Here is a 144,179-nt window from a genome sequence, read left to right on the forward strand (position 1 = left end):
ACAGCTTAGCCCAAAAAACAAAAGGTTATTCATCTATCTTACAAACTCATTTACACAACTAAATGGTTTCAAAAGTAAAACACTTTATGCAGTGCAACTCAAAAAGCTTAGTTTGTACCCAGTGATGCAATCAATGACATCATGAACCTATATAAACAGGAAGTGCTGGGCCGGCCCCGCCCACACACCTGCTCTGGATGTAAGATCTGAACAAAGGAACAAACAATGGTAAGTATAAGCAAAGCAAAGTCAACGAGCATAATTCACCAAAAATGTTCCTTTAACAGAAAAATGACCTGATGGTTCAGAAGTGTTCACTTTAAAAACATGGATGTAAACTGTAACATAATGCAACCACAAACTAACCCGGGATAGTATGTAGAGCAAAGCTACGACAGCAGTACTGATAAAAGTTAGTCAGATCCAGTCCTGCTTTATCTTTGGTCCTTTGTAGTGTTTTTAAGCTGACACGCGGGGGTTTATCTTTCCAAAGGAATTCAGAAATATACAATCCAGAGATCTGAACCAGTGTGGTGAGGGTTTACTCGGGATCATTGAAAATAAATGATTGATTCTTGGTAAGAGCATCATTTTTATTGAAGCGACCCTTCACATGAGTGATGTGGGTAGAGATTTCCATCTAGACTTCTACTGTCTTCAAAAGTGGGATGTGCTTTAATTTAGTTAAATCTGCAAGCTTAGCAGAGACATTAACACCTAAATATTTAATATTTTTGAAGGAGCAATTTATTAGAAGAACTGTAGATTTTAACCAGTTTATCTAATAATCTCTTGAAAAAGAGTTTATTGATATAATTACCTCAGAGAGATTGGTTTGTGAGTGTTGGAGGAAAAGCATCATCTGCATAAAGACTTATTTCAAAAACAACCAGGGAGTGGCGCCAGGGTCGTGGTAGAGCCGTCCGTCCAAATAGAGCCGGTCCCCGACGACGATGACAGGCGGGAGCCCAGGACTGTGCGTCGGTGTGTCAGACTGGAAACAGTATCTTGCGTCGCTCCATGATCTCTTTAGGGAAGTGGCTGTTTACTCTTCACTAGTCAGGATAGTTACAAAGTTTTCTTCTTTATGAATGAGTGATACATTTTTTTTCATTAAACATTTGAACATAATACAACACAAACCCTCGGAGAGGATATAAAGTCAGAGAGATGCATGTTTTGAAATGACAAGCAGCAGGCTCATGTAGTAGAGCGGCCACAGAGCGCAGCGGCCAGCGCAGCACAGACTTTGGGTCCTTCGCTCTAGTTAGCAGTGAGGCAGTGCATGCCACGTCCGATGTGAAAGGCCTTAACAATGAACCTGAAGTCAGGCGTTGTATATGGACATATAACACTATGGACGTGAAGAGTATGTCAAAGCTTGCAGCACCTCCATCCTCTTAAAATTAATGAATTATTCTAAATTTTTATTATTATTAATTATTGAAACATTTTTCTCTGTGTTATTTAATTGTTGAAGCAATGAGAAAATGTGTGTTTTAATACAGTCTGATATTTGAATTCTGACAGCTGTTTACTTTTACTCCAAACATTTTACAACAAATATCTGTCATTTCTACTCCTTACAAAACAGGCTTGTTACTTTAAAGTGAAATGCATTTGAGGTGCGGTATTTTTTACATCCTTGCATGGTTTCATAAATCAAAACAATTTCAGCCTAAACAGTAAGAGATCCCCTCCCAAACCTCCCACCCTCCCCATGAGGTGCTAACCAGTCACAGGAGCACGTTCAGCTGAACGACACAAGAAATGATTCCTGCCTGTGGTGCTCTCTCTGTACAGCTTTTATAAGCACTCGTACGACAATAGTTGTACACCCTTAGTATCTGCACCTCAATTTCAGCTTCATTTATATTTCAATTTTGTGTGATATATCAGAATACATATTAGAGCTATTCTGTAATATACTCCAGTATTTTATATTGGCACTTTAACTTGTTCCTCGCTGCTCTTTTACTGTGTTGGAGCAGCTGTGACTTCCTCTGGGAATAATAAAGTATTCTGACTCTGATGGGCGTAATCTTCTGAGCTGGAGAGTCACCAAGAAAAATAGCGTCCTGTGATTTTCCTGAGAGAGCGGTAACGCAGAAAACCACATTGATCCCTTGCCAGGTAATTAGGATGCTGGTTGTGATATGCAGCCATTGATTTCTTATGGTAGCCAGTTTATACTCTCGGTTTAAGACAACAGTGACTAAATACCAGCGTAGCCAATAATCTTAATGCCACGAGCCAAGCACAGCTATTGATTTAATTACAGAATGCCTCCCAGGTTCTGGACACGTACAGTTTTTTATTGATCAGCAGTGGTCTCCACATCAGCACCATCACACGCAGACAATCAGTGACAACAGGATGCGAGTGGATGATAATAGGGTGAATAAACTGACACGTTTAATCAGAGTTTGGAGGGTGACCTCAGCTGGCAGAGCTGATCAGTGTAAGCATTTTCACTACAAACTGTGGCAGAATATTCAGATATAGTGTGGTGAACTTATCCAACCGGATTTCATTTGACCCTCTTTGCTTCTCTCAGGTTAACGTACAACAAGAAAACAGTGAATCACACCAACATCCAGGTGGGACAAACTGTTCAGTAAGACTGGGGATGATTAGCAATAATTTATTTAGCCAAAATGAAATCATATCAACGTATGGGCGGATAGTAAAAATATTGTTTAAGCAGTGACACTGGTAATTAGTTCATTTTTATTACATTGAACCTGAAACGTTTAATTTAAACAGGAGCTAAAGGTCATACAGTAGGAATGGGATTCATAAGCAAAAGAACAAAACTTCATTATAGGACAAAAATCCAAATCCATAAATTAAAACACAAGATTCATGAGGGAAATTCACAATTTCAAGACAAAGAACAGCTAAAGCTATTTGTGGCTGTGTCACAGAGTGATGACTTGGCTCCTCCCCCCACTGTACTGTTTATAGGAGCTGCCATGTTGCATTTTTGTCACTACCTCTGTGCAGCTCCAGCTCGCACACCTGCTGGACACGATCGCCATCATGCTATCCTGCACTTTCTACGTGGCCCATCTGCTCCAGCTTTAACTGCTAATGGTTTCACTGCAACTGACAGACCTGTTAGCAGCTTGTTGTTGGTTCATTAGCTGTGCTACACCCATGTGTTGGTCTCACAGTCAGTGTTTGAATAATTGGTCCACAGTCCAGCCTCTTCTCATTATAAATGAAGAGCGGGTGGAGTCTGGTTGCACTTCCTTTGTGCCTTGAGGAAGACCAACCTGGCCCAAAAGCTGCTGCTGGCCTTGTAGCGCTCCTCAGTGGAGAACGTGCTCTCCTGCTGCCTGGGAGTTTGGTACGCTGGCACCACCACTGAGAACAGGAAGGCCACACAGAAGGTAATTACAGTTTTTCTTGATTGCTTTGACCCGCCTAAAGAACCTGGGATCCTCTCAGTTTTCACTGTCTCTATCTCAGCAGAGCAGGAGACGCCTCTTCCAAATGTGTGTGAGGTAGAGGTCTAGCTGGAAGGTCTCAAGTTTCAGATGAAATTCAGGCAACTGTTATTGATCATGCGATCAATCATGGCCTTTCACTTAGAGAGGCTGGACAAAGACCACAACCTGTCCCCGTCTTCCAAGTTCTGTGATTTCTATGAAGAGTTATAGTTTCTGAATTTTGCAGTTGACCTGTTTGTCTTTGTATTCTTCTCTGAGCTTGCAGCAAAGCTGGTTTCCAGTTTTACTTGGTGGATGAGTTCATTCATTCAAAGCTTTGTTTCAGTGACATCAAGTGGCAAAACAGGAGACAGCAAAACAAAAGGTGTGTCCTAAGTCAGGGACTGCATCCTTCACAGGACCCGGGCTTCACAGTCAGGCTGGGCCTTTAGAAGACCGTGAGGGTCAGAAGGGCTGTTGGATTGTCGGCTTTTTTCTGTGTCCAACAGTAATTTTAAGATTAGCTAGTAAATAGTACTTAGCTAATGTTGTTCATGAGTAGTGTCAGCTCACACTGGTAATGTAAATATAATATGGCCAAAATTAAATTTATTGTATTAATAAATAAAATGATTTAATGCAAAATTTACAGCTGTAAAATTGAACCGTTTCAAACATTGAGATTCAAGATTCAGTTTCATATCATCTTCTCAAAGACGAGTATCTTTTGCAGTGCGTGTGCTGTGTGTATAAAACTATGATGAACTGTGTGTTTTTGATAACATGAGGAACAGACTGATTAAATGTTAAATAAATATTAAATATTCCAGTTATGGCATAAATCATACAGGATAGAAATCAGAGCTTAAACAGGCTGACTGAAACTGGGCAGAGATGATACAAACACATAACATCCTTTAAATTATGATGTGACACTGTAGAACAACTTACCCATGATATATGAAGCATTTACAGCAATATGATGCAACTAACACAGTATTACTAATGCAAAACACACCGTGTTTCATAAAACTGAAAAGAAGAAATATTTATAAAATATTCGTTTAAAATATTCTAAAAATGATTAATTATAAAATCTGTATTTTCAGGCACATTCTGCTGCTGACTGCCTCAGTATTCTCCGCTGCCTCTTTGAGGGTCCCAAACAGTTTTTATGAAAATGGGAATGAAATCGTGTTTTGTGTTTCTGAGACATTATTGAGTAAAATCTGTTGTTTCACAAACAGAAGGGTAATCTTTTGTTTGGGGTTTCCATGACAACCAGTGAGTTTTCAATTTCTGGTATCTGAGTTGGTCGTCCCAGAAACTGTAAGAATAACTGTCATTGGCCAGAGATCGCCTCACTCACGACCCCCTCCCGTCCTGTACACACACTATTCCCAGCCCTGACCCACACAAGGTGCTTACACATGGCTAGTTCGAGACACACTGGTGGTCCTTTGCTGTGTAGACCACTCAAAGTCCTCTATACAACACGCCACATTCACCCAATCACACACACTTTCTCTAAACTGAGTGCTTCCTAACTACATTCACACACATGCAGCCTGGAGGAGTCAGGCATCGAACCACTAACCTTCCGATCAGTAGGTGCCCTGCTCTACCTCCTGAACTACAGACACCCAATAGTAAACATGAGTAAATCCTCACTAGGTTTTGGATAAAGTGCACACTCACAAACCTGTCAAACCAGCATTTGAAACGTTGGCTACCACAGCGGTATAGGATTGCAACATGGCATTTGGGTCTTCTAACTAAAATAGGAAAATAGGAACATCATTGCCAGACCTGGCGCACATCTGGTTGACATACACCCTGCCATGACACCTGTCAGTCAGAAGTGCCAGCTTGATGCCGCATCCAGGCCAGACCTGTTTTCTATGCGAGTTAAATCATGTACTAACAGAGACTTAGACAAGAGAGACTTCATGTCTAATAATCCACATTTCCCTGTTTCCCTGGATAGACTAGGAAACCTCTTATCCAAGAAGCTTCTTCAGTTTGAACTATAGAAGCTTTGACCAATCACGTTAACATTCAGTTTTTACCAGATGCTATAAAAGTTTTTACTGCTCAGGTGCAGCAGCCAGAGAGATGGAGGTCCATGGCGCCATACGAAACTCATTTGAAATTAACCGTTTGATAATAAATTGTGAGAACTTATAATCTGAGCATAAACCCAACTGTATGCTGGAGGGATGACTCAGAGGCTATACCTAGAGGGTAGTAATGGTCATCAATGACAATGTTCCATGGTTCATGAGTGCAAAGTCTTTTCTTTTTGACCCCGCCCCCTAGTTTGCACCCTGTGCTGCTTTTATTTTGAAAGTGTGACTTTTATTTGTGTAAGGATGCATGTGCAGGTGAATCCTCATGTCAGACACGTCAGCTCATGTAATAAAAAAAGAGATTAATACTGACTGCTGCATTTCTAACAAGGTCTGGACTGTAAAATATTTATTTACAGAAGTCAAAGAAAAAGCTGTGAGCTTAGTTTGCAGTTCACAGGTCGCTGTGTTCAGGGACTACAATTTAAATCACTCTGCGACCAAACATGCAGAAAAATACAAGAACTTGTCTGATGAATAGCGGGTTAAGGAGTCGATGCTTTGTTAGCTACAAAACTACACACATCCAGGCCTGCAGCTGACAAGGCGAGTGATGTCATATCCCACAAAATCTTCAAAGAGGCAATGAGCTGCTTTCTGATGGTGGACTCTGCAGGGCTGTGTCCATATAAATCAGTGCACGTGTCGAAGCCCAAAACAGATTTTAATTTTCAATTGAATTCAGTTTTATTTATACAGCACCAAATCACAACAACAGTCGCCTCAAGGTGCTTTATATTGTAAGGTAGACCCTACAATAATACATACAGAGAAAAACAGCAATCATATGACCCCCTATGAACAAGCACTTTGGCGACAGTGGGAAGGAAAAACTCCCTTTTAACAGGAAGAAACCTCCGGCAGAACCAGGCTCAGGGAGGGGCGGGGCCATCTGCTGTGATTGGTTGGGGTGAGAGAAGGAAGACAGGATAAAGACATGCTGTGGAAGAGAGACAGAGGTTAATAACAGATATGATTCAATGCACAGAGGTCTGTTAACACATAGTGAGTGAAGAAGAAACACCCAATGCATCATGGGAATCCCCCAGCAGCCTCCACCTATTGAAGCATAAGGGAGGATTCAGCGTCACCTGGTCGCTCTAGTTTTCTCACTGAATGAGAAGCGTGAGCTGAAAGACATCTTATGAAGTTGATTAAATGATTACATTTGTGAAACAACTATTCAGTATTTTTTAGCTATGTGTCAAAAATCAAGTGAAATACTGGTGTAATTATTGTAATTATTGTTTTCCTGTTTATGACTTGTATTTTTGACTTCACAGTTTTAGATCTTTGATCTTTTGCCCACCCCGCTCTAAGAGGATGTAGTTTTGGGGTATAAACAGAGGAGAGAAGCTGCAGAGAGGAGTGTAAGACTGAAAATCCAGGTCCAAACTCTGTATAGTCACATTTTGGGGGTTTATTACAACTTGGCCAGATTTCTTTAAATAAGAGCAGCTCTGTCCAAATTGGGATGTATGCTGTATCGCCCAGCAAGACCAGGTTTCCCAGTTATCTATAAAGCCCACGTAATTGTTGGACACCACTCAGACCGCCAATTTAGAGACAGCATGCAACTAAACATGTGACTCCTGTTCTAACTGGGGAGGGGACCAGAGAAAACAACAGAGTCGATACTGTTTCGGGAAAGCTGCACGATGACTGAATATTAATTTTAGTGACCTCTGACCGATGTGTCTGTAACATCATTACTGCTGACATGAATTAGAATTTTATGGAATTCATGTTTATCTGCAGTTTCAGGGTTCCATCAACGTCGCCTCATGTTTGTCTCAAAACAGAATCGCCAGTGTGACAGTTCACAAAGCTAAACACAGCGCACACGGGATGAAGACCAGCAAAATAAGGAACAGGAAAGACAGGCGAAGGGAATAAATACAAAGGGAGTAAAGCACACGATCAGTTTAAGATAAACTCGAAATAACAAACACCAACGAGAACACAACCGAAGCAAAGTCATAAAATTAAACCAAATTAAAAACTGCAAAGCTGCCCAAAGTTTGTCAAACACAGAACATCAAACAGAAATTCAAAGTCCAAAACTGAAAACTCAGGATCGTGGCTGTAAGAAGTGTTACAAAGTGAATGAATATGTGAGTTTGTGTAGTTGTGTCCACTAATTAGAAAGGTTGTAATTAACCGAAATCTACACAGTTTGAACGCGTTTTGTCTTTAAAAAATACATTTTTAACATTTTTACAGATGAAAATGTCAAAATCCAAGCAGCTGGGATTTGTCCTACACATTCTCAGTGTTTATTTATTTGTTTTTAACAAATCAAAACGACAGGACAAGGAAATCCCAAACAAGGAAAAGAAGAATAAATCCCGGTCGAAGGAAAACATTCAGATGTCGGTCATTGTCAGACTGGGCTTAAAGCAACAAAACTAAACTTCAGGGTGAAGTCAAATGAGACCCAATTCCACCTTAAAAGTGGAACAGTCTCAATACTGTTTAACAGTAGAAATTAGGCTAATGCTAACGCTGATATTTCATAACCAAGTTTCTCTCACAAAAACAAATAGTTGTGTTTAGCATAACCAGTGCAGAGCAGGAACCTCACACTAAGTCCTCCAACGAGCCTCTCGCACAGTAAAAGGCTGATTTTAACAAAGCACTTACTCTGCTGCACAGACCACGTCCTGACGTTCCTGCTTCTCCTCTAAGCTCTCACAAAGGGATATAAATCTCCTCTGGGCAGGATAATTACCGAGATAATTTTATCCATAATGATACTTGTCAGTCAGGAGTGCTGATGAAATTAAAGAACTTCTTCTTTGTGAAATTTCTCCTCCAGATTTATCCCGAGATTTATGTGTCAGAGGAAGAAGAAGAGAAGCGAGGAAAAGAAAGTCGGAGAAACTTTTCCGTCTATAGTAGGCTGTCTCCATAAATCCCTGCCGTGTGAGCGGTGCGTACATTTGTTACGTGGCCTCAAGCTAAAAATCAAAGTCACATCAATCTAGAATAAAGGTTACAGGCACGCAAATCCCTGTTGTTATATTTTATGTAAATATTTCAGAGTGGCAGAACATAATGTTCTCCATGTATTTATTCTTTCATCAGAGAACATCGCTCAGCTTGACACTTCATTTTCTGTTCACACACAAGCTGGCAAATATGAAAGCATCTGGACTGTCGCTGTATCTCTATCTGAGGACAGACCCTTTAACAGTCCTGATTCATTTGACCTCGCTGCAGCAAAACTGCAAACTCTTTAATCCTGAACCTGAACTCTTCGGACTGGACCTGTATCCTGTTAGTTAAGGGATGGTGAAGACTGTGCTGTGAGGCTCGGTGACGAAGGTAAAGGCCTCCTGTGGATGAGAGCAGGCAAAAAAGGAAAAACGAAAGCCGTTACTGCCTGAATGCAGCGAGAGACGCGTAAGCAGCACCAAACGTTTCTACAAGGAATACAACGTCAGGCTTTTGTTTTTAAATTAACGTGGAAGAATTGAGACCGTGCTACGCGTTGTATCGTTCAACAAAGGCAACTGAACAAGTGCTTATGTTAAAGTCTGACAATGACAGAATTAGAGCAGCTTCGTGTTCCCCACAGGGAAGTTTGCACACAAAAGAAGTATACTTTCATTGTCACTGGAAATTTCCTTCATTAGCATTTTCCAGAAGAATGGGGCCACATGAAAAATAAAAATGCCACCAAGAGACGCGCGACGAGATCCAAACCCTGGAGACTTTCAATAGAATCGGCTGTTTGGTGATTATGCAGAGTTTCAAATATCTGAGAAACATCGTCAGGTGGATTGTAAAATTCAGTTTGCTTTCTTTAATGACACAGAGGAAGACATGTCAGTGCTGTTTCACCTGCAACGTCTGTCTAAGCATTAAAATGCACTGATGATGTTGGGACAGGATCCCTCAGAGTCTCGATGCTGGTGGTGGTGAAGATGAAGATGAGGCTCGGGTGGAGCTCTGTCTGAGGTGGAGACGGGGAGGAGGAGGGTCTGAGTCTGAAAGGGAGAATGATGAAGAGCACAGATTTAAACCGTGCAGAGAGGAGGCAGACAAGAAGATGATTGGACAGAGAAATGATGTCAGTATTGAGACTGACAGTGAGGGAAGTAGGAGTGATGTAGAGAACAGACGAGCAGCCAACACCAGGAACTGAGGTTATTAAACTTCATCTCCATTATAAGGCAGTGCTGTGGTATCTTATATGTTAGCTTTCCTATAAATAGCAGGTTTCACCTCGCACGCCTTAAATCCTTGTTAATCGTCAGTAAATTAGGTACGCTCTCCAAGATGATCTAATTGGGACCCACATATTCTGTTTGCTTGACGAGCAGCAGATGCACTGCCGCAATGAAGAAACTGAAACACGAAGCAGAGTCTCAGCTTTCGTTGCAGCATTTCCCTGCCTAAGCTCCTGCACTGACACGCTTTGGTAATCACATTGTATGATATGTCATCAGGTGTCACTCATACAGGTTTTTGACATAACACAGGGTTTTGGACTGCAGTTAGGTAATAAATAAATACATTATTTAAGGATTATAGATTAAATACTATTCTGTAACCCTATATTCTATAATATAGGGTTACAGAATAATATGCAATGTAACAAAGCAGTGTGAAACACACTGCCAATGGAAAAGCATCAGTGGGGTTTATTGGTAATATGATTCTGAAGTTTAGAGAGTTTTACTTTGGTCATATTTAGTAAAATGATGCTAAAAATCGGCAAAGATTTTACTTTGTTATGATGACTTTAACTCTGACAGTGTGTGTGTGTGCGCACACATACACTTAATCCAAAAACAGAAACTCACAATCAGAGTGAAAGTTCGACACCCTCCGTGTGAGTCGACCATCCCGGAGAGACACGGATGTTCTCAGCACAGCCCGATGAGAGGACGCATGACTGAGGGTCCGAGCTGCCACCTGAACCACCAGTAAAGTAAATAAAAGACAGGTGACCCTCAACCAATCAGAAAACATGTGACGTAGGCTGTAGATGATCAAAGTCTCTAAAGAAAACCCAGAAAACTGGCAGTCACCTCTGAAACATGGGGGCAGTTCAAAGCTCTCAGTGAAACACTGTGATGTTGGATTTTTACGAGAAGGAATTTTTAGCCCAGACAAGAGAGACCTAACGTTTCATAATCCACTTTTCCCTGTTTGACTCTTCATGGCTGGATTGGTAATTTGGCCTACTGGGCATTTGCTTGGTGGGCCGATGGGTCAATTGAAGGGCTTCTGCCTATCGGCCCTACAAGCACTGACCCCGGCCCCTTCATTCGTTATCATTACCAACACTGTATGGCCCCAAAGCAGCGGGCCCTCCCCTACCTTGGCTGTGTGCTCACACACTTTGTAGAACTCAGTTTGGTGTGGAAGAAGTGGAAAAAAGTGGAACTGAAAGTCTAAGACAGAAAAAGACAGTAAAAATAGATGGAACAAAAAGTGTCAGTTTGCCTGACATGTAACAACCAGTACCAAGTCCTCCCAGTCACAGGAGGCTGCTGCTGCTAGCCAGGGGCGGATCTAGAGAAATTTTCTTAGGGTGGCATGAGGGTGGCAAAGAAATGAAATGGGGTGGCAAAATCAAAGCCATTTTTCCCCCCAAACACATATGCAGGTGGTTACATATGGTTAAAATGATTCAAATGCAGTAAGTATACACGTTATAGTCTTTAACTTAATTATTGTCTGTAGCCCACATAATTACATACTTTAGTTACATAAAATATGTGAGTTTTGATCCTATGTACTGTATAGCCTGTATAATAAATAAATATGGAGCCCAATAAGTATAAAATCCAGAAAGCTACACAACATGGGGCGGTTCATTTACAAACACAAGTCTAACTTAAGTTTCACTGTTTTTTGTTAGAAAACAATCACATTGTTACAGCTTAAATTACACGAAATGTCAGTAATCTGCACTGTCATGAACAAAAACTTTAACCTAATTTTTCAAGATTTGTTGGATTAACCCACTGAGGTCTGAAATACAACCGGACATTTTTGACTACTTTTGAGTTTACGTTTGTATTTCACCCTCAGATTGTTTCATTTTATTTTTTCCCCCTTGCCTTGTTTGGTATCGTTCTTTTCAGCTCAATTGAATTTAGTTGTTTTTTTCACTGACATACTGCATTAGTATCACTGATCTGAAATCACACAAAGAACTTAAAATCCTAGTAGTATTTTTTTACTGTAAAAAATAACAGACATGTTGAGTAAATTTTTATAACTTGAAATGCAAATATAAATTGTACATTTTGTAAACATATACAACTATTTATCTAAAAATGCAGCCAATACACCTGCGGTTTTTTTCATTTTCTACAACCATTTAAAAATATTACTAAAACTAAAATGAGAGAGCAATCAGGTGTTGCAATAAGATGCCCCACAAATGATGTGTGCCAGTAAAAAAAAAAAAGTTTGTCCACCAAAACACAGAGGAGAGCAGCACAGGGACAAACCTGCAGGCCTGACAACAGCAGGTGTATCACTCCGCTGGTTTTCTACTTAGTGACAGTGTTTACACTGCAATGTGCCTCAGTGACATTCATTAGTGCCCTCACTGACACACAAAACAAAACGACTACACAACAGAACAACTACACAAGACAGCACAACACACTAAGTATACACTCCACACTAAACGTCACAAATCTCCCACATCTAAAAACTCTCTCTCTCTCTCTCTCTCACTCGCTCGCTCTGTCTCGCTGCTGTTACCGTCACTCCCAAAACTCTCCCCTCTTCCTAAACAACCAAATCCCACATGTTGACTTTTTTTTAAAAAAATTGGTCGACATGGTGCATTTTTCCACCGATAGGAAAGAGGTGGCTTTTTTTTCTTTCTTTACTGTTTTCGCGCTGTTCTTAGAAAACGCTTAAAACACACACAGACAAAAACGTGACGACAGTATTTAGAAAAAAGCGTGACTTATATATATTATCATAACTCTGGATTTACTGGCCTGTAATTAAAATGAAAAAACTTTGAAGTCCGAACTTTCAATGTGGGCTGAAATAGAGACTCAGCGTGGCTGCAGCTTGTTGCTACGTCAGCTTAAAATAGTCATGTGATTTGGAGGTGCAGCGTGTCCGTGGACCACGGAGGGTTAATAACACTCACCTTCCTTCCATTTCCAGAGTGTAACATCCAACCACCTGTGCAAAATCCGAAATTCCCATGGTGTTGTTCAAAATGTGCTCCTGCACAATCATAAGCATCGCTTGCTGCTGAAAACACGAAAAAAGCCGGTCCTGCTATGGGCTGAACCATTTGTTAATGGTGGAGGGGGGGAACACTATCCAATATATTCAGTTTTAGCATTTATATTCACTGTTGACTGTAACTACACTCAAACTGTTAATGCTATCTTATTTTAATAAACAACACTGTCATATGCAAAACTGGGGTGGCACTTGGGGTAGCAAGGGATCATTTTAGGGTGGCACTTGCCACCCCATGCCACCCTTCTAGATCCGCCCCTGCTGCTAGCAGTGCTGTGCAGAAATGCAGGGGGAGGGACCACAGCACCAACACAGACAGAGGAAGCTGAAATTTTGTCTGTTTTACACCATAAAGACTCAAGCGGATCGATCAGGAAACCTACAGACGAGATGGAGTTGGTAAGAAAACAAGTGTGAGTGTGCAGGGAGAGTGTTTCCCACTCAGTCCTGGATTAAGGAGTGAGTTATAGCAATGATGGTAATAATAGTTAAAACAACTTTAACTCATCATCACCAACAATAACAATAATGGCAATAATAACACCATTATAAGAAGAATATAGGAACTAACTCACCGTCATGCTAAAGAACTGTTGGAATGTATTTGTTGTGTTTAAGTCTCGTTGTTTTATACTGCACAGTTGGTTTGTCTCATATTTGTGTTTTGTCCTTGTTGCACACAGACGTGCACTGTAGCGTCGTTTTAGATTCACACTGCTGCACTCAGACACTAACATTAACAGAGAGAAGCCCCCGTCTCTCAGGAATTTGAGGGGGACGATCTTCCTGGACCGCTGATGGTCCACGAGGTCCAAAGCTTTACTTTTCTTTGCTATCCTGTAGAAATGCAGGAATGAGGCTTGATTATCTTATAAGATGATTCTGAAAATTGGTCAGCCAATGAGACGACCTCACTCGCCGCTGTCCTGCAACCATACTGTATGATCACATGAGGAAAAGGTGAATTATAAGTTTGCAGCTCTCATATTCATGTAAATATCAGTCACACGTTTTTTCTGTTACTGTAAAAAAGACAAAAACAGAAAGAGAAGTTTAAACTTTTTATTCTACAAGCTGTCACATTTTGCAGCATATTTCCATTCATTAAAAAGTCAAAGCTATGTAAACGTCCACTGACCTGCACTCAATCTACAGCAGGCGGTGCTGGACCAAGGCCAGGAAGATCGTGAAGGACCTCAGCCATCCCAACAACGGACTGTTCTCTCTGTTGAGGTCAGGAAAGCGATTCCTGAAGACCAACACAGAGCGACTGAGGAGGAGCTTCTTCCCGCAGGCGATACGGTCTCTCAATCACACCAGCACATAGTACTGACCCACACATATGGTTCTTACACACACACTGGACATTTGTTTACATTTGCCATCTTGTTATTGATTAACAAGATCACTCTGTCACAAGTCACTTAAATAAATCACTTTTAAGCATATTTGCACTGCACAAGACACTTAAATATGTGGATTGCACAACCCTGGACATTATATTTCTTCATTACCATTTATTACTCGTACAGCTGCTCTTATTGTTCTATATTTCTTCATATATTCTTATATATTTTCTATATTGTGTATTTTGTTGTACAGTTATTTTATTTTTAACTTTAATTTTTATATTTTATTTTATTTTATTCTTTCCTAGTTAAATTTACCCTTCATTTTAATTTTCATATTTATTTATTTCCTATCCTATTCATAGTCTTTTATTTTAGGTCACGAGCAGTTGTCTAAGCATTTCACTGCATCGTACTGTGAATGTGACAAATAAAAATTGAATTTGAATTTGAATTTGACAGGATGAGTGATACACCTCGCTGGAGTGGCACAAATAATTAGTGTGGGATATTACTGTGACACCTAATTGTTCTGTAAATAGTTTTAAATAATACCAAAGCCTGAAGCATTGCTTGTATATTTATGTAAAGAGTTCCATATAACATTGCAAAATTTGTGCACAAGTTTTTGAAATTTACAATTTCTATTTGATTTTCATGTTAGAAAATAATTTGCTAAAGTTTTTTGTACGCTGATGTTTTTTTGTGTGTAATTTTAGATTAATTGTGTTAACACAGTGTGTCAAAATGAAAAAATGACTAAATTCAGACACGTGAGGTTGTGCTGAAAAGAATGATACCAAATAAAGCATGAAAAGCATTTTTAAAGGTGAAATAAAAGGATAAAATCAAAAGTAGTCTACAGCAGACTCCAGTGTGGTAAAGCCCTAAAGCATTCCTAAGAATTAGAGCTGAATGTCTCGACTTCACTGTTGTTAACTGATGAACACACAGAATGAATCCATGTGTAGTGAAGTTCAAATTTAGGAGATTTTAAAACCATTCATTATAAAAACATAAAATCTCCTCATTGTACTACAGCTTGCATTAATTCAAGAACATATTGTATACAGAAATAAACAAATACGAGCTGCTGGAGACATTCAAAGTAAAATGTAAAGAGCAGAACCTGCTGTGGTTCTTAAGCTGGGCATGTGTTCCACTAGAGGGAGGCATTTTAAAGTCAACTGAGCTGCTCCATGTTAGAAGTCATGTGGAGCAGATGTAGCTCATAAATGTGCTTCAGCTCAAGCAGTTTTCTTCATTAGACTTCCTGAACTGCGCGGCCACAGTCTCCTTTTATTTCATTTCCTTATTATATTTTCAGAGACTTCAGATTCGTATGTTTTGTTAGAAGGTGATGTGACTGACTTATTCAGGAGTGTCAGCTGCTCATATGATGAACGCCTCAGCGCTACACTTGAAGGTGACTGGCTTCATAGGTGTGCACTGGAAACAGTGAAATTATCATCAAGGTTGCTTTGGGTGGCTGCTTGCTACATTGTGTCCTTTACTGTAAGCAAACCTGTTTCATGGGAGCTCATTTGTTCAGGACCTTTGGCTCCTCCAGGGTCTGTCCCATTCCTCAGACCAGAACAGAACAGGTACGTTTATAACCAACAGCCTCAGACACGCCCACTACGCCTTACTCACAATGAATGCAGCATAACTGGGACTGTGCCTACATCATCAGTTTAATTCCAGTTTTGTTTTCTGTGGCGTCATCAGAAATCCTAAAAGGTTGAAAACTTACAATAAAAAAAAAGCCTGACAAACGCCCCAAAATATTAACACTAAAACAACACACAGCCACAGCCATGAGCAGCACTTAGAAATAAATGATTCCCAGTGTTCCCAGATAATATTTACCCAAACAACAGACAATGGTAGCCATTTTACCCGGTGTGTGTGTGTGTGTGTGTGTGTGTGTGTGTGTGTGTGTGTGTGTGTGTGTGTGTGTGTGTGCGTATTGTATTTTTCTTTCGTTTTTACTAACAAATGACTGATGAGTATTTAACTTAAAACAAACACGCCTCAGCTGTCAGCCATTCTGTTCATTCTGTGTGGGAAACAGTTAAAGTAAAAATCTCTTGACTAAGTTAATATTTTTAATTGCTGCCATATTTTCAAACTATGTGAAGATCCCTGACAGAATTTGATGGATTATTAATTTAATATTTATGACTAAAGTCAACAAATAAATAAATAATAGATATTATTAATATTATTATAAAAATTATACATAATTTTTTAAAATAATGTTTTATTGAATTCTGGTTAAATAAAGAATAATGTGGACGTTGGGGGTCTGGTTTTTCTGTCCGTCAGCACAATGAGGGTAACCATTAGTGAACACAGACATACATGATCCACTTCATATGTTTTAGTCGACGGCAGCACAGAGCAAAAAGCTTGTGCTGATCCCAGTTATTGGACTGTAGGTAATTACCATAGGTAATTTAAATATTATTGATTTCCGCTCTTGCATGATGGAATTGAACACTTCAGCCAAGCAACCGGTTTTAATCATCCATCTGTGTGTTAAATAGAGTGGCGGGGGCGGGAGATTGTGTGGGTGGCAGGCTGCAGACAAAACTGATTTTTTCCTTTTTTTTAAAGAATAATTTTCTGATAAGTCCACTCTTCAAGAGGCCGTCATTACTAATCAATCAGTGTTAACATAAAAGCCCCCTTTTTTAACTTAATTACAATTCTGGTGTTTTTAGATAACGAGGACAGTGCGCATTGTGTGTTTCTGTGCACAAAGTGGGATTGACAAAAAAAAAAAAAAAAAAAAAAAAATGATACTAGCAATTCATTCATTAAAATATTCCCAAATCTCTTTCATGTCTTCTTAATTATACCGAACCATAATGGAAGACCAATTAATAAAAGCAGAAAACTCCACCTGGGAGACACACTTGTGCATTCTCCACTTTTCATTAGGTCATTTCTCACAAAGGATCACTATTTCTAGTTTTAATATTTTAGTGTTCTAACTTAAGTTTTAGAATTCTCTGCAGGTAGCGTACTACATCATTTTGACAGTTCAAAGTACTGAAACCTTTGGAGTAAAGTGTTTTTTATTAAATTCTATTAACATAATTTATGCTTGTCAGACACCCTGCCTTAGCAGAAGCTGTGTTGGAGCTGTGGTGAAATTCCAGCTCAATATTTCATCCGCTGGTTCCCTCAAATGAAAGAATGGGCTGCTAAGATACATGTGACACAGCGGTGATGATTAGTGCCAGAGACAAACTGCCCAGCGCTCTGTGTCATCTTTCACTTATGGCATAAACCACAGAAAGTGTCTAAGATGAATATGTAACTCTTAATGTACCCATCACTTCAAAGAATTTATCAAATACATTGTGTTCACCACGTTTGTCTTTGTCACGTCCATCCGTCCATCCATCCATATTTGGGGTGCAGAAATCATAGAGATGAGGTTTATCACCAATTGTGGATGTTCTAAGATTTCAACAATTGGAAAATCTTTCTCAGACGTTGGGGAATCATTGGGCGCTTTGAGGATGTGGTGTTTACATGTTCGTGTTTTATCAGTTCATCTCGCTACATTTTTTTTTTATAGTGCCGATTCACAACAACAGTTACCTGAAGGTACTTTACACTGTAAGGCAGTGGTTCCCAAACTTTTTTTGCCAGGCCCCCCTTTGTTTTACAAGAAAAATGTTCGCCCTCCCGCACAAACACATAGTAAACAATTAAGCAAATACAAGTAAACGGCAATAAATTACAGGTAGTAATAAAATATACTACTAACTCTTTTACGCTGCGTCCACACCTACACGGGTATTTTTGAAAACGCAGCTGTTTCTATGCGTTTGGGTCTTTCGTCAACACGTAAACGGCGTTGCGATTCACCGAAAACGGAGATTATTTAAAACTCCTTTTTTGCGTTTACATGTGGACGAGGATTACAGAGTTCGTCACGCAATGTCAAAGGTATGTGCCTCTTTTCACGTCACGCTGTGCGCCACGTTATTGTTTACATGAGATGAATTGCAGAATGGCAGATAGAGACAAAATACTGTTAATCTGACTATCTGCAGGTTTTACACACTTACATACACACACGCAGTTACTGTCCCTGCATTTAGAAAGGCAGAGGCGTCACGCTGTGATTATTTTACGTTGTTTTTTTTTTCCTGTGTAATAATATTCAACATTGCTGTCAATACATTTTTCAAAAAATGTCTCTCTGTGCAAAATGGGTTCAAAAACAAAAACAGCTGTGGGATACTGTTTGTCCGTGATTTGGAGAGCCCAGCGCTGCTCCCGACGCAGGGAAACTAATTCTGCAGGGGAGACCTACCTCGGCACTTGTGCAGGTGAAGCCAAAGGGAAGATATGCTTCACCATATTTTCTAGTCTTTGGCTTGGAAGGAAGTTGGTTTGGAAACATATTTGGCGATGCTTCATGTCCTGCTTTGCGTTTGTGTGGGAGCCCCGTCAAAAACCTGTCCACAGTGTCCAAGCGCTCTTTTTTTTTTTTTCTTTTCATACCGCGCCCCCCTGCAATGGCTCTGCGCCCCCCTAGGGGGCGGGCCCCACACTTTGGGAACCTCTGCTGTAAGGTATGTCTGTGAAGGTTCTCAGTCATCCAGGTCATCGTAGTCAAAGGAGTTTGCAAAGAAAAGCGTCTGGACTTCTTTAAGTTGCTTGAAGACGTTTCACCTCTCATCCGAGAAGCTTCTTCAGTTCTAAGGTCAAATGGCCGAGAGTCCCAGATTTAAACCCAGTGGGAGTATCCCCCCAAAGAGGGACAAAGGACCCCCTGGTGATCCTCTAATCACATGCGCCAAGGTGTGAAAGCGGGTGTGGTACCTAATCAGCCAGGGTTTCGGGTGAACTCATTGTGAAACCTGGCCCCACCTTGTCATGTGAATTCCTGCGGTCAGATGGCCCAGGATGTGAGTGGGCGTTTGACTTTGACTTTGACTCTGCTGTAAGGTAAAGATACTACAGTATGAGAGAGTTCAAGAAGAATATTTAAGCTGTTCAAGTTTTGTGTTACATAGTTGAGTTCTCCAAATGTCTCCATGTTTGACTTTTGTTTAATTAAAAAAAAAAAAGATTACAAACGTGAACAATACGGAGTTCTGCTAAACTGAAAAATGTGAATGTTGTACTCATTTAAGTAGTAGTTACTGAATGTTTTTGAATTGAATTGAATTATTAACCATGTTAGTTTTATTGTAGTCAAAAGGTACATGTCAAATGTAGTCAAGATACTGAATCTCTGATAAGCCTCAACTTTAAGGGCATCAGCTTAAAACACTTATGACAGCTGGTTGCCTACTGAGTTCTTTCTCAGTTTACCACAAAGGCCCTAGGGGCTTCCTCCACTCCTCAAGACCCCTCTGTTCCAGTTTCTCCAACCTTCATGGAGCAGGAATCACAGAATCTTTGAGAACATGGTGACTTCCCTTCTGAACTTTACAATCTTAACATCCAGATGTCAGACTCTCCACTGTGTCTGTTCCAGGAACCCATCTGGAACACTTGTCTGAACTGAACAACACTCCACTCTGCTGACCACAGTGGCTGTCTGTATGTGCAAATGGACTTTATTATTTCCATCAGGGGTGTCCAACTCCAGTCCAGAGAGCTACTGCCCTGCAGCTTTTAGACGCATCCTTGTTCCAACACACCTGATTCAAATGAATGGCTTGTTATCAGGCCTTGATGAAGAGGTAATCCAACCATTTGATTCACCTGTGTTGGAGTAGGCATGCATCTAAAAGCTGCAGGACAGTAGCTCTCTGGACTGGAGTTGGACACCCCTGGTCTACATATCCACACAGTCAGAGGGAATGGCTCTCCATCAGAAACATTAAACATTTAACGCAGATTAAAAAGCTGTTCCCTTCTTTTCCACCTGAAGTGGTCAGTGTTACAAACCTAACACCTTATAAGCCTTATATACTTATTTTACCCACTGTAAGTTTAAACACCTTCAAAATGACTAAAAGCCCCAACTTACAATTTATGCAATACAAAGCTCTCCAGCACACACTATACAAGGCAAAGGATTTTCCAAATGGGCCGTACGCAATCATTGTACACTGAGGTGCTCACTGAGCCAGCTGGACTTGGCCACAACAACTGCCTGCTGTCGGTCCTCCTCTGGCTAAGATCCTGGGATGGTGCCGCGTCGAGCAGCCACTGAAAGTCCTCAGTACTCCACCTCCAGGCCAACCATCTTGGAGCCCTCCAGTCTTCACAAATGGCAGATGAGAATTCAAATTCAATTCAATTTTATTTATACAGCGCCAAATCCCAACAACAGTCGCCTCAAGGTGCTTTATATTGTAAGGTAGACCCTACAATAATACATACAGAGAAAAACCCAACAATCATATGACCCCCTATGAGCAAGCACTTTGGCAACAGTGGGAAGGAAAAACTCCCTTTTAACAGGAAGAAACCTCCGACAGAACCAGATGAGAACTCTTCTTATTGGAGACTCAGTAATTTCAAATATTAAAACAAGCTTGGCCATAACCCACTGTTTCCCGAGAGCAACTCTTTGAGACATAGGTTAGAGGAAAAGGCTCCAGAAATTCTTGCAGAATGGCAAAAGTCATTTTTCATGCATCCACATAGTGCAATCAAGCTACTCAAAAAAGGCTTTGAACGCTTATTCTTCTCACTAAACAGACATGGAGCACATGTTTTCTGTCTCTGTTTTCTACAAATTCTGACCAATGATGCTTCCAGCCCTGCAGATTACTTTGTTGATCCTGCTGGCATCTCTGGCACTGATGCTGCCCCCCCCCCAGCAGACAACAGCAAAATAGATGGCACTTTCTACCACAGGCTGGAAACATGTTGGTGCACACATTAAAGGATCTGAGCTTCCTTACAAAGCATCACAGCAACACTCTTCATCCTCCAGTCAAGTCTATTATTCAGGTGCATGCCCAAGTACCTGTAGCTGTCCACTCTTTCTTCACCCATGATGTCTTCAACCACCATCTCCTTTTGTTTTGCTGACATTTAGACCACTCCACAGCCGAGAGTCAGCACGCTGCAACAGCATCATCCACCCTCAAAAAGATACTGGTAAGCAAACTGAAGAGGGTCGAGTAAGAACCAGTCTCTCCAGCACCTTCATGACATGTGACGTCAAGGCAACTGGTCTGAAATCATTAAGGTCAAAAGGGGCGGCTTTCTGTGACACTAAATGTGATGTCTTCCGTAGTGTTGGTACCTTTTCCTGCAGCAGACTCAGATACTGCAGGATGTGAGAAAGCTGGGCAGCACAGGACTTCAGGAAGCTGGAAATGACACGATTAAGGCCTGCTGCTTTACCTTGGTGTAGTTGCTCCAGTTCTCTCACGTCACAGTCATTTATAAAAGGGAAATTTGTGAGGAGGGTGTGGATGTATGGGGGAAGGAGCATGTAGCGGTGCATTGTTTGGTGGCTGAGGAGGTGTTAAGATTGGCAATGTGTGAGGAGGGGCAACAGGAGGTCCAGTAATGAACCTGCTGATAAACAGATTCAGCTCATTGGCTCCAGGCTACCTCCCCGCTGCTGATCTCTTGATTGAAGCCAGTGATCAGTTTCATTCCTCTCCACACTTCTTTAATGCTATTCGGGTGGTGTCTCCAACTTCTTTTTGGCATGCATCTTTACCATGCTTGTTATTTAGCGGATAAAATAAGTTAAATGTCACAGTTATTATTGTCCGGCGGACCGGGCCTTCGCGGTCTAAGTGGGCTGGGTCCTCCAAAAGCTGGGTAGGCCGCAAGTGAGTGACTGTGAGGGTCTAGCCTTCAGAATGACGTCACGAGCTCTCTCGGGAAAGTGAAACTCGGCCGTCTGCTCCTTGCTATCTAAAATATAACCGGACGCTGGCGTAGATTCTCGACCATCTCACACTTCTGTTTAATCAGTTTTCTGTTTGACGTTTATTCAGCTGTGTGAAAACCCCGGAGGAACCCACCCGAGGGATTAATAAAGTTAAATTTAATCTAATCTCTTTAATCTCAGCCGAACCGATTTACTCACGAACAAATAAAACACTGAAAAAAGCCAAACAATAACATGTTTAATAAGTTATTTAAGTGACTTATATATCATGTTTAACCTGAGTAGCGAAAGACTGCGGGGGTTTGAAAACGATGTGCCGGGAGTTTGCTGTTCTCGCCGGCTCAGATATTTGAAGTTTACACAGCTACATTCTCGCCTGAAAATATGTTAAAAGTTTATTTTGCGACCCAGAAAGAGTAATAAGAGTAATATTAAAACTAAGTAGCTGCAGTAGTAGTAGCCATTGTTGGAAAGTGGAACTGGCTGGGCCAATCTGGGATATGGTTTTTCAAATTTGTTGTCCGGGTGAAAATCAGGAGAAATTCCGGAGAATGGTGGCTCCAGGAGATTTTCGGGAGGGGCACTGAAATTCGGGATTCTCCCTGAAAAATCAGGAGGGTTGGCATGTATGATCTTTACACCTTCTCAGCCTTTGTTTCAGTTCATGCTGTATCCTTTTCAACTCGTCTTTGTTCCCAGACCCGAAAATCCTCTTTTTTCTCACTCAGTAGGACATTCAGGTCTTTGGTCGATCCACGGCTTGATGTTGTGAAAACCGCGTTCAGTCTTGGTGAATAGGAAGTCTTTGATGGACAATATGATTTGGACCCCACACAGTGTTCGGGCGGCAACTGTTTCCTTTGAGTTTATTTAATTTGCACAAAATGTTTCATATATTGGCACTGACGTTTTCCCAGGACTGATCAGTTTTCCGCTGAATCCACTCTCCCCACTCAGGTTCCCGGCATCACTAAAAAGGGAAAAGAGTTCATCAGCCTGATTACCTCCTCCTAGACCTCAGCCTCCATGGTACTACCCTTCAAGCCTGCTGCACCACCCCTCCGCTGCAGTGGAGCCAAACACCACCCCCCGCCACACACACCCCCGTGAGTGAGAGAGGAAAAAAAAAAAATCAGCCACGACCATCTGCACCCCCAGCCTAGGGATCACCTTGAACTTAAATGGCTGCAAAGCCAGATACCACCAGGTGACCTGAGCATTGGCATCCGTCATGTGGTGGAGCCATTGTAGCAGGGCATGGTCTGAGCAGAGCGTGAATGAGCGTCCCAGGAGGTAACAGCGAAGGGAAATGACGCCCGCTGGATTGCATGATACTCCTTTTCCACAGTGCTGTACCTCATTTCTTGTTCTGTCAGCTTCTGGTCTGATGTACAAGATCAGGTGGTCGACCTGATCTTGTACATCGACTACAAAACTTACAATGTTCCCAGGTAATCAATATTTGCCCCTCTGGATGCAAAGCAAATGTCCACACAACAGTTGTCCCATAGTTTTTCCAAGCATGTCTGGAGTCACGGCAGCCACTGATGTCGTTATGCTCCCTACTGGCAACTGTGTTAAACTCATGCAAACTCATAAATCTCCTGTTTAATGATTGAAAACACAGTAGGTGTAAAGTATTACTAAACTCAGAACACAAAATCCTGTCCATTCAGCAAACAGAGCGTTTATTTTTCAAATCAAGGCAAAAGTTCTGAACATGGGGAGAGAGCCGGAAAACTCTTGGCACATCAAATTAAGTAATCCATATCAGTTAACACGATTTCTGAAATCTGTGAAACCTCTGGAGAAAAGACGTCCGATCCGAAAATGATTAATGACCAGTTTAAAATGTTCTATTCCAACCTTTACACTTCAGATCCGCTTGATATAAAAAAACGTTGCTGAAATGCCTGATAGATTACCGATTCCACAAATATCCGTAAATGACAGAACAGAAACTGATAGAGAGATAACCATTGGTGAAATTGTTGAAGCAATTAAATCAATAAAGTAACAAGGCACCGGGACCTGATGGTTTCCCTATTAAATTATATAAAATGTTTATAGACAAACTAGCACCAATACTCAAAGTTGTATAGAGGAAATATTCTTTCAAGAGAAACTACCTGTTGGGTTTATGTTTTATTATTTTCATTTATGCTTAGAAGTATATAATCGTTTTTAGATTGAAAGAATGTCTCATCCTGGGAGGTCTGTAACAATTCTGTGTAGCGTGAAGAGGGGAGTGCGTTCACTCCTCTTCAGAGTGTTCTGGCATAGATCACACGCCTCCTAGGGTCAAGAGAGGTCGTATCTTCTCCTGCTGATATATGGTATAGCAAACACACGTATATCTGTTTGAGTGTAAGAGCCTTTTGTTTAAGTGAACTGCTGGACTCCCTGGCTCCAGCAGGTGTGGGGAGTCTTCACAGGGTCACATCTTGACCCCCCCCACACCTACACGACACACGGACAAGGTATTCTTTCACATGTATGCCTATGTAAAACGTCATATGTTAATGAACTTATGCATATTCATGTAACCTCAATAAAGAGCAGTGTTACGAGGGAGCAGACGAGAGCAACTGGGGTCAAGCGAAGGAACGGCGCTCGTCACAGTTCTCTCCCTCGTGCACGAGATCATAGAGCTCTGCTTGGTGTCCAATGCTTTTTGCTGTTGTAGTAGAATTGTCTCGTTCCAGTGAGGGGTTTGTGCTAGACCAGGGGTCTCGAACTCCAGGCCTCAAGGGCTGGTGTCCTGCAGGTTTTAGATCTCACCCTGGGTCTAAACACCTGAATCAAATGATTACTTCATTACCAGGCCTCTGGAGAACTTTAAGACGTTGAGGTGGTGATTTAGCCATTTAAATCAGCTGTGTTGGATCAAGGACACATCTAAAACCTGCAGGACACCGGCCCTCGAGGCCTGGAGTTCGAGACCCCTGTGCTAGACAGACCCATCACTACCAGATACTATGAAACAAGCCATAATTTCTGTGCTGTACCCTTTGTACAGCACAGAGGGTACAAAGGGTAAGGATCCCTCACAATGTGTTATGTGACGGCTGTGTGCAGGCAGGAAAAGGACCCAAAGTGCAGACTCCAGAGACAAACGTGAACTCAAAACAGCTTTAATACTGAACTCAATGTAACGAACTTCCAAAATACAAACAATAAACACAGCCAGAACACACAGCATAAATACAGGTGGATAAGGGTAGATCACGACACGGACAAACTGAAACACAGGGCTTAAATACACAGAGGGAGCAATCAGGGAATGGGCAACAGGAGGGAAACACAGCTGGGGTAAATCAGGCCTAACGAAACAGGGGAAGCAAAACCAGATACATTAACATAAGACACGCACCTCCAAAGTAAAACAGGAAACATAACACAGACTGAACTTAAAGACAGACTCACAGGCAGGCACTGCAACAGAGGGAACAGAGACGTAAACCATAAGAACTCTAACAAAGAAACCAAAGACTAGAAATGATAAATAACATAATAAACTCAAAACTCTGGGTCAGCGACCCAGGCATCCTAACACAATGCAGCTCCTACTGACCGGTGAGCCTCTTAAATTGTGATTACAAAATTCTCACAAAAATCTTAGCTAATCAAATCGATCTTATACTGCTAAAAATTATCAATCATGATCAAACCGACTTTATACCAGGGTGACAGTCATTTTATAATATGCGCCGCCTACTTAATATCCTATATGCATCAGAGCCAAAAGAAAAGTCAGAAAATAATAATTTCTCTTGACGCAGAAAAGGCCTTCGACCATATAGAATGAACATATCTTCATGCGGCCCTAAATAAATTTGAATTTGGATCATTGTTTCAAAAATGGATTAAAATACTGCCTTCCTCTCTGGTTGCGGCAGTGAGGACAAACAATGTAACTTCTGACTTTTTTCAGCTTAGTAGATGCTGCAGGCAAGGCTGTAGTTTATCTCCCTATCTTTTCAACTTAGTAATCGAACCTTTAGCTATCGCTCTTAGGGAGGACAGTCAGGTTGCCAGAATCTCTAGGGGTGGGACAATGCGCAAAGTATCATTGTATGCAGATGACTTATGCAGATGTTCCCTATTAATAACAAAGAGAAAGACTTCTCTGCCTTCCCCTTTAAATTAGAAAAAGAAATGTTTAAATATTTGGGAACAAATATAACCCGCACAATAATGGAGTTGCAGATTCATAATTTTGACACTTTGTTAAAACAAACATCACAAGATTTTAAAAAATGGGCAACACTTCCAATCTCATTAGCAGGCAGAATAAATATAGTTAAAATGGCGGTCTTACCAAAATTTCTCTATGTTTTCCAAATGATTCCTGTTTTCATAACCAAATAAATTTTCAAAGATTTAAACAGATTAATAGCAACATTTATTTGGAAAAATTCAAATCCCAGAATGGAAAAAACATATTTGGAAGTACCAAAACAGGCTGGTGGGCTAGGGTTGCCAAATTTTATCTTTTATTACTGGGCGGCTGAGAATAGCGAGGGTGAGGCTTGGGTAAAAATGGAACTGATGTCTAATCCACTTCCCCTCTTAACCTCATGCCTAGCTCTAAATCAAAAAGAAAATAACAAATCCAATTGTAAGAACATCTATTAGAATATGGCTTCAATTCAGAAGGCACTTCTGTTTGCAACAGGTTAGTAATTTTTTCCCTGTTGCTTTTAACCCTTTTTTTGCCATCCATTTCAGTTAAGCATTCCAAATTTGGCATAATAATGGTTCGAAGTTTTTTTTACAATTTATTTTCAGGAGAAACTTTTAACACCTTTGACGCTTTGATGAGAGATTACAATATACCAACCTCACATATGTTTAGATATCTGCAAATACGAAGTTTTGCAAAAACATTGTTTCCTTCATTCCCTTACCTACCTCCTAAAAATCAAGTGGATGCTATTTTGGAAATGGATCCTTTTGGCAAAAGGCGAATCGCCGTCATATACAAACTGATACAGAGCTTAAGGCCTATTACTTGGGAAAAAACTAAAAATTAATGGGAAAAAGACATTGGCGTGGATTTATCTGATGATGAGTGGAGATCTTGCTTGAATCATATACATACTTCCTCCCTTTGCATTCGCCATGGTTTAATTCAGTTTCAAAATTTTTCCCAGAAGCCGATCCTGCCTGTCCCAGGTGTGGACATAATCCAGCAAATGAGGGACACATGATGTGGTCTTGTCTTAACCCTGGATAATTACTGGGGAAATGTATTATCTCACATCAGTGTGCAGAATTTAGTGCTTGATTTCTGCATTGGCATTTTTGGAGTTGTGCCACCTCAATACGAAATTAGTAAATCTCAGGAAAATACTATAGCATTTGCTACATCGCTTGCCTGTAGACTCATTCTATTCCACTGGAAGTCCGATAAGGCTCCTTCATATATACAATGATTAAAGGAGGTGCTTTTCTTTTTACCACTGGAAAAACTTAGATACAGAGTTCTCTCATCACAACAAAAATTCTCTGCGACTCTGGAACCCGTTTATTGACTATATATAAACGTATTTTCTAGATGTGTGACGTACATTTTTTGTTTATTTTGTTTTGTTTTGTTCTGTTTCTCTTTACATGAGCCTCAGGTGTGTGTGTGTGTGTGTGTGTGTGTGTGGGGGGGGGGGGTTCTTTCTTTTCTTTTCTTTTTTTATGTATAATCGCAACGTTTTCATTTTGTATTGTGACCATGATTTGTGTAAAGCGATTAAATTTAAAAGAAATCTCAAAAAAAGAAAAAAAAAGAAAGAAAACACAGTAGGTGTTTTCAATGTCATTATCAGTGAACAACTATTATTCTTTTGATACATGCTGAGCTGTATATTCTGCTGCTAATATATGGAGAAGTCCTGCTCCTGCATTTTGAACAGTGTGAAGTCTGTTGATGGGTATTATTTGATATTTGGTTCAAATAATTGAAATCTTACTCTCAGCTTTAAGACTTCAGGAATGATTCGTCCATTTTAACCATCATCATCAGGCCACTTTGAAGAATAGTGTGTGTGTGTGTGTGTGTGTGTGTGTGTGTGTGTGTGTGTGTGTGTGTGTGTGTGTGTGTGCGCGCGCGCAAGGTGGCTTGCTGTAATTTTCCGTTCATGGTTGAATTGGCAGGCTGGGGCCTAAATGGACATCTGGTAGAAGTTACCCTGCTACATCAAAAGAAAGACCCTGAGACCAAAGAGGCTGAAAGTCTGCACAGTCCTGCTTTCACTGTTTGTTTCTATGTATCCTCATTGCATTGAAGCTACTGACAGTGATAACTTGCCTAATGCTTTCCCTGAACACACACACACACACACACACACACACACACACACACACACACACACACACACGCACACACACTGCATATTGCTGTTGTTAAACTTCTTGTGAGTACAGGTCCCAAACTGATTTTGAATGGTAGTAAATAGTGCAAAAGTTTGCTTATACAGAAATAATAAGCACAGATGTAATGTCTCCACAGTTAGTTTGAGATTAGGATCTGAGATACTTCTTTAACAGCAGAAATCAGATAGATACGACTTGGATACAAAAAATCAGTTTTATGTTTGTCTTTTCTTTTTACGAAGCAGACGTTGTGTTGTGTTTTGACCTACTGATTCTGCATTTTGTTGTCCTTTGCTACTGACAGCAGAGCTACACTTTCGCTAGAAAACTCAAATCCCACACAAAAATCAACAGTGCATTATGCCTACAATAAAGAGCTAATGATCCAACAACTGGGAGATATTTTCCAGTATGCCTATCACAATGTAAGGGCCAAAGGATAAGGAGCCATTAAAGCTGTGTTATCTGTTCCAGATAGCGTTGGTATGTCTGTAAAGATCATTATTTTTGCCCCTGCAGCCATTTGGCAAAGGGAGCAGGGCTATCCACACACCGAGGGTCAGCTGTAAAACATGGATGAAGATGCTAACAACATGCAGGCTTGGAGCTAATACGTTTTTGAAGGTTCTTAATAGCTGTTAACGCACATGAGTGAAGGGTTCTGCATCGTAGTTTTTCTTTATGCTTTGTAAGGTCAGTGAAAATGTCAAGGACATGTTTCTACTACTCTCAAGGTTACATGTCTTCAGGTGGAGGGAGGGCAGTGCAGATCCCACTGAGGAGCGAGCGTCTTACATTGTGATTAGAAAAGACAGTCTGACTATGTTGTGTTTCACAGCTCAGCCTTCTCTTGAGTAAAACTAGGTGTTCAAAAAAAGAATGGATGCTACCTAAAATGTAAATAACAGAACAACAGACAACACATCAGTCAAAAAAAACAAATGCTGCTTTAAAAATAAATTTGATAACAGCATCATGTCTTCTGGTACATTAATCAAGTATTAACTATTTTTTATTTCTTTATCTTCAAACACTAATACATTTGTTTTTAAACTGCAACAACTCAACTCCTCACCAGAGATGGGCAGTAACGCGTTACTGTAATCTGATTACTTTTTTCAAGTAACGAGTAATGTAAGGGATTACTATTGCAAAATTAATTACTTTTGAATATAAGTAATCAGTAAAGTAACGGGATTACTTTTTGGGGGAAGTAATCAGTAATTAGTAACTGATTACTTTTTTCAAGTAACTTGACCAACACTGCTCCTCACTTAGCAGACACTGTTGTAAAAACAACAGTTTTAATTGTGCTCTAATATGTATATGTTGTCTTTAGGTTTAAAACTATTTGCAAATAATTTTAGTTTATTTTATTTAGTTTAATCCAAACCTTTACTGGAAAAAAGGTAAAATTTTCAAAAATATGCAAAAGACACAAGTGACTTTATCAAGGTTAACCAAGGGGTTATATCCACCCACAAAGAAAGTGCATGTTTCACTGTGTTAGTGGTTACACTTTCCTTAAGTTGTGTTGCTGTTGGTAAGTGGTGATTGGTAGTTTAATTGTGGTTTTAAATGTTTTTAGTTATAATGATGATTATAGAACTCCACACCAAACCTTTCCTGAGTTAATAAAAGATATGACACCTTGTCTGACATTTAGGAAAATATACAAAATCACAAAAACAGCATTCATCAACATTTGAATGGTACAGACCATCACTGTGTTCCTCTTCATCATCACCAAGACAAACAACATAGACAGTCCAATAATAATCAGCATCAAGATTCAGGGCTTAACATCTGACTTCAGATGTGTTGATAAGAGCATCTATGTGTCAGTATTGAGAATTATTCTTATTGGTGCCACACTTTAAAATAAAAAGATTTTCTCTCTCTTTGTGAGATTCAGCTGGCTTAAGTGTAAAGTCATGGAAACATCTGTGAAGTCTAACTTTACCTCAAATAATTTACCTTTCCAGATTATCCTAAATTGAAATCCAGGTAATTAACTGAAAAACCTTACGTGGAAACAGCTGTCACTGTTGTTGAGAACTGCAACAGTAACATGTAAAAGAAGCTTTGTTTTTTCTTTTGCTCCATGAAACAGGATCAAAATAGAAAGATTTGACAAAAACAAAACAAAACAAAAACTCATCAGTGGAAATATTTAACTGTCAACCAAAGCTCTCTGCTCTTAGGTTATGTGACCTCCGTTTCATCAGCACATCAGAAAGAGCAAAGAAACTAATGACTGCACTTTTGATGACTCATATCTCATAAGCTGTAACATGGGACAGAGAACAGCTTTACAACTAAAGCTGCGTCTTTGGCTGTGATACTTAACCCTCATTGCTTCAGCAAACACTGTAAAATGTAGCAAATATATTTGTAATGTATTTGTAAATCAACAGTCAAATCAATAGGAAAGAGTAGAAAGACACCATAACCACTGGTTAGACAATAAAACTTTATTACATTTGTGTTTAAAATTATTACAATTATAGTATTTACAAGCATTGTCCTAAAAATAAGATTCTCATGCTGGATGACACATAAAAAGAAATCATTGTACAAGCAAGCAGAAATGAATGTACATCCACAATTTACAGATTAGAGAAGCTTCTTCCTGTTGTCCTGCTAAGAAATGGTGCCACGAGCTCAGATGGGGCTCATACAGAAAGATGAGATGTTTTCCTCTCAGCTGACGAGGAAAACTTCCCACTGTGGGAGGAAGGCGTTGTGGCCATGTGTGAGTGCAAATGACTGAAACTATCCATGTTCAAAATTCTACAAACCACTTAAATATTCTCGGTGTCCATGAGTATTTCACTTTGACTGGAGGTTTTTAATAAAAGAAAGACCATCCCCACCTAAAACAACATACCAACCCATCACAGAATCATAGTGGCAGAGTCCCAGTCCAAAATACTGAAAATACTGCATTTTAGGAACTCTTGTCAAACCATGGAAATATCTCACACTTATAGGCGTTAAGTCTGTCCTATTACACTTAAAGTTTTTCTTATAGAGTTTTTTTACACACTTGTGGGCTGCAGAAGGAGCTGACATACTGTACTATTCCCCAATGAATCATTTGACTGAGGTGTTAGCAAACAGTTGCTTATTTACACATCCAGACATGAAGCAACTTCAGGAGCTGGATGTTTGTCTACCTTATCCAAAATGTCCAATATCAAGTCCACAATTAACTTCCATTTTTACCCTGGTTAAGTCTGACATATATTCCCTTTTGCTGTCTATGTTAATGCTGCATGGTCCTACAGCATAAAGTTAAGTGTTTCTCACTTTTGTTTGTCAGGTGTGGAATTTCACGTTTCTGAAAGGATCACCCGAACCATGCAAAGCCTTGAAGGACGTATGACAGAAGTCTTTAGCCTGAAAGGATGTACATGGACCGACACGCACACACGCACTCCCAAAAGTATTATTTTGCCACACTTGAGGCAAACTGGATGGATTTTATACTTTTATACTCAGTTCTTTAGCACACAGTTTTAGTGATTGACAATATCCCAGTCTAGTTCAGATTCAATCACAGACTGTTGAACTGTGCAGTGCAGTTGGGTGCGACGGTGGGTGGGACTAGTCTTTTTTAAAAGAGCAACCAATGCCAGCTGTTGGTTAAAAATTCCCTTTCAGGCCAGTATTTGTTGGTTGGGTGGGAAAAGGCAGCATCCACCGTTTGCGAACAAAGAAAAATCCAAAAATGTTTTTCATATGATAACGTTTGTTGTAGGCTTCCAGGGCTTTTCCCTGCCACGTCGTCTTTATGGCTGTTCTGTACAACAGTGTGTGTTCCCTCTCAGGGAGTCTTTCTTATGTACATGTGGGGAACATGGACAGGAAGGCATTAGCACTCTTTCTGGAGTTCCTCCCACTCTTCCTCTTCTTCCATGTTGGCCTGTGAAGGTCAGCGGACCTGGGGAGCATAGCCCTCCTTCATTAGCCCCTCTTCATAGTCTGTCTGGCACAGAATCATGTTGTTCTTCAGGAAGAACTTGTCTCCAACACAAAACCTGCCACACACAAAGAGAAAAGAAGGAGAACGTTTACATAAGAGTATCAAAGTTTCACCAAAGTATGAATTTCATTAATGCGAGGCTTTAAACTAGCAGGCCAAGCTTCCTGACAACAAACGCTTCACCCTAACTACAATAATCCCAACACTGTCCTTTTAACTGCAGTGTTGGGATTATTGTTGGGGATGATGCAGGGGCTGGTTTGAGTGTGTGGAGTGTTTATGTGTATGCATGTGTGTATATTTACTAATGGAGTGTTTAGTGTATCCCAAGTAAATTATCTGTGTTTCAGGCCAGGGTTCCTTTTCCCTTGCAGGAGAAACAAAACCCCACTGACCCAGGCAGCCCCACCTTCCTATGTCTTGTTGTGGAGAGGGCAGTGAAGGTTATGATGAACATGTAAGAGCAGGACGTTTTGTTGTATTGTCCTGAGGGCTGCTTATCTCCCTCAGTGTGCGGGCTCACCAAAGTCAGCAAGCAGCAGTGCCTGCCTTTACCAGGGGGGAAGTGGAGCTGGGATGGGGGATGGGGGGGGGCAGTGAGCCTCTGACTTCCTTTAGTGTTAAGACTGCTGAGTTCATTGCTGGGACCTCCACACAGTGAGTGGAGCTCAGGTATCTGACATGACCCACCTGTATGCAGGAGTTATTCAGGGCTACATCGCAGATTCAGAGCATAATTTCTTACATCCACTTGGGACAAGTGACAATGATTCAAACACACTGTACGAGCACAAAAACTCGTGCTGGATCAAAAGAAACAACTACAACTGGGTGACGAGATGACCACTGAGGGGTAACAGCAGAGGGGGGCTTAAAGACCTGATAGCCCCAGTGAAGTGGTTACCCATGTCTTGTTCAAGACACCAGGCAGGAGAGCAGTGCTGATTACTGAAGTGACTGTACCTTCAAATCCTACAAGCTCTAATTAAAAAACTAAATATTTTATGACTGTCAAACTGTTACCTTTGGTTACCTGTTACACTTGCAATTATTTCATTTTTATGTTCGTTTCAGATTTTTCTTCTTCTGCCAGCAATGACATAATAAACATTGAATTATTTTACACACTGGCTGCACATGCCCAGTTACCAACACAGGCACAAAGTGACAAAGACCTCTTATTGTCTGTTAGGCCGGTGTCTCTGCTTAGCTATGCTGTCTGTTTTTTCCCCTTCCACCACATCAGAGTGGAGCCTCCACCTTTATCAGCACTGGCCTTCTCCCAGACTGTCGCCAGTCCTGCTCTCCTTTGCACCTTGCTAACTGTAACCTTCCCGAGCCTCTCTGGGCTGTGGCCTTGACTTATTGGAGAAACTGGGCCAGCACAGGAAAGATGATGAGACTTGACAACAGCCCCATTGATTAGCTGTCCCCCAGGGCTGATCTGTGGGTAACTGCTTGCTGGATGGAGTCTCATATCTCCTTCCTTATTCTTTACATCCAGTATTGCCAACATCTTTTCTCTCCTCAGAAGCAGCTGTGTGTCTTGTTAGCTCTAGGACAGTACTGTTGCTCTCTTTCCCAGCTAGCTAGTGAAAAACTAACAGGTCTGGCTAGTGGGAAGGCCACAATCACAGATTTGTCCAGTTTAACAGAGTAAGTCCACATTCAGATCCACTGTGGGGATCCTTTATTTTCACTGATAGACCTCGTACTGGATCTAGTCCCCTTTAGTCCCTCAGTTTGACACCATTTTAAAGTAATTTTTCAGTTATCATTTTAAAGAAATTACTTTTCCTTGTGACAAACATTTTATGCCTGAAGTGGGTTGAGCTCCAGATCCTTTTTTCATGGAAAGTAAAATGCGGCTGTCAGTTTAATAATGGTGATGACTGTTACGGCCCAGCAGGGCCTCCTCCTGAAACTGCCCGTGTGGGTGTGAAATCAGAATAATCACTGACTTTGAGTTTTCTGTCTTTAATCTGTGGGATACTGTGGTGCGGATGTACTCACAAACCTACTAATGGCATGAATACATGCCTGAATGACTGTGCATGAGTAGCGGTACATCCAAACCCGGGTGTAGGAATTCAGCTTGAAGACTTTAGCATAGCTTCTAACTAACCAGTCTGCAGGACTGGGGAATAATTAGACTTGATAACCTCAAATGATCTCGCTGTCAGCTCATTTGTTTCACATGTTTCACATGTTCTGCTGCACCACTGAGACATTTCTGGGTCATTTGTAAAATTAGATTGCTTTATTGAAGGGTCCATAGGTCAAGGGGACTTTCGTGTTTGATGGAGATGATAAAATTGATATAAGTGAACAGTGCATCAGATGAGTATGCCAGACAAAGAACAGTAACACATCTCCATGCTAACAATGCAAAGAAACCGTTCAGAGAAACTTCAGTAAGATTTCAGAACAGATCTCAAGCTGAAAGAATAAATAACAGGTCACCCAATTAATCTGGGTTTATGTTTCAGAGACCCACTAAGACAGGACTTAGCAATGCTGAGGTCATCACTAACTGGCAACACATTTTAGACTTACAGACTTTTAGACAACAGAATCTTATCGAGAGAAATTCAATTCAGTTTTATTTATACAAATACAAATCACAACAACAGTCAGGCAGGCGCTTTATATTGTAAGGTAGACCCTACAATAATATACCGTAGGGTCTACAATGCGTCTAAATTGTTGATGCTAAAATAACAGCCTAACTGTAGATGAGTATAATATTTTTTGCTTTTCTTTATCACTGTGGTTGGTGCCGTTTTTTTAATTTGTTTTATTTTGGTAGTGTTTTGCCTTCATTATCTGTTTTTAGTTTTAATGACCTTACCTTTTTTCTCTTAATTAGTTTTAGCTGTGTTCCCCACCCGTTTCCTCTTCTCTTGATTAGCTTCCTTGTGTCTTAGGCTACGTTCACACTGCAGGTGAAAGCGCATCAAATCCGACTTCTTTGACCCTATGCGGCCCATATCCGATCATGGTATGACAGTGTGAACGGCACAAATCCGATATTTTCAAATCCGATCTGGGTCACGTTCGTATGTGGTACTGAATCCGAAATTTTAGAAAGCGACTGCTGTTTGAATGGTCATGTCGCAATTAATCAGTTTTTTACGTCACTGACACAAGACAGACGCCAATTATCAGCGCCCGAGAAGACATCGCAAACACTTCCTGGCCATCCAGTGTAGATGTTAGTGAAACTGATGGGAAGACAACGTTGGAGAAACGTGAACATTTTATTTGTACTGTATAATCTGCAGATTCTGACACTATCCTTTGAAGCACCGCTCCTCTCTAAAACAGCAATAAGGATCATTATTAGGCCATATGTAAATAACACAATAACTTTATAACTTAAAGCAAAATTGGGAAACGAAAAATCCGAAACAAGTCTTTATATTAAGGCCATCAGTCAAACAACACTGTTTGCTCTGGGTCTAAACAGAGTGCGTTGTGTGTGACGTCTTCTTTCGCGCATGCGGGCCGCTTTGAGGCTTCACACTAGAGCGCGTTTGCTGTCGCATTTTATTTGTAGTGTGAACAAGCAGACAAAAAAAATCGGATTTGATCAAAAAATCGGAATTGAGCATTAAGACCTGCAGTGTGAACGTAGCCTTAGTATAAACCAGGGGTAGGGAACTCCAGGCCTCGAGGGCCGGTGTCCTGCAGGATTTAGATGTCCTTGATCCATCACAGCTGATTTAAATGGCTAAATTACCTCCTCAACATGTCCTGAAGTTCTCCAGAGGCCTGCTAATGAACTAATCATTTGATTCAGGTGTGGTGACCCAGGGTGAGATCTAAAACCTGCAGCACACCGGCTTTCGAGGACTAACGTTCCCTACGCCTGGTATAAACGGTGTGTTTTCATTCATCCTGTTTTGCATCAAACTGTTCCCCGTGTGTTTCTGTGCTTCTGTTATTTTTATGTTAATTTTCTGTTATGTTGGACTTTCATCAGCCAAATAAAAGGGTCGACTCTTGTTTTATCAAGTCTGCCTCTGAAATTTGAATTTGGGTCCTTCATTCTTTCATTTCTAGAAATCTGGCAGTATTTATTAAGCCCCCCCCAAATGTAACTATCCAGAGTTGGGACAAGGATGCAGACTTTTAGTCCTGCAGACACCTCTCTGCAGCCTCCCTGCTGTCATTCCCCCTCCCCACAGAGACCCCAGACCATTAATAGATAAACCTAAAAATCAGCAAAATAAAATAACTGTAAAAACAAAAATAACACTCAACTGCATTAAAAAGTAAATTAATTAAATGTTGTGTGCCGGGGTAGTGTCCTGTATTTATGGGAAAGCAATCAATTCTGCCACTTTAAAGACATGCTAGAGCGCGATCCCATCCTCATGGTGCAGGAATGGTCCCATTCCGTACTGCAATGAGTTTGTTAATCTCCACTGTGATTGTAAAAGTTGCTGAGGTGCTTTTTCTGATTTGGAAATATTTTACAGCATTTAACTGGGACAATATTATCAATGCTGATGTAGCTATTAACCATTGTTTCATATTCCTGTAAATCATAACTGTCCTCTTTTAAGGCAGCAATCTTAAACACACCTGAGTTTGTGGCATTAAAGCAGTCCTAAAGCACCAAATCAGTGTCTTCACTCCAAACTTTAATATTTTATTTAGTGGAGGGGCTGTTTGAGGAGCTGCCTGTACTGAGAGGAACACAGAACTATAGCTGGGTTTGGGCCACAGCCTTCTACATGCCCCTCATGTTGCTACAGAACATTGATGGGACTTTGAAAGCACAGTCAAGAAGTTGTAGTTGTTAAAATAACAAACATGGCATCTGGGTGAGCAGTCTCATGTTTGGTGATGATGTCATGCTACTGCAGGATGTAAACAGGAAGTATAGACACAGCACTGAAGTCCCTCAGTAAATAAAAAGGTCTGCACTTCACCATCAGCATTTTGACGTTTGCTCATCATCTCCACCACCTGAATGTCCACACACCATCTATCGTTAACATAAACTGATACACCTTCACCTTTATTTGTACTCAAGGCAGGTGTGTGGTCTCCACAGTGTGTTGAGTGGGTCTGTAGATAGATGGCTGAGTCTGGCTTACTTGCAGCAGTCCGGGTTTTGTAAAAATCACAGGAAAACACTGATTTCATGTTGGGATTTTTCCCTGGTTCTTAGCTCTATCTTGTTTTTGAGAGAGCGGACATTAGCAAAGAAAAGGCTACAGGGTCGTGTGGCTCTCGTGTTTGGTTTAGCATGTAGCCCACCTCTTTTGCCACACCTCTGTCTTGGCTGCTGTTATTGATGGCTGCTCTGTGTATTTGAGCTTGGAAGTGTTACGACCTGGAGACCACTTCCTGATGAGTAGCGTTGTGATTGATTCCCTCTGTACGAGCGGCTTGTACTTTTGTTTGAGGAAGATTAGGTTGTGTTCAGATTTCTCCAGTGTGGCGGGAGCAGGCCCATGTTGAGATGTCTGGTCTGTGACTTATGGGCTCTTGGGCACCTTCAGGCCCTTTGAGCCCCAAGACTGGGAGTCATCTGCAAACTCCAGACTACCCTTTGTTGTGGGGGCAGGTTTTAGGCTGCAGTGGGCAGGGGGGGAGAGACTCCAACCTCTGGTTAATCCTTAGTTATTAATTTTAAACTCTGGCCTTCTCCTACTGCTCTTCTTCTTAATCCTTAACTAGTCATGGTAGATGGCCCCGCCCCTCCCTGAGCCTGGTTCTGTCGGAGGTTTCTTCCTGTTAAAAGGGAGTTTTTCCTTCCCACTGTCACCATTAGCTTTCCATAGGGGTCGTCTGATTATTGGGGTTTTAGGTCTTTACCCTAGAATATAAAGCGCCTCGAGGAGACAGTTGTAATTAGACGCTATATAAATGAAATTGAATTTAATCGAGTTAGCTGACTTCTTCTATTAGGAGAGGCTGAAGACTGAAGTGGCAGAACAATTACTCAGTGCTAATTGTGTAAAACTAACTCTTTTCCTTTAGGATGCTTAGTATGGCTGGTATGTGTGTGCATGTGGGAGATCTGTTTCTATGTGGCTACAACAAAGCTATTTGCGGAAAAGCAACAAGTGATTCATATGAACCTTGCAAACAGATACGATACACTTCACAAACTTCTGGCAACATTCTGTTTTTGTCATTGCCTCCAAAAAGTGTCTTCTGAAACCCTCCACTGTTTCCATGATGATAATGAAGCTAATGTTCTGAATGTTAAATACTTATATGCATGTCTCATGAGTCTGTGTATGAATGTTTAACAAATTCCAAGGCTTTTTGGACTAGCTGCATCACCACGAGTCCCTCAGTCATCTTCTGATCTGATTAGTAGATAAAACTGTGAGCCTGTTTCCAGTGGCCCCCCTCCATTCCACAAAAAAGAAACAAGGCAAATTAAAAATACTGGAAACTGTTTAGTTCTTATTTTCTAAATGAGTTTAAAAAAACTATAGCAATTGAATTAAATCAACCTCTGCTAACTATGGCCCTGTTTTTAACAAATCTTGAGCATCATGATGTGTTGCTGATGTTCCTTTTTGTGCATCTTGTACTGAACTGCAGTACATTGTAACAGTCTACACCGTAGCAGTGCCTTGCTATCCTGACCAGCTATTTGCATGAGTACAGATATGAGAAAGGAGCAGAAGTTTAGTCCACTCACCTCTGATTGCAGAGCTGGCATGCGAAGCAGTCCAGGTGGTAGACATTTTCCTTGGCCCTCATAACCATCTCGAAGGCTGGGATTAGCTTGCTGCAGGCTGCACAATTCCCCGTTACACCAAACAACCTGAGGCACAAATGAACAGATGCGAACAAAAATATATGTAAGTTATTAAAGTAAGGAATCAATGGAAAACTCCTTAGATATCTAACTTAGCACTTGGCCTCAAAACTGTTTTCTAACTCATACCTGCTTTTATTTTTCATACTTTTGTGCATTAATTCAAGGATAATTATAGTGTGAGAGCGCTGTTGAGCCAAGCAAGTAGTAATGACTTCACGAACTTCTTCACAAATAAAATTTTAATCATTACAAAATATTAAAAAAAAAAAAGTAACCATCTCACCGACACATTATTACTTACAGCTACTTTCAATACCACTGACATTTATTTAGACTCTTTCTCAGATTGATCTTTCCGAGTTAACTTCAGTAATTATTTCCTCCAAACCATCAACGTGTCTTTTAGACCCCATTCCTACAAAACTGCTTAAAGAAGTCCTGCCATTAAATATGATCAGTCTCTCTCTATTAATAGGCTACATATCAAATGCCTGGGAGCAATAATAAAACCTTTACTTAAAAAGCATCTCTAGACCCAGCAGTCTTAGCTAATTATAGGCCAATCTCCAACCTTCCTTTCATATCAAACATCCTTGAAAGAGTAGTTGTCAAACAGCTAACAGATCATCTGCAGAGGAATGGCTTATTTGAAGAGTTTCAGTCAGGTTTCAGAGCTCATCACAGCACAGAAACAGCTTTAGTGAAGGTTACAAATGATCTTCTTATGGCCTCTGACAGTGGACTCATCTCTGTGCTTGTCCTGCTAGACCTCAGTGCTGCGTTCGATACTGTTGACCATAATATCCTATTAGAGCGATTAGAACATGCTGTAGGTATTACAGGTACTGTGCTGCAGTGGTTTGTATCATATCTATCTAATAGACTCCAATTTGTGCATGTAAAAATCATCTAAAATAAAAATATCCTGTCTCAGAGCGATGCTGGAAAAACTAGTTCATGCATTTATTACTTCTAGGCTACAGTGTTATACTGACTCCCTTTGCTGAATAGTGTTATATCAGGATGTCCCAAAAACTCCTTGAAAAGTCTTCTGTTGATCCAAAATGCTGCAGCTGAAATACTGACAGGGACTAGAAAGGGAGAGCATATCTTTCACAAACTGGGTTCTCTTCATTGGCTCTATGATTGTAGGGTCTTTGTCTTACAATATAGGAGATCAGGGTAACTAAAACTACTAAACTAACTAAAAACTAATCTACTCACCCTAACAACACACCCACAGAAAAGACTAATTGGAGTCCTCCTCCCCCTGCCCCTCTGACCCCCTTCCTAAACTAAAGATCTGTGAGGAAGATGTGCGTCTGCTCTTCCAGAGACAAAGACCCAAAGGGGTCTAGGACCTGTTACACTCATGCCTGAAAGCCTGTGTCAACCAGCTGGCCCCTCATCTTCACCCGGATCTTTAACAGATCTCTGGAGCTGTGGGAAGTTCCCCCCGCTTCAAACTCTCCACCTTCACAGAATTAAAGTACTACAGGCCTGTCACCCTTACGTCTGTGGTCACAAAGTCCATTGGAAGAATGGAAATGACATCACAGAGCACCTGCTGGACCCCCTGCAGTTTGCCTACTGGGCAAACAGGTTGGCTGAGGATGCACTCAGTATGGGATTGCATTACATCCTGCATCACCTCAACCAACTTGGAACGTACGTCAGGATACTATTCGTGAACTTCAGCTCAGCCTTCAACAAAGTAATCTCAGACATCTCCATCCGAAGCTCACCCAGCTTACAGTGCCCGCCTCCACCTGTGACTGTATCACGAGCTTCCTGACGGACAAGCAGCAGGTGAAGCTGAGGAGCATTACATTGGTCTGATCCAGAACGATGAGGAGTCCACGTACAGAAAAAGGTTGAGCAGCTGAACCGCAGTCCAATCCTTTATTAGTGTGCACAAACTTGGCCAAATAAAGAGCATTCTGATATAGAGCGCCTTCAGGTGACTAATGTTGAAATGTGGTGCTATATAAATACAATTTACGTGAACTGAATTGGTGTGTTTGGAGGACACATGCATCACGTCATGTTTGTGTTTTGTAAAGTGTTACAGTGTTTTGGGAAAGACAACTTATACTACTACCACCACTACTAATAGTAGTAGTATTCAGTTTAAAAGATGAGTTAATGTGCTAAGACAGATTTTATTATGACCTGAACCATCTGGAGAATAGGAAGAGCTGCATGAGAACGCTCTTCGTGGACTACAGCTCAGCATTCAGCTCCATAATCCTCAACATCCTGACCACAACACTGGGCCACCATCAGATCCCCCAGCCACCTCATCAAAGATTTCCCCCCCGGCTGTCACTCAGCACTGGGACCCGCAGAGCTGTGTTCTCAGCCCCCTACTGTACCCCCTGTTTACACATGACTGCACACCAATCCACTCAGCCAACATCATCGGCATACTTGATGATACTGGTTGAGTGGATTGGTGGTTCTCTGACAGAGATGACGCAGCGAATTTGTCCCGCTGGTCCTCAGAAAATAACCTGATATTGAACGTTCTTAAAACAAATGAACTTATCATGGACCTCCTCCGTGTCCTGACGAAGAATAACTAGACCAGAAGCTGCTGCTGGCCTCATACCGCTCCCACTGCTTGGGTGTTTGTTACGCAGGAGCAACTGCTGAGAACAGGAAGGCTGTGCAGAGGGTAATTAACACCACCCAAAAAATAATTGGCTGCCCTCTGCCTGCCCTGGAGGCCATTGTAAGCCTCTTCTGCCTCAGGAAAACCAGCGGCATCACAGTTGACCGCTTGCATCCCACCCATCCCCTGTTTGACCCGCCGCCCTCCGAACGGCGCCTCAGGTGAATCGGGTCCACCTCCAGACTCACAGCTTCTTCCTCTGGGCCATTCGGATTATTAACAAACATCCACCCATCTGAGCCACGGTCTGGGTAACCTCATCGCTCAGGCCACTCCTACAGACTCTACTCAGACCAAATCATCTGCACTACTTCCAAGAACTTTGCCACCTGCCCTCTAATGTCCGCCATCCTGTTGTTTTGTGTTTATTTCTCCTGTTTGTTATTTATTCCCGCTGTCTTATTCTATTCTATTGTATTCTGGCAAGAAATCACAAACTTGTACATAAAATATTTGTATGCACAGTTCATGCTCAGATTTGTTCTTACACCCTGTTTATGAATGAGGCCTAATTATTTGTCTTCCCTTTATTTCCACATTGTTATATTTTTAAAATGAGTTTTTAGTCGTCTCATAGATGTTAGAGTGTCTGTGAAGGTTCTCAGTCATCCAGGTCTTTAAACAGTCAAACGTTCAGTGGTCGGTTTGTTGGTAAACGTGTTCGGAAATAGTTTTTTTTATGAATCAACAGAAATTTCTGCTTTGAGCTCAGGATTTACTTTCACTGTTGAACAAGTTTGACTCCATCTGTATCTCACGCATGTATTTTATTATTCTGGGAAATTCCCTAGAGAGAATTATGGAGATGCAACTACTGTTGCTTTTGGTGAACGAGAAGGAGAGTGACAGGTGTCAGAGAGGATTTTTCCACTGAGACATACATGGCCCCTGCTTCAGTCACAAAAATACGCCACAGTGAAAAATGGCAGGGCCACAGCTTGTGCCATCGAAATAGATGGGACGTGGCCAGCTCTGTTGCCCAGGGAGGACCTTATTATTGTGTTCCCTGCTCCAGGGACATTAATGTGACCATTCGTTACTACTCAGTGACCAAGACCAGGCTAGCAAGAGCAAACACATATCTGATAACAAAATCACATTACAAAATAACCTATTAGGCAGAGTTCTGGAGGCACTTTTAGCCTCCATTGTTAAAATGATAAAACAGCATGCCACTCAGTCTGTAAGAGATCACCATCTGATGAATGAACTCGGAGCGTGGGATATGCAGGGTTGTTTATTAACCTTCAGAAAGGATGTTTCCCAGGGGCAAAGAAGCAGATTGTGCTCATATGAATATCTACAGAACTAAGGGCCATTGTCAACATACCTTCAGACAGTGAAGCATATCTCTTGTTACACAGTAATTGGGTGAAAAACAAATAGGACCTATTTGATGGATTAGTGTTGGCTTAATTAAAGGAATTCTGCATTTCCATCGGAGAAATGAAAATTGGGTGGCATCTCTTCTGATTTGGTTTTTTTCCTTGCAGAAAACTGGATTTTATGAAAGTTTTTGCTGATTTGTCCACTTGCAGAGACAATACGTGTTCGAGCACAGCAGCTTTGTACAACAACTGTTTGGACCATCAGTTACACTGTAGCTTTCTCTCACTGTACACAGGCACATGTGAGGAGGGCGTCTTTGCCATTCAGCAGCTGAATCAGTAGTTGGATAATAAATGATTGCCCTTAAAAATGAATCATTCCAAGTTTTCAGGATTCTGTTTGAATCTAAATGGTATTCAGTTTTGCCATTTTCTGGGTCTAGCCATGCTCTCCTCTCACCTCCTGGAAACGTATGGCAGCCTGTGCAGTGGAAAAGAACTGACACTTTGCTTTAGAAAACTTCAGGTGAAAGTCCTCTGGTGGTTTGATATGGTGGATGGTTAAATCAGTAAATAGGCCTATGACTTTCCTCTGAGGTTGATTGAATTAAAGCACAAAACCTTAACAAAAGTATCATTTTATCTTACGTAATGCAGAAGTGATTGCACACTGTGCAAGATCGTTTGCTAAAACAAAGAAAAAAGTAATGATTAAAAATTCCCTCGTGATCTTTGCACAAACATTAACTGAAAGAAAAATATAGACTGCGATGCATACACACCCAAATATGACAGGTTCCTGTCCAAGATGCGTGTTTTGAGTAAAACTGTAACTAAATAAATCAAATTGCAATTAAAAAATTAAGGATTCACATAAAAATTTGCACTCTTTGGGAATCTCTCCTGGTGTGCAACCGTAAATTATAAACGATGAATTAACAATACATTAAATTAGCGTTCACTGACTTTGCAGTGGGTATGCTTTTCAATCAGCTGAGTGCAATTAATCAAATTAATCAGTTTAGAGGAGGACCCCCCCCCCCGAAAAAACAAAACAGTGACATTCAGCTATTAAACTAAAATATTTTTGTCTTATCAATGATTTGTTTAGATTCTACAAAATAAAAGAAATCTTTCACGTTTGCCTGGGGTTGTTTTATAATATCAGTTGCCTCTAACAATGATACAGTATTAGTCTGAATGAAAATGGTCATTTATTTGTTATTTTTGAAACAATGCATTAATTGATTTTCTACTAAATGACACAGAAAATGAAACATTTAAGTTTTATTTTTATTTAACAATGATATGTATTTTTTTGCTGCATAATTCATCGCCTACCTTTCTGTATGACTTCAACTATCTCCTTAAAGATTAAAAACCTTCTAAAAACCTATACTAATGGGAACATATGACCAGTTTAAACGTATTCCTGGAGTCTCTTAAAAAGCCGAGTCTAAGCAGGATTCAGTCTTTGCTGTCCTGCTGGCTGCCAAAGGCTGTTCAAACAAGTAGTACACAGTAGACCTCGGCTCACCCAGTAAGGAAGGAAGATGGATGAAGTTTACCTGCCATCCGTCTTTCACTGCTTGACCAGTTGTACAAGACCCAGGGCCTGTGAGTCTGATGGTACCAGATTGTGACTGGTAACAAATACAGCAGTAAAATAAGTACTGAGGTGCTATTCACATAAAATTCTCCTCACATGTCAATAACAACGAATGCAAAGAAACCAAACCATTGATGTCCATAAATGATATAACAATGAGAAATGACGGGTAAAAGTGATTGAACACATTTACTGGAATCTATTTAAGACTTCAGGCAGAAGCCTCAGTTGCTGATAAAAGCTTCACGACGCCTCCTGTATGGTGAAACTAGTCGCACACATTGTTTAGGTGATTTTGGCCCATTCTTCCACACAAAGTCCCGAAGGTTCTATGAAGTTTCAGCACTGGAGTCATGCATGGTGAGGGTACATGCAGAACATGTTTTCTTTGAAACAACCATACCTGCAGATCGCAGGTCTTTCTAAGTGCTCCTTGGCTCTTAGACAACTCTTCTGATCATTTTTCTGACTCTGTCTGAAATCTTGTGCTCGCTGGAACCGACAGTGGATTTAAAATTATTGTGTAACCAATGCCACAGTATATTTGGCAACCACAAGTTTGTGAAAGTCTTACGAGAGCTCACCATGAGGTGTTTCTTGTGTGACACATTTTATAGGCCATCAGCTGTAAATGAACCTGCTGATATTAATTTGCATTAAGTGGCAGGACTGCTTTCTAATTACTGATACTATCATGACTCTACATGTCTTTATGCATCTGCCTTTCTTCATGTGTTCAATACTTTTTCCCTGTGTCATTTCTCATTATTACTTTTAACTTAATTATAGACATTTATGGTTTGATTTCTTTGCATGTGTGGATTGGATGGGTTATTACTGACATCTGGTGAGAGCTGAATAGAAAATTAGAAAATTGGTGAAGTGTTGCTTATTTGTCATCTGCATCTTGTCCAGACTGTCGGTGGTACAGCGGTTGGACATATCTAGAACAGTGTTGCTTGTGCTTTAAGAGAACACCAGGCATCACATATGCTTCATACCTAAGAATAATAATGTATCTTTAAAGAGGTCAAAAGGTTTTAATCCAGTGGACCCAAATTTTATGTTTCTTTTTCTTGATAAAACATGTTTTTGCTCATTTATTCAGCTTCCATGACTTCACCATACTGTCCCACACCACGTAGCCCAAAATGGTCGAGTGACACAGCGGCTCTAGTGACGGCTTTTCACTCTGTTGGTCGCCATGTGTGTTTCTGAACCTGCTCTATAAAATATTAAGTAATTTAAGTCCATATTACACCACAGGCCTTATCACAGTTTTCCCAGTGCTGACCAACACTAGGTAGTCAGCGGGATAAATACAGGCGTGATTCCAAGATGGCTGCCAGGTGGCAGTACTGAAGAACTTCTAATGCTTGTGTGAAAAAATCTCTGGAGTTACAGCATTAATGGAAAAGAATAATAACATTAAGAAACTAAGTGGTCATTAAACATGGCCTCCAAATATATCTATCATCAGGTTGCTGTTGAATGGTGTCTTATTTTATATTTTATTAGCACCACACATTAGAGACAAGAGACTAAATCTAACTCATCTGCAGGCACAGTTAAATAAATGAAAAAAGACATCAGTTGACCCGTCTATCATTCATTTGTCTGAGTTTTCCAGCACAGGAGAACAATTGGATTAATCCAGCTTGGACAGCAGCTGCTGATAGCAGCAGAGCTTCAAGCAGCCATCTGAAATCCTGATAGCAGTCTTGCTCTCCACTTCCTTCCCCAAACCCCAATCTCTTCTATCCCTCTTATCACATCAGTTGCTCCAGCCTCAGCAGGCATTCATCAGCTGCTGGATTAGAATTTGTTTCCTAACAAACCATTGATCATCAGCCTATTACTAGGCAAATGACAGTTAATTACCCACTACATTAACCACCGGGACCTGGGGACTGACTCCCTGTGCCATCAGTCAACATGATGAATGTGGCAAGTTCAGTAATGCACAACCATTCCCTCATCCGCCTGTCGTGCTGAGAACAACCCCTGGATCTCACTTCTAGGCACCCAGAAAGAAATCTATGGCAATCTGCATAATTACAGACCCCGGGTTAATAACAGCCAAATGATTTCTAGCATCTCAGCACAGGATTTTTAATGGGGTTGTTCTTTGTCCAGTTTTGTCTGATTTGGAATTTAGTCACAGCTGGAAAAAAAAAGTTTAAATGATAAAATACAACAAAAACCAGCAAAACAAACATTACCTATGAGAAACGCACAAGACGGAGAACTCAAACAGAAATATGGATCTGCTGCAGGTGCTGATGTGAACTGTGTTAGGTTAATGTTAATGTTGGAAGATCTAATCAGACTCATGTCGTTTACATACCCTGCATGTATGACTACTGATTGTTGTTAAAACACATTTTTATTTCATTTTCTGTGGGGATAATCTGGGATAAGACTCTCCTCCTTGAGTCCTGGGGAAATCCTGAACCTGCAAGCTCTATCAGTTCTCATTTTCTTTCTAACCTTAACCTAACTCACTTGGAGTTCAACCCAGTTCTTAATTGGTAAGTATGTTGCTTTCAGCATTTGTACTGAGAGGCTAGCACCTGCCACACACACACACAGACGGTGGTTTTGTTATTGAAGAAAGCTGAGAAAAAAGTAGTCCAGCAAATACATTTGCAGTGCCAGAAGAGGGCGGCTGGTGCAGCTGTCGACCATCAGCTAATCAGGTTTCCTCTAAAATAAAAACAAGTAGTGTGCTGGAACCAGTATCTGTGTGTAGAGTAAGCTGGATCGAGAATGAACTGAGCGACACTGGGTCACTGGGCTATAAGCTGGGCACAGAGTAAATAAACAGGCTCACAAGCTTAACCACAAACTGTGCACGACTATGTGCTGGGAATTCCTGGTGGGGCAGCTTGGTGCTACACTGGTGCCTAACTTTACCTCATACACAGGACTGGACCCACAGCCAGTGCCAGCTGTGGTGCAGATGTTGGTGTAACTGGCTGCCATACACCAAGAGCCAAACCACCATCTAGAGCGGTTCATTGCAGCCAGCTGGAGGCACTGCAGGCTCAGGCCAAATGGCACACTCAGGTGCCTGAAAGCCTTGTGGGCCAGTCTGGGGCCATGGCGTAACAGCCGCTACTTACCAAACTTCATAATATGGGGGAGGCAGATGACCCACAGTCATTCCTGGATATCTTTAAGGCCACACCTCAAAGCGATTGGGTGTTAACCTTCTAGGTAGCTCATTACAACCTGATGACTGGTCACATGGGATACGATAAAACAATGGACTGAATTATGTCTCAATTCTTATTGGCTAGACATCTGTGGTGGTGTGTCTCTGTGGAGTCAATCCTGCCTGGAATGCCAGTTAGTGAATCAGCCAGCCATTTACCATCAATGGAGGTACCATATGAACACATTGGCAAGGACCGCCTCAAACGCTTTCACCAGATTGTCGGGATATTGTTGATTTTAGTGCCGGTGGATTAAGCAACATTAGGCAGTGTTGTGCAACATCACTGTGCACTGTTTCAGGAGCCCAATGAAAGACAGTTTAGAGATTTTTACTCTTTCACAGAAGACTTGTTCTTGGTCCAGCCAAGGGCTGTCTAACAAACAGGGGAAGCTGTTTGAGTCTGGAGGTGTGGGCCTTGATTGATCTGAGGCCCCGACTGGAGCACAGCAGGTCAAAGAGGTGATGGGCGGGGTACAAGGGGTCACCTGGTTTTCCTGAGGCAGGAGGCAATGGGCTTCGGGAGGGAGGGGTACAGCTGATGTAGTCCAAGGCTTAAGTCTCAGGTCACCTCCTATTGCCCATGTGCAGTTCCTGGATTCATCAACAGGACTCGTGTGATCCAGACAGTGGTCCCAATGCTATTAGGGATCTTGAAAAAGCAGATAGCTAGTTTGCAAAGCCAGTTAGCCTCATTTGCATCACAGGGGAAGCTGAATGGACATACCAAAAAGAAAACCTGTAAACTGAAGATGGACAGCACAAATCTAGATGTGCAGAAACTGACAAAAGCAAAGCCAACAGGCAGCCCTAGGCCTTGGTATTGCTTTCAGTGTGGAGAAGATGAGTATATTGTCTCTTTTTGTGCAAATACTGCAAATTCTGCCCTAGTATTTGAAAAGAAGAAGCAGCTGGAGTAAAAACAGCATGCATTGGAAAGGCAAAGCTATCCCAGCAACTCCGACTCACCAGTGAACTAGATCCAGTCTCTGGTGCAAGACAAACAGGGGCTAAAAATGTGTGGAATGTCCCACAGACAGAGATTAACAGCAAACACACAAATGTATGAATCTAGGAAGCATGAATTATTGTTTTTTACAACTGGAATGCTCTAAAGTCTTAACTGGTACCAGGAGCAAACCTCAAGTGATCATTAAGTGTGTCCATTTGGCTCACAAGTGACTGCTATTCCCCAACCTTTTCATGAACGGCACGTCAGAGCAGGACATTAAGGCACACTGTGACCTCTTGGAGGTTGAAGGGGTGAATGGACAGACACAGACAACTTTCACTTTTCCAGGAGTTTCTGGGTCTGTCTGTTGAGGTTAACTTTCATAGTTCTTGATGTTCGGGCTGCCTCAGAGTGCCTCTTACTGATAGGTACAAACAGACTATGATATTTACCCTGAAACTCCAAAGCCAATTGTCCATACCAATCACTCTAGCATCAGTTACTATAGTACTGCGAAACTGCAGGGCAGAATGTCTCATGTTGTCCCAGCAGGCCCCACTGTGGTTGCAACTGGCAGTGGTCTTCAGAATATGAGATCAGCTGTTGTTGAGCAGCCCTCCTCTGCCTTTAACTGGTGGTTTATTATTGCACACTTGTCTGGTTGAGCTGTCACAACTTTAAGCTCCCAGTTGTGATTATGATCTGAATCTGGTGCGGGTCCTCGTGTGTGAGCACACACCTGAGGACCCGCAAATTCAAGGAAACTGTTTTGTGAGCGTTTAGCTGAGATTCTGATGATTATACCAGACCTGGAGGCAAAGCTTTGTCTGTCTTTCTTCCACAGCATGTCTTTATCCTGTCTTCCTTCTCTCACCCCAACCGGTCGCAGCAGATGGCCCCGCCCCTCCCTGAGCCTGGTTCTGCCGGAGGTTTCTTCCTGTTAAAAGGGAGTTTTTCCTTCCCACTGTCGCCAAAGTGCTTGCTCATAGGGGGTCATATGATTGTTGGGTTTTTCTCTGTATGTATTATTGTACAGCGCCTTGAGGCGACTGTTGTTGTCATTTGGCGCTATATAAATAAAATTGAATTGAATAGCTCGTCAAACCAGATGTTCTCCCTCTGCCCCGGTACCAGGGGCGTTGGGGTTCAACACATTAACAACACCGTGCTTGTCCGACACAGCCTCAGGACATCGAAGCTCTCTGCAGGCACATTCAAGAGTTTCTTGATATTCAAGTAATTAGAGAGTCAGTCTCCTTTCTCTTCACCTATTGTGGTAGTCCGGTTGTGCACACACTACAGGAAACTCAACTTTCAGACGATAAAGGATGCCTTCACACTTCCCAAGCTAGAAGCCACTTTGGTTGGGTTTTGGGGCCAGCGGGGGGTTTTCTGCTTGACCTAAAGTCTGTTTATTATCAGATTGAGGAAGAGGAAGCAGATAAACCCAAGACTGCCTTCATCCCCCCCTGGGCTTCTGTGAATTTAACTGCATGCCTCAAGGTCTGACAAATGCATGAAGCAAACTTCAAAGACTAACGGAGACATGCATGGTGGATAGGCACTTGAAAGAGGTAGTAGTTTTCTCATTGACTAGACTGTGTTCTCCAAAACCCTGAAGGAACATGAAGCAAGGATGTTGGAGGTTGGACCGGTACCGGTCTGTGAGAGTTGAGGCTTGGGTGTGAAATTTATGGTTTTCAGGGTTTTTATCGTTAACTCGCTTTCCCTGGGTCTTTTCCCGTGTGTTATGAATAAATCTTCTTTTTTTTTTGGTACCGATACTGGTTTTATTTTGTTTTATTTATCGGCGACACCTTAAAGGCCGGTCCATGAAAAGATTGTCGGACATAAACCGATCCGTGGCGCAAAAAAGGTTGGGGACCGCTGGATTAAAACGATCACCTGGAGCATGTGGTGCCCTGCAATACAGCTGAGATGGTTTCAGAGAAGATCTCTCCCCTTTGTACCTGCCCAAGTCATCAGAAACTCAGAGAAATTCATCGACGCAAACCTGGATTGAAGGGTATAGATTCCACAGTTCCAGTTAACTGGATGTTGAGTCAACCCACAACTTTGATGTGATTGTCCACACATCTCTGAATCCAGGCGTATTTGGCCTATTATAAAATTGTTGGTGTCCCTCTGATAGATTTATTTGGGTTTCCTAATGAGCCTACATTACATTTTACAATGGAAAAACTATAAAAAGAAATTCACCACTTTGAACTTGAGATATCATATCGGCTTCAGGACGGATCCAGCCATAAAACTCTCTAAAATCTTAACCTCTAAAAATGGGGGACAGGGTATAAACTGGCTTCAATTCTTAAAGGGTTCATGCAATTTTTTGTAATTAAAGCTTCAGTTTACTCACATACTGACTGTTTGCACAGAGGAAAAACTACAAACATCTTTGTCCCAAATAGGGATGGGTACCGGTGTCCGGTGCCATGATGGGACTGGTTCTGATATAAACGGTAGCAACCAGACCGAAAAGCAGCGCACATTTCGGTGCTTTTTTTTTTTTTCCTGAGCCAATTCTAGCCAATCATTTTACGTTTCCGAGGATAGTAGGCGGGGCCAGGTACGTACGTTCTTTTAGAGCAGAGCTACAGATTAAAAATGCCCAAGGCGAAGCGGTCAAAAGTCTGGCTGTACTTCACAGCAAAAGATGCAAACTCAGCAGCCTGCAACAAGTGCTTTAAGGTGATACTGTGATACTGTCAAAGGAGGTAACACCTCAAATCTGATGAAACACCTGGCGACACATAGCGTTTTTTTAAAAGCCGAGAAATGCACCGTGTTTGATAGCTTGCTGCGAGACCTCACACCGAGCACATCTACTGCGGGTGTGGTGCCTGTTATCGGACCCGGAGTTAGCAACATCCCCCAAAAACCCGAAGAGTAGAGTCCTGGCCCCTAGCCCTGCCAGCGTAGCAGAAATGATGAGGATGATGATGGCAGCAGCAGCCGTTCTTCTCTGCGTGAGCAGCTTCATGTTGTTCGAGTGTAATTAACGTTGAGTACGCTAACCACATTATTACATTAATGCATGTAAGGTGAACTAGCAAACACCATCGTAGTTACATGCGGCTGTCTTCTTGTTTGATGGCAGATACTCCCTTCACCCTGGCCAAAAAGGCTAAAATGACCAAAGAAAAAGTGGAAAACAGCTAAACGTGAGAGGTTTTTGGACAAAGTTTGTGTTTTTTCCATTGTTTAAGCACTGCTTCCAGCCAAGAGTGATACCATATATGCCCTATAGCTGCAGAAAAGGCTAACATTGTTATCTTTTTACAAAAAAACCAGCTGAACATGAGAGGTTTTTGGACCAATTTTGTGTTCTCCATTCTTTAAGCACCGGTTTGAGCACCGGCACCGTTTCAAAAGTACCGGTTTGGCACCGGTATCGGATAAAACCTAAACGATACCCATCCCTAGTCCCAAACGTCATTGAGGACAAGGACAATGTATACACAGTGATCAAAAATCCAATGGAAGGAAAAATGTGGTTTCTCTTCCCAACTATCCGACGCCTCCATGTGGGTCTCTCATGAAGACTCTTTAAAATATGATTGGTTAATAGTTTTCTCCTCAAAATCACTGACTTAACTTTGAATACAGGCTAAATAATAACTGTTGTTGAAGGTGCCCCATTTTCCCCATCAAATTATACAAAACAAAAAATCATCCCACTCTCGACCTCTTCTTCAGTTAATGTGGCCCATCTCATCAGGAGAATTGAGCACCAGACGTGAAACAGACATCCAGTACACGTGACCCTCCTTCAAAGTTATTCGCTTGTGATTAAGATCACCCAATTTGATCCTTTAGCATTTTAGCTTACATGTGAAAAGCCCAATTTAATTACAGGAACTCCAGAACACTCAAACTGAAGCATTATTGGGAAGGTAATTGCTAAATGTGTGAAGTGAATTGTGGTATTGGGAGGTTAATGGCAGCCAAGCTTCCCTTGACACAACAGAACAATTATAGGGTGTTTTCAGTGCTTTTAACATCTATGTGCCACCTCACCGAGCTGCAAGGTGGAAGTTGCACAGATAGACAAATTTGTTTGTGTTATGCTAAATGCCATATGTCATAACAGGACATAGTATTTACAAACAAGTAATCAAACTACTTTTATGCTAAACATTTTAAATGGTATATAATTTTACTGAAAAGCAAATTTGATGGAAAATGAAGCTGAAGCTTGTTGTGACCTCAAAATAATAAATATGTTGTTCATAAGGTTAGATATGATTGACTGACATGCTGATTGTTGCTCTCACTGTAACAAGCCATCAGTCTTTTCATATTTATTCTTAAGTACGAACAGCCTTTATATCAGAATCAGAATACTTTATTAACCCCAGAGGAAATTATGTATATCCATATATCACAGTGAGGCATTATGCACAGGAACGCCTACATTTGCTGGAGTGTCTTGGCTCGTTATTGGTTGAAAATGTGGTGATGAAGCACAATGTGTGACAAAGAAAAGGCAGACAAATGAAATCTTGATAATGAATCTACTGAGCACAGCCAGTTAAATAACCGAGTGCCTAGAAAAGCCCCGGACCTGGTCAAACCCAGCTGTGACAATCATTCAATCTAAGAAGCTTTCTGTAGCACAAATGTAGATCAAGTTTTTGTCACTACTACAAGATGAACAAAAAAGGCTGATACTAGCGTTAGCATTGCTTTACTCATCGGCCTTTTGTTGTCATATGTAGAACACTTTTCCCACCTGAGTATGGTTATGAACTTAATAGTGGCTCATGAATCGCTGCCCAGAATATGTACATTATTGCATGATGTGAAAACATTGATTGCTGTAATATTTTGTTATAGGCAGAGACCGTGATAAAAGACCCTAACCCTGATGCAAGCCAGGAGGACCCCAAACTGTACTTCAGTTCTTGCAGACTGTTGTTTGGCTGTTTTAACAGCCAAATAGACATTTTTGCCACCATGAAAATTATGAGGCAATGAGGTCTGATATCAATGTTGCGTATAGTGAACACTGAGAAATACATTGATATCAATGCATAGAAAATAGCGAGAATACATTCAGGAACAGGAAATAGAGCTGTGTGTGTGTGAAGCTTGCCACCTTTGTCTGTGTTAAACAGAAAGCCCAGGTCAGCTCTCATTGATCAAGCACTCTTAAGTCATGGCAGCTGAGAAATCATCAGACTGACAGCACGGCTGCAGATTGCTTTGATTGCCTCTTTAGCATTTCACAGATTTAAGTCCAATGGAAAACTGATACCTACTATCAGCAATCAATGCAGCAGTACCCCCTCAGCACTACTGTGTCTCGCAGCTGCTCACCACTTTGGGTTTTGATGTCGATGCAGAAACACAGATTATTTCATACCACAAAACCAATTACACACTGGATTTCCTCTTAGTGGTGAAACTTTGGCTTGACTTAAATTTTCAGGATCTTAGCTTGAACAACCATTCTCAGATCATTCCTTAAAACCATTCAAGCTCCGTCTTTACAGGTTCTTTAAAGTCAGAAAATGCATCTTTGGTACCTTATGTAGCAATAGATAAGGCTTGCAACAGCCAGGACACACAAAGAGATGCAGAACTGGATGTGCTGTCAGGTAACTTAGTGAAGTTGTTAATTCTTTCACTGAGTCACTTGTTTGTCAATGTGCCCTGGCCAAGGGCAAAGCAGTTTTGCAGTATTAGCATTCATCTCTTTGGCCTTTTCATGAATAAATCAGGCTGTTAAAATTGCCACATTTACATCTCATTTTACACGAGCACAGAGAGACGCTATAGCTGCCTATAGTTAGCAAGGCTCTTTTCTCATTGGAGTATCTGTTATCACAGACCCAGGTTTCAGAGGTTTTAGTTTTATTCCTTCGTTTATCATGATACAGAGTACAACATCAAAAACACTGTATTACTTTACAACAACATTTCAACGCACTCTGACAACAGAGTTTAAAAAATGATTGTACCATAACATGTTGTTCCCAAGTCAGCACAGAAAACATTTGAGCAGTGCTGATTACCTGAAACACCTCACTGGCATGTGTACTGGAAACAGCTTGGAGGTGGGGGAGGGTTACAGTGGTGTTTGACCAGCTAGTAATTGAGAACTCAACCAGAGGTTCAGTACAGATCTCATAGCAAAGCCTACACTACCCACATACTGTGTGTAGGTGGGACTGCCACCAACCAAACCGACCTCCTCTAACAGCTGTAGCCAGATTTGCTTCTCTGGCTTCCACGTCTTCCTCTCCTGCACCCTTGCTTCATTTCTACAGAAGCCTGACTACAGAATGAATTGACTGTATCTTATGTTCTGTGTAATGCAAGTCAACATGTTTCTTCCATTTTTCCATAATAGAGACTCGTATTCATTTGTAACACACACAGATTCTAGGTTTGATCAATTCTATTACCATGAGGTGATCTCTTTCATCAGACACAAACAGGCTATAGGATGCATCAGTATCAATAATGTCTTCCACAGTGACACGTTACTGATCGCCTTCCATGTTTCTATAACTAATTCATTGCATTTATGTACTAAATTCAGTGATTTGGTAGTTACATGATCAAGCAGTTATGTTGTTACTGTTGCTCAGTAGCACATTCAACAATTTTGAGGCGGGCATATATGAACGTCAATCCTCCAGGTAAGGAAATCCCAGAAAGTTGATTGTGTTCACCTGGATGCTGAGTTTTCAGTGGGAGAAACATTTCAGCCATCCAAGTGACTGTACCATAGTTTACTCCATCCAAGTTTACTGTTTATAAGGTTGAATAAAGCTGCAGTCAGTTCAGACTAAAGAGTGAACTGACTGCAGGTTTATTCAACCTTATAAACAGTAAATCTGCATAATGACAGGAACTACCACCACTGACTAAATCTGTTGGTCAGCAGCTGCAAACACCACATTCATGGAGGCAGATGAAACAATGGTGTTACATCTGTCTTCACTTGTTCCAGTTACTGAAGCAGTGGAGGTTCTTTATGAGAAATTACAGGATGGCACCAACCAAGTGTATGTGCTCTTAAAACTGTCTCTTCAGTCAACAAACTTCACATGCTAGGGTCAATACAGAAACATGAGTGGGCCACGGGTTCCCCTGTTTCACACATCGTGGACAACACGTACATACAGGCAGTTGAAAATAAGGCTCTGCTAGCCTATCCTGGAGCACCACCAAACGACAGGTTCAGCTGAAAATCTAATCTTGTACCACAATTCGCTGATCACATTAAGTCTGTGGACAAACACATCAAGTTGACCAGGGAGGATATAAAAAATGACCAGCTGGCTTCATTAGATGTGATGTGCACATCCTGGACAGGCAGGAACGGTGACGGGGAGTCAAGGAGGCCTAGAGAGGTGAAAAGGAAAAGACTGTCTCTGAAGGAGGGGGCCAGAGAGTACACCTTTGACCACTGCACAGTGCTGTGATTGCAGTCATTCCCAAACTCTCTGTGAATGGTACTCACGGCCACTGATCAACGGTCATGATAATTTGCATATTAGCATATTAACTGAAACTGACCTCAAGGCCCATTGTCAGTCAATGGCGTTAGTTTTGGTAATTATGCAAGTGTACTGTTCATAGCGTTGGAGAAACAGGTGGTCAGCTGAGACCGAAGACGTCTTGGAGCAAGGTTATGGATGATGAGCACTGAGGAGTAAGAATGGAGGAAATGAGACTCAGTTTTTGGGCTGCTCTCCCCAAATCTCTGAACACACAGCAGCAGTGCTCATCACACTGAACCTAACCAGCTCCAGCTAATCTCAAACCACAGCTCCCTGCCCGACAACTACAGCTGCACAGATCGTCACTGAGCTGTTAGCTATCCATCCTGTATTAAGAGTGTTTTGACTAACAGGTGTCTGTTCCATAGTTTTTTCAATCCTCTTGTTGCTGGGCATACAGCTAAGTCCATCTGTCATCTTTTCATGCAAGCCACATGAATCATGCAGATGTATTGATGTCACAAAAAACATTTGTGTGGGAAAAACATTTGTGTGATGTGTGTGCGTAACATACGAGTGTGCGTATACAGGATGAAACCTGTGGGTGATTCTCCACCACAGTACAAAAACCACCTGTGCCAAAAAGTGAGGGGCTGGCAGTGGGGTCCATGCTGCATATCATCATGTGTTAAACAGCAGTGCTGTTATCGTACTCTCACATGCCTGTAGAGGAGAAATGGCAGCCAAATGTGCTGCAGCCAGCAGTGGAACACACCACTGGCTGTAGCCAGGCAAGACATGGAGTACAGGCTCACACAGGCAGTGTCCATACAGGGCACTTTATTCACACACAACATTAAACAAACAAAAAACCCAACAAACAAAACAAAACTAACAAAAATTGCTCCAAGCTGCAGTTAAGATTAGAACACCAAGGCCTCCTGCAACGTAAAGGCACACAGCCCTTTGTGTCATTCTTCAATCTGTGTCAAACCAACGGGTTTTAGGACCAAGTGATCCTTGAATTTAATAAAATATATCAAGATACATTTTTTGAAAATGTGAGTCCACCACATCACAGGTTACAAAGTCTAATCCTGTAACCCCGAATTGAATCCATTAAGAAAATGGATGGATGATGACTTTTGAGTTTAGTTTTGGTTTCTTTACTTCTCTGCAGTGGATGGATGCATCAGTGAGGGTGATGAGATGGAGTACGGGGCTGTCGTTGGCTCCTTTGTCACGTGGTACGAGCAGAATCGTCTATAGTTCAACGGGACAAATACCAAAGATTTGATTGTGGACATTAGGAGGACGCCTGTTTCATTCGAGGGGGGTGATGTGGAGGAGTATAAATACCTTAGAGTACACACTGACAATAAACTGGACTGACCACTGCCCTCTACAGGAAGGCCTAGAGTCCTCTCCATTTTTGGAGGCGTCTGAGATCTTTGAACATCTGTCGAACAATGCTCAGGATTGTCTATGAGTCTTTGTAATAATTTGTCTTATTTAATTTAGTTCAGTTTGTTACTGTTCTTATGTCTTGGAGCGATTGTAACCACATAATTTTCTTAGGGATTACTAAAATATTCTGATTCAACAAAGGAAAAAAATCACAAATTTGTACATCATGCACAGATATTATAAATATGTGTCAGCATCCCTGGTATCTGTTTATACTTTACTCTCATACTAAACTGACCTGCATGGTTGTGTCTGTTTTTTCTGTATTACTGCATAATATAACATCAATTTTGTTTCTATGAAAAGTTTTCCAGCATATAACCGAACAAATCTTATTTTTGATTTTCTTATTTTGCTGTAATAACCTTTATTACTGTAGGGTCTACCTTACGATATAAAGCGCCTTGAGACGACTGTTGCTGTGATTTGCTTCTCTATAAATAAAATTGCATTGAATTAAATTAATAACTTGGACTTCACTTTGCAAAGAAAAATATTTACTCAGCATTCTGTTGGAAGCCAGACACAAAGTCCTTCAGGGAATGCAGTGACTGACTTGACGAGGGGATTTGGATTCCTGCCTGTGCCACCAGAAAAAAGGCAGAGATTTGAAATATTTAATAATACTTTACTCAAAGGGAACTCTTTAAAAAACAATATTGACTCTGGTGGCTGCTAATGTTGATATTTTTTAAGCACTGCATTTTTATGTTACAATCATGACATAAAAAAAACAACTCTCTCTAATTGTTTTAACTAAAGCCTTAAATATTTGAGCTCTCCTACCTTAAAATACTCCCTACATAGCAGATTAAAAATAGGCTATACTTAAGACCCAAACCTGTCCTTAATCTGTAAAGCCTCAAGGATCATCAAGAGGAAAAGGGAGGCGGGTAAGCCAGTAATATATGCATAGAAATGACCTGTGGCATTCCCCATAAAGATAGGGCAGTAAAGGTCAAATAGCCTCCAAACTGCACTAGAGTTTAATTAAAAAGACAGAAGTGCATTTTGAATTAGAATTTTGTAGTGGACAGGCACATTCACTGTTCAGTGAAAAGGTGAGCTGAGCCTGTACCTGCCCATAAGCCATAGCACCATCTTTCCATTCCTTTAATGTCAATATAGACCATTTTATTAAGACCATAAAGGTCAGTCTGGAAGGACAGAGGATATCAAATAAATGGGATGAGAGTAAAAACCACATAAGCTACCACTGTGCAACTTAGTTCAACTGAGCTTGAGTTGTGTCAGAAGGTAGAGCAGCTGACAGTCTGGCATCGATGACAAGAGTGGAACCCAGTTTCAGATACATGAATGGGTTGATTTACCCTAATGAATTTAACAAAATATGATTCTAATAACTACAAACCGGAGATAAAGTATCAGAATTTCAGGAGCGGGACCACGCCTCCAAACACGCTCCTGGTTCTCATCTACATATGTTCCCCCAGTTCTACAAGCTGTCCGTTCTCGTTTACGTGCCCCACCCTCCCTCCCTGCCAGGCCCGGGAGACGCTGCCAGCCCCCTTCGAGGCCTTCCCCAAACCGCAGCTCAGTTCATGTCCAAGCCTTTCACCTTTATCTACTAAAACACTGTCAAACCTAAAATGAGGACGTGGGCCCAGTGAGCGAAATAGTCATTAGAATAAAGCCTACTTGGTCAGATGGGGTTCATGACTTCGATGGTCACCACTGACTTACAATATTAGAAAGTATCAGGAGATGATGGATGTGTTCAATTGCATAAGATAACCGACTCAATTAATTTTTGATTGGGTTTCATTGGGTTCAGGTTGATGCTTGGCACACTCAATGAGTCTGTGAAGGTTCTCAGTCATCCAGGTCATCGTAGTCTAAGGAGGAAAGGAAAGCGTCTGGACTTCTTTAAGTTTCCTTGAAGATGTTTCTTCCGAGAAGCTTCTTCAGCTCTAAGAGTAACTGGTGGACAGTCCCAGATTTGAAACCCTGTGGGAATGTCCCTAAGTGGGTCTTGGACCCCCTATTGATCCTCTACCTAATCACAACGAGCCAAGGTGTGAAAACGGGTGTAGGTCACAATCAGCCAGGGTTTCGGGTGAGCTCATTGTGAAACCTGGCCCCACCCTATCATGCGATTTCCAAAGGGTAAGATGGCCCAGGATGTGAGTGGGTGTTAATGCGTCTGGGAAGGATCTCAAAACTGGATTATAGATGGCAGACAGTTGGTGTCGTAAACCACCACCTCTGTTCAAAGATGGTCGCTCACAGTGGACATAAATGGCTTCTTTCACTCCTCTTTCGAACCATCTGTCCTCTCTGTCTAAAAAGTGAACATTGGCATCCTCAACGAGTGACCTTTGACCTTTAGATGCAGATGAACTGCTGAGTCTTGTCCTGTGGAGGTGGCTCTTCTATGCTGTGCCATGCGTTTATGAAGTGGCTGTTTGGTCTCTCCAATGTAGAGGTCTGGGCACTCCTCGCTGCACTGTACAGCATACACCACATTGTTGAGTTTGTGTTTAGGAGTTTTGTCTTTGGAATGAACCAGTTTGTGTCTGAGTGTGTTGCTGGGTCTGAAGTAAACTGGGATGTCGTGCTTGGAGAAAACTCTCCTGAGTTTCTCTGATACACCGGCTACATAGGGGATGACAATGTTGTTGCGTTTGTCCTCCTGATCCTCCCTTGCTGGTGTCTGAGCTTCTTTTCTGTGCATCTTTGCTGACTTGATGAAAGCCCAATTAGGATAACCGCATGTTTCAGAGGGAACCTGATTACTCCCAGTTTGTGTTCCAGAGGGTGGTAGGAGTCAAAGAGAAGGTACTGGTCTCTGTGTGTGTGGGCTTCAGGTAAACTTCAGTGTTGAGGTTTGACATCCATGTTTGTGTCTTTAGAAACCCTCATTGTATTTAACATATGTGGTGGTAAGGCAGAGGTGTAACAGTGTGCAGGTCTGATCGAGGGTGAAGCTGGTTCTGTTTTCCATGGAGCTGTCTTCTGGTAGTTGTTTTCTGACAGTCTCCACTTTCTCAGTTGTAGTGTATGCAAGTGAAGAGAGAGACTACATCGAAGGACACTGGTTTCATCTGGGTCAAGTGTCGGTGGAGTTTTTGATGTGATGAGAGTTGGTGGCAAGGTGTCTGAAAATGTTAGAACTGAAGAAGCTTCTCGGATGACAAGTGAAACATCTTCAAGAAACTTAACAGCTTATTATCCCAGCAGGGTATCTAACGACCTACAGGGAGTAGGTGTTGATTGCCTGGATCTTGTTTTTTTCCATTCAGCTGACTCCTCAGGTCTTGCCTTACTTTCTGCAGGTACTTGGTGGTATCTGGGCCTCTTTCCTGGTGGCCTCTCTATGGTTCCCATACACTTGTGGGATTCAAAGGCACTTGTAGATGTTCTCAATCTCTGCAATGTTGCCTTCGGGTAGTGTGATCCCCCACGACTACCTTCCCTCTCTTTGTTACTATCCGATTATACTCACATTTGCAGCTCACATCAAACACATTACAGAAATGGCATTTTCATTTAATTTCATTTAAAGAACATTGCAAAAGTCCATCCATTTCTCTCTTGAGCCAATACAGAGACACCAGATTAATTACTGTAATGATTTTCTTTCTAGAAAAGAGCTATATAAATAAAGTTTTGATTGTTTGATTTTTTTTAAATAGCCTAGATCTAGAATAGAATAGAACAGAATAATCCTTTAATTGTCCCACAAGGGGAAATTTGGTTGTAACAGCAGCCAAAAAGACACATATACAAACAAACAGTACACAGGACACAGAACAGAAACAAACACAATTTTTCTTGAATATTTACATTAAGGACAATGGTTACTATATACAGAGAGTACTGTACAGTTATTAAATTAAATATAAATAACTACAGATAAGAGGCAAACCAGGTTGTAGTGCGAATCGATTGATTAACTTATTGCAGTTACAGCACAGATGTAAACATCTATGATTGTTGGGAGCAGCTCTGATTGTACAGTCTGACAGCTGCAGGGAGGAAGGACCTGCGGAAACGCTCCTCCATGCATCGAGGATGCAGCAGTCTGTCACTGAAGGAGCTCTGCAGTTCAGCAACATTTCCATGCATGGGGTGGGAGACTCTGTCCATCAGAGATGTTATTTTGGCCAGAGTCCTTCTGTCTCCCACCACCTGCACTGGGTCCAGGGTGCATCCCAGAACAGAGCTGGCCTTCCTGATGAGTTTATCCAACCTCTTCCTCTCAGCTGCCGATAAACTGCTGCTCCAACATACAACACTGTAAAAAATGACAGATGCCACCACAGAGTCATAGAAGGTCTTTAAAAGCGCTCCCTGGACTCCAAATGACCTCAGCCGCCTCAGCAGGTAGAGTCTGCTCTGACCCTTCCTGTAAAGAGCATCAGTGTTGTGGCTCCAGTCCAGTTTATTATTCAGGTGAACACCCAGGTACCTATAAGAGTCCACTATCTCAATGTCCACTCCCTGGATGTTTACCGGTGTCAGTGTGGTGGGTCTGCGTCTCCAGAAGTCCACCACCAACTCCTTGGTTTTCCCGGCGTTGATCAGCAGGTGGTTCTGCTGACACCAGTCCACAAAGTCCAGAGTCCACTGTCTGTACTCTGAGTCGTCCTCACCTGTGATGAGGCCGACTATGGCAGAGTCGTCAGAGAACTTCTGTAGGTGGCAGCGTGGGGAGTTGATGGAGAAGTCTGCAGTGTAGAGGGTGAAGAGGAACGGTGCCAGCACAGTTCCCTGTGGGGCCCCCGTACTGCAGACCAGCGTGACAGAGACACAGCCCTGTGACCTCACATACTGTGGACGTTCTGTGAGGTAGTCCAGTATCCACTGGGACATGTGGTGGTCCACTCCCGATAGCTCCAGCTTGTCTCTCAGAAGTCGTGGCTGGATGGTGTTGAAAGCACTGGAGAAATCAAAGAACATGATCCTCACAGTGCTTCCAGGCTTCTCCTCCACCCCGATGCCAGGCTGGTAAGCAAACTGCAGCGGATCCAATGAAGACCTCACCAGGGGGTGCAGATGGTTTAGAACCAACCTCTCGAGGGTCTTCATCAGATGGGATGTCAGGGCTACCGGCCTGTAGCTGCTGAGGTCCTTGGGATGGGAGGTCTTTGGTACCGGTACCACACAGGAGGTCTTCCACAGCTGTGGTACTTTCCCCAGTGACAAGCTCAGGTTGAACAGATATCCTAGGATGCCACACAGTTCATCTGCACAGCATCTCAGGAGCCTGGAGCTGACGCCATCTGGACCTGCAGCCTTCCGCACCTTGATCTTGCGAAGCTCGTTCCTCACTTGAAGCGCTGAGATAGAAAGAGTGGATTTTGGGGGAGGGGGGTGTATGTTGGAGTCCACAGAAGCCGGGGGTGGGTATAATGACTGGGAGCTGGGAGGTGTGAAGCTGAGAGGTGTGAAGTCCTGAGATGAAGGACAGGCAGTCCCTGAAGATGAGGGAGATTGCAGCAGGGGGGACGATGCTGTGGGAGGGGTGGGTGGTTGATCAAACCTATTAAAATATTTATTTAGGTCATTCACCCACCCCAAGTCTCCTGCAGCCTGGGGGGTTGGTTTTTGTCCTGAGATTGTCTTCAGGCTGTTCCAAACCCCTCTGATGTTGTCCTGTTGCAGCTGCTCTTCCATCTTCCTCCTGTAGTTTTCCTTTCCCTGCCTTATCTTCCATTTCAGCTTCTTCTGGACAACTCTCAGCTCCTGTTTGTCTCCAGATCTAAAGACTCTCTTCTTCTCCTTGAGGAGAGCCTTAATTTCAGGATTTATCCATGGCTTGTTTTTTGAAAAACACTGTACCTTTTTGATGGGTACGGTGTTGTCCACACAGAAGTTCATGTAATCCGTAATGCAGTCTGTGATGCTGTTGAGGTCATCCTCCAGGGGGCTGCAGAGGTTGTCCCACACAGTAGAACGGAAACAGTCCCTCAGGGCCTCTTCAGTCTCTGCCGACCATTTCCTTACTGTGCGTTTCACTACTGGTTCTCTGTGTACTAGAGGTTTATACACAGGCTGGAGATGAACCAGATTGTGATCTGAGCCCCCCAGGGGAGGAAGAGGTGATGAGCTGTATGCCTCCTTGGTGTTGGCATACAATAAGTCCAATGTTTTATTGTCTCTGGTATGGCAGGTAACATACTGGGTGAAGGTGGGGAGAGTGGAGGACAGGGAGATGTGATTAATGTCCCCAGAGATCAGGAAAAGGGCCTGAGGGTGCTGTGTTTGGAGTCTGCTGGTTACAGTGTGCAGGACCTCACAGGCTGCTGCAGCGCTAGCAGAGGGCGGGACATACACAGCTATCATAATCACATGTGTAAACTCTCGCGGTAGATAGTACGGTCTCATGCTAACCGCTAGCAGCTCGATGTCCTTACAGCATAGCATCTCTTTGATAGATAAATGCCCAGAGTTACACCATCTATCGTTCACAAACACAGCCAGACCCCCTCCTCTCTTCTTACCACTCTCTGTTGTTCTGTCGGCCCGGATCAGATGAAAACCATCCATGTTTATGTGTGAGTCCGGAGTTAGCGCAGTTAGCCATGACTCTGTGAAGCACATCAGGCTGCACTCCCTGTAGCTCCTCTGATGTCGGGTAAGAGCCGCCAGTTCGTCTACTTTATTGGGGAGAGATCTCACATTCCCCATAATAATAGATGGAATCGCTGGCCGGTACCTCCTAACTTTACTGCGACGCCCGATCCCGGCCCGAGTACCGCGTCTCTTCCTCCTCACCTCGCGGGGGATGTTGGCTTGCTCGGCGGTAGGCAGGGCAGCGGAGGCTCCGAGGGCTAACAGCTGATCCCTGCTGTAAACAATGGGAGGTCGGACCTCCACGCGCTCTCTGGACAAAGACGCCGTAAAAAATGTAATAAAGAACACCATTGTCCATAGATTTCTGAGCTCCATCGTGGGGGACAGCAGTCCACAATAGAAAAACAAAAACAATAAACACAAAACAACAGAGAAACATATATTAAAGAGAAAAAGGGACTCGGTCAGGTCGGAGCTGCTGATACTGGCTGCCAGCTCGGAGCGGCGCCGGAAATAATTAATATAGAATAATATAGAATATTTAGGACATAGGACAAACCATACAATACCATGTAAGGCTCAGCCACCTACTTATTCCATTATACTTGGAAAAAAGGAAAAAAAGTGCAGCAATGTATTGAAACATACAGTGTACAAGAAAAACACAGTATGTCCAATTCACTGCCAGTTCCACCATTACCACGTTATTCTCCAATCCAGACTTTAATTAATTACAAGAAACCTCGAGAAACTGTAAAGTAGTACTCAGGATTATTTCTCCAGGGTTCTTGAAGGACTTTCCAAAGCCTGGTCCAGGGCGTTCCATTAAACTGGTACTTGGTGCCACATTACCGAAGCAGTTATGTATCCCACAGCTGTGCGCTACAAAGACTCAAAAGTCCAAACATCTTTGCCTCCACTTCCTCTTTATTGTTCAATGGACATAAATTGCAATTCCTCTCCCAGTTGAACATTACTTATACAACCCAACTTATTTTTTTCACTAGTGGCATTCCTGCGACAGAGAATGCGGTCAAAGATCATTTCCCTGTTTCCCCAGTGGGCACCTGAATATACTAACCCTTTCCAATATAAATGCAGTAGTTCATAAATGGCTCTTATAAGTTGATCCCACACTGCTTCAGTAATGTTGGGGTCTGGGCTCAGGGGTGCCCATGTCTAATCCATTTCCTGTTTTTCTACCCAGGTATGCTTTTACTGCATTGGCAGTATGTTTGGAATCACTGTCATCCTGAAAAATGAAGCCGCTGTCAATCAATCCCCCACACTACTGTCTGAAATGCAGTGCCGAACCACGACGTAGCCTCCACCATGTTTTACAGATGGCTTTACATGTGTGGGGTGGCTGTAGCAGGTCATTTTGTCATTGGAAGGTTGGTAGTTCGATCCCTGGCTGCATCCCAAATATCCTTGGGCAAGACACAAACCCAAAGCTGCACTCCGATACGTCCATCGGAGTGTGAATGTTGCATAGACAATAGTGCTTGTGTGAATAAGGCAAGTTGTGTGCTTTTATGCAGCGCTTTGCTACTCTGAGCATTCAGAACCAGTCGCATTCACACTCACTGTTGCATCTCAATCCTGAACTCTTTTCATCTATTGAACCAAAAATGTAAAATCTGCATTTATCACTCCATAAGACCTGTTGCCACTGATTTTCAGTCCAGTTCTTGCACAATTTGGAATGCCTCAGCCTTTTCTTCTTGTTTCCAGACAGCCAACTTTCCAATGTGACCATTTCTGATGAGGCAAACAGTAGAAACGACGACTAAAGGGCAAGATACAGCTCTCAACTCCTGTGTCAATTATTTGCTTGAATTTTTTTTCCTTTTTCTTAACGACATGACGCTCAGATGCTGTTAATGTGCTATAAATGTCGAGCATAGTTGAGGAAACCATGTTTACTACACATTTGTCATATTCGGTTCCTAGTTACTCTTTTGCATTTGGGCCACTTAAGGTTTACATCCAATTTGTCCAGGGCAGAAGAAGGCCATCAGTGCCGACTCACTGCAACATGTGGCCTACATCCACATGCTCAAATTAAGAAGGGAGACAGAATGGATGATGTAGATTGAGCTATGAATCAGTAGAGTTGATCTATAAAGACTGAATATTTCAGAATGTCGATTACGACCTTCAATTATTCACTTGAATATCCTGTTCTTTAAAAAAAACAAGAAATCATACATTAAACTGCTTGTTAAATTATTATTATAAATGTATTGATGGGAAATTTGATCTTAATGATATTTTAAAATAAATGAATGTTAGAGGCGAGAGGCTTTCCTATTCATCGTCTGCCAGTCCCTGGAGATAAAGCTTGACTTGATGTCACAGTCATGCCTGACACTGATATGCAAACTACAATGATCATGAGCCAGATGAAAAAATGATGCATTTTTCATTTATATTTACACACAGGGTTATACACAGTGACTGTGGAGTAAAAAGTTGATCTCAATGAGAAGAAAATGTGAATGATTAAACTGACCCATCATCTACATGCTGGTTTATCCCTCTCTGATAGCCAGCCTTTCAAAACATTAATAAATCCAGCAGTGTTGATGGTGCTGTGCATTTGCTGGCATTTACAATCTTACTAAAACCACTGTAGAGGAAAATTGAAGTTGGATTAAAAAAATGAATGAACAGATAGATAAATAAATGAGTGTTTTCCTGGTGCTGCCTTTAAAGCGGATGCCTACAATTTACAGTTTTCCATTAACAGATGCCCAGTAGCCTTTCCACTCCTGCATCCAACCTTGGAGTCCACACATTAGCACCGACACGCACGCCACAGTCTTCATTTTTTACGCATTTTTAAACTCAAATGTGTCAGTCTGTCTGCTCTCCATCCTCCTCCGAGCTTTCATCCCTCTGCACTGTGAAAATCAAATATCAGCATAAACAGTGTTGTCATGCTATTACCAGTATCACCAGTGTAAGCTTTGGTTTCACAGGGGTCATAAAATAATCTTGTTGTATTTTCCCACGTTCAGAGAGAGTGAAGCACAAAGATCATAGCTATGATTGTGTTTGCATTTGTGCTGATTCTTGAGGTCTCCCCTGTTGTTTTAATTGCAGGTGTTGTGCTGGAGGATTACTATTTCTCTGCCGGTGGGACTACATCGTTCTTGGTTTCAGACGCCTGAAGAATTCTATTAACCTTGCTTATGTCAGGGCTAATAACATGTCACCCTGCTAATCAGAGTGGGGTTCACATGGAGAAGGATGTGGGTGCATCATGCACTCGAAAAAGCCAGCGGATTATAAAAATCATCTTAATATGAAGTCTTTCTTATGTTTTTGTAATGTTGCTAACTTGAGCGAACAGATTGAGATAAACCAAATAAGTAGAAATAAAATAGTTAAGGCTGTTGTTGAGGTTGTGTGTGTGCATGTGTGTGTGCATGTGTGTGTGTGTGCATAAACTTGTATTGCGTTGTGATATTGCAGCCACTGATTGCCCTGCGTGTGACGGGCCCTGGGTGTCTTTGTTGCTCTGCAGATCAAATGTGGATGCTGCAGTTTGCTATATTTGCCATTCATTAGTCAGGGAGCATCCAAAGACAGGCCACTCACATGACACTAAACATCCAATCAATTCAGTCACCTTGAACTTTGAAGATGAAAGAGTAACATGTTGAAACTGATCTCATTCTTAGCCGTCATTCCTGCTCCAAAATACTCTCCCCGTGTTACAGTCTGGATTGGTGTTGATCACAAACCGTTCACATCAAGTCAGTCAAGGAATTTTGTTCTGAAACTCTGACAGATGACAGAGAAGGCGGATCCGACACTTGTCAGCAGGACTGGTACTCGGCTTGAATCTTTCAATGTCAGTCTTGATCCGCGGTGACCCCTTGTGCTCCCAATATTCCCCATAACCTGTCTTTGCTTTTCTTAGAAAATATAAAGGAAAGTTTACTTAAATCTACTAAGATTCCTAAGTAAGGAATTTAAAAAAATGTTTCTTTCCCTGGTGTACATTTGGTCTTTAAGTCGAGGAATCCTCAAGAAGCGGACAAACAGACGAGGTCACGTCACAAACTACCAACATTTAGATTAACAGCTCAATTATTACAGGGCATTAATGCATATTTTCAGTCTGAATAAATAAAAGTTTCAGATAGGAAACATGTTACTTTCTAATTGAAATTCTGAAATGGTGTTTAATAGAACTTGACTGTACAGGGTGTGAATATGCTGGCTGTAAGATTACAATCTCACAAGCTTTGGTCTTTATGTTCCCATGATGCTGAGTGCTAGCCTCATGGCTAAATGACCACCTCAACATGTCCTGAAGTTCTCCAGAGGCCTGCTAATGAACTAATCATTGGATTCAGGTTCCAGTCCAGTCAGTCACTGCTGATCATTTAGGAGCCCGGGGAATAGCAGGCTTCTGGTATCTAGCTGTGCAGGTTTTCTAAGAGTTCTGATGTTCAGGTTAAGGCTGTCCAATCAGGTCATTTTAACCCTCAAACAAAAGACTTGCATAACACACATGTAATACCTGCCAAGGAGAACTTGAACATATGTTATGGAGTAAAGAGAATTTATCTGCCCTCCTGACACTGCTCATGACTCGGGTATTATTCCAGTCTTGATTGCTCTCTGCATTGGTGTACTCATTTATAAAAACTGTCTCTTGATGTTCTTAACAAACTAATTCTGACCTTTCCATAAAAATGCAGAGACAGAACTAATAAACCTCACTCTGTACCACCTACCAGCTCTGAAAGGACCATCAGAGGTAATGTCCATGAAAATGGGAATTTATTAAGGTTGCTCCTGTTTGTAATTGGAGGTCTGACACTGGAGGCAGAGCCTGTTTGGTTTGTGCTGCTTGATTTAAAAGAAATAGTTAAACTAGCCGTTGCCCCTCTACTTGACCTACAATCTTCTTTGTTCCCCACTTTTTGTATTTTGCTTGAATTCAGCTTGAAAGAGCAAAGTTTATATTTCAATAATATTATACATAATATTTAAATAAACACGAGGTGTTCTATTGATTTGTCCTGTTTGCTCATTGAACTCGGTTACTGCACTGTTGAGTTGAAATGACCTCCTTACCACATAGTTGCCCGCCCACCCTAGTGTCGAGTTTAACCCTCAAAGGTTGGTGGGGCATCGTCATCACAAGGCAGGTGGCGTGGATACGCACGTTTTGAAAGTGATAACTCAGGAACGAAGCAGATGTTTGAAACTGATACCAAAGCTGTATCTACTGAAACTCTGACAAGTTTGAATCTCAATGACCTCAAAGTCAGAGGTCAAGGTCACATTTTGTCATGTTATTATTCCAGAATGAATTAAATTAATCTTCAAACACAGTACAGTGGTGCTGGGATTAGCACTGTTGCCTCACAGCAAGAAGCTCACAGATGCACCAGGCCGCGGCTTTCTGTGTGGAGTTCTCCCCGTGTTTGTGTGGTTCTCTCCGGGTACTCTGGCTTTCTCCCACAGTCCAAACACAGTTAGCAGGGCTAGGCTAACTGGTGATTCTAAATTATCCATAAGTGTCAATGTGAGTGTGAATGTCTCTCCTTGTTAGCCCTGTGATAGACTGGCGACCTGTCCAGGGTGCACCCTGCCTCTCCCCCTGTGACAGCTGGGCTTCCCTGTAACCTCAATCCTTTACACAAAAACTCATAATGACAAAGTTTAAAAAGAAAAAAGTTTGCTTGAAATTGTTGTGAATTCATTAAAAGTCTGTTAAACAGAAAAAGTTAGGAACTATGAGTCTGACAGAGCTCCAGCACGGCTCTGTGGACAGAGAAGAAACTGCACCAATCACTCCTAAGTAAAAGGCACGTGACACCTGGAGTTTTCCAAAAGGCACCCGAAGGACGAGAAACCAAATCAACTGATTCTGGAATAAGGCCATAAACTGACAAGAATACTTTCTGGAAATGACACCTCTGCACGATCATACTGTGGGTTAAGCAAAGCATCAATAAATCAACACTTAGGTGAGAACAAGAGTGGTACGAAGAATGTCCTGAACAGTAACAGCACACACAGTAGGTGTGCTCTAAAAACTGTTACAGATTTAACTCTTTGTGAAAATCTAATTAAGAAATAAGTGTTTAAATTGAGTTTTTAGAGCACGTGTAGCAGCATCTCGTGTCAGTACAGACGTCACGTCAGTTGGTTGGTTGGTTTCTGCTAACAGACTTACATTAGTTCATGTTAGCTAAGTAGTGACAGAGTCAATAACTCGGGTCTCTATTTATAATGTGTCTACAAACCCTCACATTACAGCCAACAGGTGGATTTTCCAGTTTCAGTGCAACTACAATGAAAAACCGCTACAGCTTCAGACACACAGTGAACGTGGACGGTATATCTGTTTCAACATAAAGCTCACTGTTGCAGCCAGGGCCAGTGCAACACTGATCCCCTCTGACTGCTCTTTAGTGTCAGTCTCTTTGTTTTTTTACTGAGTTGCAGAAGACAAAACTGATAAAGGACTTGTGTATCTTGAGAAGGCTAGTATCGGGATTTTCCTGTGAGCTTTCAAGACTGAACTTGTAATGTTTTCTATATTTTAAAGTAGTCAATTTGTCAGCGCTGAGGAAGCTAAGCGAGAGATTGCACAGACCACCCTGGGGCTTTATGCGATTCGTAAGGAAGACGGTGCCGATGACGAGGACAAACCCGAGGATACTGGCGTAGTGATAGAGGATGTGAAACTGAGCTGAGGAGTATTTCCCTCGGATGTGCCACGCATGTTGGACTGTTTTACATCCTCAGGAACTAAAACCCACATTTGAGTTCTTTCAGAAAGTGCTGATGAGCCTGGATGGCGACAAACTGTCCCCAAAGACTTAACATAAAGACACTTCAGTGACCTAACAAGTGCAATACTGAACAGTGGCCATGTGACACTTTGGTCTCTTGTTATTGGCATTTCGATTACTTCAGTGGAATTAACCTCCCTCACCAGTTCACCTCATTTTTGTGTCTGAAAATAAATTATTATTTTTTTTTTTTAGGTTTTTGACATTTTTTTTTGTTTTCTTACTATTGTTCATTATTCTAATTATAAAATCATATATTCAACATGAGACTACTGCAGAACATTGTCAGTGCACCTCAGTTGTTTGCTTACCTCCGTGCTCGTGTATAGCTCACGGAGAGAGGGAGGTGCAGCCATCTGTCAGGACATCTTTGAACCAGTAACTGCTGCTGTACATCAATAAAATCAGAATATGTTTAACAAACTAATATTTCTACTGTTGACGTGCAAAACCAGCAACGTTTAAAAGTCTAGTCAACTAGTTCCTGAAGTATTAATTTTAGACAGTTGAATTGTTTGCTTTCAGGATGGAACGTGCAATAATTTCTATATTTTAAATTTTGAATAGTCGATATTTGTTTTTCATCATTAGAATGTCAGTGGGGTTGGGCCTAGTCCACGTCTACCTGCCTAATGACTGGCTGACTGGATAATATCTAGGCCTCTTGTGAACATCTGGAGTTTATAAGGTTGACAGCTGTACTGTTTGCAGCAAATATTGTTTAAAATGGTAATGAGCTATTAGTTTGTTTTTACTCAATGTTCCTAAAAACTGAGGTTCTTACTTTGTCTTATATTGAAATGTACGTGAAGTTTCTGCAGTTTTAAAATGGTTACCATTTATTTTAAGAACTGTATTTTCTGTTATTTCTTTCAATAATTTAAATAAATTACTTTTACATGAAACATCACATGAATATAAATGTTCCCCTAAATTATATACATATATTTACACTGAATAAACACCCAAAGTCTCTGTATGAGGTTATATAAAGATAAGATAAGATAACCTTTATTAGTCCCACACGTGGGAAATTTATTTTGTAACTTTTCAAAGTTATTTCATGTATTCACACTGATTAAAGGTAATCAAAACACAGCGTTTTACATTGTACTTCACAAAATTTGGAAAATTTGTGTTAACAAGTGTTTTAGTCATAAATACTTTGAGTACAGTCGAGGCAGCTCCTGTGATTTTTCCTTCATCATATTCTGAGTTACTTTTAATAAGTAAGAAATGTATTACAGTACACACTTCATGTCATGCTGGTTGTTTTTCTGTGAGCTGCATTGTTTACACTCGGGAACAGCTGATGGCACTGATTATACCTCTGTGACTGGACTGAACCAAACCTGCTATCCTGAATAATCTACAGAGGAAACAGCTGGGCTATCGCGCTGGAGCTACTGAGTAAAGAGCAAAAAGGAGGAAATATGAACAGTCTGTTCTCATCCTGGGGAATCAGACGTCTTTCAGCAATAAGGTGGGAATGCTACTCAAGACCAAGAGGGAATTCCAGGAATGCAGTATGTGTCTCACAGAAACACTCGCTGGACCACAGTGTGTCAGCACCACACCTCAAAATGTTTTGGGTGGATGGAGATATTAACCTGAGTGACCAGAAGGAAGGTGCAACCCTGCACATGTTACTATGAAGGAACATTTCTGTGTCTGGAATATTTAACGGATATGGAATTCTCTTTTATTATTGCCATCAACTCCAGAGTTACCAGTATGTCAGTTATCCCAGTAGAAACTACAGAGCACTGAACCTGCTGTAAAGTCAAGGTGATTCATTGTGTATCACAGCAAGTTCGTCAGCAGGCTGAGCAGAGGTGTAACTAAGGGAGTTTTAGGGTCATGTGATCCACAAGTTTTAAGTCTAATGTTAAAAGTAGAAACTCTAGAAGCACAGGACTCGATGTGGACACAAAGGTAGAGTGGGAAAAATAATACAGTGAGTTCAAAATAGTGAACGCTGTTGAGAACATGTTTTCTGTTGGAGCTGCTGGTCGAATCTGAAGAGGGGGACGAGTCCAACGTTCTGGAGCCCAAACAGAAGGAAACGATCCTACAGGAGGAAGTAACGCCGAGCTGAACAGCAGGTTTATTATACATGATCGATGGAAGATGGAAGACAACCACAATGTCTGTATCGATCGTGGGACAGGATGTTGCCTACTGCTATCAGGGAATTTGAATTTAAAGAAACTAAAATACTTTTTAAATTATTGTTTCAATTATGAATAATAATTGAGTCTGATTTGACCAATCAATAGTGCTTTTCATAACACCACTGTATAGCACACACACGTGCATATATCTGTGTGTCTATGCACGCACCAGTCACTTAATAATAATAATAATAATAATACTACTACCACTACTACTACTAATATTATTATTAACAGCAATAACAAAACAATTCCCAAATCGGGTTTAATAAAGTATATCTGATCTTACTCTCTCCTCTGGTCTGTTACTCTGCAACATCTAACAGTGACTCTGATCAGCAAATGTACCAAAGCCTGCAGCAACACAGCAGACACACACACTCGTTACTGTGTGCTGAATATGTGTGCAACAAACATGACGCAATGCAAAATAGTCAGAGGAATGCACTAAGAGTAGATGAACATGTTGTATTCGTATCACTTTTCAGAGTTTGATTTTGTAATATTGTAGCAGAGGAGGAAAAGCAGAGTTTTACAAAGAATACTGGCCAACGCTAGCACCCACTCCAAACATGAACTCTTAAAGCAGGCATAGATCCTACAGTCCCATCCAGCTGTCACCCACTCTCACCGCAAAGATGAATCACTCCATTCATAATTCATCTGACCAAACAGGTTTTATCAATGGTCAACACTCAGCCAATAATACACACAGACTAATTAATGTAATAGATTACTGCTTCATCAACAAATTAGGAGCCATGGTTGTCTGCTTAGATGCAGAGAAAACTTTTGAACAGGTAAACTGGGAGTTTTCATTAGCATCTGCACAAATTTGGATGGTTCAGTCTTCATAAATTGAATCTAAATGCAGTGTTAGGATAAATGATCTTACTTCCCAAACCTTCAATGTCAGGAGGGCCACCAGACGGGGCTGCACACTTCCCTCCTCACTTTTTGTTGTTTGTATCGAGCTGCCAGCAGCAGCTATCCGGAAAAACGTAGATATTAAAGAAATTCAAAATGAAACTACAGACCATAAGATAAGCCTATATGCTGACGATGTATTGCTTTTCCTTTGGAACAAATAAACTTGTCTTCTTAAAACAATCACTCTTATTGATAAGTTCTCATCAGTATCAAAATACTCTGTTAACTGGAGTAAATAAACCGTTGTGGCCCTGATCACCTCCACCACCCCACTGCAGTCGGGTAACATTACAAATTTAGGTATACATTTTTCCACCAAGCTATTAGAGTCGGTATGATTGAACCATATTCCTCTACTAAATATGGCAGAAGATGATCTCACAGGTTAAAATACTTTCATCACTCGTGGGAAGTTCTGCCTAAAACAAACTGATCGCTAATAAACCCTCTACTGGCTGGTTTAAGGCACTACACTCAAACATCTCCAAGTTTCTATAGAAAAACAAACCATCATGAATTTGAAAACTCAACGGTGGTCTAGAACTGCCACATTTTTATGATTATTTCTTATCCAATAGATTGCTATATCTTTCAAAATGGCTCAAACCAAGCTCAGTGGACGGCCCACGGCTGCACCTAGAACGAGCCCTCTGTCATACAGTAAAACGCTCAGCATTAAACGTCATAACTGCTTTAAAAGCCTTTACATAAACTTCTCTCTGACAACCTGGTGAGAATTTAAAAAAAAAAAATCACTACACCTTGTTCCATGTAAACGAACACTCATCTGGAAAAATCCAGATATCTGCCAGAAAAAAAATCAACTAAATTTTTTGTCATGGCATGAAAAGGGAATAAAACATTTTCAAAATGTTATTTAAGATGGAAACTTTATTTTATTTCAGGAACTCTTATCAAAATATGGAATGAACAACAGTAAGTTTCTTGAATAAGGAACTAAACACATGTGTATCCCAGCCTCAGCCAAGCTGTGCATCGTAGCCAAAGCTAACATGGAAACAAATACATCACACATACAGTCCTCACTGCCCTATGCCCAGTTTGTGTATTACTCAGTGGTTGGATGAGTGTATTTCTCTCTGGTCTGCACTGATCACTTCCATTACATGGCTGGTGGTGCTCAGCTGCAGCCCCAGCTCCCCGTGTCTCTTGCTGGGGGTGAACTCTGGGTCTGCGTAAGTCTAGCGGCCTGCTGGGGGCCCGGGATCTGTTCTGGGGGATTTTCCTTTTTCTATTTCTTTGCTTTCTTCACTTATCGTTCACAGTCTGGTGTTCACCCCCCGACTGATCCAGCATAACATCCACAAGACAATAATATGAATAATAAAGTAAATAAATAAAACAAAAACATTAACAAGAGGAGCCTACAGAGAGGCTATGGTGCTCCTCCTGGGAAAGCAAATATGTTTGGCACAACAAAGGATTCAGACCATAATTCTCCTCGGGCAGGACAGGGAAAAACAAAAAAACCAAAACACTGCATAAGGACCAATCAGATTACTATTATTAATAAATTTGTCAAAATGTCAAAATGGCCGAGGATGTGAGAAAATGATTACAGTGGAGCATACTGCAGCCACTTTTCTCTGCAAACAAAAGAAACCCCCTAACATCAGGTTTGTGGGACATGATGCTGATTCGGTCTGAGCATGCACTCTCAGGACCAAAAACTCTCCAGGTGACACAGGTGTTAAACTGTAACACTACTGGGGACAACACCCACAACATGCTCATTTTACCCCTTTACCCATGTGATGCTATGACAGCATGAACTCTGCTACAACTTCCATGAACTGTTTATTATCAGTCCCAAAAAGTTGAATCTGTTAATCTGAAACTAGCACCACTGACTAACAGTGACCATTGATCAGTGTGGCTGTTGATCAATGGTCATGATAATTTGCGTATTAATAACCATAAAACTGACGTTACGGCTCACCGTTAGTCAGAGGTGCTACTTTCAGTCATTATGCAAATGTACTGTTTATAAACCTGCAGTCAGCTGAGACTGCAGCCTCATTCAGTCGACTTTGAGTTTGATGGAAAAGCAATAAAGAAGAAACTAACGTAACGCTGTCGGAAACCTTCATGTGACTTCCTACTCTAACTCTATTAAAACATTTAGCTAAAACAGAAGAGTGACCTCATCACAGCACTAAGGTTTGACGTCAAATTACAAAACTTTTATTCTCAGAAATGAAATCGAAAAATCAAACAATTTCACAAACTGAATGCAGATTAAATTTCAAGGTTGTAATGGCGGCCCGCCTTAAACCACAAGTTGATTTAACATGAAAGTAACTTCAAAAACAACAGCAGCTGTTTCCTGACATCAGCCCACAGGATGGACACAACAACACTGCAGCTCTCTGGACAGAAGGGATCGAACTTAAAGTGTGTTTCAGTATCCTAACATGCTTCAAAGTCGTCTTTAATGCTTAATGAGGAGATGTAAATGTAAAGTCAGAAATGGATATATTTGAAATTTTAATAACAATAATAATGATAATAACAACAACATTCTTTAAAAAGATTTTAATTGGAAATAATTCATTTTTATTGGCTCCAGCCACCCACGACCCTGATGGATGGATAATTAATATTTAATTTATTAAAATGCTGTAGCTACAAAGATTGTTGTTAGAAGGGAAACACTTAATGTTGCTAATATTTACAGCATTACAATGGATGAAAAAACAATTGCAGTGTTAAAAAAAAAAGTTTTAAACCTCGTCTGTAAAATAAAAAAATGATTAGTTCCAGTTTTTATTCCCATTTAAAGAAGTTAAATGATCCAGTGATTTATTCTGAGATCACAGACTAGAGATTTGATATCAGTTATACTTACAAATATACCAACAATTATGTTTCTATACAGGAGCACAGAAACACTCGATTTCTGCCAAATAAAATCTTCTATTTCTATTTGTACGTATCAAAACTACAGTCTGTTCCAGGGAATATGCAGACCACGTGTACATACCTGGTCACACCGTACTGCTGAAACTCACACACTGATAAATAGATAAAATATTACAAAAAGAGAGCATGAATCGTTTGGTCATAATGAAATGTTGCTGTGCACCAATTAGGTTTGTGAGATAATGAATTACTGTGATGAGGTTTTTTTGTTTTTGGTGCTTTGACTCTTAGTGATTCTGTAACAACAGCCACAAACTTATTTACTTTCTGCTGTTTTTGTACTTATCACACACGTGCCCACAGAGACTGAGAGAATGTCTGAAAGGGTCATAAATGAAAATAAAATATTCACATTTTTAGTTACAAAAAACAACTTTCCTTTTTTTAAATTTAGTAACAGCAGTTCTTATGTTGCAGTTGCCGTCACAGTAGTAAAATACTCCATCATGTCCCAGTTTGTAGGAGAGAGAAGCTATAAAGGATGTGTCACCGCTAATGTGAAATAAAGTTTCTATTTATGGGTCGGACTGTTTCTGCTTGGAAAATCAAGTAAAAGTTCTTCAGGCACTTTATTACCTTTTGCCTTTATTAATTATGATAATGTTTCAAGTTCATAGTTGCTGCTATTTCCAATAAAATCATCAAATTTCAGTGAGTAGTTACATTAATATTGTAATATCATGCTGTCAGTCTTTTATGCACATAATTCTTTAAAAACTGACCCTTGTTATTCCGATACAAGGATGCAGTTACTACCTGGAACCAATTTAGGAAAATTGGCTCACACTCCTGTGATGGTTACTAGTGCCTTTTTAAAAAGATTATACATGAAACAAAATACTAAAAAGATAAAAAGAAAATACAATTAAACATTTAACACTTGGTGTGCTGCGTTTGCTTACTGCCAAAACGTCAGTGTCTCTCTTACCGTAGGTAGTCTCTCCGACACAGGATGAGATTGGCTTTGGTGTACAGAGTGGATCCCACCTCACCCAGTCTGCAATCACAGCAGGCACACTTGAGGCAGTCCTCGTGCCAGTACTTATCGAGAGCCTTCAGCAGGTAGCGGTCCTTGATCTTCCGGTTACAGCCGGCACAGCCTTTTGGCTTGGTGTCCGGCTGGACGGAAAGCATTTGTATACCTGGGAGAAGCACAAACAAAGCTTTAAAAGTCATCGAGCATGCAAACAGAGAAAGGATCACAGAAAGATTAAATGAAAAATTAAAAACCAGGTTAAACTGAGACCTGAGTTACATACATTTAATACACTGTTTAAAATCATGGCAATTAAAAACATTCACAAGAAAAGTGAAATGAGATATAAAATCAGGGATAATAAGCTTTGATTTTAATGCACCCCTCAGTCTCTGTACAGTCAGTATTATCATGCACTACACAAAATGCTCAGAGTTACAGATTTGTTTTTTAATTGTGAACTGTTAGTACATTTCATGTACTAAATGTATGTATGTTTTAGGTATGTGTGTGGTGTTTTCCTTTATTTGGGAATATTTACAATAAGAGCCACAGACAAGAGCTCCGTAGTGTAGTGGTTTACAGATCGGCCCCGTCCAGAGAAGACACATAAATACCTTTGGGCTTTTGCACCTGTTGTAAGAAAAATCTGCCAAATCAAACATGCAAACCTGCTGTGTGAATAAGGGAGCAGTTCAAAGTAGATCCAGAATGAGGTTTAGTACAAAGACTACAGCAGCTTCCATAAAAGTGTTACAGATATTCCCAGTAAAGACAAGCTGTGCAACATTTATAATTCAAAGACTGAAACAACAATTTCCCTGATTAGCACATCAGTCAGAGAGCAGGATGTGGTGCATTGTTTGATTAAAGAAACACTTCTTACAGGAACCCGACACTTTTCTGACCTTAGCACACATGTTTGCCTTACATTTGATTGTGTCCAAGCAGAGCAGCTTTTGAACAACGATGAGTGAAAACACTGAGTTTCAGTGCATGCCCACACAGAGCCCACGCCACAGTTTCCCAGCTCTTTTGCACCTTAGTGTTTGGGGGTGTGGTTAGAGCCAAGGAGGTTTGCAGTGGCCTGTATTGTTTGGCCTGAGCTAACTATGGAAAGCCTTTGTTGGGCCGTTGAGGCTGAGAAGGTGGGGGTCATTGAGTTTTTGCATGTGGCTGGAATTAGTATTCTCCTGCCATTCTCTGAGGAGTGGCACAGTCCCACTCCCCTTTGTCCCCCCACCCCCGCCCATACACACACCGACCACAGTGTTTTAGCTATATGTTTAGCTCTGCTCATTTTTAAATATTAAAACCTGTCAGAGTTTGAGGGCTGCGCTAATCTGTTCACTGCTGAGCAGTGTCGCTGTAGTCGTTTGTCCTTTGAGGTTACTAACATCTTTTTATTATGTTAGTTCGGCTTAGTTGTTAGTGCAGACTGATCAGTATTTACTACCCAGATGACTTGAACCTGCTGTTCACTGGAATGAACACAGCATCCACTATCGTGTTTAATTGTTACGTGAAAACTGCGTTAAATGTGTTCAACAGCAGGGAACTACGCAGTTTAAAAACTATTAATAATCTGTAAAAACAGATATGCGTTCTCTTAATCTCCCACAAATTCTGTAAAAAGTTTGTTTTTCTCAGGAAGTCGTTTGCAAAAACCAAACGCGTCGCGGTGCGGCAGGCGGCTCAGCTCGTTTGTTTCGGTGTGTTGGAGCTGCCGATTTGTTAATTGGCTGGATTTAGAGAACGGAGCGCATGGCTGCTCCCCCGCGCCTGTTCAGCGGCACTGATCCGTCCGGCCTCGTTAACACTACAAAGTCCCCGCGACTCATTACCAAACCAAAAGAAGCAAGAGTTTCCACAGCCTTTTTACTGTGCCATAAACTCGGCAGAGAGGGGGGAAGCACGGCAGGAATGTCGCTTTTTCGATTGCCGGGGAAGTGCTGAACAAAAGCTCCCAAAGAAAGCTCGGAGTACTAATCATATCTGTTTATTTACGGCTGGCTCGTAGCCTCCCTTTCCCCCCGTTCATTGTGGGCTTCCAAGCTGCTGCTGCTGCTGCGCGTCCGCAGCATCATCGTGTATCATCATGTGAATCCCGATCGAATGGAGGACGGCGAACAGAGACAACAACGGTGTTCCAGCGCGAGCTGATGCTCGCATTTTCACCCCGAGTTTAATCACTGTTGTCGTGGGAGCGCATTATCGTTAGAGGCCAATAACGGATTTCACAGACTCGCATTTCCGCGCACCTCGCACAAACACATGGAAGAGCACCGTGTGGACCCATCTGCCGTTTAATTACTGACAAAACGCACACCTCTCTCACGCATTCGTGAGGTGCTCTCGATAAAATGAGGCAAGTTAGATAATGGATCGTTTCTAGCAAAAGCAGGTCAGATGTGAACGCGTCGCCTTCGACGCAGAGATGCTGTAACTTGTCGTCGCAGAACACTCCAAACACACAGAAAACGTTCCGTTCATACAAGCTGAAGCCAAAGAAAGCGTCTTACCGAAACTTTTCTCCCTTTTCTGCATTTGTTGAGCCGCTGGAGCAGCCGAAGCACCACCATGCAACCCGGAACCGCCTGGACCGGAGATCAGCTGTCTGCAGGCAGACTGAGATCAGGCTTTGTTAGAGAGGGAACAATCCAGCACGGCGGCCAAAGTGGAATGAAGAGAAGGCGAAACACCGGCTAATAAAACGCAGGCGGATGCGTTTGCTCCCGTCGGGCGTCGCACAGTGTGTGAGAGCACGTTTATCGGTGCGCAGAGAGAGGCAGGCAGCGAATGACAGAACGACAAAGAGATGCTTCCCCTCCACGACACTGGCAACCTCATCACAGCGGCTCCTGCTGCATGCTGCTTGGCTCATCAGCAGGCAGAGCAGAGGTTACGCACAGCGGCTCACTCACCGAGCAGTAAGCGCGCTCTTCCCAAACTCTTACACGTATGAAGCCTTGTTTTCATGCAACTCGACACTATTTCTGTCACCTTTGTTTTCAGTAAGGCTCATTTTTCTGATCACTCACCTCTCTCAGCAAGTTTAAACCGAAGCCTAAACTAAAGCAGAGATTTCAAGCAACTACAGATTGCCTCTGCAGAGCAACTGGCAGCGCTGGTCGCCACATTGACCTGGAGCTTGGAAACAAAGACTTCCAAGAGCGACTGCTTGGTGTGTCAGCAGCTAGCTACAGGTGGAAGCTGCAGGGAGTGCTCGGGTCTGTCAGAGAATGAAGTTTCTCTTATTATTGTCCCACCTCCAGTCTTCTCAGCAGTGACACGATATGATCATTCAGTTATTAGCAGCTGTTTGGCTAAAGGATGCCTCCCGTACACGCCCACTTTCTTTGATTTTGGAGCCACGGGTGCGTGTAGATGGTTCCTGGGGCCTACATTATAGACACAGAAGCAAATGCAATAGTCCACGTGTAGGTAGAGCAGTTTACTTCTAACACTGATACTAATATTGAGATGAGCAGCTCTCAGAGAGTCACAGATGTAACTCCTTGCATTGTTTATTTCAGGTATTTGGCCAGAGTCGTGGTTTGTCCTACAGTGTTACATCTGCACAGGGTTCTAATTATTAACATTTAAAAAGATCAGTCCGAGCTTAAGCCAAAAAAAAGAAAGAAAAAGAAAGTACTGTCTACTGCTTGCACTTTTGTTTGGTAAAAGACTAGTGTGAGAAAATGCAAACATCCCAGTGCATATAATGGCTCTGTGATGACACCAGCCTGTGCCAGTTCTTTCTTTAATGGCAAAGGGAGGTCTCCAGCTGGGTTAACATCAACAACTCGGATTATCATCTCTCCATAGTTGCTTTTAATCATTCTTGTATTAAAGGAAAAATACATTCACCAGGTTTTCGCGTCAAGTCGTGCATCAATTAGCGACCTAGTTTAGATGAGACGAGGCAGCGAGGAGGCCCGAGTGTCACGGTATGGTTACCCCAAACCTTCCTCCCCACCGCACCACTGCTCCCTATCACACACACAGATACATCGTATAAATATGATGATAGACAAATGAAAGTGTGGAAGGCACAGAAGGAGGAGACACAAGTCAATAGTTGGCATGTGACTCCAGCCAAAAATGCAGCAATAATGAGTTGGGTCATAAAATGCTCTCCGCGCCATTATGAGTGATGAGATGCATTAAAGCTGACAGGGTATTACCTGCCAGTAATTAGGTTTTGTCATGGATTGAATTATTTCAAGGAGGCCTATCTCGGTAATCATGCAATCTGCTGCAGTGTGTGTGCAGTGTGTGTGAGGCTTCCACCCCTCTCCTGGTGCCCTTCCACCCTCCTTTCACTTGCTGTGTTCAGCCAATTATTCATTCTCCGTATGAATATAAGATGAAGACAGAAAGCAGGAGTGTATGTGGAGAGCGGGGGAGCGGCGAGCATCGCGCGGCTAGCCCGGTCTTCTCATGCACCATACAGTACTCCTGCCAAACGCAAAACCGGAGAGAGGGGACTTCTGTTATATGCTATGACCCCAACCATCAGCCTGTAATGAAGACGAACGTGCACCAAAACCAGACACGCTCTGAACAGCCTTGCATAAATGACATTTCAGGAGGAAGCAAATCTGCTACATTTCCATCCGATCTCTTCCCTGGGAGCTCAACCAGCACTTTACACGCAGCCCTCGCTGTGGCTAAGCTTTAACTTAGAACCAAGAAAAGCAGAGCACTTATAACACATACCTTGAAGGAGCTACAGCCAGGGACGCCCAAAACAAATACTGCCGTGGTTCGTGTCTTCTGTGTTCTCTTGACTTTGAATGAAAATCTCCAGAAGGTAACTTTCTGAGAGCTCGGCCAGCTCCCGCTTTTCTAAAGAAAACTTTGCCGCCAAAGTTTTATGGTTTGATAACTGTTAATAGTTGAGCTTTGACCCTAAACTCTGCTCCCCTTGCTGCTCTGTGACTCCTGCAGCTCTCTCACAGAGCATCCCTTTCCCCCTTCTCCTTCCCTGCTTGTGTCTCTCTGTTTCTCTGACAGGGAAAAGCAGCGCACAGTCGAGCCTCCTCTCCTATTTAAGCCCCTCCACAAGGTCCCCAGTCGGCAGCACACTCCAGCTCATCCAAGAAGCTGACAAGCACCGTTAGGGAAGGCAGCGCATGTTGCTCTAATGGACCTCATTAAGCTCTACTTACAGATGTTCTCTTAACATAATTGATCTGCAGCGAGTTGAGAGGACGGCAACCTATTCCCCAGCCCCCAATTATGGCCCGGTAATTAGATCCCCAACCTCCAGTTCTCCACATTCACCCTTCTAACATTCCGAAATATCAAAGTATCTCTTTCTCTCAAAGCGACCACCCCTCCCTACACCACCTCACCTCCGTGTCTCCTCCCTCCTCCCCACAAGACACTATTGACAGTCAGATCTGCTAACCTTTGTAGTGTAGCCAGATTAGCAGTGAACTCACTGCTATTGACAGCGCTCACTCAGTTTTCTATTCCTCCTTTCTCTCTCCTTGCCTTTTCATCCCCGTTGGGAGACAGACAGAGAGAAAGTGAGTGGCACAGATGGAGAAAAGGGAGAGCGAGCGAGGGGGAAAACTGAGTCGACATACGCCATAAAACATCCTAATGGTAATATTTGTCTTCATCTCTTACCTCAAATAATTCCTCTGATGCCAACTTTGAATAGAAAAGGCGTTGGGTGGAGATGCCAGGAGCTACAGAGTAGTGATAATGTAGCTTAATAGTACCAGTCAGTGTCACTCCTGTAGCCCTTTTCATTAGCCCGAATGCTGAAACAGAAAGCGTCGAGTAGAGGGTAATGTCCTACTTTTGCATGACATAAAAAACTCTTTATGATGAAAACTAATAAAGTATTGGGGAAATAATAACGATGTGGGAAATATTGTTCCCAGATCTTTAAGTTTTCACAAATGTAACAAAATTGTTTTTGATGATGTCAGGAAATGGGACACATACTGTTGCCATGTGAGAATGTTTTCATAACAGGAGATATCAACATGGTATGCACCCGCAGGCCTCACAGGACAAGTTAAAGCCCGGTGGCTAACTGGCAGTGTTTGTTTGTTTGTCCTGATCATCTGGTTCAGGAACATCGAGCCCACTTTGGTCCTAACTGAGCAAACCCCTCAATCCCTGATCTCAACGTAAGCTGAAGAAGTGCAGTTTCAAACACATGTATCAATTTTTCTACATGATAAATGTGTCAAAATACAGAAAAACGTTGTTGTTTATTGTTTTATAAATATGGAAAAAAATTGTTGATTGATGAAATTTAAAAACTAACATTTCTATAGTAGACAGTGAAAAACAGAACCTTTCCTTTAATTCTTTATCTATTAATTATAAAGAATTAATGTAACGACTGTGTAATATGTAATGGCTGTGGAGGAGCTCTGTATCAGCAGGAAAAGCTGTTAAAACTTATAAACAAAACCAGTTAAAAGCCCAAAATTACATGCCTGCCTTCATATTTTTCAAAGCCATGCAGGGGCCATATTGGAATCTTTGCTGGCCGATTCTGGGGCCAGAAGTCGTGAAAATTTGGTAACAAGCCGCGTGCATGTGGAAATAACCTGACACACAGTACATGTTATTAGTCTATGTTAGTGACCTTCAGTGTTCATGTTAGAGACATGTTCCATTATAGAGACAGACAGACAGACAGACACACACACACACACACACACACACACACACACACACACACACACAGTAGGCGTTTGTTTCTAACTGTCCTGTAAGTAGAAATATTCTGAACACGCTACATGTGGACAGATTTGCAAATATAAAATGAATTTCAATTTTACAATAAAACAAACATCTGATAAAAAAAACTTCTCATCCCAATATTTTTGTACATTACTGGTTTTTCTTTTGATATTCAAATATTAAACCAAAAATATTTGTTTATTGCTGTGTAAACTTGTTTAAGCAAGTCATTAGAAAAACGTATTAATATAAGAAATTTTGCTTGCTGATCTAAATTAAGACTAAACATTACAGGAAGCAGAGATCAAAACCAGGTAAAACCCAAAGTTATATTAGAGTCATGTAAAGCAGATTCAGACCAGCTGATTATTCAGACCCAGAATCAGCTGACTGATTTCTTTCTTTCCACCTTATTATGAGACTGAAGGACAATTTATAATTCTTTTTGTTATCTGTTTGAATGTTTTTTTTTCTTATGCAAAAATAAAGATTATGTGAATTATAGAAATGTGGATGCAATAGTAATGCACTTGTGCATAACCCTCCAAAAAGCCAACACCCCCAGAGGCTGGAATCCAAAGTGGGACTGAATCAGGTGGTGAGTGTTGCAAGTCAGTTCACTGGAAACCAGAACAACTAACACTGCAGTGGCTGGGCAAAACTGGCAGAGATTCTCAGGCACAGTTGGAGGTAAATATACAGCTGATGATCACAATGTATGCAAAGAGCCAGCTGGAGGTCTGGCTCCACCCAGGGCGCAGTTACCCGCCCCACTCAGGGCATGGTTACTTGCGTCACCTGGGCGTGGTTACTTGCCCCACCTGCAGCAGAAGACAGAAAAACAAGCATGCCCAGAGCCTGACAATATTTCAGTAATCTGTGCTTATTTATTTATTTATTTAAGATTCTGATGTTTAATTATTGCAGATATGGATGTTTCCAGTAGCCCATGTCTTGTATCTCAAATATTACACCAGAAATAATTTGTTTGTTCTTGTTCAACCAAGTTATTAGACATTTGTGTATGTAGCTTGTGTATGAACAAACTGTCTGGTCATGTGAATGTGCATTATTTGACTATATGAATAATAATAGCAATAATAATTAGTATTATTCTTAACAATAGGAATAGAAATAATGATAAAAGAGTGGGTCTATGTGGGAACTGGGAAGAATGATCACCCTAGATGCTGGGGATGGCACAGGGGAACCCTCATTGGTCGTACTGTGTTATTTCAAACAGGGGGAGGTGTCATTATTGGTCAGGTGAATAGTGAACAGAATGGATGATCATGGTGTTGTAAAAGTCCAGACCTTGGCTTGACTGAAACGCTGTGATGGGACTTTAAAAGAGCTCTGCATAAACACAAGCCTGCAAACGTCAGTGATCTGAAGCAATGTTGGAAAGTTTCTGTATAAAAGGCCCCAAAGTTCACAGAATAGTTTTATTGGTGTTTATAAGTTTATATAAGTTCATTTAATTTTCAACCCTCTCCAATTTGGGCCAGCCCACCGTCTAGTGACATCATCCGGTTAGTAAGGTGGGCAGTTTAATGTCGGATGAGCAGTGTTGGTCCGGAGGGGGTGCACTGATTCCTGGGGAATGTTATGTGTGCGTAAATGACAAGTAAGTATTGACCTGTGTTGTATTTTGCCTTTGCTTGTGTCAGTACTGTAGTATGTTACCATTTAGGAGCTAATGTAGTCCATAGTTGGAGCGGTAGGCCACGCATGCAACGCGTGAGTTCACCCTCATTTCATATGCTAATTTATGTTGTTAGCTTACCCCGGTTTAGCTTTGTTGACGCATGCACGGTCGCTCGTATGTCCATAATGTCATTCCTGTGGTATCAGACCTTCTCTGTATGTTGTATGTGATGCTTGTGATTGTTTACTTTAAAGTAGCGGAGTCTGTAGCGAACAATTAGGTACAAGGATTAATAAAATAGCGATCGTAGTTTGACCGGAAGGATCGCGTTCCCGCTTGCCCTTCACAACAAGAGCATTACGGCTGATTATAATAGGGAAGCTTTTATTTTGTACAACTACCGGAAGTAGTTCCTATGTCCCCACGGTAACTTAACCTCGCACTAATGCTGTTTAGTTGCATAGTGTGAGCAGTTTGAAGTGTACTATATTTTTTCTGATCTTTATATTTGATTATGTTAACTATATTGTATTATGTCTGTATTTGAGTGTTTTACTTGTCTATTCTCTTTATTTATCGTTATTTCCCTTGTTTATTTCCTTTGTAGAAAACCACACACACACACACACACACACACACACCTATGTACACCCGCTGTGTTTACAGCCCCAGAAATTGAGTGGTGACAATAAAGTGCCTCAAACAGAACCTCAAGCTCCCTTCTTCTTTCCTACTCTGGGACAATTTGGCCTTAAGTGGTGTTCTGGCCGACACACCGGAGTGACCGTAGTGCTCAAAGACTGAATCAGTGCCACAGCCGTGCCCATCTTTGATATCTCCACTACAGTTTCACTTTCAGTTTTTCACACATTGCATAAATAAATTATGACATGGTGTAACTGTCCTGTGTTGTTATTATGAGCAAAACTACGTGCACATCAGCATCACGTAAAGCACTAGAGATGTTTAACTGGCATGTTCGTTGTAGTTAGTATTTATATAAAACTGAACTGTGGTCTTTATTTTTCAGTATGTATCCTTGTTGCCCTTGAAAATGAAATTTCTGGCATGATTAGTTTGTAAAAGACTCAAACAGGAACTAAAAATAAATGTGTTTATCACAGGCATGACTGGTGTCACAGTACAGGATGAGCTGTTACAAGCCAACAGTATACACACGTCCTGTAAACTTGCAACTCTTATTTCATTTTTTCATCTTTACTTCAAAGGCTAGTTGTTGCTAAAAGTTATTTGATTTGAATTCATTTATTAAAGCAGTCTTCAGCTGTATTGTTTAAATGGAGTGTTGGAGACATTACTCAAAAACATAATGTATTACATATTACTTATTATTTTTCTTAAAAATAAAGGAGTATGTTTGGTAATTTTTCACACTACTTGTTACATTACTTTTTACTCTGTAAAATGCACTGATAAATACCAGTTAACAATAAAACTTTAGGCTACAGTCTCACACACCAACACAAATCTCTATGCTATCAATCTTTCTTTAGTGTTTACATATGAACACAAAGCAAAAGTTAAAAATCAGCCCAAAGATGCTTCAAAATGAGCTCCACAGTGATTGGACTTTAGAAACAGAAACAGGTAGAAACGGAGGCTGCTGGTTTGAATGCTCATCAGCTCGTTACCTGTTGAAGATCAGGTAGCTGCTGAGCTGGGGTCACCGTTCACGGCTTTATCATCGCTCTGGATGCTTTGCTAGGTTTGTGTTGGCATGCTGTCTGTGCAGATGGTTGCAAAGAGTCACTGTTGTGTTCGCAGAAAAATGCAGTTGTTTCTATCCTGGATGTAAGAATAAAAAAAATATTTGCATTTTTGCTCCAGAAAAGCTGTATTGCTGTTCCGCTCCACCGCTGTCATCCTGCCACATGCAACCTAAAGGTGTGCAGGAAAAAAAAAGCTTGTTTCTTGGATGATTTTTTTCTCTCTATCTCACCATTATGCAGATCATTGAAGAACCGTTGTAATACAAATAATGACATAATTGTAACTATAATGTGATTTCCGAGTATAGTACAGATTACTATATACATCACACTGTTACAGCCAACACTGTTTATAACACACGTTTAATTTAGGTATGCTGTACTTGAGGCCACAATATCTACTTAGACTTAACAGTATGTAGTTCTTCTGAACCATCCGATACTTCACAGAGTAAACAGTATTTCAGCTGTCCTGTCATCATTTTTTTTAAAATTCAGCATTCCTTAAATACAATTACAGGAACATGCATGAAGTTTAAAGCTATAAAGTTAGAGAGATATAAAGCAATCTGATCCACTATTTTCAGTAGCAATCACAAGATCGCTCTGCTCAGTCCGATCCTCAGCTCCTGATCCTGGGCTCAGGTCTCCTGTGCAGAGAGGAAAAAAAGGTAAACTGCAGTCACAAAGCCAAAGCAGATGAATGTGCAGATACAGAAGACCCAATTCAATTCAATTCAATTCAATTTTATTGATACAGCTCCAAATCACAACAAAAGTCGCCTCAAGGCGCTTTATATTGTACAGTAGATCATACAATAATAGATACAGTGAAAAACCCAACAATCATATGACCCCTATGAGCAAGCACTTTGGCGACAGTGGGAAGGAAAAACTCCCTTTTAACAGGAAGAAACCTCCGGCAGAACCAGGCTCAGGGAGGGGCGGGGCCATCTGCTGTGACCGGTTGGGGTGAGAGAAGGAAGACAGGATAAAGACATGCTGTGGAAGAGAGACAGAGATTAATAACAGATATGATTCGATGCAGAGAGGTCTATTAACACATAGTGAGTGAGAAAGGTGACTGAAAAGGAAAAACTCAATGCATCATGGGAATCCCCGGCAGCCTACGTCTATTGCAGCATAACTAAGGGAGGATTCAGGGTCACCTGGTCCAGCCCTAACTATATGCTTTAGCAAAAAGGAAAGTTTGAAGCCTAATCTTGAAAGTAGAGATAGTGTCTGTCTCCTGAATCCAAACTGGAAGCTGGTTCCACAGAAGAGGGGCCTGAAAACTGAAGGCTCTGCCTCCCATTCTACTTTTAAATACTCTAGGAACAACAAGTAGGCCTGCAGTGTGAGAGCGAAGTGCTCTAATAGGGTGATATGGTACTACAAGGTCATTAAGATAAGATGGGCCTGATTATTTAAGACCTTGTATGTGAGGAGCAGGATTTTGAATTCAATTCTGGATTTAACAGGAAGCCAATGAAGGGAAGCCAAAACAGGAGAAATCTGCTCTCTCTTTCTAGTCCCTGTCAGGACTCTTGCTGCAGCATTTTGGATCAGCTGAAGACTTTTCAGCGAGTTTTTAGGACATCCTGATAATAAAGAATTACAGTAGTCCAGCCTGGAAGTAATAAATGCATGAACTAGTTTTTCAGCGTCACTCTGAGACAGGATATTTCTAACTTTAGAGATGTTGCACAAATGGAAGAAAGCAGAAAGTCTTACATATTTGTTTAATATGTGCGTTGAAGGACATGTGCTGGTCAAAAATGACGGACGACAGATGATAACAAGTAAGACTGGTTTCTGAGTTTTACAGCTGGGGTGGACGAGGCTAAGCATCAGGCTTTCAAATGAATTAAACGTCTGTCTGGGTCTTTGGTTGATTAATAGGCTGGTGTGAAAAATTGCTGCCACACCGCCCCCTCGGCCTGTGCTTCGAGGTTTCTGGTAGTTAGAATGACTCGGGGGTGTTGATTCATTTAAACTAACATACTCATCCGGCTGCAACCAGGTTTCTGTAAGGCAGAGTAAATCGATTTGTTGATCAATTATTAAGTCATGTACTAACAGAGACTTGGAGGAGAGAGACCTAATATTTAATAATCCACATTTCACTCTTTTACTCTTTGGTTCAGATGTGGATACTGTGTTGTTCTTTCTTTGTGATTTTTTATGTTTAAGTTGTTTATTGCTGGTTTTTGGTTTGTTTTTTGTCTGTTTGGGAGCTGACACAGTCTCAGTGGAGATGGGTTTTTGGGGGGGGGTAGCAGGAGGAGAGAAGCTGCAGAGAGGCGTGTAAGACTGCAACTCTGCTTCCTGGTCCCAACTCTGGATAGTCATATTTTGGGAGGTTAATAAATTGGTCCATATTTCTAGAAATGAGAGCTGCTCCATCCAAAGTGGGATGGATGCCGTCTCTCCTAACAAGACCAGGTTTCCTCCAGAAGGTTTGCCAATTATCTGTAAAGCCCACATCGTTTCTGGGACACCACTCAGACAGCCAGCAATTTAAGGAGAACATGCGGCTAAACATGTCACTCCTGGTCTGATTGGGGAGGGGACCAGAGAAAACTACAAAGTCATTTGGCAATTTTTCTTTTGTTTTGGCAAAGTTTTGGCAAAGTTACACACCGATTCAATATTGATTTTAGTGACCTCCGTTTGGCGTAACTGGGTGTCATTACTGCCGACGTGAATTATGATTTTACTGAATTTACGTTTACCCTTAGCCAGCAGTTTTAAATTTCCCTCAATGTCTCCTGCTCTGGCCCCCCATTGACTATGGTTGCTGGTGTCTCTAGCTTCACATGTCTGAGAACAGAATCACCAATTACCAGAATTTGACCCCCGGCGGGTGTGTCGCCGAGTGGGGAAAAACGGTTAGACACATGAACAGGTTGGTGGTGTACCTGGGGCTTCTGTTTAGGACTATGCTTCCTCCTCACCGTCACCCAGCCGCCCTCTTTCCCCAGCTGCTTGGGGTCTGCCGGGGAACAGCTAGAGGGGCCTACGCTATCTTCGGCTGCACCGGCTACAGGGGCCTGGCTAGCTACGGGTGAGTGAAGGGTGCGAAGCCGAGTCTCCAATTCAGTAATCCTGGCCTCCAGAGCTGCAAATATGCTACATTTATTACAGGTATCATTACTGCTAAAGGAGGCCGAGGAGTAACTAAACATCTGACACAATGAGCATGAAAGTGCAGGACGGACAGGTGAAGAGGCCATGCTGCTAACGAGTTGGCTACGAGCTAAGCTAAGCTAGCGAACCAGTAAAAACACAGTGAGTGAATACTTTGGCTATAAGTTAGGTAGTGAGTACACACAAAGTGTGCTTCGGATGAAGCACATGCAGATTATACTTTGAAAAAAGAATGTATCTAACAGTTTTTAATTAAATTGCTAAGCAGATAAGCTAGTCAAAAACACCACTGTGTTTGAGCAGGAACAGGAAGTGATACTCTACCGCAGAGAGGTGGTGATGCATCCAGTGAGGATGCTCTCAATGGCACAGCGATACAAGGTCCTGAGGATGCGGGGGCTCATGCCGAATCTTTTCAGTCTCCTGAGAAAGAAGAGGCCTGCTGTGCCTTCTTCACCGTTTTGTTTATGTGTCCTGACCATGTGAGATCCTCAGCCAGATGTACACCAAGGAACTGGAAGCTGCTCACTCTCTCCACAGCAGCACCGTTGATGGTAATGGGGCTGTGTGTTTCTCTGCACCTCCGGAAGTCCACTATCAACTCCTTTGTCTTTGCGACGTTGAGGGTAAGATTGTTGTCTTGACACCAGTGGGTCAGGGCGCTGACCTCCTCCCTGTAGGCCGTCTCATCACCTTTGGTGATAAGACCCACCACTGTAGTGTCGTCCGCAAACTTCCCAATGATGTTGGAGTTGCTAGTGGCCGTGCAGTCGTAGGTGTAGAGCGAGTACAGGAGAGGGCTCAGTACACACCCCTGTGGAGCACCAGTGTTCATTATGATGGGGGATGAGGTGATGCTGCCCAGCCTGACCACTTGGCGTCTGTCAGACAGGAAGTTAAGGATCCAGCTGCAGAGGGAGCTGCTCAGTCCTAGATCCTGCAGTTTCCTGTCCAGCTTCGAGGGAATGATGGTGTTGAATGCTGAGCTGTAATCTACAAACAGCATTCTCACATACGTGTCTCTCTTCTCCAGGTGTGAGAGGGCAGCATGGAGTGTCAGGGCTATGGCATCATCAGTGGACCTGTTGTGGCGGTATGCAAATTGTAGAGGGTCCAGTGAGTCGGGTAGTGCAGAGCAGATGAAGTCCCTGACCAGCTTCTCGAAGCATTTGCTCATGATGGGGGTCAGGGCTACAGGTCGCCAGTCGTTCAATGATGAGATGGTGGAGGATTTGGGTACAGGGACGATGGTGGCCATTTTGAAGCAGGCTGGGACTACAGACAGAGAGAGGGAAAGGTTGAAGATGTGTGTAAACACTCCAGCCTGCTGAGCCGCGCATGACTTGAGGACGTGGCTGGGAATCCCGTCTGGAGCAGTAGCTTTGCGTGCGTTCACCTTCCTGAAGTACTTCCGCACATCCTCCTCAGACACAGTGTGCGCACTGACGTCACCCGCGGTGCGCACACTGTCTGGTCTCATGGTGTTCGCTGTGTTGAATCTAGCGTAGAATACGTTTAGATCCTCACACAGAGAGGCCGTGGTCTGCGGTGTGCTGGTTTTCCCTCTAAAGTCTGTGATTGTGTTTAGTCCCTGCCACATACTCCAAGGGTTGTCAAACTGTTGTTCCACTCTGTCCCTGTACTCACGTTTGGCTGCTTTGATCGTCTTCCGGAGTTGGTAATGTGCATGTTTGTAGTCCGATGTGTTCGCGGAGACAAAAGTGGTGCTCCGTGCCGCCAGTGCCGTGCGAACATCTCTGTTAATACACGGTTTTTGATTTGGGAAGGATTTAACTGTTCTGGATGGGACGACATCTTCCACGCATTTGCTGATAAATCTGCAGACTGAGTCTGTGTACTCATCGATATCATTAGCTGCCACGTGAAACATTTCCCAGTCTGCGTGATCAAAACAGTCCTGCAGCGTGGACTCCTATTGGTCCGACCAACGATGCACCGCCCTCAGTGTCACGGCGAGTGAGATGAGCCGTGTGGAAATAATAAAGGAGGATCCAAACGCAGGCACTTGTAAAGGTGTGAAGGTGGTTTATTGAACACAAAATAAAAATAGACAAACGGCAAACGGAGAATGAACTAAACTATACTGGGAACAACTAACTACTGAACATGAACCTGAAGATGAAGGAAGATAGACAATGGTATATGATGGTGACAGCAGGGAGAACACACGAATGGAACATGGTAGATACACAGACGGACCAGCGACTACTACAACAGAAGACACGACTTAAATACACTCAGAGAAACACAGGGAGATTACACACAGGTGGGAGTAATTAACGAGACGAGACAAGGGAGGTAAACTGAACACACTCACATGAGACGCAGACCTTCACAATAAAACAGGAAACAAGAAAACACTACACACAAGGATGCAGGCTCGACACTGAGAGGCAGACAGAATATAACACATGGAACCTGAACTATACTAAACGTGAGACACAACCGAAGAACAAATCCTTAAACATGAGTAAACAGAAACACAGAATTCAAATAACAGCCAACAAATCACAAAGGTAACAAAACGATCATTCAAGAATAAACCAAAACATAATAAACTCAGAATGCTGGGTCGAACCGACCCAGAACCGTGACACTCAGGGTTGGAGCTTCCCGTTTCAGCTTCTGCCTGTAGGCGGGCAGGAGCAGGATGGAGCGGTGATCTGATTGGCTGAATGGCGTGCGGGGGAGGGCTTTGTATGCATCCCGGAAGGAGGTGTAGCAGTGGTCAAGTAGCTGGTCTCCATGAGTGTTGAAATGGATGTGTTGGTGGAGTTATGGTGAAACTTTCTTCAGGTTTCCCTTGTTAAAGTCTCCAGTGGTGATAAATGCCGCCTCTGGGTGTGCGGTTTCCTCACTGCTGATCGCGCTGTACAGTTCCCTGAGTGCTCAGTCAGTGTTGGCTTGTGGGGGAATGGAAACGGCCATAATAATCACTGCTGTAAATTCCCTCGGTTGCCAGAATGGCCGGCACTTAATCATCAGGTACTCCAGGTCCGGTGAGCAGAAGGATTTGACCGGGTGCACGTTTGCATAATCACACCAGCTGTTGTTGATCATGAAACACACACCACTGCCTCTGCTTTTCCCAGTAAGCTCCTGTGACCTGTCCGCGTGGTGCACAGAGAACCCCGGTAGTTGTATTGCGGAGTCCGGTACCTTGTCTGATAGCCAGGTTTCTGTGAGGCAGATTACGTAGCAGTCCCACATCTCTCGCTGGAATGAGATCTGTGCCCGAAGCTCGCACAGCTTGTTCTCCAAACATTGCACATTAGCCAGTAATAAACTGGGTAGTGGTGGTCTGTTAGTGCGCCGTCTCAGTCGAACCAGAACGCCAGATCTTCTCCCTCTGCGTCAGCGTTTGCTATCAGCTAGGATTGGCTAGCATCATATTAAACCCTATAGATTATCAATAAAAGCTCACTGAGGAGCAGCGAAAGCCGCTGCCGCTTGACTGATTCTTGAGTGCATTTCCGCCGTTGATGCCACTTTCTTTTCTTGCACCAGAGAGCCGAGGTATTTGAATTCTGATACTTGTTCGATTTACACGCCTTCGAGATGCACGGTGGCTGCGACCCGTCAGCAGTAAGGACTTTGGTCTTCTCATCACTGATCTTAAAGCTATATGGTTGAGTAAACTGGGCGACGTCGTATAGGATGTCTGTAGCCTCTGCGTCATCTTCAGCAAAGATGGCACTGTCATCTGTGAACATCAAGTCGGTTGCAGATTGGTCATCAGTGAACTGGACTCCACGGTGGCTGTTGAAGGTCCTGCGCATAACGTCAACGATCATGGCGTTGAAGAACAGGGGAGATACCACATCAACTTGCCTGACGCCAGGACTTGAATCACTGTCTACTGTCCACATCGAAGCCTTCGCTTGATCAGCTGGTGAAGAACGAAGACCTGATCGCACATGCTGCAAGACTGATTGCAATGCTTTTGTAGGCGTGACTGAATGGTTTTCATGAAGACCTTACCAGTGATGGAAAGGAGGATAATTCCACAATAGTTATTGCACTTGTAGGTGTCGCCTTTCTTGTGAAGTGGGATGACGATTGCCTTCCATCTTTTCGGTATCCTATCTGTAATGTCTGTATCTGTGTCCGCACCCTTTCAGGTCAAATCAGCCAAGGGGCTGGTCAGGTCTGCAAAGCCAGCCACGAGCCGGCGGTAGTAACCCACCAGCCGCAAGAACCGTCTCACCTCTTTTTTGGTCTTGGGACATGGGCAGGGTGTGATGGCTGCTGTTTTATCCATCTGTCTGCCTTCCAAGTGGTATCCTAGATACTGTACCTCTCTCCATTCAACCGCACATGTGTTTGGTTTCGTTTCAGTTTGTCCATGAGCCCCACCTGCCTCAAGGACTCCACGACCCCGGGCACCTGCCACATATGATCTGCCTAGGAGATCATATGCAGATCATATGGATTACATCTTTGGATGATGATGTCATCCAAAGAGACGGCAGCATATGTAGCCTGCAGATGCAGCACCTGGTCCATATAGGCGCTGGAAAGTGGCTGGGGCTCCAAACAAGCCGAACGAAAGTGTGACAAATTGGTACAGCCCATATGGAGTGAAATAGGCGGTTTTGTCCTTGGGCTCTGCAGACAAGGGAATCTGCCAGTAGCCCTTGGTTAAATCCAGTGTTGTGAAAAAGTGAGCGGTGCCTGTCCAGGAGCTTGGTGACCCAGGGGAGAGGATGAGCATCAAACTGTGACACTTCATTCCCCTTGCGATCTGTGTGGCTCCCCTGTTCGACCATACCACTTCATAGTCAATGTTACCCACTCGCTGTGTGACCACAAAGAGCCTGGAACAAATGTTGTCAATGTAACCTTCTCAGAGTGTGTAGCTTTGCTCCCCCCGGCTGTTTTCTGTCGAACAGTAGCTCAAAGGGAGAAAATCCTGTGGAGGTCTGCGGAACCTCGCACACTGTAAACAACAGAGGGTCTAACCACCAATCCCAATTGCATTCATCCTCATGAATCAACTTAAAAATCATGGACTTTAAAATCTTATTCAACCGCTCCACCAGCCCGTCAGTCTGAGGGTGGTAGACGCTGGTGGGAACAGATTTAATGCCCAATAATTCATACAGGTCTTTTAGTGTGTGAGATATGAATGATGTGCCCTGGTCAGTCAGTATCTCCTTCGGGATGCTGACTCAGGAGATGACCTGAAGCACCGTCTGGGTCACACTCTTTGCAGAAATGGTGTGCAGCAGCACGGTTTTGGGATACCGCGCTGCATAATCTACCAGAACCAATGCAGAGCAATATCCATGTGTACTTGGAAACAAAATGTGTTTGGTACAACAGTGCATTTAGATCAAACTTCTGATTGCGAAAGCTGCCACACAGGTTTGAAAAAATATATAAATATAAATATAAGCATGTTTTATTTAAATTATGTGACGTCCCAATGTCATCTTCTCATGCATCTCACCAACATTAATGCTGAGTTTCATCACTGGGCTTGAGAGCTAGGACTCCAACCATAATCAGGAGAGACCAATCAACATTTTTCAGTTTCAAAGTCCACATTTTCCAAGCCTCAAAGCAGTGTCCTTTAAGACTTTCACAGGGTTGTGCACTGTGAATACATCCCCAGAGTCAGACTGGTAATGAAGAGTTCTACTTCACAGTCCTGAGGTGTCTGAGGAAGCACGCTCAGAGGAAATGACCTGAGCTTTGGTGGACAACATTCAGCTCACATTACAAAGGCACAAAAGAAAAAAGTGTTAAAATTCCGACAAACAGACTGTTTTAAATAGAATATCAGTCAAATTTGTTTCTATATTTATGGGTGAAGCCCTGATACAGCTCACCGTTAGAAAATCCTTTCTGACACCAAGACTAAAACAATCTATAGCCAACATGACACAAAAACATGAATAGAAGATGACTAATGTGTGTGAATCAAATTGCAAACAATATATATTTTTACATAGCTTGTGTTTAAGGTTAGATTTATTGCCCTCTATCATGGTTTTGGTGAAGCAGTCCTGAGTTGGTCTCCCTTCAGGTACCAGTGAGAGGACAGTTGGTAGAAACTTCACTGAAGTTTTAAACTGCAAGTTTTTTATATAATATTTTGAAGACAGATTCTATAAATCTGGAAAGTTCACAAATTGTATTTGCTGATGTTGCTCAGTTAGTATACACTAACAGAAACAGCAGCACCAGCAACATATTTGTTGCTTGTATATATTGTAGATTTAAAGTTGTGTATAAAAACCGGCCTGAGCAGCTGTTCTCACAGAGCTCTTACACACCAATGACCAGTGATGCTGTACGTGCTCCCAGACACGTTTCAAAAGAACAGAAATATGTTGATAAACATACTTAATTCATAATTAAAGGAAAGATCCTCCCTTTCCTTTGGGTCTGTGTTGCCTTGTCTTTTGCTCTGGAGACAGAATGCTCGTTTCAAAGGATTTGCCACAATGTGAATATTTACAGGAATCAGCATGAAAACAATCAATGCACTACAGCTGGATGTACATATCAGCAGCCTGAGCTTATGAGCAACAACTGGATCAAACTGAAATGGTCTCTGGTTCAGATATATCGCTGAAATCAGATTCAGATTCTCTAGTTTCTGCAGAGAAATGATTTAAAGTCTTTGATGATGCTGATTGGGATTGTTAACAATGAAAACACAACAAATATACTGTAGAACAGTATTATTGTCACGTTTCAGGAGTGAAATATTAAATAAACTGTCATGTTTAGTATTGTGTTGAATTCTGGATACAGAGATGAAAATGAATTTGATGATGATCTTAAAGTGGATGATAAATAAAACTTTATTGAGATTTAAAAATTCTAAAAAGAAGAAAACAAAATAAAAAAACAAACTGAGGCTTTAAACAGACAGGTGAGGTAATCAGAAATATAGGAACAGCAGTTAATGAGACACAGCTCCAATTAAATCCAAGAAGACAAGATAGCGAAAGCAAAACTGGAAACAAGGCGAATGAGACGGATGCTAACAAAATAAAACAGGAAATAACAAAATAAGAGCACACTTAACACAGAAACAGAGACTTGACAAACAGACAGAGAACATGGAACCAAAACAAAGGAGCAAGAAAGTCGACAGAACAGTGATGACAGTTCAGGCGGTCAGCCAGGAGTCAAAACAGAGGAGTGGCCAGAGGCCAGTGTAGGTGGAGGGGACAGGGTACCCCAGGAGGGGTATATAATAGAATATAACAGAATAGAGAATGCATTTCACTTCACTTTAAACTTTTGTCAAAATAGCTGCCAAAGGGGTTTCCTTTGACGTTGTAGAAAGCCTTAGCTACCTTGTGATGTGATGAATATTTAGAGCAGTGTAGTTAGATAAAAAGATGAAGTCAATTAAATTTTATTTATTTAGAGCCAAATCACAAGAACCCTCAGCGCAAGGTGCTTTATAGTTTAAGGTTGTGACGGTCAGTGGGCTGGCCTTGTGTTTTGCTTTTTCTGTTACCTGTTTCTTGCAGGTAGGTGGAGCTGACCCAATTATTGATGCAACACACCTGAGAAGGCCTGTCCCAGTGCAGATAAAGACACCTTGACTGAACCAGCGGTGGCTCTCTTGCTCTCGCTCTCTCTGTCTGGCACCCATCATGTTCATTTGGAAGTTTCAGTTGTGGCTGTTATGTCCTTTAAATTGTGTTTAAGTTGCTTTACCTTATTTTCATTAAATATGTCTTACAGCCTTTAAAAGCCTGTGTGTGGTCTCCCTCTTGCTTGTCACTTCCTATGAGCCGGGTTGTGACAAATGGGGGCTCGTCTGTGCAGTTATCCTGGTTTGGTAAGCTTTCTAACGTTTGATTGAGAGCTGGTCTGTTTGCAGCTGATTGCAACTAATGCTGTTTGGTTTCATCTGTTTAGGTGACTTTGTCTAGTTGTGTCTTGACTAGGACTTGCCTTGTAGGCAATTGTTGAGTTAATTGCTGATGAGTTTGGTTATTTGTGGTGGTTTGATATTCTGGGTTTGTTGTGTATTTTGTTTGGGAGGCCATTTTGTTAGGAAGATTAAGGCAGTCATGTTAACACTGATGTTTTGCTATAGACTTAAATTTAGTGGAGCTAGTGTTGATGTGCTGTCTTGTGTGATCTTTGGGGCTTATGAGCTGTGTTGATTATTGAATATGCATAAGTTAAAACCAGTGCTTTCCCTGTTAGGTTGAAGAAGTGTTTCTCTCTTGAGAATCATCCATTGAAATTTCTGTTGCAGTGAACACGGTTAGAGCAGTTGTCTCGGGAGCACGTCCCCAGAATTGAGGGGGTCGCTGTTTGTGCAGTTGCCTTTCTCTTTCTGGCGGTTTTTAGTGCATAAGTACCCACCGTAAGTAACTACATGAAGACTAGGCTTTGGTTAAGTAGATTTTGGTTAGGCAGTTAGTGGGGAAGTGCTGATTTCACTTGCATTTCAAGGATCAATACTTTGCTGTTATAGCTACAGCTGATGCTTTTGTTCAGTCTCCAGCGGAGGAACTCTTGAATAGTTGTACTAAAGAACTGTTGAAACTTGTTGAACATTATGTCTATGTTGGGGATAAACGATTGAAAGATGAGATTAAAGAAGTGTTGAAGGCTGCATTAGTAAGGAAAGGTGTGTTGCCAGGTAAAATGAAGACTTTAGTGGCAGGGGTTGATCAATCTGTGGTCTCAACTACCGTTGCTTTGTCTTTTGTGCAGCAAAAGGAGTTGTTACTCTTACAAATGGAAAGAGACAAGCTGAGCATTGAGAAAGAACGAGTGAGGCATTCTTTGGAAAAGGAAAAGATGGAGCTAGAGCAGTATCGGCTAGATCTAGTCAAGGCGGGCAACTCCCATCAGCTGAATTATTCAGTCATCGAAAAGGAAGCTTTGGCAGTAGTCTTGGCCTTGCAGCATTTTAGGGTATATTTAGATTCTGCTCGGCCAGTTGAGGTATTTTCTGACCATAACCCTCTCACTTTCTTGAACTCATTGCAGAACCCAAATCAGAGGCTAATGTGGTGGGCTCTCTTTTTGCAGCCTTACACTTTGGACATCCAGCACATTAAGGGCAAAGATAATGTCTTGGCAGATGCTTTGTCCCGTGCCCCTTTGTAACCAGCAGCTTCACTCCTCATATGCTTTGAAGTATGTCCTCTCCAGTATCGTTTTCCTTCCTCTTAAATTGCTCCTAGGTACCGGGGTTGCTGAGGTTGGAGATGTGCTGAGGATGAAAGGACTTTGAGCATGCAGAAAGGTGTTGCGTGGGTGTACATATGTGTACATGTTCTTCTAGCTGCAAATTCATAATGTAAATGATTGTGTTTGTCAACTCAGGGTAAGACCCTGTTCTATGGGGGGGGGGGGTGACGGTCAGTGGGCTGGCCTTGTGTTTTGCTTTTTCTGTTACCAGTTTCTTGCAGGTAGGTGGAGCTGACCCAATTATTGATGCAGCACACCTGAGAAGGCCTGTCCCAGTGCAGATAAAGACACCTTGACTGAACCAGCGGTGGCTCTCTTGCTCTCGCTCTCTCTGTCTGGCACCCATCATGTTCATTTGGAAGTTTCAGTTGTGGCTGTTATGTCCTTTAAATTGTGTTTAAGTTTCTTTACCTTATTTTCATTAAATATGTCTTACCAGCCTTTAAAAGCCTGTGTGTGGTCTCCCTCTTGCTTGTCACTTCCTATGAGCCGCGTTGTGACAAGGTAAAGACCATAAAATAATACAGTGAAATCTGATGACCTATGAGCAGGAAGGAAAAAATTCCTTTTAACAGGAAGCAGCCTCTGCATTAAGCTTAAGAGAACCTTCACTAAAATGAGAATAGTCCAGAGTGTGGAGGCTTCAGGCTGTAGGTGAATGCATGCAGACTGGGCCGGGGCCCGGTGAAGAGGAGACAAAGGTAGACTATGTGATAAGCCTTCACTGTTCTACCTTTACAGTAAACAGTTTATTAGTGGCCAGCTGTGTGGGGAATTTGAAAAGCCAATGATTGAGTCAGTGTGTTACACAATCAGTACTGATTTTTATCACTTCTTTAGTAGCTTCTATTCCCCTGCTTTAGTATTACTAATACAACACATTATTAACCTTTTCATACTCTTCTTATTCTACAAAAATTTAATAACGTAAATGTGCTGTCTGTAATAAGAATCTCAAACGTTTTGTCAGATCTTACTTATTATAGGAAAAATAGATGAAAATAAACATGAAATTATCAAGAAAGTAGGGCAGCACTTTCTATTAAAGCTGAAGTGGTAATAGCAGGGTAACAAGGCAGAAACAGGAGCATAATAATGGGGTAATTCTAAATTGTCTTGATGCATTCTCAATCATCCAGGAAAGTAAATCTCCAAAAGTTGATTCTAAGGTTTGACTCTCATCATCCACTGGAGCACAAACTGGGTGTCATCAGGACGCTACAACACAGAGCGAACACCATCCCCACTGACACAGCGGCCAGGGAGGCAGAAGAACAGCACATCAAGAAGGCCCTGAGTAAATGTGGTTATCCCAGCTGGACTTTTGTCAAAGCTGGGAAGGCACCTAAAGAAAGCTCCAGCCGATCCAGGAGAGAAGGACAACCGCTGCCCAGGCGAAAACCTGTAGTGATCCCATATGTGTCAGGAGTATCGGAACAGTTGAGACCGGGTCTCTGTGGCTTTTAAACCCCAAAACACGCTGCGCCAAAAACTGGTCCACCCCAAGGATCGAGTCCCCCGACACAAACAGAGTAACATAGTGTACGCTGTTAAGTGCCAGGAGGATTGCCAGGATTTATACATCGGGGAAACCAAACAACCTCTAGCGAAGCGGATGGCACAACACAGAAGAGCAACCTCGTCAGGCCAGGACTCTGCAGTCTATTTACACCTGCAGGCCAGTGGACACTCTTTCAACGATGAGGATGTACACATCCTGGACAGGGAAGAACGCTGGTTTGAGCGCAGAGTCAAGGAGGCCATTTACGTGAAAAGGGAAAGACCATCTCTGAATCGAGGAGGGGGCCTAAGGGTACATCTTTCGCCATCTTACAATGCTGTGATTGCAGCCATTCCCCAACTCTCTGTGAATGGGACTCATGGCCATTGATCAGTGTTCTTTGATCAGTGGGTTTTGGTCAGTGATTGTTGATCAATGGTCATGGGAATTTGCATAATTATGATTAAGGAACTGACCTCACAGCCCATTGTTCCTTCAGTGGGCTGGTTTCAGTCATTATGCAAATGTACTGTTTATAAGGTTTGGGGAAACCTGCAGTCAGCTGAGACTGAAGAAGTCACTTGGATGAGTGACGAAACGTTTCTCCCACAAAACGCTACGTCCAGATGAACAGATTCAACTTTTGGAGGTAATTCTAAATTATTACCACTCAGTTACCAAAGTAATAACTACTTAATATCCAAGTAATATGATGGGAGCAAGAGTGGTTAACATGTCTCAGGCTTTGGTGTTAGACAACAAATAACTGCAGGAAGGATTTCTCCTTGTTGTAGCAGGAATGAAAGATACATTGATTCAACTGAAATTTTAAAAAGCACCAGCAGTTAACTAATTACAGTTTATTTATCTTTGTATTGTGTGAGTGTGTGAGGATGATTAGTTTTTCAGTCATTACAGCCACCGTTCACCTACATAAAGGTGATTACATCAAAGAAGAGGGAACTTTATTAAAGGTATTTGGAGAGCATGTCGTCTTCTAATCTAGCAAATGCAAATTTGCAGACAAATTACAGCCACATAAGCAAAGCACACTAACAATCAAATAATATAAAAGAGACATTTTAAAAAGCATTTGTGCCTCTGTGCTGTCTATATGGATCATTATTGAAGGAACCTCCACAATGTCAGCTGAGTCAAACAGAGTTTATTCCATTGGTTGGGATAAGACAGGCAAAGGCTTGCCATAATGGCTCATGTTAGATAACAGCCAAATGGCACTCATTTTCCAAGAAAAATATCAGCAGTCAATCAATAATGCATTCAAGGTTCACTTTGAAAGTGATCTTCTGCTTGCAGTTAATATCATGTGGCTGCTCAGCTCCAGCCCTCTGTCTCTAAACGAATTACCTGGCTAAATAATCAGCTGCTATAGTGTCACTGGCTGCTGCACAGCAGATATTTATCTCCAGGGAGGACAGCTTAATATTGCCGGAAACATTCATATGAGAGGAAGATAAGCAACTACGTGTGAAGATAAGATGACTGCTATCAAGCAGCCTAATGATTTTCAACTACCACATGTCAATAATAGGAAAGCTTATGCATTTGTAGAAGTTCTGCTTTATTGCCGATTTGCATAGAAATTGCCTTATTTTAGACTAAATAAGGACTTTTTATTCACTTAATATGGTTCTTTATCCAAGTTCTATTATAAGATATGGTATGGTTTGTGTGTCTGTGCTAGTGTGGAGCCCACTGACTGATACATAACACGTAAGAATCGCCTACTCGTTCAGTTGTTGCTTACGCAATACAGTTATACTTTATGCTTATTGTTACCTTTTTCATGCTTAAGCCTTTCCATTCACTGTACACTACTGGAACCTGAATATACTAAAATAATTTATTCAAATATTTATTCAGTATAAGCTTTAACTTTAGGCTGGTGTAATGTTGATGATGATTTCTAGATTTTTTTTTTTAATATTTAATCTCAAAGAAAAATAAAATTTTAATTGTTTTTGACCAAATATAAATGAAGTGTATAACTAGTCCTTGCTCCAGTATTGAACAGGGACAGTTCACTTAATGCTCTTAAAAGCCCCTCAGATATATTTAAGTGTAGATATTGTAATAATAGAATCTGTATTGTATCACATCCCGATAAAACTGTGTAGAGGAAATATGTTATCCACAGCGAGGCTGCTGACATGCATGAATTACAGCTGCCTCCATAGACCCTACAAATGGTTACTGATGAAAATATAATGGTGGACTGCGCTCTCCCTCTGTGGTGCAGCGTTGGCACATGAAGACCAGAGGAATAATTATTATTTCAGGAGAACAAATATTACCCCTTGGGCTCCAATTATTTTCATGCATTGGCTTGTTTGGTGTCTGACTAGGTTCTTTTTTAATGGTAAAAAAAAAACAAAACTTTTGAATCCACCCCGTGTGTGAACATTGAGCTGCTACTGATGCATATGATATTGACTTGATATTCTCACAGTATCTGACCTCTGCACAGCTAAAACCACCGTCTGACTTAAACTGACACTGCATGGTTTGATTTTATCTTTCAGTATTTTCTAAAACTTTGTTGGACATGTCTAAGGTAATCTATACATCTACGTAGTTCTCAGCATTGTGGAGCCTCCCAGTCTGTGGTAATAGTGTAAATGTAGTACCTCGTGGCGTGATCAAGATTAATTTATATAATAGATATATAATTTGTAAATGACACGCGTCAGATCCCTCAAACTGTTCCCTGTAGCTACAGGATGCTAACGCAGATGCAGAGCTATTAGTGACTAAGCTAACATGCTTTGGGATGTCACTCAGTTTTATTAGTACGGTGCGCATACGAGTAGGTGTTAGCTATGGTGAATGATGCCATTTGCACCAATAATGAGAAATGCAATAGAAAAGTACAACATAGGCCTTAAAGCCTTCAGCTGTCTTCTTCTGTACAATCTCTACTTTTAAGATGTGGTTTAACATTTTCCTATTTACAGTGGCTTGTAAAAGTATTCGGCCCCCTTGAACTTTTCCACATTTTGTCACATTACATTACAGCCACAAACATGAATCAATTTTACTGGAATTCCAGGTGAAAGACCAATACAAAGTGGTGTACACGTGAGAAGTGGAACGAAAATCATACATGATTCCAAACATTTTTTACAAATAAATAACTGCAAAGTGGGGTGTGCGTAATTATTCAGCCCCCTGAGTCAATACTTTGTAGAACCACCTTTTGCTGCAATTACAGCTGCCAGTCTTTTAGGGTATGTCTCTACCAGCTTTGCACATCTACAGACTGAAATCCTTGCCCATTCTTCTTTGCAAAACAGCTCCAGCTCAGTCAGATTAGATGGACAGCGTTTGTGAACAGCAGTTTTCAGATCTTGCCACAGATTCTGGATTGATTTAGATCTGGACTTTGACTGGGCCATTCTAACACATGGATATGTTTTGTTTTAAACCGTTCCACTGTTGCCCTGGCTTTATGTTTAGGGTCGTTGTCCTGCTGGAAGGTGAACCTCCGCCCCAGTCTCAAGTCTTTTGCAGACTCCAAGAGGTTTTCTTCCAAGATTGCCCTGTAGGGATGGGTACCGGTGTCCGGTGCCATGATGGGACCGGTTCTGACATAAACGGTAGTAACCAGACCGAAAAGCAGCACACATGCTTTATTTCGGTGCTTTTTTTTTCCTGAGCCAATTCTAGCCAATCATTTTACGTTTCCGAGGATAGTAGGCGGGGCCAGGTACTTACGTTCTTTTAGAGCAGAGCTACAGATTAAAAATGCCCAAGGCGAAGCGGTCAAAAGTCTGGCTGTACTTCACAGCAAAAGATGCAAACTCAGCAGCCTGCAACAAGTGCTTTAAGCTGATACTGTGATACTGTCAAAGGAGGTAACACCTCGAATCTGATGAAACACCTGGCGACGCATAGCGTTTTTTTTAAAGCCGAGAAATGCGCCGTGTTTGATAGCTTGCTGCGAGACCTCACACCGTGCACATCTACTGCGGGTGTGGTGCCTGTTATCGGACCCGGAGTTAGCAACATCCCCCAAAAACCCGAAGAGTAGAGTCCTGGCCCCTAGCCCTGCCAGCGTAGCAGAAATGATGACGGATGATGATGGCAGCAGCAGCCGTTCTCCTCTGCGTGAGTAGCTTCATGTTGTTCGTGTGTAATTAACGTTGAGTAGGCTAACCACATTATTACATTAATGCATGTAAGGTGAACTAGCAAACACCATCGTAGTTACATGCGGCTGTCTTCTTGTTTGATGGCAGATACTCCCTTCACCCTGGCCAAAAAGGCTAAAATGACCAAAGAAAAAGTGGAAAACAGTTAAACATGAGAGGTTTTTGGACAAAGTTTGTGTTTTTTCCATTGATTAAGCACTGCTTCCAGCCAAGAGTGAGACCATATATGCCCTATAGCTGCAGAAAAGGCTAACATTGTTATCTTTTTACAAAAAAACAGCTGAACATGAGAGGTTTTTGGACCAATTTTGTGTTCTCCATTCTTTAAGCACCGGTTTGAGCACCGCTTAAGCACCGGCACCGTTTCAAAAGTACCGGTTTGGCACCGGTATCGGATAAAACCTAAACGATACCCATCCCTATTGCCCTGTATTTGGCTCCATCCATCTTCCCATCAACTCTGACCAGCTTCCCTGTCCCTGCTGAAGAGAAGCACCCCCAGAGCATGATGCTGCCACCACCATATGTGACAGTGGGGATGGTGTGTTCAGAGTGATGTGCAGTGTTAGTTTTCCGCCACACATAGCATTTTGCATTTTGGCCAGAAAGTTCCATTTTGGTCTCATCTGACCAGAGCACCTTCTTCCACGTTTGCTGTGTCCCCCACGTGGCTTGTGGCAAACTGCAAACGGGACTTCTTATGGTTTCCTGTTAACAATGGCTTTCTTCTTGCCACTCTTCCATAAAGGCCAACTTTGTGCAGTGCACGACTAATAGTTGTCCTATGGACAGATTCCCCCACCTGAGCTGTAGATCTCTGCAGCTCGTCCAGAGTCACCATGGGCCTCTTGGCTGCATTTCTGATCAGCGCTCTCCTTGTTCGGCCTGTGAGTTTAGGTGGACGGCCTTGTCTTGGTAGGTTTACAGTTGTGCCATACTCCTTCCATTTCTGAATGATGGCTTGAACAGTGCTCCGTGGGATGTTCAAGGCTTGGGAAATCTTTTTGTAGCCTAAGCCTGCTTTAAATTTCTCAGTAACTTTATCCCTGACCTGTCTGGTGTGTTCTTTGGACTTCATGGTGTTGTTGCTCCCAATATTCTCTTAGACAACCTCTGAGGCCGTCACAGAGCAGCTGTATTTGTACTGACATTAGATTACACACAGGTGCACTCTATTTAGTCATTAGCACTCATCAGGCAATGTCTATGGGCAACTGACTGCACTCAGACCAAAGGGGGCTGAATAATTACGCACACCCCACTTTGCAGTTATTTATTTGTAAAAAATGTTTGGAATCATGTATGATTTTCGTTCCACTTCTCACGTGTACACCACTTTGTATTGGTTTTTCACCTGGAATTCCAGTAAAATTGATTCATGTTTGTGGCTGTAATGTGACAAAATGTGGAAAAGTTCAAGGGGGTCGAATACTTTTGCAAGCCACTGTAATAAAGCTTTTAATAAATGCTGCATCAGGTGACCCTGAACCATCCCTGAGTTGAGCAGTTGGGCACATTATTGAAACTCCTCCCTCTTTTCATTCCCCATCTGTTATACATACATATATACACGTACATACATACACACACACACACACACACACACACACACACACACACACATATACATACATATACGTATATATACACACGTATCTCTCTCTCTCTCTATATATCTATATCTGTCTGTCTGTCTGTCTGTCTGTCTGTCTGTATGTGTGTGTGTGTATGTCACTGCATGTCATTAACCACTAGCTCCTGCAGTTTGTGCGTTTCTCACACTTGTTGTTTGTCTGTTTCTTCTCTTTCCCCTTACACTATAATCAGTCCCAGCAGATGACCTGTGTCATGAGTTTTTTTTCTTGTCAGTATGAAGAAGTAACTGATCATTGGGTAACCAGGGTCTAGTAAACTCCAGAGTTGAGCGTACAGTTGTCTCTACAGTTGTGCCTAGAGCTGATTGTTGGTGTCCAATCCAACTGTATTTATAGAGCGCTTTAAAAACAACATGGCTGACCAAAGCGCTTTCCAGTAAAAAACAGAGATAAAAGTTAAAAACCATACATTAAACAGAAAGAAATCAATATAAATAACAATAAAAGATTATAATCATCTTTGAGTTCATCACTATCACTATCAATGCACAATAGACATAAAAAATAGAGTAGGACCAATTAAAAAAGATATTATATATAATCTGTTATGTATCAAATGAAATATATTAATATATAACATATAAAAGGTTACACAATAATCTTTTATGTTATATTATCGCCCTTGCTCACAAAGCTGTTGTTTATAGTTTACACTTAAATATTAAAGTATGAAAAACAATTAGATATGCATAAGTTAAAGCTGTTTTTTACTATGTTGTGTCCATTTAGTTTCATGTAGCCACGTATGACTTAAACTCTGTTGCTTGTTCTATTCATGTTCTGTTTAAGAGGTCATTTAAATGAATCAGCTGATCAGTGAAAATTAATGTCTAATGGATAAGATACAAAATGATATCTATAATTACCTGTTACAGAGTTTATTCCAGTTATTTGGGAACAACAAAAACAAGACTGAACACTGGAAGAATAAAAACACGAACCAAATATTTCTCTTGCTCCTTTTTTGTTTATTTGTTTTTAAATGTGTCTGTTTTCTTTGCTCGTTAATACATTTACTCATTAATGATAAAAGAGCTCCATAAGTCCCATGTTGATTGACGATCACTGAGATGTATGACACTTCTCAACTTGTCATAGAGGAGTTATTTGTACTCTGCTGCAATCCATTCTGTGCGGAAAGACCAGATGTCTCGTCTTAATTAGGCCGGCAGTGATGTTTTTAATGACATCTAGCCCATTACAGACAACAGAAGAATTTTCAGATCTTCCTCCTGTCACTCCTGTGGGCCTGCTGCTCTTTGTCTCAGACTCAAATGTGAGTTTTGACACATTTAAATCCTCCTAAGACATTCATAGAGAGAGAGAGCATTTGTGTGTGTGTACGAGCACACAAACACATGAATGACAGCAGAAAACAAAGCTTTGTTGAAGAACATCTAATGTGTCCACTGTTCATTTATCATGTACACTTCATTATGGGAATTTGAGCACGCATTGTAAAATATGTTGAATTCATATTCTATAAAGTAGAAAAAACTAGGTCATCATAGTTGATGGAGGATTTGCTGTGTGCTCCTGAAATAGTGGAAGAGAAGTTAAAAAAGAAGAAAAAGCAACCTCTTAGGAATCTGTGCGGTGCTCTCTCTAAGGTTTTGAGTCAGACAGCACCTTCTTTCCCTTTCTTCCCTCCCCCTTTGCTTCGCTTTCTTTTGTTTGGTTATTCTGTTGTTCCTCTTCCTGATGTTTTTCTAGTTTTGTTTTTTCTTTGCTTTTTTGGCACCAAAATATTGACAGTAAACGTCTTTCCTCTGATTTATTTTGTCTGGATTGCTCATGATGAAAACCATCTGAAGATGCAGGAGATTTTGCAGATGAAATATGAATGTAACCTATTTGCAGTCGTGTCCTGCGATGAGGCGTGCCAGTGTGTAACATCTGCAGACTCATGTTAGCGTTAGCGCCCACACCACCTTTCTATTGTATCTGCAGCACACGAACCACCTAAAGGTAAAAGATAGAAGTTTCTGAACAAATGTTATTGCTTGCTGTAATGAGGGTATAAAATGTTATTAATATTTTAGAACAAGCCCTATTTTTCATTTCTGAAACCCACTGTGGGGCCTCTTTTCAAAGGGTTCAGTCAAAACCCAATGGGAGATTCAATTGACTTTAATCTTGCATTCGTTTGAAAATTTGAGCCCATTAGTTAACTTTGCCTTCTCTGTGCAGTTTTCATTGCATTTCAATGAATCCGCTTTCCTGTGGTGTTAAAACACTAATAGTTGCTTCAAATAAAGGAGAGAGAGAAAAAAGGAGGCAAAGACGAAATGGTTCAAACTGCAAAAAAAATCCAAAATCATAAAATAAAAAAAATAACTGCACAAATACTCGCTCTTTCTCTCTCTCTGTTGGTTAAATACATGTATGTATATACAGGTGGTCAGAATAAAACCTTAAAGGGTAAATAAGGATGTGACCTAAACTGCTCCCTCTGATGTGAGAGACTTTGGAAGTGATGCTCTCCAGTTTCCATGGATCGGTCTTTTCACACTTTGTGGACGATGTTAAACACGTCTGTCTTCCATCTGCTGTCACTTTGTTTGAAAGAGACTTGAATCTTGCACATTTCTACTGAGTATGAATGATGAGCACCTATCTTCCTTTCAGACACTAAGTAATAAGGGTCTCAGAAAAGCACCTTAATGGGACTGATGCTGTGATTTGGTGCTACATAAATACAACTGAACTGAATTTGCAGAGGAACTCTCCCAGGAATGTTTTCACCAAAGAAAATTCATCTTGCTTTTTAGTGAGCCGCCTGTTCAAACCTGCAGTATCGCTCAAACACGATAGAAAAGACACCAAAGGGCAGCGGTGGATGGGACCAGCAACTGTCTGGCCATCGCCTTTAACCAAATGTCATTATGCTTTTCATCACAGACTAACCAGCTCTCTTTTTCTCTCTGAATCCCCATTAATGAAAAGTAGGTCAAGAGCAGCGCTCCTAAAGAAATGCCAAAATCTCCCACCCCTGCACTACTCCTTCTGCTCACCAGACCCCATGGAAAAAACATACACAGAAGAAACTCCCCAGCGATTTGTCATGCTTCTCAGCCTGCTTTGGCTCACATAAATGTACGCATTAAAGGAAATGAGTGAGAATGGCTTTTTCACCACCACTCTCTGCATTGTTACACTACCTAAATGCCTGTTGTGCTGGCGAGCAAGGCTGTGTCAAAGTGAAGCAAGTCACAGATCTCATAGAAATGGATTTTATAGAATCGGCCTCAGCGCGTTGTTGGATTCCTCCCATCTCATTGTATGCTCTCCTCAAATGAAAGCGCATGTTGCTGTTTCTGCTGCGTCTGATCGAGCAGCCTCCCTCCCCTCCCCTCCCCAACATCTCCACCAGCTTCTGACACAATGCCTATCTAAGCCTGTACCCAGCTTTGGGATATGGAACCCACACAGTCAAATGAGCAAACAAAGAAGCTTAGAAGTCCTCCATGATGGATTAAGAAGGTGTAGGAGTAATGGTGGGCCGCAGACACCCAGTCAGTGAGCATGGCTGCTGAGAGTAACCCCAGCCCCCTGTTACAAACAGCCATGTGTCTCAGACTGTCTGAGCCTGGTCTGGCTGTGTCCATCTGTCAAGTCTCAGTCATGTTGTGATCATCATCAACCTCGGCCGTGTTCGTCGTCTTAGCAAAGACGTCTTTCAAGCACCTTTACCATAGCTGTTAAATGACTGTCCGTGATGTGCTCCTGGACAAACATGGAAGCTTTAATAAAAACAATATCACACATTCTGATCAAATCTGCAATAATATTTTATAATATTATCATTTATTTACAATATTATTGTCTGAAAAATAGACCCAACAGCTGGCTGCTGGGCGCGTTATTGCAGCTGTGTCTTGTACCCTGGTGTTTCCATTATTATGTCTGGAGACTGAGATAATTAATAGTGCTGCCTGTTGTGCAGTTAGTTTCCAAAACACGTTATTCATGGTTACATACAATTTTAGACTGCTGTGGGCCAAAGCCTAGCATAGCCTGTAACGTTATTATGACGGACACATTTTATGAGTGAACTTGACTTTAAGTGACTGACAGGTTTCTTTGAAAAATACTTTCTTATATCCAGGTTCTTCCTTTTTGCTGCCATCCTCCTCTCCTCCTTGCAGGCTTACCGCTGCTAAAACTAAACAGAGCTCCCTGAAAGGCACAGCCAATCACATTTGCCATATTTGTCACATGAGGTAGGACTCCAGTAGAGAACGTAATTTAACTCTTTCTGCACCGCTGGGTGACTGAGACGTTGACAGATCGTTTTTTTTCTTTCTATCGATTTTGTTTTTCTTTACTTGAAGAGATCAAATTGTTGGTGGGGACATGTCCCTTCCGTCCATGCCAAATCTACGCCCTTGAGCAGGACACACAGGAGCCTTTAATGAAAACAGCCGCATGTGACTATGTTGTTCCTGTATTTTGCCAGCTTGCACTACATTATCTTTTGTCTCGGAAACATGCAGTTTTACTGTAACTTGACAGTCAGATAAAGAATTCCCAACACAACAGCTAACTCCTGGTCCACAGCTTTATTGACCGAACAGAAAGGCTAAAATGAAAGAACGGCATCAGTTCTTGTTTTTATGTGAACATGTTCAGTTTGTTGTTTGAACCAAATATCTTTAAGTTCTCAGCTTTACCGAACGTAAAAAATAAAGTTCAGTAGTACCAAATAACAATGAAACAATCTTTGCATACACAGAAGGGTATCGAAAAGATGTTTGTAGAGAAAGTCCACATTTGCTTTAGATTATGAAGCGAGTGTGATTTAATGCTCAGCAGGACTGTTCAAAGCAGCTGATTTGGAGCGGTGCCTATATTCCTAGCAGGGCGTGTGTGTGTTCTTGTCTAGCTATCTTTGTGAGGACCGAAATCTGCATTCTACTATACTTCTAAGAACCAGCAGTCACTTGTGAGGACACACAACCTGGTCCTCACATTTTTGAAGGCATTTAAAGCCATTTTTGAGGCTCAAAACATGGTTTTAGTGTCAGGGTTACAATTAGGTTATGGTTAAGGGGCTAGGGAAACCATTATGTCAATGAGGGTCCTCACTAAGATAGCTGAACGGGGGTGTGTGTGTGTGTGTGTGTGTGTGTGTGTGTGCGTTTGTTTAGAGGCTGTATTTTTGGAGATGTATGTGTGCCACGTATAACCATTTAAAGACTCGGTCACTGGACCCAAAGGGAAAGGAAAATGAATGGAAAAGGCACAGGGCAAAGTTGCAGTGTGGGGGTCTATATCGAACCGGGGCCATCTACCCACGATCCCTGCTGCATCCAATTTCAGCACCAACGCTTCCTGTTAAACCCCATCAAACAGTCACACTGTGGCACAAAGGAAAACCTCATCTCCACGGGAAACTAATCCACCGGTGTGCGCTGTAAGCCTGTCAGAGGTTTTTTTTTTTTTTTATTGAAAGAAGTCATCACTCATTTTGCCAAAGATTAAAAGTATGGCTAAATTGAGAAAATCCGCTTAGGAATTCTGAATTTAAATAGTGACTTGCGGTGGCAGCTAGGAGAGATGCCAAGGCTTGTGGGGAGCAGGCAGGTATGGGAGGTGAGATAAATTGAAAATATACATATTTGTTTTTGTAGTTGGATTTTCATAACAGTCAGACTGTTTTTCACTTTTTAGAGAAAGCAGAGGATGGAGGGGAGCTGGAAACTGGAGGCCTAACCAACAGCACATAAAAGCTGTAGGAAATAAGTGAACCTCACAGCTCCTGATTGGATATTTCAGCCGTAGATACACACATGCAAAATGACTTCCTGTAACTTTAATTGCCTTGTGTTGGCAAGAATTTCTTTCCACAGGGACATGCCAATTTCTCACCAGCTTGGCCATCAATCGGATCTCTCTGAAACATACAGCTCATGAGGTTTCACCAGTTTAGCAGAGATAAAGAGAAGCATCGTTCTTCTATATCCAGTTTTCACCTTATAGGAACGTTTACATTTCTGCATATAGATTTTAATGAGGCGACAGAATCAATTCTTTAATGTCTGGAGCCTTAGGTCTTACTAATGAAGGCTACTTTTTCAATCCCACACTCATCGGGCTGAACTGTGATTTTTCACTGTGGGAATACTCGCATCCCTCTCTCTGTTAGATATTTCAAGCCCTGACCAGAGAGCCTGTGTCTAAGGTGATAATTATGTCAGCTCCTAGACCAAATGATGTATTATTTATTTTGGTGTAACTTCTGCTCCCCTCTCCCTCTAACGGCTGGCTGAGACGTGAGCCCCTGGAGTGGTCATTAATCTGATATCTGGCTGGCCTGGGTGCAGCCCCTGTGATCCTGACCCAATCTCAGATCCTAATCCAAGGAGGAAGTGGGCTTCAGGCCAGGATTTGGAGGCCTCAGCTATCTCCCCCTCTATAATTGATAGGTTTTAGGCTATTAAACATTTCACATGATTACAATCTATAACAATGTATTGATTGGCCTGTACTGGGATCCAGCCAGGCTGGTTTTCATGCCAGAGACACCTACACTACCCCAACATCCAGGATCTAGATGCTGCAAATTCAGTTTGGAGTTATTTTTGGACCAATGATTGCAAGAAGTTATTAGCTTGAACAGGATTAATGAATACTGCAAGGCTGCTGTAATCTTGCTTCTCTTATTCTCTCTGACGTGCACCTGAGTTATTATGTTTCACTGATAACGATAAAAGGTGTTTGCTGTGTGAACTATGTGACTATATGATTAGTAATATAATGAAAAAATGTTTGAAATTAAAACATCACTACTGTCAGTGTAGCCGTCCCTTTTTCCAAAGTACTGTAATCTGATTTTTGTTTCATGGTAAGAACGAGCAGCTTCTCTCAGATTTGTGCTTGTGGCAAGTCTCATTAAATTTACTCACTGAGATTTGGATCCTAATATAATACAAAGAAACACAGAAAGATAAGTCATGTTCAGTTCTCGGTCACATTGCATCACGATTGTTGATTTGTGTATCTGTGTTTTTCCTCTTACACGTGCTGTTTGTTTGTTTTTTCCTCCATTCTTTGTTCCTGCCTGTCAGCTCTGACATGATGTTCTATAATATTCTATATTACACATTTACTGTGAGCAATAACAGAAATAACAATAATATAAATAAAACAAGAATAAATAAACAGATAAGAGAAAAAAAACAAAAACAAAAACAAAAAAAACCCAACAAGCAGATAATCTGTAGAGCTTGTCAGACTCAAACTTCTGCACAGTATTTGTCACGGCCTGGGTCTGGTGACCCAGTGCTCATATGGATTTTGTTTTCCTTGGGCTGGCGATCCTTGCGGGTCGTCCGACCCAGGAATCTTTAAGTTTAAGGTTGTTTGTGTTGGTTGTACTCTCTCCTGTCCTTCTCCCTGTGTGTGTATAGGGCTTTGGAGCGTGAAGTCACGGGAGGGGGCGTGGCTGCCGAGGCACCATTTTAGCAGGCCAAACAAAGGGCTAAAGGAGTGAAAGCATCAGCAATGGTTCGCACTTGCTGTTGTCGGTTGTAACGTTAGATCGCACGATCGGGAAGGAAAAAACTGGAAGATGGGCTCTCTTTCTATAGTTTCCCCACCTGGAAGCAACGTGAGGGAGCTTATGTATCGGATGTTACCAAAAGAAGGCGTCTAGCCTGGGTAGCAGCTGTGAGACGAGCCGATATGACCCTTCTGGATAAGATGGCGAAGGTTTGCTGCGTTTTGGTGAACGTGTGCCCCAGAGTGGTAGTAAAACCAGGGAAAAATGCTCTTGTTAAATACTCTTAAAGGTCTTGTCCTGTATATGAAGTGATAAGTTTTCAAGAGAGACAGTAAATTACAGAATGCTAGTAGTGGGTGATATTATTTAAATGCTGTTGTGATTTTACAAATGACAAAATGTTCACATAAACTATAAACGACATGGATTCTACATTATTACTGATGTGATATTTTACTAATAAAAAAAAGACAAACATTTGTTTGTTTCTTTATTCAACTTTTGAACAGTGTTACTTAGTAAGTACATATTCAGTAAATGCAAATTATTTACATGGCAGTGCACTTCAGACACAAATGTAGACCCCCTAAATACAACATTATGGGTTACTCAGAACAGAACTATGCTTGGAGAAATCTTTTCCCATCAGTTGAGACAACTCCTCCACAGTAGCAGGTGGGATTTTCTTTTTTGAGGACGGCTCCTTTTACCTTTCAATACGGATGGTCTGTTTATGTTTTGATCAAGAGCCTTTTTTGGGGGCAGCTGAAGAGGAGAAGTCTATCTTAAGGCCAACCACTGACTGTATCTTGGTCACATAACCCAGTATGCAGGTTCATCTGTAACAGTCCTTGTGCCACAGATCCGCACTGTTGCTTCTACTTTAAAAAGAAGAGCGGCGACATGGCTGCAGGTCTCTGCGACTCCGGCCATACAGGTGCAGTGGGCGGCTTCAACCTTCCCTGTGATGCTCACAGTGACCCATGGCTGCAATGCTGGTTCATTCAGTCTTTGAGAGTGCAGTACCTGAAACACACACAAAGTTCATTTAAAGACAAGAACTTTAATGAGCTGACACAAATGTGTTTAATCTACTTTCAAATCCATTCATCATAAATGTAACAAATAAAGTGTTTCTATGTATCCATCTATAGAACGCTGCATGTTATATTCTAAATCTGCCTGTTCTTTTTTTGCTTTTTTAAATCTGCCAGCAGAAAATGAACCTAAAGTATGTAATGCAAGGATGTAATCACTTCAAGATGGAGCAAGCATAAAGTGACAATTATGAATCACCTAATATGATAAGGAGATTCTGCAGGCCATTAATCAATGTATAAAACTAATAGAATGTTTTTTTTAGTTACACAGGACACAAACAAGGAAGCAAGATGTGTAATTAGGATTATTTATAATGAATATGGATTAATTAGTGCAATTTCTTTAACCATAGAGAATAACTAAATCCTTCAGGACAATGTCACATCAATGCACTAAACTCACTATGTTATCCATCTAACAGAGCCTCCACATGTTCTCACTGTAATTTCCTCTCATGAATGAATTTATGCTGCACTAATCTGAATGTTCGGAGGGAAATCAAATGCATTTTACTCACAGTACTTCAAGCTAAATTACCTTTGTTTGGATGATGACGTATTCGCGACGTGGAGGCTTGAAAATAGCCAAATCTTGTACCCGATCCTTGGTGAATTGGATGTGCGCCTCCAGACATTTATAATTGCGAAATTGGTTCGCCGTGTACGCGCTGACTCCACAGACAAGGTACGAAAATATATCAGGCTAAGTCAATAGCAGTTGGTCCTCAGGGTTTCTACTCCACTGCCGTTATTTCATACGGGTCCACATTTCCAATGCAGGCTATTTTTTGCAAGTATCGTCTCTTTGCATCCGGACGCAATCTGTCTCTGTACCGTCCTTTTCTTTTGAGCTGCTTTTAAGTGTGGTTCGTAGCAATCTTCCTTCCAACACAGTGTGTTTGTTTTGATTCGTGGCCTGCTAAAATGGTGCCGCGCTCCCACAATGTTTATTGGAACTCCTGGATGTTTTGGGTCGCTGGAAGGATCGCGACCCCGGAAGTACTCCTGCGTTGGAGGCAGACACACCTGCTGCTCGTTACCCACAGCCAGCTGCGGCAGATTACGCTTGTCGGGAGAGCCATATTTAAGAGTGTGGCTGCGCTCCAGCTGACGTGGGATTCTCAACGTCATGGAGGTGCTGAGCGAGTCGGAGGAGCCCGGGCTGCCCACAGAAGAGGTCAAGGAGGGACCAGCACGGCCGCCACAACCTCCACGCCCGCCACGGCCGTGAAAATATTTATAAAAAAATAAAACTAGTGTAAACATTTGATGCGAGTCCTCTGCCTGCCACACTCCATCCGTTTTATTCTTTCACAATGAACTATTCAATTTATTAATATTATGTGATGAGTCCACACACTTTCATATGGAGCGCCGTTTGTAAAGTGAAACATGCTGAAATTAACAGCAACATTTTTTCACATTTAGCTCAAAACCTTACAAAAACATGTTTTTCTTCGAGTAAGTTTTTACAAATATTTTACTAAATGTAACTTTTCATATTTAAAGCATAATTTTAAATGCTCCTAAATGAATTTATGAATTCTGCAGAATTTATTTCTAAACGAAATTCTTAGTGGCCTAAACTTATTTTTCAAATCAAACACTCTTCAGGTACTTAGACACAATTTGCAGAAATTGCAATTTTAGAAATAAATAAATAAATTTTTAAAAAAAATCTAAAATTGCTAAACCACTGGAAGTTTTTTCATGCATGAACAGCCTTTTTACAACTGTGACAAAGAATCTGAATGAGACTTACAGTAAGTTCAGAGCTCGTTCTTTGGAGCTATTCAGAGGTGGATCCAAGTGGGTTTCAGATTATTGCCCATGTTGTAGGTCTGTGCTGTATTTGCACTTCAGGGAACAAACTGACAGTCTCCCTTATGAAAGATTTGATTTTTGAAGATGCTTTCTTTCATGTAGCCACATCAGATTAGTTTCAGATATGACAAAATTACTTTTGTGCTAATTTTGTGTTTAAAATTGAACATGGGCTTTCATTCATGATTCATTTGTGAGTGTTGGAGAAAAAGCAACACATCTACTAATCAAGACTGATTTTATGTTCTACGTTCTTACATTTGGCACCATTAATCACTGCAGTCTAACTGCTGCTGCTAGTGGTTTGATAAAAACTACAAACAGTGATGGGAGAGTGGGCACCCCTGCCTGGAGCTCCTCGGGACACAGCAGCCGGAGGAGGTTTGGTCATTTGTTCTGACAGGCTGTTGGGGAATTATATTTTTAACCAGTTTATGAAAGAGTTTCCAAAACCACATTTGTGTAAAGATGCAAATAAAAATTTCCAGTTAACTCTGTCAAACGCTTTTTCTGCATGTACAGACAATATTGTGGTTTCAGTGTTTTTACTACATAAATAGTCTATCACATCGATTAATCTAGATGGTTTATCTGTGGTCAGTATAAAATTTTATAGAAATGTTGTTTATTTTTTCAGGGTCATATACTGCAGCGGTCCCCAACCTTTTTTGCGCCACGGACCAGTTTATGCCCGACAATATTTTCACGGACCGGCAATAAGGTGTCGCGGATAAATACAGCAAAATAAAACTAGTGCCGGTACCGAAAAAAGAAGATTTATTCATAACACACGTGAAAAGACCCAGGAAAACCGAGTTAACGATAAAAACGATAACAAAATAACGCTGAAAACCGATAAAAACCATACATTTCACACCTGAGCCTCAACTCTGGCGGCCCGGTACCAAACGACTCACGGACCGGTACCGGTCCGAGGCCCGGGGGTTGGGGACCGCTGATATACTGTGTTCCCAGATAAATGACAGCACATAGTCGTTTTTTCTTTATTCATTTTTTAACTGGTTTGCTAGAAATCGACCTGATTTGTTACCATGTTCAGAATTTTGCGAACTCATTTTTTTTCTTTTTTTAAATTAATAATTTCATTCGATTCTAGATTTGTTTTAATCATCACAGCTTTCCCTGCTTCCCAGAGACCAGATGCTGATGTTCCAGGCAGGTCGCTATAGTCTAAATATAAAGTCACTCTTTTTAAAAAAAATATTTAATATTATTTTGGACTGAGCCAGCTCCATGCACGTTCCATGTGACAGACCTCAGTGTGCCCATAGTTGTGTGTGTAGCTAACGTTGCACGCTGACGCTCAAACGAGTGAGGAAAATGGAAATATGAGAGTCAAGTGTAAAAGAAACAAACAAACAAAAAAAAAGTAGTATGGCGAGAGTTCCCTTAAGTCTGATTATGTGTGTAAATGTTAACTTTCATATATGAATGTGAGTGAGTGAGTGTGCAGTGGATGTAATGACGCTGAGTGTGTGTGGTCATGCCGTGCAGATGTGTAAATATTGAGGTTGTTGTTTGTGATTGCACAGGAAAAGAAAGAAGAAAACCATGAAAAGGGATGATTATTGTAATTAACGAATTATCACTATGGAGACTGATGGTTTTTATCTATTATGAAGCCATGTTGAAATAATAATAATAATGATAATAATAATAATAATAATAATAATAATGCGGATTCTTATCTGGAATGGCGTTAATACAACCAGGGAGTGGTGCCGGCTGCGGTTTTCAAAAACTGCCATTTTTAAAGCAGACAGAGGAGGAAATGGCTCCAAAGACGCTGCCGCGGTCTCTGAGTCTGACGAAAAGCCACGGACCAAGCAGCAGGTATATCCTCGCATTGACGTCCATTTTTCCCTGTAGCGTTTGTATTGCATACTAATTACGTCATGGGATGCTCAGCCACGTTGCTATAACGACAGGCACGTGCACTGGCTGGTACTCTATTGTAATGGAAAACCAGTCGAGTCTTGGAGAGTCGAGTCAAGAACGTATTAATGTTAAAGAGGCTAATGTGTTAGCCCTGTGACAGACTGGTGACCTGTCCAGGGTGCAGCCGGCCTCTCGCCCCGTGGTAGCTGGGATGTGCTCCGGTCGCCCCGGATAAGGATAAGTGGGAAAGAACGGCTGGATGGATTTCCAAGATGCAACACTGACTTAAAGATGGGAGACAAACGTCTTATGATGTGGTTCTCATTCACCTCCATGATACACAGTTGATATTCCAAGTTGCTCATGTTTCCATATTAATGAAAAATGTATAAATAATGGTTATACTGGAAACCATATCTATTTATTAATGCATTTCAAAGTAATACTGCACAGAGACAAAGCCCTGTCTCCGTTTCCTCCCAGAGTGCATTTCTCTCAGCAGCAGGCTGGGAAGAATCACTGTCTCATTCCAACATTATGGCACATTTCTTTTCTTTTTTTCGTGGTCTGTCTTAATCTCTATTGAGTGACTGTCATTACCCTCTGGCAGTAATTAGGCACGTACTCTAGACAACAGCTGAGCCAGTCTAGCTTGTCTTGAAATGCAAATTACCTTTAGCTTATGGTGAGCAATATTCCATGCCAGACAACTTTAACTGCTGATTAGCAATTAGCCAAAACTAGCAGCAGCCAAAGCGCTAATGTTTAATTTGCTCTTTTAATGATATAAAGTGTTTAAGTGAAGGCAACTAGAAAAGGAAGGAGAGTAAATGTATGGATTTCTAACCAATTCCTTTTCATTTATGACCCGACAGGCCCCCAGGTAGGAAAGGGGAGCATTTTTTGTGATTAGTGATGGCTGCTCCTCAAAGAGCAGCAGACGAATGCTAAGAGGCCCACACACAGACACATGTAAGGCCCTTCCCAGCACAGGCACCAGCTCAATTATTTACTGTTTGAATAATAGCTTGTTTTATTAGTGCACACATCTGCTTCTGTAGGAGATGCAGTTGTTGGGAAGATGAGCTAAACGGACCCGAAAGGTATTACAGAGACCCCTCCGAGTAAATGGATTCTGGCACACTGTCAGTGTAACGTTGATTCAGCTCTGTCTCCTATAGTCTTCAGAAGTATCCAGAGAAAATAAGCAAAGTGAGAGCAGGGGAACTAATAAAGCTTTTAATGGAATTATGTGGAGCTCTGTATTTGTGTGATTAAAAAAAAATAAAAATAAAAAAAATAATATATATATATTACTACAAAATGTCACTACTTACACATAAGAGCATCATTGCTCTTTGTAGAGCTGTGGCTGTTTTGTGCCTGATGTCTGGTTTGCTGCAGAGATTTTGGTCATTTGCAAATACAAGCTTTCAGTATTAGAAGAGTAACTCTCAGAGGACTCCCATAATGTGGGGTTGATTCTTGTCTAAACTAAAACGCATCCACTGGGCTGGACTTGACAAATCAGGTGGTCTGGACGAACCTCTGGTGGGCTGTGTCTGGAACAGGGGCTTGTTAAAAAGTGCAATGGGCACCGTGGGAGTAGACCTTTCCTCCTCAGGGGTTAGGGACGACTCCTCTCTAATGAAGCTGGAGGATGAGGCTTGTTATGTGTTGCTGCCTGTTATTCTCCAGGCCATGACTTTCTCACTGTCACTCTCCTCCACTAGATTTAGAGCAGCAACTACAGCGTGAAACCAATTGGGCGGACCAGTTTAGGTCCTCTTTTGTTTTCTTTGCTCTAATAACTGCTTTAATGTTGTAAACATTTCAGGGGGGAGTGATTTAGACGTGTGGCCCTGAAGACGTGGAGACAAATGGAGGCAGTCAGTACTGAACATCGACTCTATGAACAGCTGTAGAGCGTCCAGTGTGATGACGACGATAAGATTAGTATAGCAGGTCATTAAAGCTGTAACCATGACAATCACTCACTGGCCTCAGATTTATGTTGCTGGATCTCAAACACAGAAACAGCCAGTTGCAGTTTTTTGTTCTTTATGCCCACATACTAGGGGGTAGCACAGGAGCGAGTGTACGATCAGTGTATGATTATTGTTCACAATTTGTTTACAAAGACTTTTGGCAAAAACCTTCCAGCTAACAGTACAGACAGAATATTCAAACTCAGCTGGTAGCGATATTCTAGTTCTCTCCTTCCACACCTGCTGTCTGTGGATGTATGTAGGCATAACGGTGCGTTCACACCGAACGCGATAGAGGCGGCCAGAGCGTCAGGTTTACATGTAAAGTCAATGGAAAGAGCGCGATGACACGCGATTGCGCATCCGGCGAAAATTCGGAAGTAGATTTGCGTCGCGAAAACGCCAAAACTCGTGAAACGCGCTTCAGTGTAGCGCGTCTGGCGCGTTTGACTCGCGAAAAAAAACCACGCGCGTGAGTTTTTGTGTTGCATTTTGTGCGCTCGAGTTGGAAAATCTGAATTCCGGCGTCAATTCGCGCCGCGACAACCAATCAGGAGGCTGGTGACGTGGCTCTGACCTAGGTACTGACGCGTACGGTCCGCTATTTTCCCACTGATGTACAAATACCTTTCCGCTAACAAGATAATGTGTTTATTCAGAGGACATCTGCAGGAGAAAGTGGAAGAGCCTCAGGGACACATAATAAGGAGAAGAGGACAGAGAAGGAGAAGAGGAGTGGGTCTGCAGCAGGATCGGGAAAGAGATGGAAGTTCTTTGCGGTCATGGGGTTTCTGGACCCCTTCCTCACCCCGCGGGAGACTAGCGGCAATATGGTGCGGACCGTGGAGAACTTCCCCCCCCCGAGGACCAGGGACAGCCCGGAGAGGCAGCAGGGGAGTGTCAGTCAGAAGGACAAGGTTTACAGTGAATTAATGTAGGCAGTTAATTTATGCGTGTTGTCATATAGGAATATATTTTGTTTATTAATAAAACAGTATACAGTGGTCCCGCTGTTCACCCGTCACATTTCGCTGATTTTTGTTATTGCACCGTACAGCTTTCAACAATGCGCATTGCATTCTGCAGCCTGATTGACAAATCTCCTCCGTGTCGTGTCTCCTGCGCTTGCCAAACTTATCATGTTTGGTTTTGATAACCATCACGTCCAATAGAAAAAACAGCACAAAAACACTCATAACTATGACCCTCATTCGGAGATACACACCTGCACCGCGAGGGAAAAAGGCGCACGAAAGTGGCGCGCAGACAGAGAAAAAGCACAGCATAATAAAACTTCCTCCCAGAGGTGTGGACTCGAGTCACATGACTTGGACTCGAGTCAGACTCGAGTCATTAATTTTATGACTTTAGACTTGACTTGAAAAAAGGTTGTAAGACTTGTGACTTGACTTGGACTTTTACACCAGTGACTTGGGACTTGAATTGGACTTGAACCTGTTTACTTGAAAAGACTTGATATTTTACCCAAATCTAAAATTTAACATACATATTATATAAAAAGTGCGGACCATTAATTCACTTTATTCATTCTTACCACACTCCGTATGTATGTGAGCGTGGGCTGTAGCACAGCCAATCAAATTAACCAGATTTGAAAAAAACAAGAACAAAAACGCTCGAGCCAAAAATGCTCCCAAGAGTAATTTCTTTCGGGTACATAAACTACGAAGTAGTCAACAAAAAACGAAATGCAATATGCAAAACATGCAAGAAGAGAATCACAGACGGAGATGGAACAACTTCCAACTTTGTCCGACATTTGAAGTTGCATAAAGAACGGTAGGTGGTGCTTTTTTTTTTCTTTTCTTTTTTTGCTACGATGAGACAGCTGACTTAGCTAACTTCATCTTATTAGCAAATGTTCTTCGGGCTACGTTGATGATACTGTTTGGCTTTAACAGGTATGATATGTTTGTCATGCTATTTTAAATCCGGTCCTGCAAGCGCATCCAAGAATAACAAGCAACTTGTTAGCTCAGAATTGTCGGTGAATGGTGAGCAGGGTCCGTTTCAGAAAGTGGGTTCTGTAGCTGTACTCAGTCTCTCTCCGTCTCCTCCCCATCATTAACCCCGTAGATTTAACCCAGTTTAGACTGACAAATATTTATTTTACCATCACATCACAATTCAAAATCACTGTGTTTAATTTGCAATTAGTGTATGGTCGTGTTTAACTTTTGCATGTCTGAGCCAGGGAAAAAATTTTTTGGTTAGAAAATCTGGCCCACCTTAGTGTGTAATTGAGTAGTCCTGCTATACATGGCCTTTTTCTTCTGTCATTTATGTCAATACATCAAATAAAATACTTTGATCTTATATTATTAGCTGTTGTTTATTTGCAAAGGTTATTCTCAACAGGGATGCTAGACAAAAACGGCGTTTTCTACAGACAGCCTAGCATACGCTCTCCACTTGCGAGTGAAAAAAGAAAAAGAAAAAACACCCCTTCCCTATTGGTGTTAGAGTTTACCATGTCAGCCAATCAAAAAAATGATAAGGCAACATGTGACATTTGGTTGTTTAGGGAGAAGGGGAAGTTTTTAGGAGTGACACCCGCGACGGAAAGCGGGCGAGCGAAAGAAAGAGAGAGAGAGAGAGTTTTCATATGTGAGACATTAGTGACGTTTAGCGTGTTTGGAGGCTGTAGTTAGTTTGTTGTGTAGTTATTGTTTTGTATTGTGTGTCGGTTAGACTGCTGAATTTCATATTTGATCTAAAAAAGCTGTCAAAGGCAGATTCCAGTGTAAACGCTGTCTCCACATAGAAAACTGGACTGTTGCACCTCCAGTTGTCAGACCTGCAGGGTTTAGGCCTGTGGTGTTCTCCTCTGTCTTATACTGAACACAAACTACATTTTTTGGACTGGCACAAATAATTTGTGTGCCTTCTTATTTGATGCAGCACACCTGATTGTTCTGTAAATAGATTTAAATGGTTATATAAAAAACGCCTGAGGCCTTGGCTGCATTTTTAGGTAAATAGTACCATATAACTTTGTTGTTAGCAAAACTTGTGCATAATTTTTAGAAATGTACAATTTCTATTTGCATTTCAAGTTATGAAAATGATTCGTTAAACATGTAAAAAAATATAACTTTTTTCTACTCGGATTCTGAATTTTTTGTCTGAATTTAGATCAACTGTGCTAATATAGTATACCAAAATGAAAAAAATAACTCAAATTTCAGATATTTGAGGTTGTGCTGTAAATAATGATACCAAACAAGGCAAGAAAAACATTTTAAAGGTGAAATATAGAAGTAAAATCAAAAGTAGTCAAGAACGGCCAATTATACCCGGGACCCCAGAGGGTTAAAAAAAAGACTTGAAAGGACTTGAAATTCAAAGTTTCGGACTTGGGACTTGACTTGAAAGTTGTCTGTCTTGACTTGCGACTTGACTCTGACTTGCTTGACTTTACTTGAGACTTAAGATAAGATAAGATAAGATGGCCTTTATTAGTCCCACAGGTGGGAAATTTGTTTTGTTACAGCAAAAGTGCAAAGTTATGTAGCAGAAATTAGAAAACACTGGAATGCAATAAAATACAATAAAATAAAATAAAATAAAATAAAATACTATATACAATAGAATAAAATAGAATAGAATAATATATACAATAGAATAAAATAGAAATACAAATACTATATACAACTGAGTAGGAAAATACAAAAACACAACTTCGTCAGAAGAAGAATTGCACATATAGCAGTCTTATTGCACATGTGTGGGTTTGTGTGTTTGATCAGTTAAAGTCTTTATTGTGGAGTCTGACAGCAGTGGGGAGGAAAGACCTGCGAAATCTCTCCGTCCCACACCGTGGGTGCCGCAGTCTCCCACTGAAGGAGCTGCTCAGTGCTGTCACAGTCTCATGCATGGGGTGGGAGATGTTGTCCAACAGGGATGACAGCTTAGCCACCATTCTCCTGTCACTCACCACCTCCACTGGGTCCAGAGGGCATCCCAGAACAGAGCTGGCCCTTCGGATCAGCCTGTTCAGTCTCTTCCTGTCCCCAGCAGAGATGCTGCCACCCCAGCAGACCACACCATAAAAGATGGTTGAGGCCACCACAGAGTCATAGAAGGTCTTCAGGAGTGGGCCCTCCACTCCAAACGACCTGAGTCTCCGCAGCAGGTACAGCCTGCTCTGCCCTTTCCTGTAGAGGGCGTCTGAGTTATGAGTCCAGTCCAGTTTGTTGTTCAGATGAACACCAAGGTACCTGTAGCTGTCCACAGCCTCGATGTCCATACCTTGGATGTTCAGTGGTTGCAGTGGAGGATGTTTGTGCCTGTGGAAGTCTACCACCAGCTCCTTGGTTTTACTGGCATTGATCTGGAGGTAGTTCAGCTGGCACCAGTCCACAAAGTCTTGAGTCAGTCCTCTGTACTCCTTGTCGTCCCCATCAGTGATGAGGCCGACTATTGCAGAGTCATCAGAGAACTTCTGCAGGAAGCACTGGGTGGAGTTGTGGGAGAAGTCTGCAGTGTAGATGGTGAAGAGGAACGGAGCCAGAACCGTTCCCTGTGGGGCCCCCGTACTGCAGACGACCCTGTCCGACACACAGCCCTGAGTCCTCACATACTGTGGTCGGTCGGTGAGGTAGTCCAAAATCCAGGTAGTGAGGTGATGGTCCACTCCTGAGTTCTCCAGCTTGTCCTTCAGAACCGAGGGAAGAATGGTGTTGAAGGCACTGGAGAAATCAAAGAACATGATTCTCACAGTGCTCCCAGCGGTCTCCAGGTGAGCGAGGGAACGATGTAGGAGGTGAATGACGGCATCATCCGCTCCAATGCCAGGCTGGTAGGCAAACTGAAGTGGGTCCAGTGATGAGCTCACAAGGCGCCGAAGCTGAGCCAGGACCAACCGCTCCAGGGTCTTCATCAGGTGGGATGTCAGAGCCACCGGCCTGTAGCTGTTGAGGTCCTTGGGGCGTGAAGTCTTTGGCACTGGAACAACACAGGAAGTTTTCCAGAGCTGTGGGACTCTTCCCAGCCTCAGGCTCAGGTTGAAGAGGTGCTCCATCACACCACACAGTTGGTCCGCGCAGGACCTGACGACCCTCGAGCTGATGCCATCTGGACCCGCTGCCTTCTTGGCTTTAATCCTCCTCAGTTCCCTCCGAACCTGGGTGGTTGAGAGAGACAGGCTGGAGCCTTGTGTTGAGTGTGTATTGGATGCTGTTGTTGGGGGTGGGGAGGAGTGAGCAGGGTGAATAGAGGAGGTGTGAAGTGTCTGAGGTGTCAGAGGTGGAACAGCAGCAGTGGGGGTGGGTGAGTCTGCAGCCGATGTTGGAGACTGCCTCATGGATGAATCAAATCTGTTGAAGAAATGATTCAGTTCATTTGCCCACCTCACATCCCTCCCAGGCAGAGAGTTCTGATGTTTGTGGCCTGAGATGGTTCTGAGGCCTCTCCAGACTTCACCAACGTTATTTTGCTGAAGCTGGTTCTCCATCTTCTGCCTGTAGCTGTCCTTCCCATTCCTTATCAGTCCCCTAAGCTCTCTCTGCACCCTTTTCAACTCCTCTTTGTCTTTGGAAACTTGACTTGTGACTTGAGGATAAAGACTTGGGACTTACTTGAGACTTGCAAAACAATGACTTGGTCCCACCTCAGCTTCCTCCCACATTCCTCCCACATTTCCGGTTCACGCGATGGATTTTTCTTGGACACGCGTTGAGGTGCGAATGTGCACGCGTCAAATTAGGGGCGTTTGGGGCGTTTTCGCTCGCGTCTATCGCGTTCGGTGTGAACACACCGTAAGATACAGTGGTGTGAAAAGTGTTTGGCCCCTTCCTGATTTCATAGTGTTTCGCATATTTGTCACACCGAAATGTTTCAGATCATCAAACAATTTTTACTATTAGACAAAGTAAGTAAGTAAATACTTAAAAAAAAGAAAAGAAAAAAAAAAGGCAGCTTTTAGAGACTAAGGCAGAAAAGTTATCCAAAGTTTTTCTTATGAAAAAGTCATTGCCCCTCTTGTTAAATCATAAATTACCGTGATTAACCACCAGCTTTATTGCTGGGAAGAAACTGAACAGAAAACTAACTAAACTGGGAGTACGGCACAAACTAAACAGATTGGCATGCTGGCAAACACAACACACAGTGGAAGTGAGGGTACGACACAACACTGACACAAAGAAACACTGGGCTTAAATACACTGAGGAAGTCATCAAGGAATTAGAGACAGAAGGGGAACACAGCTGGGAGGAATGAGACCTAACGAGACAGGGGAAGCAAAGCTAGAAACACTGACATCACACATGAACATGAACCTTCAAAGTAAAACAGGAAACAAGACAAACAAGAAATGGACTCGACAGAGTGAGACATACTAGACACTGAACTAAACATGCAATAATAACAAAATACAACCAGAACATTAATCATAATACAGAAATATACCAGAATAACTGAAACATAGATTTATCATAAAAATCAACAAAGCACCAGAGAAACAGAAAACAATCAATCATTAAAAAATATACCAAAACATAAGAATTTCAAAATGCTGGGTCAAAATGACCCAGAACCGTGACACAATCTGAAGAAACATCTGAGAAACAAAGTCACTGACATCCCCAGTCATAAATATAGCCACTCGTGATGGTTTTTCAACAATCCAGGGAAGAGTGGCAGTCTGCTGATGAGCTCATCAGAGGTAGATGGCTGATTTCCTTATGTGTGCAGAGCCGAGGATGGGAACCCAGAATGAGAGAATGAGAGCACAGACAACAACAAACGATCTCAGATAGAAGAGAGGAGAGACAGAAACTGAAGCAGAGAGAAAGAGAAGACAAAGCCTGGCATGTCCAAAAGTCAGATATGACATAATGCTTAATACATTTTGTTTTGTATCTCTTTGGGGATCACTGAAATGTAACTGCCTGAAACACGTGACCAGAATTAGCCCCATTATGTGATGTCTTCAACCACAACATGCGGACAACAGGACTGTCTTTCACAGTGACAACATGGATGTCTTAATATCATTACTGCTCCAGTCAAGTTTGAAAATTCAGATCAATTCAGTTTTATTTATATGGCACCGAATCACAACAACAGTCGCCTAGAAGTGCTTCATATTGGCCATATTTGCCCTTTTAACGGGAAGACTCCGACAGAACCAGGCTCAGGGAGGGGCGGGGCCATCTGCTGCGACCGGTTGGGGTGAGAGAAGGAAGACAGGATAAAGACATGCTGTGGAAGAGAGACAGAGATTAATAACAGATATGATTTAAGAAAGGTGAAGAAAAAAGTGAATGACAGAGATTGTAATAGATTAGGTTCAGCTGTCTCTTATCATCTATCGTCCACCTGGGCCTTACACAGAGTTTCTCTCTGATTTCTCAGACTTTTTATCTGATTTAGTGCTCAGCTCAGATAAAATAATTATTGTGGGTGATTTTAACATCCATGTAGATGCTAAAAATGACAGCCTCAACATGGCATTTAATCTGTTATTAGACTCAATTGGCTTCTGTCAAAATGTAAAAGAACCCACCCACCACTTTAATCACACTCTAGATCTTGTTTTAACATATGGCATAGAAACTGAACATTTAACAGTGTTTCCTGAAATCCCTCTGCTGTCTGATCATTTCCTGATAACATTTACATTTACAATAATTGATTACACAGCAGTGGAGAGTAGACTTTATCACAGTAGATGTCTTTCTGAAAGTGCTGTAACTAAGTTTAAGAATATAATCCACCCACTGTTATCATCTTCAATGCCCTGTACCAACATAGAGCAGAGCAGCTATCTGAACGCTACTCCAACAGAGGTCGATTATCTTGTTAATAATTTTACCTCCTCACTACGTACGACTCTGGATACTGTAGCTCCTGTGAAAACTAAGGCCTCAAATCAGAAGTCCCTGACTCCGTGGTATAATTCTCAAACACGTAGCCTAAAGCAGATAACCCGTAAGCTGGAGAGGAAATGGCGTGTCACAAATTTAGAGGATCATCATTTAGCCTGGAGAAATAGTTTGCTGCTTTATAAGAAAGCCCTCCGCAAAGCCAGAACATCTTACTATTCGTCACTGATTGAAGAAAATAAGAACAACCCCAGGTTTCTCTTCAGCACTGTAGCCAGGCTGACAAACAGTCAGAGCTCTACTGAGCCAACCATCCCTTTAACGTTAACTAGTAATGACTTCATGAACTTCTTCACAAATAAAATTTTTATCATTAGAGAAAAAATGACCAATAATCATCTCACAGATGTAATATTATCTACAGCTACTTTTAGTACCATCGATGTTAAGTTAGACTCTTTTTCTCCAATTGATCTTTCTGAGTTAACTTCAATAATTAATTCCTCCAAACCATCAACGTGTCTTTTAGACCCCATTCCTACAAAACTGCTCAAAGAAGTCCTGCCATTAATTAATGCTTCAATCTTAAATATGATCAACCTATCTCTAATAATCGGCAGCATCATTAGAAGACATAGCATACATTTTCACTGCTATGCAGATGACACGCAGCTCTATCTTTCCATGAAGCCAGGTAACACACACCAATTAGTTAAACTGCAGGAATGTCTTAAAGACATAAAGACCTGGATGGCCGCTAACTTTCTGCTTCTTAATTCAGATCAAACTGAGGTTATTGTACTCGGCCCTGAAAATCTTAGAAATATGGTATCTAAGCAGATTCGTACTCTGGATGGCATTACCTTGGCCTCCAGTAATGCTGTGAGGAACCTTGGAGTCATTTTTGACCAGGACATGTCCTTCAATGCACATATTAAACAAATATGTAAGACTGGTTTCTTCCATTTGCGCAACTTCTCTAAAATTAGAAATATCCTGTCTCAGAGTGATGCTGAAAAACTAGTTCATGCATTTATTACTTCCAGGCTGGACTACTGTAATTCTTTATTATCAGGATGTCCTAAAAACTCCCTGAAAAGCCTTCAGTTAATCCAAAATGCTGCAGCAAGAGTGCTCTGTAAAAAGAAAAATTGTAGAATTTACGGTGAATTACTGGCAGCTGTGGTTGCCAGAATTTCACCATGAAAAATAAATTGTAATTGTAGAACACAAAACGGTATCCTATTTTGGTAAACATAAATTTCACAGTAAATAATAATTTTTTTTTACAGTAAATGACTATGAATTTAAAAATAAATTGTAAAATTGTTTATGGGTAATTCATGTGAAAACAACAGACATTCCGTTTACCTGATTACAGTCTTACTTCGTTATATATAGTGAAACTGTATAAAATAATATGATATCATAGTAAAAAGTTGAATATTACAGTAAATTACTGGCAGCTGTGGTTGCCAGAATTTCACTGTGGAAAATATAGTGATAATGTTGAATATCTAACAGTATACTTTGTTGAGAAATTTAAAATTCACAGTGAACTTTGTTTTTTGTACAATAATTATATAAACCAGTTAAAATACATTTTTAATAAGCTTGATTACCGTCTCCTATTGAGAAAGCACAGAAGAGCTGTATAATACAAAACATGTTATTTTATTCAAAAGTTCATATTTACACAATTATTGGCAGCTGTTGCAGCCAGAATGTCGTCTAAAAAATTAAGGTCCAACAAATGAGACAATAAACATAATAGGGCTGATTGGCATAAAATTTACATTCTTTGACTTTTTGTTATAATTTGCTAGAAACATTAATAAAAACCAGTAGAGACAATGATTAAATTGAACAGTTAACATTAAATAATCAAATTAATGACTGAAAAGGCACTGATCTAATTAATATCAAACTTAATACAACCAAAAACAAATAAGTACATAATAAGCAGTCAAATAAAATTTAAAACACTTGATACTTGCAGTGGTTGACAAAGTTTCTTTTTATCCAGATTGATAGTAGAGGGCTTTCAAAACAGTCTCTGATGGTGTCGGAGGAACTGGAACAGGTTTTGGATCCAATGTGTTTGAGGACTTGCATATTGTTCTTCAGATGCTCAGTGAACATTAGCGTTCTTTCCTTGCAGTCTGAAAGCAAATACAAAGCACAATAAAGCAAACTGCCCATTTCAAAAGCAAATAGACATGTATCAAGCAAATATACAATCTTACATTTAATAGAGCTGACACAATTAATCGTATAATGATTTACAATTGTGATGCATTGCAATGCCATTAGTGGTGCCGACTGCAGCAAACAGCATCGGAGACTGAAGGGCTTCAAAAACAAATTCTCTGATGAGAAAAAAATGTAAACTTGATGGTCCTGATGGTTTCCAACGTTACTGGTATGACAAGCAGATCCCACCTGAGATGTTGTCTTCGTGCCACAGTGGAGGGGGCGCCTTAATGGTCTGGGGTGCTTTTTCCTTCAGTGGAACAATGAAGCTTCAGGAGGTGCAGGGGCGTCAAACGGGTGCTGGCTATGTCCAGATGTTGCAGAGAGCATCCCTCATAACTGAGGGCCCTCGTCTGTGTGGTAACGACTGGGTTTTTCAACAGGACAATGCTACAGTACACAATGCCCACAGGACAAAGGACTTCTTCCAGGAAAATAACATCACTCTTTTGGACCATTGCTCCACCTTTTGCTCAAAAAAATGTTTTGCCTCACTCCTATTTCTTCTTGTTGCATGTTGAAGCTCTACTTGCAACCTTGTTAAGATCCAACCATGCAAAATGTGATTTTTTTCCCCCATTTTTCTAAAAATAACAGCAATTTGTTTTCTTCAGCCACATACGTCACAGTGGACCAACAAGTGCAGCCTGTGTTCAGACAAGTTTTGACCAATAAAAGAAGTAGCTTATATGTAACCTCCTTTATTTGTTGATGAAAAAAAAACTGAAATGAAGTTATCATGATGCGTTGGGATATTGAATTGTATCGTTGACATGATAATTGCAATTGAATTGAAATGCGAGTAGGGCTGGGTACCAAAACACCTTTTTAGTACTGACTGAAAACACTGAGTAGGTATTGATACAGGCGCAAAATTTCTGTACTTTTCTAATTAAACCTCTGTTACTGAGCCTCACAGGTCCTTTTCTTCTGCTGCTGCGCATCACATGCCAGCAGTGGCTTCGCACATGCGCGATTCATTTGCAGTCTGGATGCAGTGTTGTAAAAATCATCTGTTCCATCTTCCACTCTGTCACCAATCATGAGAGGCAACAGCCTTAAAAAGTTCCAGTTTTGTATTAACTGTCCTGAGAGTTTGTTGAGGACTGACCTCACACGGCTTTGAAGAGGTATCAGAGTCAGAGTATTTAAACTGTTTAATGCTCCGATTCAGAATGGAGTGGGTGAACCATTCTTTTTTTTCACAAAAAATTTAAGAAACACAACATCATATGACAAAATGCCATAAAAATCTTGTGTCCTAATCAAAATGGCAAACCTGGCTGACAGATGTGAAAATATTTTAAACAGTTGAAAACTGACTCAAACTTTACTCCTTCTATATCTGGTGTACCTTCAGTCTTGAGGTGTTCAACAGGAGAGTTGTACATCTCTGTGGTGCATTCTGCTCCACGCTGATTTGGATCACCACCCTGAAAAACAGATTGCGTCATTAAACAGTATCTACAGAAATGTTGTGTACGACTAAAGCAGAAGCCACCAGTGCAATGTCAGCCCAAATTATCTACAGCATGCAAAACAAGGTTCCTTTAACTACAGTTTTATCGATTTATTTCCATAAAGGATTAACAACTTCAAAGGCATCTTGGTATAGCAGTAGTTTGAAACATGATGGATTTTGGTTAAAAAAAACCAAACAGTACTACTTTTGAATATCTTACCATCACTAATGTACATCTGATGAAGACTCAGCTGATTGCTCACCTGTTGCACATCTCTGCCACAAATCAGAGTCTAACAAATATTTCAAAGTCTCTCTTAGAGGTACATAGTATGCAAACTGATCTGTTCTATTCTTACTTTGTCCTAAAAATTTTTTATTGGGCTCCACATAGTTCAACATGTGTATGAAGGACTGTGTTCTGGAGTATGTTGTCCTCACTGGCCCTTTATGACATGCAGAAAGCAGCCTGGATACCTTGACTGCCTCAAAAAGCTTGGAAATACCCTCATCAGATAATGTTCTTTCAGTTTTAATAAGTGTAGTGAGCTTATTCAGAGTATATGACTGACCCAACTCATGTATTTTTTAAAATTTCCTCTACAATGGTCATGATGGCAGAAGCAGGTCGCAATGAAATACATAACTCCTCAGTGACTTCACTGACGTGCCACAGAAATCAAAAAGGAACATTGTCTTTAGCTGCTCCTGGTAAATTAAACAGGTGTTTGTTACACAGTAAAGCTAGCTAAAATCTTCAACCTGCTGCATTAGCATGAACTTTCCAGAAAACTAAACATAACTGAAGGCAAAGCCTGTAACAGAGGAACACTTTCAACGCTACAAGAAAACTGACCAAGCGAACTATGGTTACAGCTGTCTGGACCATTAGAAGTGGCGCTATCTTCTTCTTCGTTGGTTTTGCGGACTACACGCAACCAAGGAGTATTGGTGCCCTCTGCTGTTGCACTACCTCACAGTCAGACAGCTATCTTTCTGTAACAATAATAGTACCCTCCTCGTCTGAAAGTTTGAAGCCTAATCTTGAAAGTAGAGATAGTGTCGGTCTCCTGAATCCAAACTGGAAGCTGGTTCCACAGAAGAGGGGCCTGAAAACTGAAGGCTCTGCCTCCCATTCTACTTTTAAATACTCTAGGAACAACAAGTAGGCCTGCAGTGCGAGAGCGAAGTGCTCTAATAGGGTGATATGGTACTACAAGGTCATTAAGATAAGATGGGGCCTGATTATTTAAGAATTCTGGATTTAACAGGAAGCCAATGAAATGAAATAGAAGAAAGCAGTCTTACATATTTGTTTAATATGTGTGTTGAAGGACATGTCCTGGTCAAAAATGACTCCAAGGTTCCTCACAGTGTTACTGGAGGCCAAGGTAATGCCATCCAGAGTAAGAATCTGCTTAGATACCATATTTCTAAGATTTTCAGGGCCGAGTACAATAACCTCAGTTTGATCTGAATTAAGAAGCAGAAAGTTCTAACTTCTATGGGCTGTCTGAGGTGGTCCAAGGATGCTGCTCTCTCTTTATCAGGCTCTAGTATGTAGGCTAGCTTGCTCAGTAGCTGCCATTTTTTCTCCTTTACCAATGACAATTAGATGTCCCATATTAGAACATCTGAACCTATGGTGTCACCTTAGTCTTGAACATCTGCGTGTTATTAAATCTCTTGGATTTCTGCATTGCTCCATTATGTGGGCAGAAGTTTGCATGCTATCCCAGCTGACACCACTGCTCTGTGGTTCATAGTACCACCAGTAACAGCTCAACATTTATGCTTTGAATAGTATAAACTGAACCAAACACGAAGTGAAGAAAAAGTCTAAATTGTGGTCATTTCCTTCTTAATACTTCATGAAACAGTAAATGTAAAAACCTGACTACTGATCCAGATTAGTGGACGGCACGCCGAGGGAGAATTGACCTCCTGCATGTGTGGAGAAGCCTAATCAGCTGATTACTCATCCTTTGCTCCCACAACAGGCTTTGAGAGGTCAATGACTCAAGACAACAAAGACTGCCGTCAGAAGTGACATCCAGAAGCATGGCTTCTGACGAAGAGGGACCCTTCACAAGAGGAGAGGGATCAGCTCCGTTTGAGGATCAGAAAAAGAAACAGATGATTTTGAGGGAGTCCCCTGCATCCTTCACACAATAAACCAATCCAGGTCAGAAATGAACCTATTTGAACGAGAGTGTGTCTGAAGTGGTCTACAGAAGCCAAGTCTGCTAAACTGAGGGGATGAAGTGCTGGTTATGGTGCTGATAAGACTGGACAGTCTACTGAAACAGATCACTGAAATCCCCTAGTGCTGTTGTGAAAGGAGAAAGCCTGTGAAACCTCCAGATAAACCAGGAAATTATCACAGAGAAGATGAAAGAATTTGGTGAAAAGTATGAATTATTGTTGTATTATGCAGTGAAGAAATGATCTCTGCCAATTCTGAGGGCTGGTGTGTGAGGTGGTAAAATCCTGGATAAAGCAGCCTTTGCCTGCCGCCAGTATCAGACACAGTGGAATAACTAGTTACACGATACAATTCTTCATAAATCTCTATGAGCTTTATGAACGCTTTAAATCTGGCATCAGAGCACACCACAGCACTGAGACTGCTCTCATCAAACTCACCAACGACCTCACTGGCGCACGCTCGGCCACATTCTCATTCTCCTGAACCTTTTAGCAACTTTTGACACATTCTCTTTGATCACTCGTCTAAGGAAGCGGGCCTCACCGCTGTAGCATTCTCTTGGTTTCAGTCGTATCTTGTTGATAATAGAAACAGAGAAACTGAAGAAAATACACCCAAACATAGCTGCCCTCCTTGATCAGGTGCTGCACGCCCAGGTTACTTGAATTTATTTTTTATTCTCATACACACTGCTGAGCAATGCCTGTTGTGTATGTTGGTGTTGTAAAAAGTTCAAAAGCGAGGTAGATCCCCCCACCCCCACATTCTCCTTTTAAAGTCCACAACCTCAAACTTTTTCCAACCTGTGCTGCAGGTTTGCCCAGGCTCAGGGGAGTCATAGTATGGAGGAGGAACAGGGAACTCGCTCTCATCTCCTCACACAAAAACACACAAAAAGGCTGACAGGCAACTGGTTCAAAGCTCTCTCTCCCCTCTCCCTTCGCTCTGTGCAGAATTTCAATGTTCCATTTTTTTTCTCCTACAAACTTTTTTTTCAGTGAATATCTTTAAGCCCCTGAAAGCTCACAGAAGAATTTACATAAACATCAAAATCTTGGCAACATTGTTCGCTGCAATTATATTGCAAATGCAAATGCAACACATTTCCTGTGTTTTGTCTTAATGTGCAAAATAGGAATTTTCTACACACTAGGGAATTACATACTCATTACAGGAGAAGACTGAGTTTATCAGCAGGTAACGTGGTGTCACCAATATACTCAGCAACACAGAAGAACATCATTGCCGACAGCTGTGGCTGGTTTCATACATTTCTACACAATAGATTTCTAGACTTCTTTTTGAGTTTTCACGATGAAGTTTTACATTTGAACTCACAAATGACATATATGTTGTATATAGTCTGTAGTTATTTCAGGCAGAATGGACAATGTGTGTGTTCAGCTTAAATTTGAAAGATAGATTAGGGTAATACGGTAAAGTATATGTAAACATAACCATCTCTTTTAAACAACAGCGGTGTTCTGTTGTTCTAGTGACACCAATATTCTGTGTTAACCTCCAAATGTTTTACTCTTTCACTCAGTTTCAGGAAATTCAGTTTTGTAATTCTTCTTTAATATTTCTGAGAAAAAAAAAATCTGTTACTTCTTTTTACTAATGTTACTCTTTAATACAGTTATTGATAGTACTTTGCTTTCATTTTTGTAGCATTTCTAGAGACAAGACTTCCTTTAATTGCAATCTTTCAGCAGTACACTGTAAAAAAAAAAATAACAATAAAATTCTCTGTTGAGGAACTTAAAAATGAGATTAAGAGACAGTGTAAGGTGTTGGGAGAATTTAGACTACAAAACAAGGACACTTGTTTTGATGACTCTACAAACCTGACATCCACTCCCACATTCAAAACAAGGCTACAATTAAAGTAGGGTACCCCCCAACTGCTTCATCCACAAGCATGGTTCCCATTCGCCTGTGGGATCCCCAGGTACCTCTATGTCTGCAATGTTGCCTTCTGGTAGTTCGATCCCCTCAGTTCTGACTACCTTCCCTCTCTTTGTTATCATCCGACTACACTTCTCCAGTCCGATCGACATTCCGATGTCATTGCTGTATATCCTGGTGGTGTGGATCAGTGAATCGATGTCTCGTTCACTTGTGGCATACAGCTTGATGTCATCCATGTACAGGAGGTGGCTGACGACTGCTCTGTTCTGTAGTCGGTATCCGTAGCCAGTCTTGTCAGTGATCCTGCAGCTTGTGCTATGGGCTTGGAGTTGGCCTCTAGTGTTGCAGGCTCTCAGGGTCCTGTTGATCTGGTACAATTCTAGGCATTCCAGGATCCAGCTGTGGGGCATTGAGTCATAGGCCTTCTTTTAATCAATCCAGGCAGTGCACAGGTTGGTCAGCCTGATCTTGCAGTCTCGGGCGACTGCTCGGTCTACCAGTAGCTGGTGTTTTGCGCCTCTGGTATTGCTGCCAATTCCTTTCTCTGCCCCGCTCATGTATTGACCCATGTGCCTCTTAATTTTAGCTACTATGATGCTTGACAGGAGCTTCCAGGTGGTGCTGAGACAGGTTATTGGTCTGTAGTTGGAGGGGACTGGTCCCTTCTGGGGGTCCTTGAGGATCAGGACTGTCCGGCCTTCGGTTAGCCATTCTGGGTGTCTCTCATCGACTTGCAGCTGGTTCATTTGTGCTTCCAGGCACTCGTGGAGGGCAGTCAGCTTCTTCAGCCAGTAGGCGTGAACCATATCAGGGCCTGGTGCTGTCCATCTCTTCATACTGGAGACCCTTTCTTGGGTGTCTGCCACTGTGATGGTTACTGGACCCTGTTCAGGGAGGTTGCTATGGTCTGCCCTCAGATCTGCTAGCCACTGAGCATTGCCGTTATGGGTTGTGTCCTTCTCCCATATGCTCTTCCAGTATTGCTGTCTCCAACCTTGGTGGTGCTGTTTTTATATTGTTCACCTGCCACTGAGAGTACACCTTGGCTGGTTCTGTGGAGAACAGCTGGTTTATTTTCCTGGCTTCTATCTCTCTGGTGTACCTCCTCAAGCGGGTGGCCAAGGCTGTGAGTCTTTGTTTGGCAGTTTACGAGGCCTCAGGTATGGACAGCTTATTAGACATTTATATGTATACATATATACCACATATATACATATACATATAAATTTACTGCAGCCACTCATCCACTTATTTTCTGGGTTTAATTGCGGGTGCAGCTATCTGAGCAGAGAAGCACAGACTTCCCCATCTGGCTACCTATTCACGCTTATCTGGGGGACACTGAGTTGTTCCCAATTCCAGTCTCCCCAGCAAGTCCTGTCCCAGGGCCTGCTCTCAGTAGGACATACCCAGAATACCACACGTAGGAGGCTGCCTATTATCATGTTTTCTTAGGGCATTTTCACACTCTTAGTTAATTTCTGCTGGTCCAAATGAGTTGATGAGTTTGTAAACTTATAGCTTTCCCCCCATTTTTGGTTTCTTTTCATACATCGAAAACAATACATAGCTACAGGAAGTTTTTTAGCTCAGATTTACAGCCTGGTAGTTTGTTTGGATCAAGATCAGATCGTGTTCACACCATAAACGGACTGCTCTGGAGTTTATTTGGAACTGCACTGAGACTCCTTTGAGAAGGTGGTCTCAGGCTACTTCTACATCTGGATAAATTTGAAAACAGTGTGGACGCGGAGGGTTTTTAGACGAAAACACCATCGATTTCAAGCATTTCCGAACAGTTGTTCATCCACACTGAAACGATCGAAAACGCTACGTTCCTGTGTTGCACATGGCTGAAGCATAAGACGATTCGACCTGCCTCATTTCTGTCTGCGTTTATTTACTTTCCAGCTCTTTGGAACGTCGCAGCAAAATGTCGAGGAAAAGCAGTTTTTAAAATGGACTAACAATGAGGTGGAGTTGTTGCTGCGAGTAACACAAAAGTACAAAGTTGCAAAAGCGAGTGAGAGTTAAAGAATTTGAAGAAAAGGTATCTGGAGCATGTACAGACTGATATCAATCTTTATTGGGGCTGTTAAACCAGAGCAAACAAAACAACTGCTGTGTAGTGCCCTCTGTAATCTTAGTTTAATTGGTCACATGACTGCAACACATGACTAAAATACGTTATCATTTTCGAAAAAGGCTCCAGGTTCACGGTCCACACTGTGACGCAAAAACGATGTTTTTAAATGTACCTGCTTTGGAGAGCGTTTTCAAAAAGCTCCGTTTTCCTTGGCTTCCTTCATGGAAGACCAAAACGGAGAGAAAAAGATGCGTTTTCGAATGAAAAAGTGTTAGTGTGGACAGTTTGTTGTTTCATTGTTTTTTTGGTTCAAACCCAAGTGTGATTACTGTGTTCACATCTGCAGAAACGATCCACACCAAGTGGGAAAACAAACCAGTGATTAAATGAACAGCACAGGTGTGAAAATGCCCAAAGCTCACACTTTTATGGTAACCATCCCCCACAATAATGACACAATTACTAGTTCAGATACTGACTGTTAGCCTAGGGGGCTAAACAGGAAACATAATAAACATGACATGAGCGGAAGAGCGATGAAGACTGGTTTGGTATCAGTCTTGAATTTTGATTGATTGGTATGGTAATTAGTCCATTATCAAATGTCATAATGGAAAACTGCACTGATGGAAATCCCACCAGAGGTCATCATCATCCTCCTCTTGTTGACTTCCATGACCTCTCTTTGCCCCCACAGCTCACACAGACTGCCCTACCCACTTTTGCCTGCAGATGTTACTGTTGGGTCATTTTAATCTGAATTTCAATTATGAATCATTTTCACAAAAAAAAGAGAGAATAGTTTTTTATGAATTGTGATAAGATCTTCATAAAGATTTATTTCAGTCAGTTACTTTTCTTTTTAACATATTGATCTCTCTCCAGAAGAAGCTTTTCCTTCCTTCCTCTCATTCACAAAAGGTCGCCACAGTGGATGAATCCATACACAACAGATTCTAACACCAGACACACAAATCCACCCTCTCAGGTATATGTACTTCTCTGTTGATCTTTCATATATTAGGTGAACGTGTTAGCCACTGTTGATCTTCCTCAGCTCTCTCCAAAAACAGAGGATGAGCGACCACTGTGGTCTCTGACCACAACACGTCACAAGAAGAGCCTTGATGTCGTAAACATCATCTACATGGATGAACTGCATCCTAATGGAATATCCAAGCGTCATTTAAAGCTAAGCTGGAAATGTACTTTTACTCATATACCTATAGCTCTGTTTAGTATGAACAGCTTATTTAAAGCTCATTGGAGACAGATTACAGTACGGAGTTTTGGGGCCTTCTGCTTGGAAATATGATCATGACGAAAATGCCTTTAATAAAAACTGAGTCAATCTGCTTTATGGAAACAATATAATTTAGAAATTTAAATGTATAAAGTTCAAATTTTCAAATGACAGCGAGGTACGGGTTGGAGCCCCCCCCCTCCCACACACACACACACACACACACTACTTTACACATTGTGGCTGCTACCGACTTTAACTAACACCCACACACGCAAACGGATGTTTCTTCCCATCCTACTCACCCTTCCCCAATCGTTGTGTTGTTCCTGATTAACCATAAACGAGCAAATATTTTCCCAGTGTTCGCCAGGTTAGATCCCCATTTAATTAAACTGGCTCATTATGTTGGTCTCTGATGAGTGGAGGAGAATCAATTATTCAATTCACAAACATAGGCCGCAGGAGCTGGAGGTGCACAACGAACTGCTCATTTAATTCCAAGGACACTAATTAGCTACAAAGCAAGCACTAACTTTCCCTCTCTGTTTTTCCCCCTCCCCTGCCTTTTTTTCCAATTACCGGACACGCAGGACACTTAAAGTTTGCAAACAGAGGAGGAAGAATCGCAGGCCTGCCAGTGGGTGGTGTTTTAAGGAGGTGTTTTGGGAGAAGTAATGGGAGAGGGGTGTGGTAGGTCAGTCTTTTCCGTATCCACCCGGATTCTCTTCTAGTTAGTGAGGTTAAGGAGAAGCAACGGGCGGCGGGAGGGGGGGGGCTCTTTGCTGATATGTAGATCACTGAATCTAAGCATTCAGGAAAACCCCAGAGATTTGAGGATGTGTTGAGTTTGTTACGCCGACTTTTGTTGTCTGCAATCAAAGAGCAGGCAATTATCCAAATTATTGACAGCAGATTTCTCATTTTGACTGCAAATTAAGCCTATCAATAAAGCTTTCTGATGCAAAAGTGACTAATTAACCAACGAAGTGGAGCTCTGGAGCCTTGATATAAATAAAAAAAAAAAATCCAGTCGGCTGCACGTTGTGGAAACACAGGGGAACTAATTAGTTTAATTATCAAAACAGCTAATTAAAATTACACAGTTGCCTAATTAGTTCTGTGCTTCTTGCTGTCTCCTTCCTCCCTCTTCCTTTTTTCTTAGCTACCCTCTCACTACTTAATTGACAGGTTGAAATTAAATATGAAATTATAGGAGGAAAGAGAGAAGAGTGTAAATGTGTTTGCATGTGTGTGTGTTTGAGGAGAGAAAGAGGAGCTGCTGCGCCAGAATCCAGCGAACAGACGACTGTTGTCCTGTCGATGAGATGATTCAGTTTCCCAATAATCTGTCCCCCAGACTGAGCATGAAGACGGAGCAGGAACACGTACATACGCTGCTGTTGATTACATAACGTGACCAAATACTGCTGTACTATTGTACACTGAAACCATACTTGATGTTGTGAAGTCATATGCCACCCATAAATACAGTTGTAGACATTGTTGTACTGTAATATAGGTTTTTACACGTAACATTACTACAGCTCTTGTATATTTAATAAATCATTACTGTTAAAAAGTCATTTTGACCTATGAAGCTAATGGCCTCATCTTTTTAAACATATCCAGAAAATGATATTGTTATATCAGTATATTACTAATTAAAGTACATCAGGTACAAATCAGATATGATTCTACATACACTCAGGTGTATTTATGGGATAGAAGTGTGAATGAGTAGCTTTACATTATTTAACATTATTATAATAGTGCTGATTAATGAATTATTGTCACAGGCTGGGTCTCTGACCCTGAGCGCTCTGAGTATATTTTTGTCTTCATCTCATGTTAGATTTGTGATTATATGTCACGTGTTATTCCTATTTCACTTTTAGTTGAGGTTAAAGTCAGACATTGTTTATCATTGTCTTCTTGGTTTCTGTGTTTGGGTTCTTGTCTAGTCTGCATGTTTCCTGTTCTACTTTGAAAGGCCTTGTTTCTTGGTACCACATGTTTAGCCTTATTCTGCCTTTGTCATTATGTCTCATTCTAGGCAGCTGTGTCCTCATGTGTCTCCACTTCCCCTGATCACCTCATGTGTGTATTAAGTCGTCTTTCTTCCTAAGTTCAGCGCCGCGTCTGTGTTACCTTCCCTACCCCTTGCCACAGTTTCCCAGTCATGTCATAGTAAGTCATACTGTAGTTTCATAGTACAAAGTCACAATGAGAAACACAGTCATAGTTTCCCAGTTTGTGTTCAGGTTTTCTCTCAGTTTAGCCTTGTTGTATTTTTGTGAGTTTTCAGCCCTAAATAAAGGCTCGCTTTTCATCCAGTTTTATCTCCTCGCCTCTGTCTGCACTTGGGTCCTCTACTCTCTCCACACAGCCTCCCCCAGCAGCCCGTGATAGTTATGTTGCTATGTTGTCTGTCGTTGTAAGAGCACTTTATGATTTCATATATCCATGTTTATCAAAATTACACAATTTGATTTAGTTTTACAATCACAGCTCTTAAACCATTACTACACATTTTCTTCTGATGTCTCAACATTTAATTCTACTACAAAAGTGGGCAAACTTGAAATTGTTTGTCATTTCTAGCAATTTATAATATAAATTCAAGTTCTGTGTCTGAAATGTCTTTTATTGAGATACTGAATGAAAACGAACACTTTGTAGATTTGCTTGTTTCTGGAGTCACTACTGGTAACATAAAACAGCACAAAGTCCATTCATGGTGAACATCTGCACCAGGATGGCACATCCTGAAGTGCAGCTGCGAGATGTTTTGCTGTGTCTCCCGAGTGTAGCAGAGA

General features: G+C 41.6%; 1 protein-coding gene and 2 long non-coding RNA genes across 5 annotated transcripts; 1 reads left to right on the top strand and 2 right to left on the bottom strand.

Moving 5' to 3' along the window:
• Nucleotides 1-6,504: 6,504 nt before the first annotated feature.
• On the bottom strand, nt 6,505-12,754 carry LOC109195045 (uncharacterized). Its single transcript, XR_002056719.2, has 4 exons — nt 12,699-12,754; nt 10,375-10,486; nt 9,410-9,555; nt 6,505-8,901 (listed from the first exon to the last, which is right to left on the bottom strand). It is a non-coding gene; the product is annotated as an uncharacterized LOC109195045 (long non-coding RNA).
• Nucleotides 12,755-30,810: 18,056 nt separating this feature from the next.
• lmo3 (LIM domain only 3) lies at nt 30,811-84,001 on the bottom strand. 3 transcript variants are annotated; one of them, XM_025899776.1, is made up of 5 exons: nt 82,976-84,000; nt 80,776-80,881; nt 78,206-78,419; nt 39,019-39,144; nt 30,811-32,400 (listed from the first exon to the last, which is right to left on the bottom strand). In XM_025899776.1, the coding sequence occupies exons 2-5, from the start codon at nt 80,798-80,800 to the stop codon at nt 32,295-32,297; spliced, it is 471 nt and encodes a 156-aa protein (XP_025755561.1). In that variant the 5' UTR covers nt 80,801-80,881; nt 82,976-84,000; the 3' UTR covers nt 30,811-32,294. The 3 variants fall into 3 exon arrangements, with proteins under 3 accessions (XP_025755561.1, XP_005460417.1, XP_005460418.1); XM_005460360.4 differs by lacking the exon at nt 80,776-80,881 and having other exon boundaries at nt 82,976-84,001; XM_005460361.4 differs by lacking the exons at nt 80,776-80,881; nt 82,976-84,000 and adding an exon at nt 81,295-82,039.
• Nucleotides 84,002-85,397: 1,396 nt separating this feature from the next.
• Nucleotides 85,398-87,464, top strand: LOC112842669 (uncharacterized). Its single transcript, XR_003214602.1, has 2 exons — nt 85,398-86,597; nt 87,226-87,464. It is a non-coding gene; the product is annotated as an uncharacterized LOC112842669 (long non-coding RNA).
• The last annotated feature ends 56,715 nt before the right edge of the window (nt 87,465-144,179 follow it).

The sequence above is a fragment of the Oreochromis niloticus genome, linkage group LG17 (assembly GCF_001858045.2).
Source record: "Oreochromis niloticus isolate F11D_XX linkage group LG17, O_niloticus_UMD_NMBU, whole genome shotgun sequence".
Classification (NCBI taxonomy): domain Eukaryota; kingdom Metazoa; phylum Chordata; class Actinopteri; order Cichliformes; family Cichlidae; genus Oreochromis; species Oreochromis niloticus.

What these genes read in the sequence shown, in the direction of transcription:
- lmo3 (XM_025899776.1), bottom strand. Translation starts at nt 80,800, where the DNA reads ATGCAGAAAAGGGAGAAAAGTTTCG. An exon ending in GAAAAGGGAGAAAAGTTTCG is followed by an intron (nt 78,420 to 80,775) that starts GTAAGACGCTTT and finishes TGCTTCTCCCAG; the next exon opens with GTATACAAATGCTTTCCGTC. An exon ending in TGTCGGAGAGACTACCTACG is followed by an intron (nt 39,145 to 78,205) that starts GTAAGAGAGACA and finishes TTTGTGCCTCAG; the next exon opens with GTTGTTTGGTGTAACGGGGA.